This window comes from Excalfactoria chinensis, chromosome 4 (assembly GCF_039878825.1).
Source record: "Excalfactoria chinensis isolate bCotChi1 chromosome 4, bCotChi1.hap2, whole genome shotgun sequence".
Classification (NCBI taxonomy): Eukaryota; Metazoa; Chordata; class Aves; order Galliformes; family Phasianidae; genus Excalfactoria; species Excalfactoria chinensis.
In genome coordinates this window covers 38,796,378-38,918,273 of record NC_092828.1, presented here as the reverse complement: position 1 = coordinate 38,918,273, position 121,896 = coordinate 38,796,378, and the positions used below count along the sequence as shown (strand labels likewise).

Sequence of the window (121,896 nt, the reverse complement as noted above, 5' to 3'; positions counted from 1 at the left end):
TATTAGGAGAAGAACATCAAGAACATTACTGTGACCAATTGCTACATTTGCTGCTTTCTTACAATTGATTATTGGCAATCATTGTAAGTTTTACATCTTACTTGTGGGAAAGGACTCAAAGTGTTTTGATGTCTGGCGCCATTAGTCTCATGCATTGTACCAGCTGCTGTTTTTGGTAAAGAAAGCATTCTTCTTAGGCAGAAATCACAGAAATGTGGATTAACAAAACACAGAACATGCTTGGTGTCCTTGCCACAAGCACAAAGCTAAGCACTTTGGCAAGGCAGCCAATGAACATTGCTTTGAGTAGTTAATATATCGAAGATTTCCCTCACATTCACAGAGAGCTGCTTTTAGAGAAATACAGTTCTTGCAAGCAGACTAGCAATTAGTCACTGCCTCTCTTCCCAGAAGCAAGACCAATGTCCTCATTTCATCAGAAATTCCATGCAAATGTATCCCACACTAAAAGTAAATGCACAGAAAGTAGCATTCTTACCTGTACCTGAATTAAGGGATCACTGATACTTACCCGAGAGGCAAGCCAGGAGAAAAGTGGCTCCTGGATGTAGATACTCTCTTCCCAAAGCTCTTCTGTAGTGTTCAGGGATGGGACTGAACCTGATAGCTCTCTTGCCAAGAATCTCCCATTTGACAACTCTGGAACACAGGACATGAATGTAAAAGTGGGAGCCAGGATATGTCCTTCATTTTCTTAAATTTTATGCAGCATTGATTCCCGGCCCTGTCAGGCCCAGGAGCAACTGAATTTACATTAACAACTTCCTGGTGTTTCCATATAGTCTGGGTATCCTGCTGCTTTCTTACCTACAGCAGATGCTGTTGTCGCCTTAAGGCCCCAGACTACGCTGCTCTTAACCTACTTGTGTGAAAGCACTGACTTTGTTATCACTGCGAACAGGATAAAGGGAGGATATGAATGGAAACCAGGCTTGCATTGGTGTTTTAGAGGAGAAAGGATTCAGCTGGGGTGACAGCCAGAAAAAAAACACAGGGCAGGGAAAGAAAGTGTCAGGAGAGGTTCCATTTGAAAAGGAGATGAAAATTGCAAAGACCTGAAGGGTAGAGATACACAGCAACAGGAAGATAAATACAACACTTGGTTCTTCACATAAGCTATGAAGCACTTCAGGATGCAACGCTGACTACCAAAATGTTGAGTCCCTTCTGTTTGTCTGTGTCCATTCAGCAGTTGTAGGAATCTGGCTTTGCAACCCAGCCACTGACTCAAACCCTTATAAGATGTTGGTATGCTTTTGGTGCACACAGAGTTGAGTTTCCTCAGAAGGACAGTCAGTACACAGAATCTACTGATCTACTGTCGTTATTGAGCTCCCCTTACTTAATTAGAAGCTGAGACTCTTTTCATCTGTGAGAGAAATAAACATAGCTATGAGCTGGGCGAGACAGAATTACTTTGCACAAGTGGGCCTTCATGTTTTGAATCTGCGCTTTACACCATGTACGTATCTTCAACACCCAAAAAGATTACACAAACCAAAATCATTCTGCAACACAAAGGAGCAGTTTCCAAGTGACTGAAAATCCCAAGTGGCTTTATTAATTTCTTGGCCAGGATACTGCCCCTAAGCAAGTGCCAGCATATCTCCTCTTACATAATCACAGAGGGAGCCTCTGACTCCTAGCTAGTAAGCTAAATCCGAAGATAGGCCCCTAAACTATAGGTTGCACCAAATTCTACTTACTTCACAGCAACAACGAGATTGGGGAACTCTTACCCTTTAGCCAGAATCTTCTTTTCCCAGGGATTTCAGACTGGGAGAAAATATTCAATTTCCAATGGAAGATAAAAACACGGAAAAACGCTTTCACTTTCCAGGTCAGAAAACAAATGAAGTGCAAGAAGAAAGCACAAGCAATTAATTTATTAAGTAGAGACCACGAAAGTTTAATCACAGAGACTAGAAATCCTGTTTGACTATGACACTGTAAAGTAGGTCACAGTGGTATGTATCCAAATGGCAATCAAGAAAAATAAGAAACCATTACAAACCCAGAGATGCTGACAGCTATTATAAGGACAACACAGTAACACAAGACCTCCTTTGCTTAGGTCTGCACCATAAATCTGTACTTAAGACCTTAAAAATAAAACCTCGTATCATAGAATTTGGAATGCTTTAAAAGCCCAAAGCATCAAACAAATTTGAGCTCAACTAGACCATCAGAATTAGTTTTCCCTATCTTCATAAAAACTACCATGGGGATTTTTAAAAGACTATATTGTGGTCCAGTCCTCACTTCTGCATTTCAACACCCTCCAGACTTCAGGCTGATTTTCCACAGAGGCCTTCAGTTCAAACTTTGAACTTTCACAAGAGCAAATAGCTTGTGACATCAACAACATGATATACAGTCAGTTCAGAGCCAGACTGTTCTTATTTCAGTTCCATTCCACAAGGGGATTGATTGACTGCATTGGAAAAGTAAATATGCAGAAGCTTCAAGCTCTTTCTAATCTGTCAGCTGCATTCTGTTCTATTTTGACCGGTTCATATCACCATCAATACGCTGCAGCAAAGAGAAGCAGAAATATCTGCAGGACTCCCTATTAAAAAAGCAAGTATATGCTGCATTACTGTGTTCTATAAAGCATCACCACTTCTATCATCTCCTGATTTCCACAACTATGTCATCCTAGCTAATCTGGATCCCAAAGGGGAAAGATCACCATTTACTACATACAAAAAATTGCAGACATGCATATTTGATCTTTGAGGGCTTATTGTTGAAACCATTACTCTAGATATCTCCAAACAAATAAAGCTTATCTCTCAGTCTTCCAGTAATAGCAATCAAAGGAGAAAAATGCAAGCATAGCAAAGCTTTTATTATCCAATTAATCTGAGGTTGCTTATTTTGTAAAATAAAAGTATTAGCTGCACTCAGCAGTGCAAGAATTATACAGGCAGTAACTAAATAAAAAACATGAACTGCAGAACATTTACAGATGAAAAACAGTGCTGCTTTGCAAATATTACAGCTTTGGAATCAATGGACCTGCTTCTCGTCACTCACCAATTTCTTCTAACTTAGCCATCTGCTCCCACAGATCTCCTCCATTTACAAAAGCTGATAAGGACGTGGTGTCTCAACTGTAATTCTAGAAAGTATTAAAAAATTCTTGGAAATACGGCGTACAAATGTTTCTCATCAGATGAGTGAAACAAGTATGCAGTATTTTAATTAGCACAAAAATGTGAACCACAGGAATATGTACAGAACGGATTAAAAAGCACAATTCCTGGGGCTCGAACACTCAACAGCAAAAATGAGAGACAGATTTTATTGTGTTTCAGATTAGAAAGACATGCTAAGGCTTGCTGGCTTTCTGTAAAATAAATAAATAAATAAGAAAAAGAAGGAGAGAAATGGTATAAGGAGGCACTAGTGAGGAGGATAGTGCAGGAACACCTATTTTGACTCTGAATGGTTCTCAAGTATGAATAGCATCATCGTGTTTAGGGATGAATGAAAACATTTTCAGAAGCTGTCTGTAGTTTTGAGCTCCTCTCCATGTCAGGCCTTAAAAAAATCTTGTTTCATTACACAGACTGGTCAGCTAGGCTAAAAAGAAAAAAGAAAGAAAAATGCACAAAACTTGAGCACTCAATACTGTAAATCCCTTCAGCCATACCCACAAGTTTTAGACTACTTCAATACGAGTTCCCTAAATTAAAATTCTTCTTTGCCAACTCTCAAAATAGAAATAATGTGCCTAAAGAGCACTGCCACTATTTGAATTTTATTAGATACATTTATAAGCAACTGACTTGGTCCTAGTAAAAGATTTTCTCCTTTAATTATTTCTAGACAAAAGGGGCTCAAGTTCTAAGCCATAAAGAGAGTTCAAGTTCCACGTTTCTCCTTTCCCTTCCTAGCCTAACTGTTCAGAAATTCATGCAGAAGAGAATTCTATCTGCCTGCAGCAACTCCCATTAAAGTACATTATTAGCCGACCAAGGTTAGACCACATTGCATTTTTTACAGTGCAGTCTCTCTGACTCTCACTTCCTTACAAAAGTATGTTTCCTGACTTACATTAATCTGTAGTTACACTCAATATGATTTCCATCTGCTTATGTCAAGTATGTAAACCAAAAAGGGCCTCGGTTTTAATTTGAACCCTTAAGGGCAATTACGTCTATTATTTAAAAGTGAATTCCTGCATCTCAGCTTCCTTCCAACTGGGTTCCCATTTGAATACAGCTGTTTTGGCTTTTTTTTTTTTTTTTTTTTTTTAATCCAGTTGTGATTTCCACAGGTGTTGAAGATAAGGGGACCCATAAACCAGCAAGTCCTTTCCTTTCTCTGAAGCAGCAGGCTGGAAATCACACCTCAGCATCTCTTTTAGTTACAAGCACAGAAATTCCAAACAGTTCATTAAGCCAGTCAGTCTCACTCTGTTGACACAGAGCCTATTCAGGACCCAAATGTTAAAAGCCACAAAACGCAAGACTTAAATTACCAAATTATTCCCCGTAACATAAAATGTACTTTCAGCCTAAAGCAGGATGCTCTGCTATGAACCAAGTCTGCGTAACTCTGCCATAAATGTGACTGCTGGAAATATCACAGAATCCATCATAGTCCTATCCTCACAATTTCAAACACTTAAATAGCATTTATCGTCATTGACCATTTGTTACCTTCCTGTTAAGTTTGCCCAATTCAAGCCACTTGAGTCTTACCTTGAATGGCACACTCTACCAAAATGTACTTTCACACTCAAGAAAACAAATCTCTCCTGTATTATACCACGGAACAGTGGGTTGCACTATCTGTAAATCTTTCCTAGTCACTCACTTTAAATGGCGCTGGGTGCTCTTGCGTGTCTGCAATACTTTCTGAGCTTTTAAAGTCACAAACCTACTCCTGCTTCTGCGATTCCTGTCTATGCCTGGGCCCCCAACGCAAACTAGTGCCCATAATTTGTACTTGCCTATGAATACAACTCACAACCCACTAGCCACTATGTTTCATTCCAACACATCTAGACACACAAACTGTTAGCTCCGCATGTCACACCCACCACCCATGACCACTGCTACACTCTGCTGCTGTACTAAAAGAGTTCACAACTGCTGGCAATACACAACCTAGCGCAAATACCTGCACTTCACTTGAGATAGTAAGTACAGAATCAGGTGGAAAAAATAACCTGCATCCACTTGCTAGTTAGTAGCTTCACAAGGAATTGGAGATGCACTTAAGGAACAATACTGTTTGCCAGGTCTATTTGCTAGACACACCACACAGTAGTGGAAGTGACCATATGAACAGCAGAACTCAGAATTTCCCAAACTGCATGTAAAACTAGAGCAGCATTGTTCCTCCTACTCACAATTCTAAAAGCATCCTATGATTACTGAAGAATGGCTCAGCTATTTAAAAACTAGGCCCGCATGTCTGTAAATCCTAATTCTGTTTGAAAAACGTCTTTGTTCAGTTTATGCAGCATTTAAGTGAAAGTAAGAAAATTTGTATTTTCCAGGGTATCATCTGAACACACAACTACTTCATAACGAACAAGGGAAATTTAAGGCAGTACAAAAGATGTAGATGTGCATCACATAAGAAGGGTATGGATTTTGTTACAATCCGAGTGTGGAAAAAACTCATTTCCTCTCCTAGTTCTGCCAAATACTTCCTTTGAGCCCTTCTAACCATTTATAATCAATAGACAAACGCTTCTTTTTTGATGTCCAAACTACAGCTGAGAACTCAACGTTTCTTTGTTTCTGCAAATCCATCCTCTGAACACTTCAGGCTCCAATGAATTAAAGGAAGTTATTTTAGCGTTGAAACAACAAACACAAACAGGGAAAAAAATAGGGCTTGACTACCTGTGAATGTTGCTGCAGTTGGCTTCTGACAGCTTCTGCATTTTACATTACAGCGTGACTCACTGCAGCTCAAACTTTGAAAGGGGTACTGACACATACAGTGGTGCTGCACCTGTTAAAAACCTGATTCTAATCTCTCTGTCTCATTTAACAATGTAAATAATACTGCACAGTGTTGTTAAAAACAACCAAACACCCACCTTTCACTGGAAGTTGAACTGGGGTCAAGGATAAAAGGAAAACTAGCACATTTGCACTCAGCAATTGCAAAGATAATAATTTTAACTCAACACTGTGCCAGACTGAAATGTGTCCTACCATCCTCAGTATTCACCAAATTTCATTCCACCTTCCTTCAGTGAAATGATAAAGACTTAAGTTTCTTAATCTGCAGTTCTCTCCTAGCTATTTATGGCTATGCATCCCTACTAAAGATGTGAAAACAATGTTTTCTCACTTTCAAAAAGATCTCTTTTTATGACTCCTTTCTCTGCACACAAATAAGCAGCATGATAGTGGGTTTGAAGCTCAAGTAGCGATCATCAGATTTGTCCAGGAAGGATCAGGTTGGCAGGACCGGCTGTTGTGGTAAAGGCTTGCTACTAAGACAACCTATCTCCTCCAAGAAAAGGTCATGACAACCAATGCCAGGGAATGTGTCCCACTGCTGCTCTAGAAAGTTACCTAGTTTGCCTTTTTTTTTTTTTTTTAACCTAGTCTAAAGTCATTTTATTAAATGTGCAACATCTTTATAGGAAAGAGAAATACACAGAAGCTTTTACTTCCAGACTGATAGCACACATTCTTCCTTATTTTCTCGTCTCCTGTCCTGGAACTAACCTTTTCCAGTGCAATGCTTTAAGCCACAGGAAATGTTCCTTGGCATTAAAGGAATTATTTTCTCTCATACGTTTTATCAACCAGACACTTTTAGTGACATGCTTTGTTTTAAAACCAGCAAGACATATATACCCATCCAGTACCATCAAATCCGTGTTTATGCTGGAATGCATACAACCATTTCATCTTTCCTTGAGTCTAGAAGAGAAATCAACTTAGATGACAAAGAATCCTGGCAAGAAACAGTGAGAGAGGTGGTAGCTGGCAAGCTTCAGAAAAAGAAGCCAAAATGAAAAGCTATTAGCAGAGAAAGCTAGGTGTGCAGATTGCAAACCAGATCTCTTTAGACATGCATGTCCTTGACCACAATTCATAACCCACTATCCTATGCGGGAACGCATCCCTTCTCCCAAAAGGGAGGAACTATTAATCATTAGGGTGAGAACCCAAACCATCTCCATGAGCTCACTTTTCAGAGATTGCATTCTCAGAGGCACATTTAAGAAACTCAACCAATCAAAGCAAATTGTTGTAGTATAAACCAGCAACAGACTTATCTTGCAAAGTGGCAACACACCTAGGGATCTGGAGTTACAATTACACCACTAAGGACAAGACTGTATTTGCATCTCAGTTTTTCCTCACTGCCTTCACAACTAATGAAAATGATCCTAAGTATAATAAACTCATAATGACACTACATCGTATGCTGAAAACCTAGGAAAACATCATTAAAAACTTATCTTCAGCTTGTAACCACAGATGTCCACATTACTATTTTAATTAACACTCAACCATCTCTGGCTAGAACCTTCTCCCTTTGACTACATAAGGTAGTTAATGCACTGAAGGTAACAGCTTTTAACAGATCATACTCAAGAGAGCCTCTACTGCTATCCATCTCCCCATGTACTGACAAATAATACTCCTTCTTACTATTGCCACGTAGCAGGACACTTCAACCAGGATAAGATAACACAGTGTTCACAACTTATAAATCTCCACTTGCATAACCAACATGAATCTACCTCATTTAGAGCGGCACAGATGTGTAATCAACTCAGAGATGTGTCTCCCTATAGCTTTGGGAATATTCCCACCTCCCCAAACGATTACCAGTTTAGAACAGGACTAGAAGAGGCAGGCTCTTTGCACAGAAACTGTTAACCCTCTGTGCTCCTGATCCATTTGTCTTGTGAAGTTCAAGCCAACAGTCCTTACATACATCATACTCATATGTGACATAAAATGTGAGAAAGAGATGGAGAATCTCTTCAGGATGCTTCATGGACAAACTTCTTTTCCATGTTAGTTCCATTAAGAGAAAAAAAGGTTTGTCTGTTATTAGCAAGGCTCACTACTAATCAGACTGACAGACAGTAACTAACAATTCACCACCTTGCAAAACTAAAATGGTGAAAGGAACTTGCATGGAAAGAGAAGGACCTGTGAATCCTTGTAACAGTCTGCCCAAACAAACCTACTCTGCAACTACCATTTTGAACAAGAATGCTTCAGATTCAAAGGCCCCCTTACACACGCTACTCATATCTGAAAAACCTTCAACAGCAGCATCTGTCATAATAGTATTTAGTTATCTGTTCAAACAGAAGTGCTGTAGCGGATTTGGGTGTGGTGGTACCTCAAGTAGGCCCTTTAAATTCAATTCAGCTTTTCCGAAATTAGGAGACAAATTATTATTTAAGATTTTCAGTTAAAAAAAAAAAAAAAAAAAGTTACATTTCAGCATTTCCTGAAATATGTTCCCAAAGAAAAACAAAACAAATCCCAAACCCAAAAACGTAGTTGCGATGGCTATCCGTTCTAGTACACAGCTAGGAATGAAGATTGAAATAAGTCCAGTGAGCTCTACCACACAAGTTCTAGTGGTTCTAATGTTACCATGTCTCTGCCTGAAGACTCCCAGCCCAACTCAGAGTAAAGCAAAACAATTCATCTTTATAGACCAGACTGGAGGAGCAACTTCTTGGCTTGTTCTAAGTGCAAGAACATACTTGGAATACAATTCAAAGACCTCTACTCAGCCTCTTGAGCTTTCAAGGATCAATCATTTACCACAGTTTTGCATTCTGCCTTCTATGAAACAACTACAGACCACTTTCGATCAACATCAAGAAACGGTCCCCAGGCAAATACAAGATAAACAAAATGAGGCCCATCTGACAAGGCCTTTTACTCAAAACTGGCTGATGCTGAAGGCTGGCATTTGTTTCTAATTAACAACAAATTCCTGTTGCAACATGTGTGGCACACATCAACATTCCAAACAGCTTTCCAATCTTCCTGGCCCCTCCATTTAATGCATTTAAGACTTGGACTTACAAAGCAAAAATCAAGCTTATGATTGTATCACAATTTCCCAGCTGTACTCTAAAAACAAGTTTCAAAAACATCTTTTTTTACAGTTCATGTGTGGATGCAAAACTGATATCTTCGAAAACAATTATATTAATTCACCAGTATGGTGAGACATTTTGCCTTTGCTAGAGACTTTGAATTTTCCTATGTCTACCTGGCTTCTACTGACAGAGGACTTGATAAAAATTAACAACAGTAATAGGAATTCTATTAAAAATCTATTACTGGGCTTCAGAGATTCTCTGCTGAGTCTCTGATAGGAATTTGCCAGACCCTGGGGGAAGCAGCTGCAGTAGGCTTGGCAGGACACAAACTGAGGTGAGAAAGCTAATCAGCTGAGTAACAATCCAGTTTCCCTCACTGCTTATCAAGTCGATAGCAGTTCTTGACTTCAGATACACTAGGTAATAGCCAAGTAAGCTGAGGTGCATTCTAGCTCAGCGTTCTTAGTTTCTGAGCAGAGGGAAGTAGAGGTTACTTTTCTCCCATTCCAGCTGAAATACAAAGCCATTCAAGAGAGTACATTCCATTTTTGATTCCCTGGAAGCTGGGATGAGAGGAACATGTCACATGTTTCCAGAAACGCTGCCACAAGGTGTCATTCCAACACAGTGTCTTATGAGTGGAGAACACTGAAGAAGGAGAGATATAATCTTCAGCACAGAAAAGATGCTGGTAAGAACTATACCTTAACATTTCAGATGAGCAAAATTGCTGTCTGCCAGTGGATTCTACCCCTTCATTTCAAGTTATTACTGTACTGCTTTTGAACTTTTCCCAAAAAACTAATCACACAATCCTAGTGAAAGAACAATGATGCATGCCTATCTTCATTATATTTACATAGAGATACAGCTGAACTGAATCAGAGTACCCAGATCCAGACTTAAATTGACTCTCTAGGAACACACACATTTAAACAATTAGAAGTGAATCTGCATGGATAACTGCAGAAACAGTTGTTTCATTTTGCCAACTTAGAGATGTTTAGAACTTTATGGCAGACCAACTTTGTAGCTTCAGGCTCACAGCACCTCCTCTTTCTGTGCCTAAGCTCTCGCTAGATCCAGTACGCTCCATCCTGCTGCAGTTGGCATGGCAAGAAAAACCCCAACATCAGCAAAAACTCTGTAATTGTGTCCTCTAATTTGAAACAATTGCAATTGCACAGTCCAGTTTAATCTAGACCACACTTGCATTGCTGAGAGATCCAGCAATATCTAGCTCTAATATTATGAAATCATGGCCTAAACTAGTCCTAAATACAAAGTAGAAAGAGAGAGAGAGAAAAAAATAGGATTAAGCACATTCCCTCAGCCAGCTTTCATGTGGTGCAATACCCCATTGGCCTGCTCCCTTCTCTTTTGTTTTAAGAAAATACGAAGTTGTGATCCCTCAGACTTTATAAAAAGAAAAAGAGGAACAAGCCTCACAAGAACAGCAGCTGCTGTTATTCTTTGTGCTATGCTGAGCTTCAAAGGAACTAAGAGTGTTTTATTTACCATTAGAAATAAGTCAGGTCAATTAAAGACAGGTAGTCCAACATTATCATACAATAAAAACAAAGATGTTCTCCTCCCAGCTGGCCACATGGCAGCAAAATACAGGTGGCTTTGCAAAGTCAACTAGGCAGTAAGAGGGATTGTCCTAACACCTGCCAATTTCCACTTGGCACCCTTAGTTCAGAAAGAGAGATCAGCTAGCAAACTCGTTCCATTATTTTAAAGATTAGCAATGTTAAACACCGGGTTACTTCAAAGGGACACAGCAACGAGGTGGAAATGCAGTGAATGCTGCAAAGGGATGGGCTGATTAAGTTCTGAAACAGCATCGAGATGAAAGACAGAAGACAAATGTTTTGATCTGAGGCCTGCCTGCTTGCCCCAGATTTTACAGCTCTGGTAGCCCAACAACCGGCATCATTAACTATAGTTAGAGCACCCCCGTGTGTACAGCAACAGATTATTAAATGCTCGGGCATGTTTTGATTTTCTGAAATCGTGGAACCTGCCAGTAATCGACAGCCCGCCTTGCAAAAAATTCTCTGCCCTTCAAAGAATCCACCCTAGAAACTCAATTTTGGATTTAGAATCTAAATTCACTATTAAAGCATCTACCAAGAACAACCAGGTGGGCTGGCAAACAGTCTCAAATTCTCTGGCAGGCAACAGTACTTTCCTCCAGCACTCTGTAAAAGGTGTTATATTTTACTCATATTTGCATCTCAGCTGTGACACTGACAACCTCATCTTCTTTGCAGTATTTCAAGCCAAAATGTATAGAATTGCTACAAAGGAAGCAATGTCCTTTCTCAAAATATCATCCATTTTATTACTAAGACACCCAAAGCAGCATTCTCTCTTGCTATTCCAAGTTATGCGGCTTGGCTATTTACCTTTCACTGTTTTTAGTAAAGTCAAGATAGGAAGCGTGCAGAATAAGAAACAGGCAAATTAGAATGATTTATCCCATTATTAAAATAATACAACATCATCTGGGAAGAATAACACTCAGAACTGTTCAAGCCACTTCAATTCTATTTTGTTTCTCAGAAAGCTTAGGAACGTTTTCTGCTTTCACCCCCAGAAATCAGCCTCGGCTCACTTACTGGCAGAAAGCACTCTAACAATAGGTGACCACTTGCAAGGTTACTTTATGCTACCTGTATTGTAGCATAAAAGATAAAGCAGATGTCTTACTGATTCCAAACTTCTACAACTGGTAAGCTCTTTCTGCCCAAGATAGAATGTTTTGTCTGTGTCCAACTTTACCTCATTCATGCGGACTGAAAACGAATATTCTTACAATAGGTATGTGTCATAGGAAAGAAAACAGCAAAGCCTTAATTCTCTTCAAGAAACAGCATCACACAAAGTATCTTAGAGCAGAAAATGTATTTTAAGAGAGTAATTACAACAGCTGAAAATGGAAATAAGCTTTGAGCACAGTTTTTATCAGGCCAAAACTATTAAAGCTAGCAAGTATCCATCCCAGCCTTGTCTTCAAAATCCAGGCTGTTGTTTTCTAGACAATGGAGAATGTATGACCTGTAAGAAAACTTATGCATTTAAATACCATGAATCTTAAACTGAGATGCATATGTAGGTTCTTCAGGTCACATGCACGTAAAAGAAACCCTAATTACACAGGCTAGGTAGGAGCAGTCAACATGCATTTAAAGAGAAGCCTGGACCTTGGATGTGATTCTATAATAAAAGCAGAATGCAAATGGTGTGAATAATATACAAATAAATGGAGAACTGTGCATCCAGATTATCTAGCTGCTGCACCCCACATTGTTTTAAGCAAAACAGCACTGAAAATTTGCACATGTGGTAGAATGGCAAAACTCACGCTAAGGTTTTATCAAAGTGAAAATATCCATCTTATGCGTATTTTCACTTTTATCTGTGGTGCACAGCTTGCTCTGATCTGAAACTACCTGCGACAGAGAAGAGTCCTAAAGGCCACAAATAAACTGACATGAATTCAGCATAGCAATCCTTATGTTGCAAATTGATTTCTGAGGATTTCACAAAAAAGCGTGGAACAGTTCAACTGTAGCTAATACTAATTGTTACATAGCAATTAATAGAAATGTTTCTCATTATTGACAGGGAAGTGTCACATTTTAATCAGTTCCTGAAAAAGATTAGCTGGCTTTATGTGTGTTTTACCCATGACAAGGATATGTTGGCTCTTCAGGATATGATTATACTCAAATACTTAGAACTGTATATTTATGAAAATGCACAGTGTATACATACCTACATACCTAACTATTAAATATGCTTCTTCACTTGTATACAAGTGCCACATATGGCTTGCTGCAGCACAGATATAATCCCAAGGAAAAAATATAAGTATTTCTTCACCAAACCCTAGGCTGACACAGATCCTAGAAAGTAGCAGACTTTCAAAACCTTTGCACGGTCAGTATTATCACTTAGTAAACTCCTGGTGTTCTCACAGAGGTGTTAATCTGCGTGAGATATTTCTCAGCAGTCTTTTTCAAGGCTCTCTCTACACTCTCCAAGAGATCCTATTGTTTTTTTTCCTTCTGTTTTAAAGTCCTGCCCAGAAGCTTCAGCAGACTCTGTTCCCAAGCTGGAAACAAGGACCCCGTTTCAGATAAAGCACGCTAAGGAAGCTGAAGGGATGGCACGGGGGCAGGAAGCGAATCGCTCTCGAGTTTCACAGCGTACCAGCTCCCCCTACTGCCTGTTCACCAGTCAAAAGTCATGCTTGGCAACGGTAACTTTAGCAGAGACAGAATGACAAGACAACATTCGGGAAGCTCCGAAACTCTTTCTAAATACTTAGAAACAATTCCCCATATCTGATGCAATCCTGAAAAGGGCTTTATTATATCAATTCTGACCCCATACTGTGGCCCCCTTAACCTGTGGCTTTTTAGCTGTTTGCCACATTCCTATACTTGGTTAAGAACTGTCCTGAAGTTTCTGTCCTGAAGAAACTGTTTTTCTTCTATTTTTGAGCCACAATCATCCTTACCTGCTTTTAATGGGGGTCTTTTGGACAAGAAACTACATACACTGGCAGAACCAAGCTGCTTTCAGCTTATGCTGCTGTAAGAATGAGCACATAAACTTGGCTTTAGACTCTGGAATGCGGAAAAATGCACCAGTCTTGTCAGCAAATCCCCAAAATTTCCAAAACAAAACACCTGCATTACAGATGCATTCAAGCTATTTCCTGATCAGACACAATGCTTTCATTGCCTTGTTTGACCTTCAGTTTCCCCACAAGTTACTGGAGAACATCCTGGCCACATATGGATGCAGCTATATCAATGATGTGCTGTGATTCACAACTAGATAGTGAAAGTAATTCCAAGAGTCCAATCTGTACAAGCACAGTACAATCAATACAACGGCATCTAACTTTGCTCTTTCTCCAAAATTGCTTCTGTCAGTCAGAAACCGTACCTGCAAAGCTGCAATCCTGGGAATGTTAATCTATAAAGTACGACGTTATCAGCTAATGCAAAATAGTGTCAAGAGATACCAATTAGAAAACAAATGTCCCCATATGGAAATTGATTTTTGATACACTTTATAAAGCTTAAATATATTTAACAAGGTGCCAAAATGCAACTGTAGTAGACAAAGGGTTCTACAATTCCATTATGCTGCCAGCGGTTACACGAGTGATGAAGGAAAATAGTGGCAAGATTAAACCATGCAATTAACAGTATTTGTAAGTACATAGTGCCATTAGTTTTAAAAGGCTAAAATCACAGCAGCACGTACACATCTTACAAATCATTGCAATCCAGGTAAGTGCTTCAGATCTTGCGCTAACATGTTTGCTCCCATCACTTCACATCAATGAAGCAGCATGGAACTTTCCAACAAGCAGAATCTTCTTAGTGCAGGTCAAGAATTACCTTAATGCGTATACGTGGAACATGTCTGAAAACTAATGTGTCCACAAGAAATGTTAAAACCCCCAAATCCAGACACAATGCACAGCGTGCTCATCTCAACAAAACAGCATCTTAAGTACCAACTATGGACATGTGTGCACATTTACAGCAAGTAACTGTCTCGTGCCTGAGATTTCCAAATCCTTTTATTACCAAGTTATCACTGTATCATATAATATTAAGTGATTAAGTGATAATCTTAATTCCTAAAGGAGAAAATCCTTTGAAATATAAAGGATTTTTAGCTTAAAAAAAAAAAAAAAAAGGAAAAAAAAAAAGTTTATAATAAATAGTTTCTTACCTTTTATTGTCACAAAGAAAAATTCAAACCCAAATATTGATACAAAGGACACATTTTTCATTGTTTTACAATCCTGGCGCTTAGCACGCTAACATGGCAGCCTTCAGGGTGGAAAGGAAGGGTACACAAGGACTAAGTCAAAATCCCTTGTTAAAACAGGCTGTTAACCCACTTAATTTCAATGCAGTTGTACCAAAACAATGCATACAATTGTATAGATTAATACAGGACACAAGTATTAGAGTAAGCTCTTCCACACAGTAAGCAAATCAAGAAAAACAGGTATTTATAAATCACAGGAAAAGGAGGATCAAAGACATGACCACCTATGTATAATTAATACCAAGCTCACACCTTTCAGACTGTTATCTATGTAAAACAACTAGTCTGGTGCCTGCAAAGCAAGGTAACCTACTTGTAACTTAATGATTTACAAGACAATCTCTACTTTCTTGTTTAGGCTGGTCAGTATATAGTCCCTGCAGCTACAGAGAAAGATACAGAGCTCTTGGAAAGAGTCCAGAGGAGGGCCACTAAGATGATCAGAGGGCTGGAGCAGCTCTGCTACGGAGAAAGGCTGAGGGAACTGGGCTTATTTAGCTTGGAGAAGGCTCTGGGAAGACCTCATTGCAGCCTTCCAGAACTTGAAGGGAGGAGGGGGAAGGGCTGTTTACAAGAGCTGATAGTGACAGGACAAGGGAGAATGTTTTTAGACTGAGACAGAGGAGGTTTAGGTTAGAGATTAGGAGGACGTTTTTCACACAGAGGGTGGTGATGCACTGGAACAGGTTGCCCAGGGAGGTTGTGGATGCCCCATTCCTGGGAGGCATTCAAGGCCAGGCTGGATGTGGCTCTGGGCAACCTGGTCTGGTGGCTGGTGACCCTGCACATAGCAGGGGGGTTGAAACTACATGATCATTGTGGTCCTTTTTAACCCAGGCCCTTCTATGATTCTGTAAAATTCAACACTGCTTATACAGAACACAGACTCAATAATATTTAGTCTCTCTAATGATACCGGAAGAAAAATCATGGCTTCCTCTAAAGCTCTAAGCATGATTGCTGAGCACACAGCATAAGTATTCACTAAAACTCAAAAGGAAGCTGACAAAAGAGCACTCTGACAGCGTGAAGTAGTTTCTAATTTGAATTCAGGTTGCTGAACTGGCACTGCTTGAAATCTGAAAAGTCACAGCAAACAAAAGTGCTCTCTTAAAATCATGGAGATCTGAAGAAAGGGTAAAAGAAAATTGAGTGTGTAGACAAATGCGCATACAAAGGTATACATGCGCTAAACAACAAATATTCTTCCCTTTTCCTGCCTTGCCTTTTGCTTACTATGTGCTTGTCAGTATCAGCACTCAAGACTGACACCTGAGGCATGCTGACTTTCTTCAGCTTATAGTGGAGCATCACTTCCTGCCTTGCAGTTGATTTTACAACTAGCCCCATCTTTTTCATTCAGCAGCTTTCAGACAGTTTTGTGGCTGAAGCGCACAAATCTTTCACAGCGAGGATGCCATCTAATAATCTCCTTTTCCATATCTTCATTCGTTGTGTTGAAGTAGAAACAGTGACCGAACTTAATATATTTGTTCCTCTGTTTAAAGGTTAGCTTCATGTTAAGAGATTCCCGGGATTCATGGAACTTGCTTCTGTTTTTCAGAGGGCTGAGGGTAATTTTGGCAATGCTAGGAAAAACAGTTTAGAAATTCTAGTGCTATTGATTATCTTGAAAGAATTTAAAGAATTTGTGGAACAGGATCTACTAACTTAATATCAAGACTATATGTAAATTAGAAGCTGTGTTTGTATTGCACAGGGAGCTTACTGTTAGGGTGTACTTTGACAGACACTGTTACTTGCTGAAGTGTAGAAATTTGAGATCTCAGTCACTTTTTGCTCCAGTAATCAACTGAGAGGCTAAGCCACTTCTTCAAGGAGAACAATGTAAATGAGGTACAGTAGCAACCATAATGCAAGGGTGTGGCCAGACATGAGCAACTAGTCTGTAGTTAGGGCTGAAGCACCAAACCAACCTCCTTTATGCCTGAACTAATGCTACATAATTCAGAAATAAAAATACCAGACAGTTGTCAGTGCTTTCTTTACTGGGATAAATACAATTCCCATTCTGTAGTTAACACCACTTCTGCCTGCTTCACAAACAAAACCATTCTTATTTCCCCTAACCTGCTGCCCTGTTGAGCAATGAAAGGACAACTGCTGCACAGGATGCCCTCATGTAGTTGTTCTTCACAGCATTCACGTATTGAGGTGGATTGCGTATGTACCTGTAGTATCAAGGACCATTTCTCTCATAAGAAATCCATTTTCCAGTATACAAGAATTGCATGTTTGCAAACAACAGTGCAACCTTTGACTGAAACCTCATAAGGGAAAGAAATATCTTCTTGAGAAAGTAAGCTTATGACAAAGGATTACATTACTAATGTAAAGTCAGGAAGTTAGGAAGGCTAAAGCCCAGCTCCAATTTAGATTGACAACGACAGTAAAAGAGAATAAAAAATCTTTTTACAAATCTATTAACGGTAAGAGAAGAACCAAGGAAAATGTCCACCCCTTACTTGATGCAGTGGAATGTGACCACTGAGGATAAGGGGAAGGCTGAGGTCCTCAACGCCTTCTTTACATCTGCCTTTAATGGGCAGAACAGTTATCCTCAGGGCACTTTATGCCCCAATCTTAAAACAAACAACCAATCAATGAAGCAACCAACCAAACAAAAAGCAACACAAAAGAGTAAACAAAACAAACAAACAAAACCCCACAAACACACGCAAATAACCACAGTTATTTTAACATTAGCTTCCACTTACCAAGGATTGTTCAGCACTGACTTTAACAGTTACATCATGAATCATCTTCTTTTTCTGGCATGAGAACCACATGGCATTAAAAACAAAAAGCCTTCTACCCCAAATTCTGCTTCTGACAGATGATAAATTACCTTTGAGGAAACTTATGCCCTTGCACAAACTTTTGTGCAAAGGGGCATAAGTTTCATCAGAATGTACAGCTGCTGACTTAAAACGTATGCAGAGCAAGGCTACACATAAACACAGATTATCCCTATAGGAAGCATCTACATATAATTACACTGACACATAAAAATAGCTGACAATGTTGTCGCTCAACAGACATTCACAAGAAATAATAAAATTGTTCACCTAATTCCGAACCTAATGCAGCAAGATGGATTATAACCCAGCTTACTTTGCTGTCTGAGGAAATCATGTATGAGGACTGTTACAAAGACTGTGACACAAACCACATGAGTATCAACTAATGACATCTAAATTAAGAAATAAGTCAGTCAGTGCAGAGTCCATCCACCCGCTCCCCAGCCTCAATTCATTAGTCCATAGATCAGACCAGCTTTGCTACAAGAAAGTAGCCTAGATGAGTCACGCATTTATCTTTGTAACTCTTTACAGTTTAGGTGACAAACCTGCGTTACTGGACCATTCAAATTGCAAAACTAACATCCTTGGAACCAAACTTCCCAAATCCTATACTTGTGTTGATGAATCATTCTTTATAGCCACATGATCAATGTTTTATTTGGGAAATAAATATAATTCCAGCCGTAGCACTTTACAGTGAGCATCTCAACAAAATACCACTTGCCAATTGCGCATACAAACTATGTGGGACAGCTCTTCTGACAGTTCAAAGCACATTATTTCTTAAAACTGTATTTGGTAGACAAGGCAGCCACAATATCCCTGTAAGGAGTGTCTGAGTCAGATTTGGTCCTCGGTATGCAACACAGTCGGCGAACGGTCGGAGAACGGAGCAACAGGTTGTGTGAGAGTCCCATGAAGCTTGAGGACAACCAGTACAACGCCATGGACTGCAACAAGACAAACACCGAGTTCAGCCTCCCTAGGTGTAATTTAGGCAGCTCTTCACAAACCACAACCGCATTCCCAGTTATAAGAAAAATAATGAACCCACACTAAATACGCTACACTCCATTTCAAATGCACCATTTTCTGCTCTCAAGTATTCTGGGAGAGAAACGTCATCTATACTGCAGCACAACAACAGTTCACAAATTAATTCATGCTAAACCTGCTTTAACACCCGTGTTTCAGACTAAATAAACCTGACGAGACAACTACATGCACTGTTTTATACACCACTGCAAAAGCTTTCCAAGTAAAACACTGGACAAAAATGAGAACTGTTGTAGGAAGGATGTGGAAAATCTCCTCATCTACAAAAATAAGGTGTTCTCTGCTTACAGGAAGCAAATACGTACATACCAAAGCTTCAGCTATATTTCCTAAGATAAATATTCCCCCTCACTTCTGAAATCACAAAAAGGATGCAAGCCCTCTGAATTTCTTTTCTAACTCTTGCTTGAGAAAATAATGTTTAGAAACAGTAACTGCAGATTCTTTATCAGTGAACAAAAATAGCCCAGTGTGTTAACAATCCGAGCACACACTTGGAAAAAAGGCTTAACGGAGACTACTAAATATTCCTTTTTCCTTGGCAGAGGCTATCTTATATACATATACATTATAAGAGACCTATCAAACAGATCAGGCATTTGGGACATTCTTTAAGTGCTATGAACATGAAATTGGGGCACAACGGTCACAGGTGAAAGGACATGGCATTAAGATTCCATACATACCGAGGGGACCGTGGCAGCAACAGGGATCATTACTACTGACAACACCCTAAAGAAATTTGTAGCAAGCTTCTGGAACCTGGAAGTTTCCAGTTTCTGTGAAGCAAAGATCTGAAGGGAAAAAAGGAGAAGCCCACAGTCACAAAAGAAAGCTCCTTTTGAAACAACTGAGTAAAAAGGTTACAGGGGAGTATCCTGTAACTCTGTATTCTTGATCACGGGTTACGTTCATTTTCTCATGATCCATTTCAGTGAGCACACTGCTTAACACCTTTCCCTTGTTTTGATATTATTAATCCTCTGTAGCAAAAAATTGTATCAAGCTAGCAAAGCATTCTACTAAATAATTTCAAAGCAATCTATTAAACATCTACTATGGCACATCCAAAATGACCAACAGCTAGCCCCCAAGCACAGCCCTCCCACAGGGGGCTGCCAACAGGAAGAAGAAATAGTGGCTGAATAACTGAAAGAAAACAGAATCAACCGTGCAGTCATCAGTGACTTTTGCTCTCATAAGGCAGTTTTAGTCCACGTGTCATAGACAACAGTGAAGAAAGAATGAAATCCAGATGATTAAGAGCATGATGAAGGCAAAGATTAATAAAAACTTTTCCATTAATAAAGTATGTGGAAAAGTAAGACTATTATTTAAAATATGTTTGTTTACTCATCTCCCCAACTATCTTCCAAAGTTCTGAATTTTACAACACATTAACAACAAATACTATTATTAAATTTGACCACAATGTACTAACAAAGTATTTCTGGGATGCATCTTCATGTGTTAAAAGCAAGGAGCTTATTAAAGCAGCCTTTTAGGAGCAACTTCAGAGTTGAGACTAAACTTCATGGAGGTTCTCAAGCAAAGCAAATGAAGTTTCTCTGACATGTCATGTTAGGATTAATCATCTCCAAACAACACAGACATACACACACAGCATCATTACGCTACTCTTCAGTTCTGATCAATGCATTTATAACAGTCATAATCTCAGGGACGTTATTGTGTTTTCTGAGTTGGTAACACTACCCTAGAATTCCACAATACGTTATATCCTTTTGAATTGTCCTGTGTATTCCAGCAACATACCTCCACTATCAGCAAATTTAAGAGTCCAAGTGAAACTGGCATAATCCATGTGGAATCTGGCGCTGTGAGGTCTGTAAACCACAGTGTTCCACCTGTTGAAAACTGCTCTTGAACTGAAACAACAATGTGAAGAAGATAAAAAATTAAGGATGATCTACCTCAAGTTAGTCAAAGTTATGCCAAGTATTGCAGTGGCTAGCATTACCTCCTAAATATGCTTATGCCACCTGCAGAAAAATTACAAGAGACTTTTTTTCCAGTTACTGTCTCCAGTAGATTACAATACAATAAATGCCTGTATGATGTAAAAAATGTTTCATGTTATTCCCAGAGCTCAGATGCTAATGATGCTTTTAAACAGGCATCCTACAGCTCACAACTCCATTATAAATACTGACAGTATATAAGTTGAGATCAGAGAAGCATTTACACAGATTTGGATCCCGTGACCACCTGCTGACCAGAGAAATGCAAAGGTGTGGCCCAGAAGTAAGCTCCTTGATTAAACCACCTGTGGCCTACTCTAGCTCAACATATATGTAGTACCTAATCAAAAACCTTTGAAATATATTGTTAGTAAATATTTATCTAAGAATAAACTGCTACATTTAAAAACGTAATAGTAGAGTAGCTTATACATCAGGCTTGGGAGACTATGTTCTTTAACTAAATAAGTACCTGTATAAACAGAAACCAAAGGAGAAAAGACTGTTTTGAGTGTACTTATTTAAATGGATCACCTTCTGAGTCCAAGGCACCAACACTGCAGTTGCGCAAAGCTATGGACACACAGACCCACATAGGAATCTGTACCCACACCAATAAAGTGGCTTTGAACGGATGGCAGTTGTCTCGAACGTACAGTTCTGTAATAATCCTCCGCAGGTTCTTCTTAAAATGGAACCTTTTAGAAAGGACAGAAAACGACACAAAACAAACATACACACACCATACTATGATACAACTTCTCAAATTCTAAAGTAGCAATTCAACAGGCTGTGCAGATCAATTTGACTTAGGTGTAAATCTGGAAAAACTGAAGGTCTTTTAACTTAAAATGTGCCTCCCCTTCCCTCTCCTTTGCCGGCCCCCCTATCTTCTCAACTCATAGCCCCACTCACTCATCTAAGCAACTTTTAACAAGTTTTCACAGCTGTAACTTGTCAGATATTTTGTGTTGATTTTTGCCTGATCAAGGTTATCACTTCCCCAACACAGAAATCACTGGACAGTTAAACAGCCTTCGGTAGCCCAGCAAATATCCATTGCTATTGCATGGGGTACAGTGCCACACACTAAGGGCTTTCAAGCTTTAAGTTCCTAGCCATCTAAAAGCATCAGAACACTGCTAAGAAAACTGCTGACATAAAGACAAAAATACCTAGATTTGGCTCTGTAATCATAAACCTATCAGAAATTCAGAGCTTTGAAACTGTTAAACTGCCCGTTAAGATATATCCAGTGCAAACAATTCGTAAGAGCATTAACACAATCTCAGTCTTCAGCAAAAGCAGAGTCTGTTAGGAGGATCTCCCTCCTGGAATGTATTTGTAAGGCATATACAATCATCGTCTTACCTGGCAACCTTTTCAGACCAACCCAGTTGCTTCCCACGAACAGAAACCTCATAGCGAAGCTGCTCCGCTAGTTTTTTAATCTCAGGCTGCAAATTTTCCAACTAGCTAAAGAAAAGGAAATAATGTTTATGACCCGACAAAAGGCTAAATGAAACAAGCACGGAAAAAGTTAAACTGCAACACTTTTGAGTCAAAGAACTGTCTGTGAAACACACCTGTCTCTACCAGCCAGGCCTTTCCGACCATTATCTCATAGGAAGGGCTTTAAAGAGCAGAGATAAGGTTAGACGTTAGGGAGAAACGCTTTACTCAGGGGACAGCGAGGCCCTGGCACAGGCTGCACAGAGAGGACGCGGGTGCCCCGTCCCGGGAGGTGCTGAAGGGCAGCCTGATCCGCAGCAGGGGGTTGGAAGCGGGTGGGCTTTAAGGTCCTTCTAACCCAAACCACGCTGCGATTACAGCTCTCTATGAATTAACAGCTCAGTAACCCCAAGTGACACGCGAGTTCTGGTAGCAGCGACCCACACCCCATAACCGCTAAGGTCCTAACGAAGAAAGAGCACAGAGAGGACCCACCTTGGCCAGGAGGCGGCCCTGGTGCGCGGCCAGCGGCAAGGTGACGGCACTGCGGAGCAGGGCCCCGCCGCACACAATGGCGGCCCACCACGGGAGCCCCGAGGCCGCCTGCAGCGCCACCAGCCCATCCTCCGCCCAGTGCACGGGAGTCGACTGCGCCAGACACTCGTACCAGCCGCCGGGGCTCCCGCTCGGTGCCGGCGACCCCGCCGAGACCGTCAACCGAGCGACCGCCGCGCCGCCCAGCTGCCGGCCCGAGCCGCTCCGCCTCAAGGACCGCGCGAGCCGCCACATGCCTCACCATCACGGCACGCGCAGCTCCCGCCGCGCAGCGCCCGCCCTCGCGCATGCGCCAAAGGACGCAGGCAGCGCTCCGCCGCTTCCATGTTGGGTGCGGGCAAGGGGAAGGGCGGATGGCTGTCCCGACGGCGCTGCGAGCCACTGGGAATTGCACTGGGCAGCCAGCTGCGCCAGCTTACCTCTTTCCTGAGCCCTGTTTACACAGCTCCACTAGCTAATAGCGATTCTGTTCTTTAAATAATAATAATAATAAAGACCTGCCAGGTCTCAAAAGAGTATGCTCCTTTTTTTATTGGTCAAATAAAATGCAGTACAGTTGAAATATATATATTTAAAAAAAAAAAAAAAAAGTATCTGAAAGAAAATGCTCCTAGTACAGACTTCCACAGAGCCCAGGATTTTGTTTAGCAAGCCCCCTGCCACAGGTGTAGCACTCAGCTACCTCAGCTCTCCCGGCCAACAGTTGGATTTCTCAGGTCAACAAATGAACACGTTAAGAAACCACATCCTAAAAACTCTGTTCTTTTTGACCCATGGAGTACACCGCTGCAATAAACGGCTTGTGGTATTGGTTAAGAAGGATTATTTCAGAATAAGAATGCAAAGAATCCTAGTTAGCACTGAAGCGGTAAACAAGATTCTAAAGGAGGGCTTGAGGTCACACAGAAGGCCTGAATGGCACTACTCTTCTTCACTCGTAGTAAGGTGCTAAAAATGGAATTGCAACCATCTTTTATAGCAGTTCTTCAGTTTGGTACCCATTTTGATACAACCTGTTCTTTAGACACTGTATGTCAGGAAAATGAACTTGCTTACTTAGCACATCACATAAGGGCACATATAGGGACATCAGTACATGCAAAACTTGTGGGTTTGTTTTTTTTTCTTCTCAGAAGTAGCAGAATTTTTTCAAAGGCAGCAGGTTTCTTTGGAAAAGTATTGTTCTTCCCTCTGGCTAATTAACAATTACCATAACAAATACAAAGTAACACTTCAAAAAACCCTGCCTGAGCAGCAGGCCGTATGACTAAATTGGTGTTTCTTCCAGAGAGTTGAATCCAAGTGATGCACAGCAAGAACAAGCTTCCATTCAGCCATCACCCACACAGAATAACTAGTAAACAGATCATGGTGGACCACACCATCTGGCACAAAACCACATTCAACTTGGAAACATACTTTAAGCCACACATACACAAACTGTACGGGAATTTGATCCAAGCTTTGCATATCACTGTCTTGCCGTACAGGACCCAAGAATTTGTTTCCTGGTATTGGTGTTCGTTCTCTGACTGTACATGAAAAAGGCAACAGTTACTGAAGGTGACAGTAAGGAATTATTCATTGGACTTCTCAAGACAAACCTTAGCTGGTCAACAATCCAGTTCAGAACAAGACACTATACTACAACAAAGCCACTTATTCTGAAATAAGCCTTCAGTTGGAGCCAGTTTTCATCAGTGAAGCTCTACTGTAACAGCAAGTTAATATTCTTGCTCTTGAAGTAACACATACAGAGTATGTATCTCTTGTAATGACTTTTGCAGGCAAAAGAAGGAACTGGAGGAATCGAAACTCCGAGAACACTCAAGGAACAGAAGAGACCTAGCTGCATCAACCCAACGATAAGTTTTCAATAGACACTGCAGTGTGACACATTTACCTCCTTTACCAGGCAACTCTTAATGTGCTGAACTTCTGTTTTCTCAAGCACTCTAGTCTGAAAATCTTTCCACATAAGAAAACTGTTAACTCTTAATATCTGGTTACAACTGATGTACACCTTCTCAAAAGAATCCAACACACGTTTGGAAAAGACCCTCTGATAATGCCCAGTTTTTACACTATACTTAAATTACACAAGTAGAAAAGTTATGCTTATTAATAGTTTAATGTATGAAGGAAACATCCAGATTTCTGAATATGAAGGTACATATCTCACATTAATTTAAGTCTACATAAAGTAGAGCCTCTATACTGACATATTGAAATTTACTTTCTGCTTAGCCATTTGTTATGTAAACAATTGTACATTTATTTGCCATTCTAAAACTTCAGGATCAAGTTTACATAATTTTGCTAAATTTCTGTGTTTGCTCAGAAGCAGTTTACAGTACTAAAACCAACCAGCCAAAGAACAGCTTCAACAGAAAGTTATGTCAAAAAAAAAAAAGAAAAGAAAAAAAAAAAAGAAAAAGGAAAGAATAAAGGCTAACTAAGTTGAAACGTATGATGGTGGGGAATGGGCAGTCACAATGTTCACAGAAAAAGGTCAGTTAGTAAGTTCTTCTGCAAAAAGCCTACACACTTCAGTCAAGCACATCAGTAGAATGATCTGGGAGCACATAAACTGTTTCTGCCATTTTTATTTTCCTCTGGAAAAAGGAATCTCAAGTCTAGCACGTTGATCCCACTCAGCCAAGTTGGTTCATATGCACACTGTTCATGTGAGGTGTCCAAGTTCCAGTCCACACCTGGAAGAGATAGCTTAACTTAGTACCACGTACCAGGAGTTTCAACTCAAAATATTTCAGAAATCAAAACTACATTGCAATGCTTATTTTCCACCGCGCTGAAGTGAATTCCAACGTAAGAAAACATAGCAATCAGTCATCAATAAGCTACGTGGATTTATTTTCATCATGTTTTCAGCTGCTACAGTTCAGACGAGACCTCTAGCTTTCAGAGTGAAAAGCTCTCTCCCCTCTTTGTTCTGAAGACTGAGAAATTGATTCTGTCACCTTCAGCTGTATTCTCCTAAAACATACCAATATGCTAAACTCCAGGAAAACTCAAATGTAACAAAGTAGAGCCACTTCTTGAGGACAAACACTTGGCTGTATTTTGCTCGTGTATCTGTCAGAATGACAGAAATCAGTGTATAATTAAGAATAAACATAGAATTTAGTGTAAAAACTACCAATGATAAGCTCTTGCCTACAACACAAAGAAACTCATTTGTGCAGTAATTAAATCAGGTGCCCACTCCAATCTGAATAGACTCAGCTGGAATCAAACATCCTATTTCTCAAGCACATTTAAAACTTTGTACCAGCTAGGATCTTGTGTCTTCACCACAGAGTTTCTTAAGCTAGAACAAAACTGCAAATGTAAGAACAAAAAACATTACCGTTTGAGGCCCATTATTTTCTGTGGAATTTGAAACCATCTTTATTAGCGAGTTCCAAGATGGGTCAGCAGCATGAGGCCCATTAAATATTGGGCCCCCAGTACCATCTGTGATGGGGGCTACTGGAGGAATCATTGCATTCCCATACACAGAGAAAGGCATACCCTTTTGAGGGAGGAAAGAAAAAAAGAACAAGCATCAGTATGTATTCAAACACTACTCCTATGAAACATAAATAGCAACAAAAGTGGACTCAACATTAAAGACATTCTGTCTTGAAGCAGCCTTAATTTAGGAATTATCTTTTTATGCTCTTATTATATCATGGGCATACAATGTTTTGCTAGTTCTAGGCTTCCGCAATACTGCTCACAGATGCTGAACTGTGCAACAAGCACTATCTCATGTTCTCTATCTGCCAGACACAGAGATGTAGGAAAATCAAGCAGTACAGCACATATCAAGAAGGGTCATTACCCCGACTTTTGGGAAGTCCATGTATCCTGCAGGAACGGGCTGATGGAATGTACCAGAAGGCGTTATGATTCCCGTGCTGTCTCTTTCCATGGCTTGGTGTGAAAACACACCTGGATCAGACATGGGCCTGTGAATCATGTGGCTCCCCATTCCACTGTGACACCAGTCCACTTTATCTAACAACAGACCAACACAGAAACAACACAATACTTAACATCCACTGATGATGTTTATCAGCGTTAACATTCGCACACCCTAACATTTATGGAAGTGACGTTTGCTCAGTTTACAGTTCCCGAGCATCCACCTGCACAGAACTTAAATCCAACTTGGAACACAGAACTTTGTTATCATTCTTTTACCTTTTTTCCCCACCTTGAACTCAGACAGAAGTTCTTATGATAAGCAAAAGCATAGAATGAACACCTATACGTGTTTGCTTATGTTCTTACCATGTGAATTCATTAGAGCCAACTTAGTACTGTTAGTACGTATCTCAGACATCCCAACAAGTCAGTATTTTTTACAACCTTAGGAATATTTCTGAAACCAGCCTAATTTCTCCATAGGGGTCTATTCCATTCTAAGCTGAAAACCGAACTCTGAAGTTACCCCACAAAGTCAAAATAAAGCAATATTACAAAAGCAAAGCAAAGAGAAGATGCAAGTAAAAACATGCAGTTCCAGAAGTCTTAATGATGGCTAGTATATCACTATAGAGATGAGGCAAACATTAAAGAAATAAAGTTCTGGATACGCTCTATTATGCACTCAGGGAAAAAATAAGAGGAATGTTCACTGTCACCCTACCAAAACCCTAAGAGATGCTTTAACTGCTCAGTTAAACAGTAGAACTGGTTGTTCACAGTTATTTTTTAATCCTTAGATGTTTCCAAGATGAGACTGAATAAAGGCCTGAGTAACCCAGTATGAGCAAATCCAGTTTAGAGCAGATTTCTGAGATGACTTCCAGAGGTTCCACCCAGCATAATCTTATCCCAAATGAGGGAAAAGGAGTTGTGAGAGGAAAAAATAGTCCAATAACTTAAAAATATAAAACAAAAAAAACCAAAACAGAACAGTCTCATGAATTGCATCTAAGAGTCCTATTTGCTGAGAAACCCGTCCCAGCTGTAAAGTACATTTTGAATAACTTCTGAAATACTGAATTCCATGAGCCTGCAGTACAGTCTAGAGACTTCGTCAGTAAAAGGCAGATGGTGTGACTGAACAAAATAAGGAAATGTGAATTGTTATCTTCCCCTCTTCCAAACTCAAATGAATTCCCAAATTAATTCATCCCTGTAGAACAGGTCTTACCTCCTCTGTTATGCCTGTCTTTGAGTAAAATGCTTTCATAGCCAGAGTGTTTCAAAACAGGAACATCTACTGTGACCTTCATAGATCAAGTGGATTGTACAGCAAATACAAGTCCTCACTTAAATCTCTTAGAAAAGGATTATCTTTGAGACACACTTCTGCATCATCTTTCAGCTCCAAAGGAAACACAGGAAAAGACCGTATTGGGGTAAACTGGAAGCACATGGATTTCTCTTAACACTACATACCTTGATTGCCACCTATACCTTCGAAGGACCAGATACCACTATGTCCCACTGGAGCAGCTAAGTTGCTCCCAATAACAGATGGAGTAGAAGTTCCAGTTTGTCTAATGCGTGCAGACCGTTCAGTCCCAATTGGAACAGGAACTTTTCTGTCCTGAGAAACATTACTGGATTTTTCCGATCCCAAGGACACTGCTGAGGGGGTGGGAGACTGTGTTCTTACTCCAGAAGACACCGACTGAGCAGGAGATTCTACAGAACAGCAACATGTATATTTAATAACAGCCAGAACCCCACCCCCATCACTATGCACCCATCCTTTATCATCAAAGTATTACCAACATATCAGAGACATTCATCATCCACTTCATTTCCTACACAAAATGAGTAACTATCCTGTCCCATTAGCCCTGTCAGCTAGTAGATGCGCACTGCAACAGACTGCTCAAAATTTAAACTAACCATTACTGTAGATCAACAAAAGAAGATTTGAGGATAATATTCAAAAGCATAGCTGCAATTTACTGTGTTCTTGTTTGTTTGCTTTTAATCTTGAGATGCATGTTGTTTTTTTTTTGTTTGTTTGTTGTTTTTTTTTTTGTTTTTATATTTGCTACTAAAACAGATTAATTTCTTCCCTGAATAAGTCAGCATTCAATAGAATTTTTTTCTGCACAAGAACTCTGCTGCATGGACAGAAGTGGAAGAAGGTACCAGAACTTGCCATAAGCAATGAAGCAGTCTCCCTTGAAACACATTATACTCATTTGTTTTAGCAACATCAAAATAGCAGCTCATCAGCAGAAATGACTTCAGTAAAATATCACTACAGGATCTACACTATTTACACTTCAAATAATACCCTCAACAACATCATCACTCCAGGGTCATTGGCAACAAGAATAAGCAACTTCAATAGCATGACAAAAATCACAGCCGCTAAAAAAGTCTTCCAAAAATAGAAGTATTAATAGGTAGTAGTAACAGGTAACACAAGTCTGTCTTTTCTTTCACTTTGTTTAAATACAATAGCTTCTCAATTACTTCCAGCTGAGTAGAACTCACCGTTTGATGCTGATGAACATGGAGGCAATAAACTAAGTGGGGAAAAATGCTGTCTGTTAAAATTAGCAGCTGCAGGTGCTCCACCAAGAGGTGCCCCAGGTGCATAAATCTGACCTCCGGAAAGGTTTGAGGCAAAGTTACCCAGGTGTGTAGACGAAGGTGTTACAGGAGCATAGGGTGAATCCATACTGACAATACCTGAAAGAGAAATTGACAGAAGCAAATCCTGTTATTGCCAGATGAAAAAGATCTCTCATTTAGGGGAAAAAGGAAAACTTAGATCCAACAAATCACGATTTTCTCATATTATTTTCAAAAAAATTGGAAGTCTTAAGCTTCTTGGTTTGCAAGTCTTGACAAAATGCAACAATTATGTGGTACATGCATCACAAATAATTCGTGTTATCATACAGATACTTCAAATGGAAATAAATTAAAGAATAGAATGCATGTCCTGATATAGAGGACAACAGAAAGATAACTGATCCTTTTACTGCAACTTAAACTCTGTAGGTTTAGGAACCAGGATTTTATACAGGGGAAAGATGAAATAATACTGAAATTTTGAAGGTCTATCATAAACGTTTTATCTTGCTAGAAAACAAGAATATGTGCATGCATATATATGTGCACATATACACTTTGTTTATACATCAAGACTGAAGTGTTGTTTTTCAAACTCAGGGATACGTTTTCACTTGCAAAAGAACAACAAAATGACCAAGTGGCAACAATTCTACAAGAGCCCTTTCTTGCTGGGGTGTCCAGATTATAGACATTATTTGCCCCTTCATATTCCCCTCAAAGAAGAAATGGAAAAGGAATGTAAAATTTTAAGATTCTAACAGCACTAAGAAAGCTTCATGCTCAACTGCTGCGGTACCTTGATCTTTTTCTTACTTATAAACTATTTACAAATTACTTTCAGTCATACTTGTGAATGACGACTTCTAGCTAAGCGAAGAATAAAATAGTTCAGTATCTGCCTCCTTTGCACCATCCTTTATGAAGGCCCAATTTCTTTCTTTAGACAGGTTCTTTAGGCTTTCAGGGGCTACTTTCCTATTAACTAACACGATGCTTCCTGGCACTGCAGACACTTCCAACTTCACCTACTGCATTTGCAGGCTTCAGAAATTGCGCAGACCATGCTATAACTGTGGTTAGAAGACACCTCAGGAACTATTCAACACCACAATATTTACAGAGCCTGGAAAACTGGCTGTTAAATTTCTCAGTTCATGAATTAAGCTGTATTACCAACACAGAGATCTGAGTAAAACAAGCACAGATGGTAAGAGCTGTGTGGTATGTACTTTCTCGGAGCTACAGAACAAATTCTGTGACAACCTCTAGTCTTCTATTTGTTCAGAAGACTAAAATCTGTCAACATTATTCAGCAAGTCCACATAATTAGTTTTTTGGGTGATTTTGTGGATTGAATTTAGTATTAACTAAATATACACCTCATTAAGTCCACATTAAAATGTGGACATTCTTATCCTAACACTTTGAAGAGGGTATACATTTTTCTGTAGTTTAAGAAGTAGCAAGTTATCAAAAACCGGAATAGTTATTAGCTTGTGGTATAGAAGTAAAAACAATAGTAAAGTGCTTTTCTGTCTCAGCTATAGCAATACAGTGAAATGACAAAAAGAACACAGCTTCTCTTCTACCAAGCTTATCAGCTGCTAACGGGTATGGATTTGACAATTTGACAGGGGTCACTTAAAGAAGAACTTAAGAGCACTTACAGAAACTGAAAATGGTGAGCCTTCGAAACAAAAACCTGCAGCAATTATTAGAAGAAAATAACCATGTATAAACACAAGTCAGACTTACCTGAGGGACTTGGAGCTGGCCTCTGTAATGGGGGCCTAAAGCCTGGGGCTTTGGAAGTATCAGACTGATGTAAAGGCTCTGAATTTGGCAAAAATGAAGACTTTCCTGATAGCATAGATTCTGGTGTTGTCTGAGATGAAACGACAGAACCACCCCAGAAGGCATGAGCAGACGTAGGATTGTTCTCAAACAATGTACTAAAGGGCCCAAACGGTAAAGTAGCACTGAAATTGTTACCCATGGACTTGTTTGCTGGATGGGCTGAATTCTGAGAAGCACTTTGTGTACTTAAGGTAGAAGGAAGCTGCACTGAAGAAGGAACGCTGGGGGGCCTTTTGATATGATTAACATTGAGGACTGCAACAGAAGAATTTTGCACAGGAGCTGGATTCTTATGGACGCTGCCAGTTCCGTGGACAGGCGGTCTGATGGCAGGGGTTTCCATCTTAGCTGCAGGCTGAGAAGACCCCATCGATGTCTGAGACATGGGATAGGTCATTGGGGCATTTGCTGGACCTGCCACAGGAGCAGATGAGCTTGTCACTGCTAAATTTGGAGGCACAACCATTCGAGGATCTGGTGTAGGAACCTGAGGTTGCTGAAGAGGGGGCCTTGCCTCTTGCAGAGGAGCTCCTGGAGGCTGCTGATGAGCAGGGTGCACAGAGGAACTCCCAGAACCTGTACTGGGCTGCCTAGTGCTGGTTGAGCTGCTTGTTTCTACTGCTGGCGGACTACCCACTTCCTGATCAGACGAAGGTGCACCTTTATTTGGAGAGGCTGCTGCACAGTCTGAAGGACTGCTTCTAGAAACGCCTGCTGGCTGTGCCGGGGGAGAAGGCGATGATGGGGAAGATGCAGGGTAGTGTTCTTTGGCAGTAGGAACTGGATATGTGGCATTAGTAGCCGCTGTGCTGGTGTTACTTGCTGTGGTCGTCACTGTGGTTGTCGTGGCATTTGACGTCTTCACAACAGTAACAAAAAGCTGCCTTCTGACTGAAGGTGAACTTGGACTGCCATTTGCAGAAGAACCAGGCACAGTAGAAGCCACTGAACTTGTTGTAGCTGTTGGACTAGTTGTCAAAGAACTTGCTGAATTCACCTGAGAACCACTGCTGTTCTGACTGTTATGGCGAGGCACCATGTGAGGTTTAGGCGAATTGGTAGCTCTTGCAGGGCTCAACGGCCTAACAGGAAATGGACCCCATGTGGACTGAGCTGGTGGGAAAGTACCTCCAAAGTGCGTCATGGGCAACCGAGGTGGACGGATTTGCTGGAAAGTCTGAGCAGCGAGTAAAGCATGTGCAAACTGCGGAGGAGGATATGCTAATGGAAGAGAGACTTGGAAACCAGGTCGCACATTATTCACTGGATTCTTAATGGTTTTGTGATTTGATGCTGAAGAAATTGCAGGCACGGTGAGTGCAGAGGCAGTCTGAGATGTTGATGAAGCAGCTACGGTGGTCACTTTGATTCCCACAAGAGAACTGTTAGCAGCTGTAGTGGCGGCAGGTGTTGATGTCCCTATTTTGGAGTTTGCAGATGAACTTTTCAAGCGGTTCTTTGGAATAAGTTCATCAATTTCTTTATCTGGATCTTTAATCAGAGCATTAATCAACTGTGTGGCCTGTCTTGTTGATTCTGTGCCACCCCTGAAGAACAAAAGGAAAGGAAAAGGGAAGTGAATTTTGAACATCTACACACAAGGAAGTACCTAAAGAACAGGATCCAGCCAATCTTTCTGTCATACTAACAGATATCAAAAAAAGTGAGGAGACAGGCTGCCTTTCTTTTTTGTTGCTGACGGTTATTTAAAAGACTAAAATTGAGTACTCTAACCCAGAAAACACCATCCAGTTAGAAAGCTGACTTGTCTAAAAAAGTGGGCATATTTAGAGATGTAAAATCAAATGCATTTACATCTTTCCCATCTTGCCTTCAAAGTCTTTTGTACAAATGCAAAGGTACAAGATTTACAGTTCATCTCTGTTTCTGCTACCCTATTTGTCTTCCCTGTCCAGAAGCAGCGTCTCTATCTTTCAAGGAACAATCCAGGTTGAACAGATTTGTCTATACAGATAAGCATGTTTTGCAATGAAAAAAATCCTCACAGGAATGAATAAATGGTCTGCTTACCTTATCGTTATTATTCTATCTCCAGTTTTGTCCTTCTGTTTGTCAATGTCTATGTGTGCTCCCGTGCATTCACGTATAGCATTGATATTACATCCTCCTCTGCCAATGACTCTGGAAATGACAGTTGATGGAACAGAAACCTTCTTGGATCTATTAAAAAAAAAAAAAAAAAAAAAGAAAGAAACATTAACTGGGAAACACTTCAAACAGTATGAAGTAATGGGCAGATTAGCCAAAAGAATGTAAGGAGAAAATTAGGGAAAAGTTTAGTTTACCTTCTTACAACTTCCTTCCATCCTTCTTCCCTTTTTTGACCACGTTTAGGGCTAGCAATGGTAAGCTTTCCATTTGGAGAAGAAAGAGGGGAAGGGCCAGATTTTGTGCAAGTAGACAAGGAATTACTTGTCACTTCATTGATGACTTCAGACAACCTTTAAAATAAATTAATTTTTATTAAAATGCAGACTAGCAAAGAAAACCAGAAGAATCATTTCTACTAGGCCCAGTCTGAAGCCTGTCGAAACTTACTTCCTCTTTTAGCACATCAAACAAACAAAAAGAAAAATGCACAAGCCACGTTAATAACAACGTGGAGTTAAAATTATTTAACATTATCTCTGGTCCCCAAAAGCATTCAGTAAAATGTTATCGTGGTGTTCCCAGATCACCCACTACAAAACAGCAACACTGCTTATGAAGGCTAAAATGGTATTTGTATTCCAAGAGCTGCAATTGACAAGGAAGCAATTCCTACTACTCAAAGACATCTTCCATCAAAACAGCAAGTTCTCTGTTAAGATCTTGCATTCTCACAATTCCCACACAGAGAATGAAATGGTACACCATATCCTGAAATAAGTACTTCTCACTAGCAGTTAAAAATCTTGAGCATATCTAATTTGTACCTCTAAACAGTTTCATGTTCCAGAACTAGCAAAGTTCTCTAATTAGCTCTGTTAATTTTACAGCTCTTAAAAAGGCAGGAAAGTACTTCCAGGTTGTCTCCAGCTCAGACTGTTTTAAGTGAAACCCTGAGCAGCCTTGGGCAAGATGGCACAAAACAAAGTAACTACCATGTAGCTCAGAAGTACTACACTAAGAGGTGGCTTAAATTGAAATGCCTGCATTTCTGAATAACCTAACAATTCTCTATATTGCAGATCCACAACAATGAATCTTCCTTAAGAGCCTACTACTTAGTTCATGTTAAATTTCAACTATTATTATGCACTGTTATTATACTCCTCACACACGACTGTGGCTTCATCCACTTCCTAACAACTGATTTAAATACGTAAGCCCATGCAGATAATGGTGTAGTTTCCAAATGTAGCGCAACAATCTCTTTAAATAGGGATACGGCATCACAGCAACTTACTTTATGGATGATTTGCCAGTGACTGCCTTCCTCTCATCCTTTGGGCAAGTGACAAGAACCGACGGTTGCTTTTTGTTGCTCTGTGTGTTAGTAACGGCTGTGGAAGAATGATTGTCACTTTTGTGGCTGCTGTTGCTATTGCTGCTTTCATCGCTACAGCTGGAAATCCTCATGTTATCACTATCACCACTTTCACTAGTACTGCTGCTCTTAGATTCACCATTTACTTTTTCTGGTTGGTTATAAGAAATTGGGAGCTGGTCATCAAATATGATCTGAACATTATCAGGGGCTACTTTGTTTTTCCTGTTTTTCCTTTTGGAGCTTGTTGTGGTGATGGTATTATTCCTTTTCCCATGAGAACCTGCTAAAGTGGTCCAAGTTGCAGATATGCCTATGGTGGTCGTAGTGGTAGCGCTAGGAGGCTCCATTGGGACCTCTGGATCATCTGGTGGAAGAAATACAAAACAGTGCTAATTTAGCTAATTCATGAAACCCTGTATGGTTGTGTGCTCCAAATATCACTTATCAAGTTAAATCTTGCACAAACATCTTTAGAAGACTCCAAGAATAAAGCAGAGTCTCTAACAAAGCCAGTATCTGCACAACTAATAAACAAGTCATGCCATCAAGCTGCTTGCCTTGTTTATTGTAACTCATCTAGCATTTCATTCTGATCTTCAAATAAATGTAGCAGAAATTCATTAAGAGTGAAACTAAATTCAAGCATGGAAAGACAGAGACAAAAGCAATTACAGGAATAACAAGCATATGAAACAACAGATCAAAGTTTGTCACAAGTATTTCCCTTTCTTTTAGCTTATCAGCACAACCTAGCAGTCAGTGAAGACCATTTCTTAGCACACCACCAAAGATGCAGCTCAACATCACAGGATACAGAGCAGCCAATATTTGGATAGGTAGGATAACATATGTAGAATGTTATGTTTGCCAGTTTGTTTGTTTTTTAACCGGATCAAGATTATTATTCTGTGCGTGAGGGAAAAAAACACAACTTGGCCTGGTTTCAGTTAGTAGGACCTGGAAGTAAAAACACGCCAAAACATTTCCTGTGGTGAAGTTAACCTGCAACTCTCACTGAACCTGCTGCCAGCAATCCTTAAACATAACAAGACATAGAAGTGATAACAAGGCAGAAATGCAGAGTGATCTATTGGTTTCAAGTAAACTACTAAAAGCTCAGCAGATCATAAGATGACTGTACTCAAGTTTTGACAAGAAAAGCCATTGGAAGACTGGAAATGAAAACTCAAGAGGCACATTTCACAAATAAGGCAAGAGGCTGAAATCACCTTCAGCTTTTAGCTTCTCTTTCTCCTGAGCAGCTTGAAGTTCAAAATTCTCTTTACTTTTAGCTTCAATTTCTTCTAATTTTCTTCTTTGTTCTTCTTTTTTCTTCCTCCGTTTCTCCTTTCTTTTCTCTCTTTTAGCAGCCAAAGCCAATCTCCTACTTTCTTCCCGTAGCTAAAATTAAAGCACATTACAGTATGTGTTCCATGCATTTCAAAAAAAGCAAATGCTTTTTTTTCCCCATTTCTTGAGAAGCTGAACTTGCATTTTAGACTAACACATTTACAAAGTCAGCTTAACTCTGGGAGCTGTATTTTTACATTTACTTCTTGCAAACAGATTGTTTTCCCATGTTAACAGAAGGTTGATGTAGAAAGAGAGAACACCATCTTAAATGAGTTTTCCAGAACACGTTTTCAGGATTCTAAGACTACTATGTTTGTCTTAGCAGTACTGCCCCAACACACTCATTTCCCTTTCAAAGGTTAGGATGTGCCATATTTTTAGCTAGGCTGGATATAAAACGTGAACTCATTTGATGATACATTCCTAATAACATCTCTACTACAACACTATGGTTTCAAGGAATATTATCCACATATTTTGTTTTACTTAAGACACAAAATAGGACTTAGACCTCAAATCCATACCAATATCACTGCAAAATGCTCACCTATTGCGTATTGGACAAAAAAAAAAAAAAGTTCTTCAAAATCCTTTTTTGGTACAGTATTACATAGAAGAAATATAGTTATGTCAGAGTATATTAACCCAGTTTCTCTTAGTAAAAGTCAGAAGGGAAGGTACAAAGGTAACCTGAACAACCAGATATTCAGCTCTAGATGCTCCAACTACACTGATTACATATACTCCTATACTTCAATATGGACATTCACAGGTCTTCTGATCTTGAAGGAATACAAAACTAATCTTATCAAATAAATATTCCTAACTGCAATCTTTTAACTTGCCTTCTCCAAGTCCAATTCCTCTAAAAGAATGCTTGCATTTTTGTTGGCTTCGGCAGCCTGTCTATCTTTGGCTTGAACAATTGATTCCATACACAAGTGGCACTTCTTCAGCATCTCCTAAAACAAAGTTCACCAACATTCCATTTTAAAAAGCAAAAGCACACGTTTAGAATATACACTCTCAAACTTACGCTACTAATTTACTGATTTCCTTACTTGGAAAGAAAACTTCTAATGGAGAAAAAATAAAATGAATGTTTTCCATTACTTCCAGTGCAATACTATTACAAAACATCCATAATTATACCAAGTTAAATCTCTCATTGGCACATAAACTGCAATAGTTTCATTTACTGAAAGCTGCAATAGTTTCATTTACTGATTTTGAATCACGAGTAGCAAGTGACATGGCACTACACAGATGAAATTCTCCTTCCATTCTTGAGTAAGACATGACCTCAAGTCCAAATTTTTATCAGTGTAACCCTTCCTTCTCCACAGCTTGAAATTTCCATTTCATGCCCAACTCTGCAAACTGATTTCCAATTAGCAGGTAGAACATGTAGTCAATAATTAATATCTCAGCATGCTTAAAGTGGTACAAAGACTATTCATAAACTACACCTGATGAAGACAAAGTGTTCATGAAACCAAAGAAGAAATGGTCTGAGAGGTGAAAGAATTGCACAAATTAAAAGGCCATCATAAAACAAGGCTTAGCTCCCCACTCTCTCCCTGAAACACCTGGGAAATATTTTAACATTCAAGTACTGTAACATTTATAGACCTGTATTAGTTGCATGGCAGTAATTACTTTTATTGGGCATTCAGCATCATGCAAGTGACCAGGGGCAAGACCATACATACCACTGACAGGGAGAACACTTGAAAACAGACAAGCATTGTTCAGTCATGGTATTGTTCTCTTACAGCCTTACCTTATCAGTAATGGTTGCTATGTATCTCATACATTCCGAATCTGATGGAAACTGGTTTACTTCTTTTACTAGGTAGCGCACCACTTTTACATGACCCTGAAGAAGGAACAGACAAAGCAATTTAAGTACCTGTTGTCAAGCTGGCTTTACAGCCTAATTTTCACATGCTTCTACCTTTCCCCTTTGTCAGTTTTCCAACATCTGGCTCTGGCTACTTACAGTTATATATTCCTACAATCATTAGCAATTTTTAAATTACTATTGAACTGGAACTACACTCAATTACCTCAAGTCAGGCCAGGCCAACTCAAAGTTGATATTTAAAATGCTCACCCTATCTTGCATAAGAATTTACTTTTAAATTCATTTTTTCTACTTCTGTTGCATATTCCGCATCTCCATAGAAATATACTGTCATTTTCTGTTCTCAGATCCATGAAAAATCATACTCAGTAAAATGACCATAAAGAACTTCTACTAGAATTTAACACATATCATGCAAGTGAAATGCACACCTATTTTTGAAGATTCAATGCTAAGTACTATTAGTAGGTCACATCTTTAAAGATGCAGCTTATCAGTTATGCTCCTGTTTATTCCTACTACATATGGATGATTGAGACAACATTAACAAAAATCAAAGGTAAACTTCACATTCTACCTTTCGGAAGGCTGCCATAAGAGGAGTTATTTTCCTGTTATCAGCAGCATCCACATCTGCTCCGGCCTGAACTAGCAATTGGACAACATCTAGATGCCCTCCATTTGCTGCCAGCCACAGTGGAGTATTCCCCTTCTTGTTACGCACATCAATGTGGGCTCCTCTACAAAAGCAAACGTTCAGTCAAAACAATGGAGAAGATTTTATTTACTTGTGTCAGCAGGACTTGCAAAAGTTCATGCAATGCTTAAGAAAAATAGGCTAATTCAGCACTCACTTTTACATCAAGTGTATGCATTCAAAGAGAGCTTCAGTTTCAGAAATATTTTTAGATTCTGATGGTGTCAAAAGCCTACACTCAGACTAAACGTATTTTTAATACTCTGAATCATATTGTTTGTCAGTTGGGTCTGAAGCATTGCTAATTACCTCATTAACTTCTATCCATTAGTACACTCTATTCCTCAATAGCTTACTGAGAACAACTCGTAAAGCTGTGAGTGCAAGCCAACAGCCAGTGCCACTACTTCAAGAAATAATTATGCTGAGCGTACTTAGTGACCAATCTCAGACAGATGAAATCATTAAGCCTTGTGTTTTGTGCACATCTTCTGCTTTTCAATGACTTAACACTGACATTTAAACTGAAGGCACCAGTGATGCAACCACAAGAAATATCACCTTCACATGAAATGCCTTGAATGTTCACAAGTTCATAAGACAGGAAAAATTCTATCAGTCCACACAGGCAAAAGCAAATACTCAAACACCAAACACAACTAAGTCTGATCACTCTCACTGAACAGAAAACATAATTACTAATGGTCTAACAGAATTCTTCTCATTCCCTATCATGTAGTGTATATTGCAACACGGATTAGAGATTGTTTCCTTTAAGCAGTACACTTTCAAAAATACAGTACCTGCTAATAAGAAGTTCACAGAATTTGTAGTGCCCTTTGTCTGCTGCAATGGTTAAAGCTGTGTCTCTTGAAGAAGGTACTGGAGGAGCATTTACATCTGCACCTTTGTCCAGCAGAACTCTGCCTACTTCTGCATATCCACCAGAAGCAGCTTCCATTAATGGCGTGAGACCAGTCTACAATAAACATGCAAGAGAATCAAGCAATTTGTTTGAAAGAACTGGGAGGTGGGTTCACTTAAGAGAACTGATATCTACTTCCAGTAGCATATTTCAAGTTCAGCTTTACAGCCCCTCCTGACCAGTTTTGTAATAGACTACCAATATTTCAAAGGAGAGAAAATGTACACCCGTACAGAAAAAGAGGCACGACAGTGCATAGGTGTCCTGCTGCTGCACAGTGTTCAAGAAGGCTCTTTGCTTGCTGATGTCACTGCATCTCAGAAATAGCAGTTGACCTTACACAGTTGATGATCAGCATAGGTGTTGCTAAAAAAGCCTGCAACACTTTGATTTTACTCTTCATTAAGAGAGGCTACACAGCAACATCCAGAAAGTGCCTGGCTAGGTGAAGGGGGACACATTAACTTCTGACAGATATTCAAAATCCCCCCAGCAGTTAGACAAGGAGAAGAGATCAGACCTTAAGTACAACCTAGGTCAAGAATATGACTAAATTCAATAAATAATTGCATTTTTTCAAGTTAAAGGATTGCTATTCTTCTAAACACCTGAAAATAAAGCTTCAGGAGAACTGCTTTTCTTTCAATGAGTCGTACATCAGTATAAATGCTAGCTCCTGAAGTACACTCACTGTTCTTATATTTTCTTTTTCTAGACAGTATCGAAAACTTGAAATTGATCTGTAGCAGACATCACCTTTGGTCATCCAATTAACTTCCAAAGGGCAGTAAAGCCATCAGATTATGACAAGTCCTAACTTGCAAGTACCTTTTTTTTTTTGAGAGCAATTTGCTTCTTACCTTAGCTCTATGCTCCACATTTGCTTTTCTATCAAGGAGCAGGCTAACCACTTCAGTTCTCCCTTGGAAACAAGCCAGAGTTAGTGCTGTATTTCTATTGGTCTCTATCTGGGCATTTATATCAGAGCCCATGTCCAGTAATAACTTCACAGCAGCAGTGTGGCCATTCATGGCCGCCAACATTAAGGGAGAAATGCCCAATTTGCTACCAGTTCTGAAAGAAGAAAAGATAAAGGAGTTTAAATCGCAATCACATTTCTGAGATGACTTCAACAAAAACAGAGAAAATAGAATATTTAACAAGAATGGAAGAGAGCAACACCGCAACTACAACTGAAACCACAGAAGGTTCTTGTCAGCAACTTTGGACAAGTATTTCTATTTCAAAGCACTGCAGGCATGTTGGATTTTAACTATTGTAAATTTGACAGCATCTCTTATGCGGAACTCCTGCTTGAACTTTTTATTTGACTTGTGCAATGTATGGTTGAACTACTTAATGTATGCAAGAGGCGCTACACAAACGCAAACACACAGCAAAATCTTTCTTTAAATTACATGCAAGGAACAAACATGCACACTTTTTTTTAAAAAATTATTTAACCCAGAATTAATTTCAAACTAGCAGGACAATCAGAGAAAGGAGGACTATTTTTCTTAACCTTTAATCAAAGAGGACTGATGTAATATGACACATGGCAGACAATATCAAAACATACAGAAGCCGCTGGAAGCTAAGTGAGCAATGAAAGAAGCATATTCAAAAACCTTTCCTTCCTACCTGAAGTCTACAAATAAGACAATTACATGGATAATTATTTGTTGTGTAAGCACAAACCTACCTGCTCAATTTAGTTGCCCAGAAAGCTTTTCGGAAAGGGTAAAGACCATGAAGAAGTGAAAAGGGAACTTGCCTGGAATTGATTTCTGCCCCAGCATTTAGCAGAATCTTGATAATGTTCACATAGCCACCAGAAGCAGCAAGGCTTAAAGGTGTATAATCCGAAACATTCCTGTGCTCTTTGTTTGCCCCTCGAGCTAGAAGCAACTCCACCACCTGTCATATTTTAAAAAATAACACATTGTTTTCTCTCAAACTTTCAAGTCTATCTGATACAAAGCTATTGAATGCTTTCAGAATCCTAGATGTACTATTAACATCTTCCAATGTAAGAACAGTGGTTTTCTTAATTTCCTTCACTCTAGTCTTGGCCTCTGTGAAAGCCAAGACTAAAATTATGATCCTAAAAATGTGAAAATCATTTAATATCAATCAGTTACAACCACTCACTGACATGTCTAAAAGATTTATACCAAACTGTGTAACAAACACATTTATCCCAGTTTTCTGGTTACTTCAGCCATCTTCAAGACTACAAAAAATAAATAGATTTAAATCAAAAGAAGCATACAAAATAGTCTGGCTTTTTATCTTCACACTGGCACACTCAATTCATAATCAAGTTAAAAACTCATCTTCAAGCCAAAGCTGAGGAACAACCAAGAAGTTTCATGCTTTTATCTTTCATTCTCTGTTTACAACATGACATCAGATTGTTGTACACTGTACACAAACCTCTCACAGGAGACACAGGAATTAACATTTGCATCACATTAACAACAGAAAGTAATTTTTACATGATTTCTTCTTTGCAGATTTATTTACAATTCAAGCAATTCCCAGCATTCTGTATCATACGTGAAGTTTATTTTCTGCAATGAAGTTAATGCAGAACAATGGTTGGGAAACTCAACTTTGTGCCAAGATGAGCCAAAATGAACACTGAGATGGAAACTCACTGAGTTATCTCCAGTACAGTAATATCTCATTGGCTTTTTATTGTCATCTGACTTTTTCTCAAGAACACAGTGTTTCACATAACATTTAAAAAGACTTCCTTTACATTTACTTCTGATCGATCATTTGAAAAATGTCTTAGACTAAAAGCCCAACAAAACAGAAGACACCAGAGCCATCTACAGTACTCATATTCTACACAGAACCAACTATAACATCCTGTTGGCTCACATACGGAGCTGATTCATAGCAAACTCTAGCTTCTCAACAGGAACATTGATCCCATTCACTTCCACATTCACATCCATTTATGCATGTAAAAACCCCATAACTAGCCAGGAGTTAGGAGATCTGTTTCACAGCTCTGGTCCAACTTACGGAAATAGGAAAAGGATTTTTTCATCAAACACTGCAATAAGTAACTTCAAAAATGTTAACCTCTTTGTGTCTTTAAAAAACATCCTGAAACAGTGCTGTGTATCAAGTTACTGTGTTCCGTAAAATAAAAAACAGACGATATGCAATCTACAGCCTACTCTTGAAGACTTAAAAGTTTACATCACCTCTTGTCTCCCTCCTGAACAAGCCAAGGACAAGGGAGTGTCCTTTGTTCTCTCCGACTGGGCTTCGATATCAGCTCCATTATCAAGTAAGATTTCAACAACACCCACGTGGCCAGCTGTAGCAGCCAAAATAAGTGGAGTAAATCCTAGAATGAAAAAGGATGTTTGAAGAATCCATGTTTATAACTTCAAATTAAGCAACTTATGTTAAATCATCAAGAAAGTAAGCCTAAAAGCTTCACACAAGAACTATATTTACTGCATATTTATTTACTATGTTACAGTGGAAAACAAGAATGGTTCTGTATTGCCACAGTGAGATAGCTACCTTTCTTGTCCCTGTGTTCAATATTGGCTCCTCTCTCTAGCAGTGTTTGTACTAGTTCCTCATGGCCACCAGCACAAGCAAGCGTCAATGCTGTGTCATGATTACTCTCAGTCTGAAAAAGAAATCATTAGAAATATAAGTTCTTCCTTTTTTCAAGTACAACTTTTGTCACATTGCAAATACAACTGCGTCTATAATGAAATAAAAACTACGAAAACTTAAGACCTGTTTACTGGTCACCTCATCTTTCTTTCATGTTCAGCTTAGAATTCTACCTCTAATCTGCTCTGCTGAAATACTATAAAAAGATTCCTCAAGAGCAGATTTCAGTGTAAGCATAGCTTTAGTTTTGCTTTATTCTATTATGACTGAGGGCAGTTGGCAATCAAACTCAGTACTGGTATGTACTGCTGTCTACCAGTTAGAAATCAGACACATCAGGTTACGGGAAGAATCTGACCTGCAGTCACAGCAGAAACCAAACCAACTGCCATAAGCAGCTGAACTAACTAGAACTGGTTTCCCAGAGATTCCTCTCCCCAGTCCACAATAATCTCCTGCTGCAGTCTACAACAATCCACACTTACTCATCTCTGCACTGCTTGTATCTTAGCCCTGTCACCTTGGTCACTTATTGTACAGTCTAGAACTATGCACATAAATATGATGGAAAATAGAAAAAAGCAGTACACTTTTTTTTTTTTTTTTTTTTCCCCCTTTGATGGCCTGACAGCGTCAAGTCAACAAAATGCAGGTGCTTTTAAAATGACTTGCAACACAGATACATTGGTGAGAGGGAGAACTCTTGAAATACATCATTTCTGAAGATGTTTTAGCAATACAGTCATACTTCTGTCAGGCCTGGGGGGTCACTGGCCAACAACTCAAAGCACAACTGTGAAAAATAAGTGTGTAAGAAGTTTTTAGCCTTGTTTTCATTTTCAGAAGTCAACCCCAAAATACTTAATTTTTTCTACCCCGTTTCTCATATTCACTCACTGAAGAAATGAGAAATACAAACATTTAATGATGCAAGGCTCTTCTCTTTTGTTCAGCTAGAGCATGGAAGAAACTGGGCTGCAATTCTCCCAAGAGCTGTACAGGCTCTCTAAAATCAGCTAATCATGTCTCATACAACAGAGCTATTCCCTATAAATGAATTATTCAGAATACAGAAAGAAAACAGCTTCACACGTGTGCTGCAGTGACAGTGGAAGGCTTACCTGGGCATCAATATCTATAGCAGGGTAAATTGGTAGCATGGCTGAAGGAGAAATGATAGGACTTGGAGTTGGCGTCTGAGGCTGAGAGACAGAAGTTGCAATGCTGTGGGTAGGAGTGTTTGATATTGCAGATGCTCTTCCACTCACTGCTGTTGAACAGAATAATTACAGTTAGTAAAGGCAACAGTGGGTAAGAACTACTCAAATATTTCAATGTTCAAAAATGCGCATTTCTCCGCATATTTAATCCACCTTTTGAATCCTTATAACAGTATCAGACTGCCAAATAAACACGTACATATCAGACTGTCATGTTTTCTAAATGCCCACCACAAAAAAAAAAAAGCAAAAAACTAAAACACGCATAATACTTTTTTTTTGTTAATATCAAAGACCTTTCCTACAAGTCAGTCATTATTTGTACCAGGAATCCCATACCTTCAGAAGCTGGACTGCAGAACAAGTTGAAGTAACAATTATCTATATAATTTTTCTTAAAACAGCTTAAGGATTCTCATGTAGAAGTTCTCCTACTTTCCTCTAGTCCCCCACAAACATCACAGAGAAGCAGCAGAGCTAGCATCAGGTTGCTCACATAGAAGAATTTGTTGAAACCAGTGAAGAAGCAGCTTAACAGCCATTTTGCAGAGACTTTGGTCAAAGACGTAAGGATAAGCAGCATAAGGTAATATCATCTTACAGTTGATGAAGGTATACTGACTCGACACAAAGCCACATGTCCCTAAAATTCATCAGTTTAATAGTTACAAGTACCAAATTAACTTGACGCTACAGCAGCATTTGGGGGAAAGAAACTCTTGTTTTTCTATTTGTTTTTCTTTAAAGGAATCTAATGTTTTTCCTCCACAATTTTCTTCCTTTTTTTTTTTTTTTTTTAACAAGTCTTTGTCAAGTATGATCAGCAAAGGAGGAAGTGAATGGTTAAAGGTTTCTCCTGTCAAGTTCACAGAAGGACCTGTAGCTGCAAAATGAAAGAAATACGGTTTCCACATTGTCAGCATTCACTGAATACACTACACCAAGTAATCTTAAGGAATACTAAAATAAAATCCCTTTATCCCCAACTTTCGATGCCACATTTATTGTTCAAAGAGATTTAGTAATCAGCGATATCCCACATTACCAACCGTACTTATAGCTCCTATGTTCAGTTGGAAGGGGTAACCTTTTCAATAGATGCCACGCAAATTTTACCACAACGTGCCAAACTGTACTACTCTGCAAAGCAGCTGTGGTTTTAGCACATTTTTCCTTTTATTTCTGGACTTCCTATGACAAATATCATTAAAGAAGCTAATAAATGCCAGTGAATGGAAACCGAAATATCAACTTAGAGCACAAGAAGTATGCTTCACCTTCTCCTTAGGACTTCATCATGTCACAAGCTCCGTGAATCTTTATATCAGAGCACCTTTTGAAAGTTGCTCCCATCTTACAAGAAAAAAAAAGAAATCAAGCTAAGTATGAACTAAAAAGAATATGCTGATGCTGAGCCAAAATACTCTTGATAGGAGGTCAAAAAAACGTGGCCTAAGGGAGCTCTGTGTTATACAGAACGAGGCACTGTAATCTAGTACCATCCAGTGAAGGTCTACTTTGACCTCATCTCACTCCTTATTCCTTCTGTAAAGAGATATGACCTAATAATGTAACAACCAATTTGTTTCATAGAGAATGATAACAATGTGTGTGAACTCCTGCTCCCATCTTCACATGTACAGTCATGATGAATAATTTAGGGGAAAAAAAATAGCAAGTTTACCATCTTTCTCCAAATTAAAGGAGAAAGCTCTATCATGGTAAAACAGTCACAAAATGATTAAAAATAAATAAATCATTACGATCCTCAGCATTCCCATCTGGTACAAACGGGCCAGAGAAAGACAGTAAAATCAACTGGAAACTAACTACATTAGCTTAACTCAGATGATATAAAAGCACAATCATCAAATAATCTGCAAATGAAAGAAGTTTACCCTGTTACTGCAGCACATGGTATTTGCTCAGATTTCTGCTGAAGCCCCTATACTGGGGCTGGGGAACAAACACCATATTACAGAAGTCACTATTAAACGTTCATATTTAAAAATAATAACATAAAATAAAAATCAAGCTAATTGGGAAAGTCTCAAAGAGGACAAAAAGGAAAGACATTAAAAGCCCACATCTCTTTCCACAAATCATACACAAAGTATAAATGGTTTTATGAATGATAACAGAAGAGTCCATCAATATGCCTGTTGACTTATAGTTCTCACGTTAAATTCATCTTAAATGTGCTTCAGCAGTAACATAAATAACACCATCCATAATCCTAAAGTACTCACTGAGACAAGATACTACTTTTTATGGCTAACAATTTGGATTATGTTTCTTAGAATGTCATCTATGCAGAGTTCAAATTTTTCATCAGTGTGCCAATGGCAATGAACAAAATCTTAACTGAAAACTTCTAGTACTTGTTTGGACACAGTAAGCCAAAAGGTTTTCATGCTGGTCTCGAGCAGCGAAACACAATAACCAATGAGCTTAATCTCAAGTTAATAAACAGCTAAACCAGTTCACCTGAAACACTGCACTTCAACATTACACCCTACTTACTGTATGGCTGGGATCTTTGCAACTAGGTCACAACTACAGTATTTCAAGTGTATCTGTGCTTTAGTTTAGTACAGTACCGGCTGCTGATTTTATTAACACCATGATACAACATACAGTTGATGTGATTCTTGTGTATAAATTTAAGTAGTTATAATTGACTCAACTCAGAAGGAACCTTCCAGGAACTAAAATATCAAAATGTTTCAAGGCCACTGAATTTATCATCTTTTCTTTTTTGTGAGGTTTTGCTACTGGATATCATAGAATATATAGAGCTGTTTGAGTTGGAAGGGATCTCTCTAAAGGCCATCTGGATCAACAGCCCTGCAAAGGCAGAGACACCTACAGCTATATCAGGGTTGCTCAGAACCCTGTTCAGCTGTGTTTTCATTGAAGAGTTTCCTAACAAACCCTTTCCAAGTACTTCTATTCGCCAGACTTGCTGGAAGCAAATGACCTGCACTGACATCTGAAGTTAAAGAGCAAACCCTTTGCTTGTCATCAGCTCCAGCAGGAGTTGTGCCTAAATATTCACTTTTCAACTTGCCCTATTTCTTTCCAAATAAAACAATGTAGAACAAAACAAACAAAAAGACATCCCACCAAACAACAACAACAAAAAAAAAAACCCACACTAAAAAAAATAAGCCCCCCACCTCAGAACTCTTATGTCAGTTTATTTTGTGTTCCCAAGCAAGCCCCATAGTCCTAATAACACTAATTAGCTTCTCTAGCAACAAGGAATTACACTTTAACATTCCAGAGGTCATGTAACAACTAAGCACTTTAATACAGCAACACTATCTTATCCCAACCTCTAATACCAGCATTTGCACACCTGACTTGCTTTAAACAAGCACTTAAAACTGGAGAATTAAGCTAATAATTTGCAAAGAATTAAGCAAAAAGATGAACACTAGATCAATTTTACACAATCAGAAGACTGCCTTCCTTTTGTAACCAGTGTGAATTCACCCAGTGCTGCAAACAACGCTTTGTACCTATGAGAATACTCCATTGGGATCCTGCTGAAGCAGTATAGAAGGCTACAGAAAACATATTTAGTTGCTCCCTGAATATTTTGTGTTACACTGAGCCCATTTCACCTCCACGCTTAAACCTAATGTGTGAAATCAAGCTGCTAGAGTTGTACAGTAAGGGCTGTATCTACTGTCTTTAAAATCAGCCATTTGACAAACTTGAGGTGAAACTGCACACGCACAACTTTTAACAGACTTACCACAAATACCTGTCAGAACACAATTCAGATCTCATTCCCAATTGCACGTGTGCATGCACATACTAGGAACTGGGACTAGGGAGTACAAAAATATTCACTCAAATGTACATTGGAAACATCTGACCTTCACAAAAAGGCATGAACAAGCATTTGGATATACGCCAGCTGACCTAAAATCACAGATCCTCAAGATGTTATATGCAGTTAAACACACAGCAAGTGTGTTCTAAATGAAAGCCTATGATACACTTAGAAAGCATATTGCACACATTCTTCACACATAACTGCAAACTGTATTTGTTCTGTATTTGTTCTGTCTACAGAATCTAGTAGCTGGTACTGGTAGGTATTCCAGTACCATTAGAGCACACTATCAAAATGCAAGTAGTTTTATCTACCTTCTCATGTCTCCTGTCAGACATTTATTCACTGACAGCTTCCAACCCTTGTGCCTAGGCTTAAACTCTAACACTAGATTTTCCAAAGAGAGTCTCTGTAGCTCCCATAAGTTTCCGTAATCTTTTAGGAGGCTTTGCCTGAACACCAGGTTACTCAATGGAAGTCTAATTTTAGCCACAACTTGAAAAAGCATCATTCCAATTATATCAAACTATCACCATTTAGTCTTGCACATAATTACCAAATCCACTATTCACTATTCACCACACTCCCTCCATTCCTTCTGCAGTACATGCAGGAAAATCTCCACTCCTCTGCACCTCTGGACTAATATGTTCTTAGAGACCTGCCCATGCTCCAGTTCACATCCCAGCACAGTGCATTAGTCCTAGTCTCCTTACAAGGAAGAATTGTCAAGACAGACAGCACTTCTAAAAATAAACATTCATCTGTTTCACAAAAACACCTCAACGAGTTTTTAATCAAGGGAAATGCTGATATATTTATTATTTTTAAAATATTCCTTAACAGCCTGTATTTAGGAAAGTACTCAAAATGAGTATTTCAGCTCCTACTTTAACATGAACAGGGGCATACAACTAAAGCATGCATAAAGAAAACCAACACCAGCAGCCCATGTTCCCTATGGCACTGAAAGCCTATTATTTTAAACAGTTACTTTTTAAGGCTGTAAAGCACTGACTCAACACATCCAAGCAACCTCCAAAGTCATTCAGAAAAAACTTGCTAGGGCTGAATTTGTTTTTAATTGGAGAAGCAGCAATTTTCAGGAGAGTACTTAAAAAAAAAAAAAAAAACACAACAAAAAGAAACATCAACAGCAAACATATATTACAATTTACAAGTAAATGTTTCCTAATGGTTCACTATTCAGGGACAACCAAACACCTTTCATTCAGCAGACAGGCCTACTGGTTCATTACAAGATGTAGGGCTTGATGTGATACTGTAGCTCAAAGCCTGCTCTGAGTTCTCCAAGACAGTTCTCAGTTAACTAGCTTAGATCGCAAACAAGCAGTATTGTCATGATGCTGCTCCTTCACTACAGACTGAAATACAGCTGTTAATCTCTAACATACCCCTCCCAAACTACAAAACGTTAAAAATGCAACTTCTGACATACCAACCTGACAAAAGGGCACCAGTACAGCACAACAAAAAGAAAGGCAAGGCTGCAAATTGAGAAGTTAAAGCTAATTCTGAGATCCTGAACACAGGAAACAGGCTAGTGGTTTTGCTGTAGAGCTAGCAGGAATGCATAAACACACACGCACACACAAAAAAAGCTGACATACCCTCAACTGGTTAAGCAAATATTATACCTGCTCATAACAATATAAACCCACCTGCCATGATGTCATCCAGCGTGTCATTGAGCGTCTGAGCAGGGCTGGCTACCATTAACCCTTGCTGTGTTTCTGTCAGTATTCCTTGCCCCAGCCCTGCTAGTTGTGCTTGGCCCAATACTGGCTGTCCAACTATAACACCTTGCAGTTCTGTAAGATTTGCGATGGACCCTGGAGGTAAGGAACCTGCTGCCAGAGGCAAAGCTTGTGGCATCGCCAGAGGCTGAATTGGTGCAAAACCCGTCTGTGCAGCAGCTTGCTGAGGATCATCTTTAAGCAAGACGGGGTCCACTTGCTGTAATCGTGCATAGTCTCCCTCTGAGAGTTGTTCTCCTACCCCAACAGGAGTCAGAAGTCCCAGGTGCTGGCAAGACTGTTGCTGCTGCTGCTGCTGGAGCTGAATTCTTTGCGCTTTTACCTCTAGATATTGCTTTTTCAGCTGCTGCTGAGTTTTCAGCTGTAACTCTCGTTCCACTTTCTGCAGTTCCTCCAAAATCTTTTGTTTCTTCTGAATTTGTTCCTCTCTCGTTTTGTTCAGCTCCTCAATCTTCTCTTTGGTGAGCTGGTCAGCGTGTGCCAATTCCAAGGACTGCAGCTGAGCATTCTTCTCTATGGCTTCTTTTATCCTCTGCTCCAGCTCTGTCAACTTGCCCTGAGCCTCTTCTACAATGCTCTCTGGAGACTGATTGGTGATGTAACCCTGTACATCCTGGTTGTTTGCTGGCAAATGACTGCTGGACTTTTGTTTAGAAGCAGCTGTGTGAAAAAGAAACCCCCTCAGAACCAATGGAAGTGCATATGAATGGCATCCTCATTATAGAGCTACTGTTGGGATGCTAAATGCACTGAGACACAGCACCCACAGAAGGTCAGAAAGTACTTGCATAGCCCTCAACGGAAACTGTATCTTTCACTATCAACTTAAACACAGCAGTCAGATCGCAAATTAACAGTACAGATTACTGCACATACATTCCAAATAACCCCTATGCTACGCTGAAATATTTAATCCAACTATCGTTATACTTTTGCCAAATGAAGTGATTGTCTCAAGAGCCGCTGTTATCAAGTGGTGCTACGAGATAAACGAAAAGGGTAGAACATGCTGTCTCTTCACTTGATCTTTTGGAATTGGTATCGTGTTAAGACAAATGTACCGTTACATCCCTGAAGCACAGCAAAAGTGATGCAAAAACATCTTTTTTCTAGGCCACCGCTTTTTTGAACAGTGTGGTACATTTTAGGAAGTATTATACTTTCTAGGAATACTGAATCCTTTCGCTACAGGTATCCAGCTTTGCCCAGTTGACAAACAGTGCCAGAACCTAGGACGGTCATTTGTATTTTAACATGATCTAACAGGGTATGTTTAGCAACTACATGTTATCCATAGCAAGACACGATATTGCACGTGTCAAAACTCAGCTCTCTGCCCAGGCAAGGCAAATAATTCAGCCTTCCTGTAAGAACGAGCGATGGACTAATCCAATACATCTTTTATGAAGAAGTCCACGGTAATACAGCTGACATGGTCTGCCATACCAGTTGGAGAAAGAACAATCTGTTAATTTTGAAGGGTGAAAGGCAAATGAAAACTGAGGATTTGAGCCAGTGGTGGTGCCCAGTTTCTTCCAGAGATCCTTGCTGTATTTCCAGAACAATACAAGTGTACACACAGTATTAATTTTATAACATGCACGCCTGTATTTGCACTATTGCTGATCCTTGATTAAAAAAAAAAAAAAGTTTTGGAAGAGACTTCTGAAGTACAGAAAGTGTAAATTCTCAAAATGGTGATCCTCAAAATAGATGCAAATTTAGTCCTAGAAGGACCTGAGCCACATCAGACTAAATATTTTATAGCACAAGAAATTCCGCCTTCAGTCACATTAGTCCAACCAACTCCAAGACTACTACCTTCAGAAAACACAAGTTACCCAATCAACTACAATATGGAGCTTAACAATTTCTACAAGTTAGGCTAGAAAATTTACGTAGCTTTCTGGGTGACATTCTGCTTCAGTCCGGTATGTCAGACTAATATATACTTTAATGTTTTTACTTTGGCAGATTTCTTGACGCTTTGTGATTACAGGGTTAGATGACTGAGTTCATATTTAGAGTATAAGCAGTTTTTCCTTGACTGAATCCATTAACACTTTTCATCGGAACTACTTGGCTAGAAGTGCAACCCTATATCTTCTATTCAGAAAATAAGCTCCAGAACTAAAACTGACCTTTATTTCTGATGGGAAGGGTTGTGGCGACATTAGCAGGGGGTTTGTCAGGCTCCTGGGGTGGGACGACCATGGGCAGCGCCTGCACTGGTACACGAGGAGCCTAAAATGTTGGATACTAATAGATTATTTTTCTCATACTCCAATCTAGTGATAGTTCAATAGAAGGTAAACAAAACCTGTTAGAAAAGCAGACGTTTGTGGTAACTAACAACAAATTAAGACATTCTAAATATGCTGACTTCAACAGTTAACAATTTGAGATCACCTAGCTCCTACATGCTTCAAATTTGTAACCTAAGAAACATCTTGGGTAAGAATACTCATCTCTGTATGGTACAGTGCTACACTCTGATAAAGCAAATACAAGCCACAGTAGGCTATAAATGTAATTTTGAAGAACAGCCTCACTAAAGCCAACTTCAGCTGCTGGCTTCTTCTCTCTTTTTTTTAATAACCTTCATAGATGAACAGAAGGAATACACAGCAGTGCTCAGAGAACCGTCACCATCTCTACTACAACTACTCAGATTTTCAATGTGCTCCCTACAGTCCAGTAGTGTAAGAAATGACACACCTGACTCTTATGTTTCAGCTCTAAGCTGCAAGAAGAAATGCAAAGTCCCACAAATCAAACCACTAGTCCTTAAATCTTACCCTATTTAAATCATGGGATGGTGGGGTCAGCTGAGTAGCATCAGGTGGAGGAGCAGAAAGCAAGTTGTTTGGGTAGTCTAGAAGGTAACAAACCACACTGGTATGACCCCCCTTCGCTGCCTCTATTAACATAGTTGATCCATCCTGAAGAGGCAAAGATCACAGTATTAGAAAAGAGTACAATCAAAATACGACAATGTTGAAATGCTTCGACAGACCCAACAAAATACATAAAGTCTTGAATATTCCAGCTGCAGGAAGTCTACAACTAAACTTCAGAACTCTACAAAAAATACCCAGTAATTGAAAAAAAAGAATTCAGTATTTTAGCTTTCCTTCAACTATGACCTTACAACTGTGTTGTGATTTGAAGCAGCAGGCAGTTAAGCACCACACAGCTGTTTGCTCACTCAGAAGAAAATAAGGCAGTGGAGTGACAAACCTTCAGTCTGTGTGTAGGATCAGCACCATGAGCTAGCAGTAACTCCACAACTGCCAGATGACCTCCAGCACAGGCCAGCGATAACACTGTGTGATCATTGTTAGCAGTAGTCCTGTTCACATTTGCTCCTTTAGAAAGAGAGCACAAAGATTATTTAAGAAATGGTAAGGAATGGAGAACAATAAAAAAAGAAAAATGAAAATGCTTTCTCCTTGGCTGCAGTCTTTGCACAAATACATTAAAGCTGAGTCAGACTATGATCAGAAATACATTTAAATTGAGTCACTGAATTAACATATGTCTCATTAGGTCGTGGCATCAGAATTTGACCCTTCTTACAGGTACTTCCAAGAACGGAAAAACTACCTGCACCAGCATTCAAACCTATTGTTCTGATACATCTACCCATATTAAACTTCACACAGTAGGAGATCTACTCGCTTTCAAGTCTGTCAGCAGTTTTTTCCAGTGATGCCCCTTTTCACAAATGACTTGATGCATTACTTAACTAGTCATCAGAAATCAGACTAGTTGCAGCTCTGCTTTTTTCCATACTAGAAGCCTTAGGCCTCCAACACCAGCTATGAGGAAAAACTGTTGCTAAGAGAGAAAACAGCAGTTCTGTGGTCTGTATCAATTCTGTGCCTTCTACAGTAATATAAGGCTGCGTCTGACAGTTGTGACAACATAGAGCAAGCGATAACTGAAATGTTGAAACAAGCATGCATTTGAAATTTAACTTCTGAAAAAATACAGTGCTCAAAAGCTGCACCAGGAGCAGAGACAAGTACCCACTGCTGCACTACTAGGAATTAGAGAATGGAATATAATTATTTTTAAGAATTGATCAAGTTTCCATTTGTCTCACCACAAACCAGAGGAAATCATTACGTGTGAGATTCACTGAGATAAGTAAAATATCTGAATCAAATCCATGGTACTAGCACTGACATAAGCCCTTAAGTTACGGCAGCTCTATTTGCCAGAGCTAAAAATCTTCACACAATACTTACCTTTGCTAATCAAGAACTGAACAGTGCAAACATGACCTGCCCTAGCAGCTTTCATGAGAGGAGTTCTTCCACCTTCTGATTCATGTTCCTAGAGCAAATTAACAAACACTTTGTATTGAAAATTCAGAAGCATTGCATGCAAAAGTACTTAATTAAATTTTGCTTTTTGAATTGGAAAACATGAGGCATGAAAGATTTCTGTTTAGTATTTGACAGCCTACAGATGCTACATTGTTAACAATACTGCAACATGATATAACTTCCAGACAGAGAATATCTACCCATCTTTGTCTAAGATTCCTGAATAAGAAGCTTTTAAGCACAGAATGGTTACTATAAATTAAATGTGTTTTGTCATGCTTAATTGCACCTTTTCAATAAGCTATTGGTGTACAAGCTGGCCAAAGTACAAGACAGTACACCAAGTAGATCTCACTAGAAGAAGAAAACTGTCATCTGTCTACTGCTTAGGGAACAGAATAAATTTCAAATGTAAGTATTAAGCCATAACCAGCTCGGCAACTCTAAGTTCTACTGCACATGACAACAAGAACAGGATCTCCTGATTTCATGCACGTGCAACTGTGAAGGCTTGAAGTGCTTCAGTCACAACTGCCAAAGTCTTTCTTGTGACCTAAGCATTCCCAGATAACAGAACAATCTAATAGCTATCAGAATGCCATCACTAGTTCTTACTTAAAAGAAAACTGTTTAAAAGTTTTCAGCAGTGAACATGAAAACAAACATATTAAGCACTGTATTTCCTTTTTATAATTTTTAAGAATTTTTACTTACCAGATCTGCACCTGCCTGAAGTAAGACATCTGCTACATCAGTATGGCCATTTTCACACGCATATGTCAGTGCTGTATCACCTGTTGCTGTTGTTGCATGTACATTAGCCCCTAAAGCAGTATTAACAAGCATGTAAGCTTTGTGGAGTTCATTACAGAAGATATGCAATTCTCTTTATAATCTTTTACCAGATCAGGTAGCAGACCTAACTTCCTCCTCTGAATTACAACAGCTATGAAATGATTTAATGACTTAGACATACACTAGGGGAATTAAAAGAAAATACCCTAGGTCTTCAGTTCCAAGGAAATGTACCCCAACCGAGCCTTAAAAGCTAAATTAGATTCCAACCAGTACATTATTTAAGATTCCACAAGCCCTTGCAACCAACTTAACAAAGCTGCTAATCAAAAGCGTAATGAAAGTGAGAACAGATATTTTTTTCCTGTATGGACACATTGAGTCTATAAAAAAAAAAAAAAAACACAACACAATTCCATACCTGCAGCTAATAAATATTTAACCAACTCCAAATGACCCTCTTGAGCAGCCTCCATCAAAGGTGTTGAACAACCAAGTTCTATATCTGCCCCTGCTTTAATAAGAAAATCAGCAACCTCCAAAAAACCTCCACAGCAAGCCAGAGTTAGGGCAGTTTCTTGCGTCTCTTCCGTCTGAGCATTGATGTTCGCTCCTTAAAAAAACAAAACAACAACCAACACTAATTACTGCAAACAGTAACAGCAGACTAAGACATTTCTTGAAGACATTTGCTTATTGCATCTTGTTTCTGCAACAGCCAAAGAATTCCCCTAAAATGGTATATTGAATCTGTTTTCTTCAACTACTTGGGGAATCCCTCTGAGAAACTCAAAGCACTTCTCTGCAGCTTTTCAGTAACAAAATAAGCTAAAGATACATCAAGGACATAACTTGCAGAGTGCAAGTTATTCACATCATCAGCTCAGTACAGCACATTTGTTCCAAAAATTCAAAGCTGTTGTGAAGACCAATTCAGAATAACCACTTAACAAGTAAAATAACAACATTTTCCTAAACTGCCAATTTAGTTAAAAGGGGATAATGGCTTGCTCAGAAGTTGTTCAAGGAAAGGAAATAACCAAAGTTTAGTAATAATTTGAAGAAAAAAAGATACACAGATGCTTACTGAATTACAGCCCTCGGAAAACATCCCAATAGTTACCTTGGCCAAGTAGTAGTGCCACCATCTCTTCGTGGCCTTCTCTAGCTGCTTCCATTAGTGGTGTGTATCCTTCATCGTTTACCTCTTCCAAGTTAGCTCCACGTTCAATTAACAAAGCTGCCAGTTCAACATGCCCTCCACAAGCTGCCAAAGTCAACGGAGACTCAAAAGAGTCAGCAGGCATGTTCACTTGAGCCCCACTGTCAAGCAGTAATCTTGCCACTTCCACATGGCCGTCCTAGGAATTCAAACAAAAAAAAGGTCAAGAAATCAAGACCAAAAAAAAAAAAAAAAAAAAAAAAGCTGCTCTTTTCCAAATCTTAAAACAATTCACCAACTCAAATTCCATCACAAGTAACAGAAGAGGAACAAGCAAGGAAGTCCAAAAATATAACAATACTTCTTTTCAAGTTTTCTCAAATATTTGGATAAAAGTTAAAGGTCTATTAAACAGGCACTGGAAAAACTTGGTTTTAATGAATATGCCTTTTAAAGAAAACAAAAAGCAGCAATACTGTGAACCGCATAACAAACTTCTCTGCTTGTGAAACAGCAAACCTGTCAACTTCATAGAGGACTTAAATTCTAATTGCGTTCAATTGCGTATCAGTTTAGTTGAGGAAAAAAAACCACAAGGTGAGACAGAGCTGGATGTTACTTTGAAAGTTTGTCTCCTCCACAGGTTGGAATCCTACAACCGAACTTCTGAAATACTCAGTATTCAAACTTAACTAAGGATGAAAAATCATCTTCAGAAATAAGCTAACAAAGGCATTTATATTCTTCCAATAAATTTATTACTAATAACCCAAGTGCTATATTAGATAAAGGAAGGAAAAATTAGTTTGGATGTCAGGGGGAAGTTCTTTACTAGGAGAGTGGTGAGGTGCTGGAACAGGCTGCCCAGAGAGGCGGTGGATGCCCCATCCCTGAAGGTGTTCAAGGCCAGGTTAAATGGGTCCTTGGGCAGCCTGGTCTAGTATTAAATGGGGAGGTTGGTGGTCCTGCCTGTGGCAGGGGGGTTGGAGATTCATGATCCTTGAGGTCCCTTCCAATCTGGGCCATTCTGTCTGTGATAAAGGAGTACTGAAAGAACTCCAATCAAAAAACTTTTTCCTTGGAAATGAGAACAAGTTGCAATGTTCTTCTGAAAGACTACAAAGCCTTAACATTGCCAAGAGGTCACTTCATGCCAAGGCTCCACAATTAGTAAAGAGGAGAATTTTTAGATTCAACAGGCACTCGCATTATTTGTTATACACAGCTTATTTTCATTACAAGAATCACTGTATGTCAGGAATAGTTTGCCTTCACCTCCATGAGAACTTCTAGTGTCTCAAGAGTATCTACTTTACAGGTTTCCAGCTCCAGGGGAGGGAAACTAAGTTAAACAATTTTGCTTCCTTACTGTCTTAAATAGCTGAGCTCAACTATATTGCTTGTCTCTTGGTTTCCAGAGAACTACTGTACTTGCTGCTCTGTTTTACAGCACAGTCAAGACTTGCTTTCTCCCTCCAAGGAAAAACAAATCAATTTGTCAGAGGCTCCCCATAAATCACAATAGCAACATCAACTGTAACTATCCGTAGGCAGATTTCTAGGTACTGTTATGCTGTCAAACTCCCAAAACATACTCTCAGATTTGCTTTTTTTACTTTGAAAACCATTTGAGCATACACTCTTTGTCACATTTTCTGTACGCCATAGTTTGAGGAACCTGCTGAAATAGCTTTTCAGCTGTATGTTTGCTCTGGAGTCCTGACACTGGCATATGAACAAAAACAGAATCAAATGGCAGTTCAATAACAGAGAAAGATCAGCTTGGTCACTGCAGTCCAACAGCAACACAAACTCTCCAAGCCAGCTTTCTTCATGAGGAAATGGGGGATCATTCAAACTTGGAGCAACTACGGAGGGAAAAGTCTGACAAACAACAGGAGGGTGACATCGGAAAAGCAGCAGCTTACCAGGAACACAAAGCTCTCTCAAGACTGTTGTTCAACAAGTTAAGTACAATCTTCATCATAGATTAACTAATAAGAGACAGCAAACTGAAATCATTGCTGTCTGCACCAAGGGACAGCAAACTGCAGCCAGCATCATCCTCATCAAGCTGCAAATCACAACCTTGAGAACTTTCTCAGACTAAATACATCATTGCATCTGACATTTTCAAACTTCACTGACTGAACCTCAAGATTTCTAGGGAGCACAGTAGGATTTTCTCCCAGAAAAAGATCTAGGACATAAACTAGGACATACTCACTTATCTACATGAAATGACAACACTATTTTAGGGAAAAACTCCAAGACTCCGTAAAGAATCTTTCCTCAGGGAAATGCTGAGATGTGCCTCAACCATCAGGCCCTGGCAAAACAGCTCACTAATCATTCCCAACTGATTTAGCTGAAGTACAGTGAACAGCAGCATAAGGATACGCTTCAAAGTTTCTAATGTAGGCCAGGCAGCCTCAAAAATAACTACTGGTGATTAATCACGCAAGGAAATTTTATCTGTGTTCTACCAAACCTGGCAATGTGAAGGTACTGTTCAGTCCTTCTGAAATATCTGAGGAAAAAAAACCAACAACCTAGTAACTGCTATTTGGTCATGAAAGGTTGCCTGATCAATCTGAACAAGTACACCAGGCATGTTCTAGAGACCAACTGGTACAGGCAATCAGTACTCAACACTCACTGGAGAATTCTGTATTACTAAGTGCCAAGCAGACAAACCTGCTTTTTGCTCCCACGAGACAACTCATATTGCTCAGCAACTTATTTGCATTAAACCATTACTGGTGTCTGCAAAAAAAGAAAAAAAGCTGTTGAAGAAAAGTCTTCCTGAATGCCTTGTATGACAAGGTCCATGCAGTCTTGTGGCTTGTAACGTAAGCGCTATGCCACAGTCACTACACATATACTGAACTCCAGTGTCATCCTGGAAAGGGTAGCTTTCTTCTGTTACTGAAAAGCAGTGACTGCTTCTGCTTCCTGTTTGAGAAACCTTTGCTGTATTTCAGACTGTCACCTTTTTGAGAACCACCACAAAAAGTTGCTCCCTCTCTTAAACATAAATGAATGTACTGATAACATCAACCTCTTCTCAGTCAATTATGACAACTGCTTTCTGCAAAAATAAAGGTGACCACAGTTTTTTTCCCCAGTGCCATAACTAAATGGCAAGCCTATAAATATAAGGGTAAGAAAAAAACAGAACACTTGGTAATCTGTGTGCCTCTCTTTCTAATGACCTCTAGAGAACTATCACTATTAGTTAATGATCACCCTATTTGAAGCCATTACCTCCCTGAAACAGGCATAGCTGTGGGTGAATTTAGAGTCCTAAGTGCTGTAATTTCAGGAAAAGAAAAAAAAAGTAAAGTATAAAGATGCATTTATGGCACTCTTCCATGGTCACAGTCACAACAGTACACAAAGTTCACAACAAGAAAAACATGTTAGAAACCGAGTTGTTCAGTTTATTAGTAGCTCACACAAACACACATCAAGACACCAATACAGAATATTTTTCTTTACCACAAAAGCTTGGAATTGTCTTAAACTGGATATCAATTATGCTATTTCAGCACTGACACGTACACATGCATAACATTTTACATCGTAGTTTCACAAGCATGTGTTGTAGTACAAGAAAATAATAAATAAAAAATAATTAGATTTTGTCTCAAGAGTCGAGACCCTATAAAAGGACAATTGTAAATAGAGCAGAAAATAGACTGGTTCAGATTCAGACAAGCAACACAGAAGTACTCTTATTAATCAAGGTTTTTAATAATTTTCCCTTCTGTTTTACTATCTGCTCCCCAAAAAGCCTCTGATCCTGTTTTCAGAGAGCAAGGGGCTAGGTGAACCACAGCGAAGCAAGTCACATACCTAAACTTAACTATCAGTATGGAAAGAAAAGAACTTTGCTTACCAACTCCTTAAATACGGCACAGTTATGTTAAATGCTTCCAAATAACCAGGTTACAACTATATTAATTTATTACATTTAGTGTGTATTGTAAAAACATTTCAACAGCCACTACAAATTTGCTTTACGTTACTTCATTTGGAGATCGCTGTAGAAAGGATTATCCCATTATATATTGAAAGCAGCTCTCCCAGAAGCCGACAATTAAAAAAAGGTTTTGTTTAAATAAATAACTGGCATTTACATGAGGCCACATTTGAATTCATGAGTTTTTCTAAACTGAGGTTCACACAACTCTCTTAATCAAACCATGCTTCCATAATTACCAGAAGGACAAAAAGCCAAAAGTAAATGATGTAACAATGGAAGATGCAGTTTACATGAAGCTGCTCCAGGACAATGAGCACAGCACAGCCTCACTTGTTGACTTCTGTTACTTCTGAAAAAATTAGATTGCAGTTGGATGTAACGTAAACTTCACTGTTCAAAAGATGAGTTCATAACCATCTCCCTCTGTCTCAGAAATGTAACTACTCTGTTAACTAACAAAACAAGAAAACTCATTTTACTATCTTAGTAAGTATTTCAAACAGTTACTCCCCCCTTTCATCATCCGCTAAAGGATCAATATGCCCAGAGAGCCAGAACACAAAGTAAGGTTCTGTACCTAAGAGATGCAGAAAGGAATGACATTGTTCATTTCCTGGAAGTAAAAAGACAACAGATATGCCTCACCAATAAATCCATGCATCTCTTACCATGCAAGCCTCCATAAGAGCAGTGTGCATTTCATCTGTCTTGTGTTCCTGGTCTGCACCAGCTTCCAGCAAGAATCTCACCATTTCTAGATGACCTGTACAAAGAAAATACTTAATAGATAGAAACTACTTTCAGCAAATACATTTTGCAACTACCATAAAAATATACTAGCATAATATAAGTAAGACAACAAAAGACCACGTAACAACAGATGTCCAGCATGTTCATGTCTATACATTCGAAGTCTACATAATGCTAGCAACAATTTTTATAAATATCATCTGATTCACTTAGTGGCTAAAATGATGAATCTACTATGTGCATTCCTTCAAGTGAAAGAGCTGAGTTGTGCAAACACCAGATTGACAAGGGTAATTCATTATGATTTTCCAGTTTCCTCAGCTAGAGTACATCAGGATGTTTTGTTTGGCTTGTAGGGATTTTTCTTCCTCTTCCCAGTCAACACTAAGAATTCGGGGTTACTGTGCTTATAAACTGTATTGGGAACAGTCCCTGAGGTCACACCAAGCCTTGGGGAACAAAATATACAAGCCAGATAGATTCTACAAACACTGTGTGTGAAGGTCCATCTGGACGTTCCTACCATAAAAAAAAACCTTAACACAATTTGCAAGTCCTTACTATCTATCACTCCATTAATTCACAACTATCACCTTCCAAGTCTTGCAGGTATGTCAAGCCCACTCAACTCTGTCATGACTGACCCAAGAAGCAAGCAGATAAAAATCAAGTTTATGAAAAAAAAAAAAAAAAAAAATGCTGCTTAATGACTGAACATGAACATAGGATATTGCCCAATATGAGGCTACACTGATTTTTACCCTTCCCCCTTTACTTGGGAAAAGCTTTTGACATCCTTGGTTCTAAGCATCGCATGTCATCCTACTACAAGATGCAAGCAACATGAGAAAAAGCAGGATCATATTTCCACTTCCTAAAGACGGCATTTAGAGCAATACAGAAATTCATGGAATACAGACAAGATGTACGGATGAAAAGAACATAAAACCTTGAATGTCTTCACTTCTTTTCTGTTTGGTATAACACAAAACTGACTTCAACAGACTTTTTTCTATTTTATACTCTGCTCTCCAACATCAGCTCGAGATTCAGAGCTCAGGCACACTTTTTTCAGGGAGGAAATGGTTTAGAGTCCCCCTCCCCTCTTTCAAACAAAGCCTCCGTTCTGATAATCGCCACAGAAATCAACTACCGTGGCTTATGAAGGTGTTCAGTAACAATGCACAAGGATTTTACCAAAGCAGAACAAATGTAAATGAACAATTACAATCTTCTTAGGAGATGCCACAGCAAATACCTCTAGGATTTCAAGAGCCATTCTAATAGCTTTCATAAAATGTATCTTAATTGACTATTACAGCAACTACTCTGGCTACTTGAAAACATTTGGCCTTAAAAACATCTTCAGCTATTCAGAAGGCGACGCAGGATAGCTACCTAATACTCCAGGGGAGGCAAGAAAGTCCCACTGCCTAAGCACTGACAGATAAAAGGCAAAGTCCTAGGTACTATATATTTTAAAGTGCAAAGTCCTTCAAACTATTCGGCATTTCTATACCTTTGTATCTTGCAAAATAATATTTACATTACAGAGAGTTTATTGTACTGTGATAAAGCAAATATCCTCTTGCTTTACAGTTCATTTAATTGAGAAGAAAAATTTAAGTATCATAAGGACGCAGAAAAAGTTTTGTATCTTAATGTTTACTCTACATATCAACCATCCTCTTACGGTACATACATGCTATGCAGCACCCCAACCAATATAAAAGCATATGAAAGCATATATTTATAGTCTTAAAATAAATATCACAATGTACAGCAAGGCAGAGTAAACACATGTTTGAAGAGAATTTCCACCCCAAAGTAAAGGCCTTGATACCATACCTTTGTAACAAGCCAGTGTAAGCGCGCTCTCCTTAAACTCATTGGAATGTGTATTTATGCCAGCGCCATTTTCTAACAGCACTCTGGCCACTTCCACATGTCCAGCACTTCCTGCTTCCATTAGCGGAGTGTGACCATTTTCATTATGGTCCTCAATACTAGCGCCCGACTCCAGCAATACTTTAACAACATCAACGTAGCCTCCAGCACAGGCATATGTAAGAGCCGTATTGCCTAGAACCAGAGGAGAAAGATCTGAAAGACAGAACTCTTAAATCTGACAAAATTTCTACATTTCTACCTTACGTTCCAATCATCTGATCACATTTACTGGGCTAACTACCTTTCAGAACAGGGTGGTTTGGGTTTTTGTTTTTATAAAGGTTTCAAACCAAGAAACTGTTTGAAAGGATGAAGGGAAAATAAGCAAGTAACTACACAAAGTAACTCCGTGTTGACAAAGTGAAGATCTAAATGTATCTGGCAACTGAAAATTCTCTTTCCATTTCTCTCTCTTGCTTAATCCCAACTTGCATGACAAAACCTCATCAGCTTCTTGTTGAATCAACAGGGACATACTGGGATGGCTAAAAGAAAAGCTCAAAGCAAGAAGCAACATGAAGTAGTGCTTTTAAACCCAGATCCAGAACACCTGTGAAGGGCTAGTTTACAAGGTCCACAGGCTTCATAACGAGATGAAAAGAATCCCCATAAAAAAAAAATTAAAAATTAAAAATCCATATGAACAAAACACTCAATGAATCCACCATTATGAAAGATTTCTCAAAAAGAGACTACTTAATTAAAAGAAAATCTCCACACATTTGCCTTCTCATGCCCCTAATTTTCCTCATTATTTCAGGTTAGTAATCAGTTATTCTATCTGCTTCAAGGCTGCACAACTAAAACTTCCTAAAGCAGATTGGCTACTAAAGCAAAATCAGCCAAGAATGTGTCACTAAAAAAGGCCCTCTTCTCATGTTTACAGTATTCTCTCAGTTAACTACGCATTCTGTCAGATAATTTTGAGTATATCAACTTTCAAACTGCACTTAAAATACTGTGTCACAAATCACACATACCTGAAAGCCGTTAATTTAATCCACTTATGTCCAAAACCAACTTATATTTTAAAACTACCTAAAGAGGATATGTATAGTAAATTGTAAAACGTTAAGGAAGAATTCTGCTTATAAAAGCTGGCTCTCAACTGAGTGTATCTTACAATTTTTCCACACTAAGTTCTAGAATGCAGCAAATCTCAGCTTTCCAGCTGTTCTCAACAAGCTCCAACACTTATTTACCTGTTGATGACTGTGCATTCACATCAGCACCATGAGCTAGCAGCAACTTGACAATTTTGACATGTCCGCCATTAGCAGCAGCCATTAAAGGTGTTATGTCTCCTTTAATACCTCGGTCCTCTACATTAGCATGCATCGCCAGAAGAACCTGTGAACGGAAGGATGATCAACAGCCTTGGGAAGTGACAAGGCTGAGTGTCGAGATAGTTAAAATGTTACACAACCCCCACACCATCACAGTTTTATGACAGAAACTTTGAAAAATAAGCACAAAATGCATCAGCAACATGCAGCTGTGTGCAAGTCTTTATTTCTCAGTTTACTGACATTTTCCACTATTTTAACACTACCTTCATGTACAGAAGAAAAAGTGTTAAATTAACGCCTACCTACTTTCGTATAAGACACACAGAACAGTTAAAAAAGAACCAACCTGTGCAAGCTCATAATATCCTGCTGAGCAGGCTAAACAAAGGAGGCTTTCCCCTTCTTCTGTGTGCTCGTTCACACTTCGTCCTTCAATTAGCAACTTCCGCACAGCATTTACATCTCCTTCTGAACAAGCCTCTGCCAAGCTGCGGCTAGTAAGATAGAAAGCATTGGGAAGTGAAAACAGACCACACTTGAAACGCTTTCTCTACATGCAGAATAAGAAGTCCAACATGCCAAGAGGATGCAGGTAACTAAAAAGAAAGCACAACCTAAAAAGCATCAACTGTTAATTAAAGGTGGCATCAATCATGCCTGCTATTATTTTCCAGTCCAAAGTTATAACTGAAACATGTGGAATACAGAAAGACCACTTTGCTTACCAAGTTCTGCAACATTTATAGAAGCAGAGAACATGGTCAAAGAGGACATGATTGTGGGCCTGATTTGCTCTCAGCACATGCACTCAACGTGACATCATATCAGAGTATGAAGCTTTTTCTGCAATCTTGTCTCTTAGAAAAAGAGAATCCTACAGCACTAGAAACAAATCACTGATTTGTATTACTAATCACTACATAGCATACAGTCTCCATATATTCCTGTTTTGTAGCACCAGTTTGAAAAGGTTTTGTTCTACTTAAAGTAAGGCTCAAAGGAAAGATATGATTTGAACAAAAGTTCAATAAAATAATACCCAACCGAGTATTATTTTTCAGTATTCCATTCCAAATCTACAAGCACTCAAAGTTGCATGTTCTCTTATCCCAGGTGCTCGAGGACAGAGAAGTCACCAGCCTTATCACACTTTTTTTTTTCCAGCATTGTAACTATTAAACTAAAACAAATCGCCTTTAAAAAATGGCTTCATTTCTGCCACATGACAGAGGACAGAAGCTATGGAATTTTATAACAACTGCATGGTTTGGTTGAGGTCCTAACTCCACCCCGCAGGAACTGGCAATGTTCTCCTGGTTTGGTAAACCCTATGAGAACTTCTGGTTCTCACATCATTTCTTCACTTCTATCACTAATTCTGTTTCAGTCAAAAAAGGGTTTACTGAATGCATATTCTGAAGTACTCTGAAAAAAAAGTATACAATGCATTTATTCTTACAAAGCAGAAAATTTTACAATAGAAATTCAAGACTGAGAAATTTTCTCTCTTCTCCAAAGAACTGTATCAGTAATAACAAACTCAAGTCTTTTTAATTTGGGTGACTTCATTTCACCCATCATCCCTTCACCTCCTGTCCATTTAACAAGTTCTATCAAAACAAAATAAACCATAAAGAGAATGGAAAAATTAGGTATTTTGCTGAAAATTTTTGCAAGCCTCACTATTCAACATTAACAATTCTTATAATATGCGAGATGTTGAAATGGTTACTCATTTAGCATAGACCAAATTATAACTGCTTCTCATAACCAGGACTCCTACACCATCCGTGCCACCAGACCAAATTTTTATATATGGAAAAATATTTCATAAATATGTACTGCTCAACATATTTTTCATGTTTTCTTCTACTTCCCGTATCCCCTGTCTTGGCAACTTTGGTAACAGTGCTGCTGGCACCCAAAAATTAGTTGAAGGCAGGAAGGGGCATGCAAAGAAGAGCATCAGACACAACAGCGAATTATTCTGCTCTTCTTTAAACATCCTGGCCAGCGTACTACAACTATTTATTTTGAGTCACTCGGTATACAAAGAATGAACTGTCAACTAGAAAAATGGGATTCAGTAATTCCTACTAACAGCCTGATTCTTTTCTACTAAAACACAAATAGTGCCTAGAAGAGAGACATCTTTTACTTCTCCCTCCAACGTTCAGTAATCCAGAATCCACGGAATGCCAGAGAGCCTCTCAAAAAGCAGAGAGGCTGGGCCACATCTCTGTTCAAGGTTTTACACAGATGACACAACAACTTGGCACAAGTTCCAATTGGAGTTTCATCATTTCGCATCCAGAAATACACAAGGAAAAGCCCCAAAGCTAAGCAGCACGCAACTACAAATGTGACAGTATAAAGAGTGGCTTACTTGTCCGTCTGCCCTGCATTTGCTGTGCTTTCTGCTCTCATCCGTGTAAGTGCAGCAGCAGCTTCATCCAACGCGCAACTGACCGAAGAAGTCAGTCTGCGAAGCACCTCAGGATCTGCGAATGCTTTACCATCAGCAGTCGATAGTTTCCCTATTCCTTCCATGATGCCAATTTGCAACAAGTTGGTACACATGCCAGGAAAGGAGGAAACAAACAAACAAAAAAAAAAAAAGTTGAAACTGAACCTACAAGATTCCTTGACAGAAGCATTCCAAACATAATGAACTACAGCCTGCAAAACAGAAGGGATTAGCTGTTTACAATGTTAATTTATAAGCTGCACTCAGACACGATGCACATGAATTAAAACCTGTAACCATCTAAAACATTGTTTTTCAACTAGTCATTATATGCAACTAGTTTCAAACATTCATATTTCAGAACAAAGCCTCATTCAACAGCATAGTTTTTGAGACAAGGTTGCAAGTCTAAGGCTGGGTGTTAATTTTTTTCTATAAATCCAAATTCAGAAGAATCCTATTAGAAGCACAACCTTCACATGAAATCAATTTTTAAAAATTCAGAACATTTTAATGAGTTCCTCAGTCATCCCTGGTTCGCACAGCATTGCCACATTCACATTGCTTTGCATTCTGCATTCTGTATCATCCTCATTTGGATTAGACTTATGCAAGCAGTTCCAGTATAGGCTCGTGTGTTAGTGCACTGGGATTAAATCTGTATGGGACACGAGTACTTACCTGCAGCTTCAAGTAAAGCTTCTAATCTTGCCTGGGTTTCTGGATCTACGGTTCTTAGGTCAGCACCATCAGCAGTACTTGACAAAAGCAATTTGGAAGCTGTTTCCAACATAGGGTTTTCAAGATCATCCTGATCCAGGATAAATGATTCCACCTGAAAAATAACAGGTCTAATCTGAGAAGAATGTAACTGACCAACTTGTAATTAGTACATCAAAAAATATAACTGCAATGCAGTGTTGGGTTTTTGTTTGCTTAGTTAGCATTCCAACTTGCAAACTGAAGGCAACCTCTAGTTCCCTCCCCAGCCCCATGGCAGCCTTGCCAGGGCCCCTACCTGGTCACTGCCAACTCCACACATTCACTCGACCACTTTTACACCAGTTCATCTGAGGACTTGCTATTTGTCTTCTTCCTAAAGACCAAGTCTGCTGCAGCAGGAGAAAAGAGCTACTCCACCATTCAGGAGGCAAGAGACAGATTGCACTGCTGGAAATTAAGATTACTGAGCAGCTGAAAAGCTTCCTGGCTCTCTCAACATCAGAAATGGAAACCAAAAACCAATCCTGTGTCAACTAACTGATAAACCTCACCTGAGCAAAGTATTTAGCTGCTCATGGTTCTTCCTAACATGACAGAAGTACTTGCTAAGCAATAAGTCAAAATACAAAAACATTCTTCTGAAACTCACATCTTTATCCCTGAAATTGGGTTTTCTGGGCAGTTTGTTTCAAAGGGAAAAATCTTCCCATATGCCTTCTCGCTAACAACATGAGCACTGTGTGATAAAAACAAATAGCCTCAACTACAACAAAAAGGTGAGAAAGAGCAACCTACCTACAAACACCACAGTACCAATAAAATCACAAGTCATTGGGAGAAAATGCATCTTGTAAAACAGTTTGGATAAGGTTCATATTACGTGCTTTCACTTAAACACTGTTTCAGAGAAATGCCTCAAAAAATGAAATGTATTAACTGCTCATTCTAGACTATTTCATGACATGAAACATAGCTAGATTTCCTTTCCTAAGAGATTCATCTTCAACCTTATAAGGTGCAGAACTTCCCAGCAGGCTGGCAGTTATACCTCTCTCTCTAATTGCCCTTTCTCTTAAGAGGGTTTCATTAGCTCTATAGTTTTGTTCCTCAGCCCGTTCAACATGACACCACATCCAATGCACAATGAGAATGGTAAAAGTCTTCCTAATAGAGGTGCACAACTCTGCACTTTGGTAGGTGAAAATTCTGTTTTTGTTTTTTCAGAAAATACCATCTTCTCTGCAGATGCAAGAGACTAAAGAAAGCATTTGCATTTACTCGCCCAAGTAAACAGACGCTTCCTTTAACAGTCTCCAGATGTATATTATTTCCCTCAACTGAAAGTGTGTAGAAGAGTACACACATGCTCCACCTCACATATCAGAACAATCAGTCTGGGTTCTCAGTCGGCACTTCTCTGATCACACAATACTCTGACATAACCCAATTGTTCAGACAGCACCCAGCACAAAGCCTTTTACAAGATTTCTCCTTCTCTCTCACCCGGCAATAAAACCTCATGTTCTGTACTTGTTTATCTTTGCTTTGCCCAGAATCATTTCTAGGGAAGTTGATGCTAATACTGATCAAAAAAGATGCTGGGGGTGAGGCAGTGGAAATTACCAAGTTTCGACTGCTTCTTAACTAAACAGATTCATTTTGATGTGTTAAATACAAAGAGAAATTTTAAAAGGGCCTGAGAACTGCAATTAATTGCTGTATTAATCCAAACCTCAAAGAAGTTCCATGCTACAAGCACTTCAGCACACGACCCAGCTATTATTTTTCTAAGCAGAAAAATAACTTAGTCCTTCTAGGTATTCCACGTACTGAGATACCAGACTCTGCTGCAACTTTCAACACTGTGCTTTTATCATCTCTTCCTAGAGGTGATAAAGCTTTACAGTATGAAAGCAGAGTGCTGCCCACACAATCCCAAGCCTCCTTCACAAGCCCTCATCTCTGTGTACAGACGGGAGCTTCTGTTTTCCAAAACACAGACTCAAAATCCTATCTACTCCTTCATGCTCTCATCTCGGAATGACCGTTAGCTCCTCTTGTTTTCCTTGCTGAATAGGAAAGAAAGCACGAGATTTGCTACCAGTCTAAAATCAAGAGGCGTAAATTTCTACAGGAAGCATATTTTATGAGCAGGGCAACTGCTTTGCTTTCATGAAAAACAGCACTTTTAGGTAGTGTTCTACTGTCTGACACATGAACTTACAGATATCTTAACTAGACAAAAGCTGATCCATGGAACTCCTGTGCACATATGCTCAAAAAAGCTGTGAAGTATTTCAGCAATTCCATATTTTGACTGCAAACTGTCAGATATTGAACATGGATTTCACTGTGCAACGGCAGATCCCCTGTAGACATCATTCAGTTCTTCACTATTCCTCCTGGGCAAATCATATATATGCAGAACTGCCAACAGCACAGAGACCACTGTAGATAAACGACGTCGATACCCCACCTTGTTTCTCCTATGAGTATCTTCAGAGTCAAAGTCCTATAGTTTCCCTCCAAACAGAGTTTTCGACACAAAAACTGAACAGGAGTCAGAACGACACATCTTTCATGCCAAGCCAGGCAGAAAGGAGGATGAAATATACATTTCACCTGCTTCACTCACTGCCCACATGGCTGAGACAGAAATAGAGTACTCAACAACAAACCAAGTCCTCAAAAACTACATCAACTAAAACATAAAGCTCATGGTCTTACTTCACTACCACAGTCAATACATTATATGCAAACTAACAACATAAGCCTAAAGTGACAGCAACTCCAAACTTACTTTCAGCTGAAGTGCCTGCCACACTTGGCTACCTTGGTATGAAAATTCTTCATGTAAATAAACACACGGAAACCAATATCGCACATCCAAGTACGGCGTTGCTGAAATCTGGTCAGACCACACAACTTCACCTGCCAAGAAATTTTGATCTTGCTTGATGCAGAGCAATGAAAGACCCACCAAATCAGAGCTAAGCCTTTTTTTGTTACATCAGTGGCCTTGGTACAATTTAAAGTGTCTCTCACGTATCTGTCTTCATGCACCTCTAACACTTGCAATATTCTAACTTCCTACCCATAAGCAACTACCTCTAAGCTAGGGCACTCTATGGTGAACTTACAACAGTAGAGATCAAAAGAGATACTTGAAATTTTGTTTATGAGCTATGGTAGAAAACAGCTCAACAAGCACCACCCTATTAAAGTCCTTAGTGCTGAACATCAAAAGGCTATTATTTACCCATCTAATCACTACATGGCTGCCATGAATAGCTCTGCTCATTAGTCTAAGGAGAATCTCTGGCATTTATCACTGTTTTAAAGACTTTCCCCTCGATCACAGCCATCTAAAGGACAATCCAGAGGAATTAAAGTTCTAACCAGTTATTTTCTCAGCCCTCTATCATGTTACAGACCTATGAGATTTTAAGGGCCCAAGAAGTGCATTTTGCAGATTCCATGCCACTGCCCTTCTCTCTAAGGACACGCTGCAAATACTCTACATTTACTGCTTTCCAGTATTTTGAAAGAAATTAACACAGAACAAGCATTTAAGACCCTGTTCTCCACATAAATTACAAAAACCAACATCACACTACTGTAACATATGCTATCCAAAAGCTGATGCAGAGATGAAAGGCAGCAAGCAGTTGCTACAGTCTGTGTGCATTTAGGCACATGCAGTCATCAACCCAGTCAAAACACTAAGAAGCATGAAGCCGTGCTTAGGCCAAACATTCCTAGATGAATTTTTTTTTAGACAGCACTTACAGTATGAGACAACACAATACAATATTCCTCTATCTCACATGCAGACACGCTCAAAATAGTAGTAAACATTTTATACAAAAAAAACGTCTCAAGTAGCAGAGTGAAATCCAGTTTCACTGTCTAGCAGTCAGGGTGCTAGCAACAGACTTGGAAAGCTGTGAACGAGCAAGCTGCAGTCATTAACATAATAGGATGAAATGTTTTTAAGCTTCAGATTCAAGCTTCATAAATAACATCATCTAAAACCTGTTTTGGACGAACCAACTTGCCCAGACAAGTATTTCAAGAGGCCTCAAAACACCCTGCCTGACAAAATATTCTCTTTGTGGGCATTTTACTTCTCCTTGGGGGTGGAAGGTGGCCCCTATTTTCTAGAGCCTTACAATTTAAAAGCCAACTTACTTTGCAGCTGCTGACAGATCACTCCTACGCTTTGTCTTCTATTAGGCATGGATTCCTGATTTGATATTTGCTCAATTTTTGCCTTGGCAGTGGAGCCTTTGGTGTTTGACACGCAGAGGCTGCCAACTGCTCCTCAGAGAACAAGGAGCATGAAGGCTCTCTGAAGAGCACAGAACACAAAGAACAGCTAGCTGCTACTGCCATGTAGCAAACCTCAGCACCTGAAACTGACCTGAATTGAGAGGCTGTTATTATTTCTTAATTACTTTGACCGAAGGGCTAACTGCCAGTTTCCAACAGCTGCAAAAATTGATCTTTCACAGCTGTAAAATTTTTGGAGGACAGTAAGAAGTGCTTCGAGATAACATGAAATTTAACAGATTTACATGTCCGCTAGGTATTGCAAAGACACCTTCAGACTGAAACTGCAATCATTACCAGCTCTGTCAATAAAATTTTGTCCCACTTTGAGAAGTTTCCAGCAAGGAAATCTCAAATTCTTTATGCTTCCAGCTAAAAAGTGACGCTCTTTCAATGAACGGCCCTGGTTCACTTGAGGAATGCCCAGCAAAACAGCAGAACCTGACGCACCAGCTTCCTGCTGCACTCTAGCAACTCAGATCCAAGTTAATCTCAGCTTTCCCTACAGAACGGTTTCAGCTCTCACACCTCCAACAGTGGCAAGCTAATTATTTCTATCCCTGTCCTTCACATTCCTCAGACCACAGATAGTTTTTTTTACAGCTATTGACATTTATTCTTTCAAGAGCTGGACCTAGAACCCTTTCCCTTCCGTTGCAAGCTCAATGAGCAGGGCTGGCCAAGCATTAAGGGGGCCATGCACGGCTAGTGTGAAGACACTTTCCTCAAGATGACAAGCTTCCAAAATTCTGCAGACCAGGATCAGGAGCCCTGCCAGGATCTTCACGTGCCTGTGCTTTTATCAAAAACAGCTCCTTAGTATTTTTAGCTGCTGAACAGTTCCACTGAGCATCTGTTGATCACTTCCACAGCCTTGGGGATTACTGTCAAATCATTCAAAGTTACTGCACAGGAAAAAACAAACAAACACATCCACACACATCTAGATATGCTAGATATGATTCAGAATTCCATCCTCTTTTTCACTTCAATAGGCTATCCAACCCTTTACATCCAACTTTCAATTAAGCACGTGAAGAAATATCTTGGAGTTTTATCAGTAGAATCTCATTATTCCTAATGTACTCCACAATGCCCATACACTGTCCACACTGCACTTTTTGTGTGTCTTAGTTGCAAGTGAAAGCTTAGAAGTTTCTTCAGATCCTCATATGGCCCATGGCGAAACTGCACACCTCCTATCCCTCAGCCTGCTGCCTTTCAGCCCTCAGAACACGACTTACACTTTCAACATACATTAACCAGCTGAAAGGGAACTTACTGAAAAACCTACGCTGGTCTGAAATCCTAAGGCAAAGCAGCCTAACGCACCATCCAGAATGAATTTGTGGCCAAGGATTTTGGCTTGATAAAACTAACATTAAGGCAAAAAAAATTGCATTGTTTTACCTTTTCAGCTAAGGCTATATGTTCGCAGGTATAATTACTGCTTAGATCTGAAGCCATTTGAAAACAACATTTTTATGCCATTAATACTGTATCATATTTAAAATGCTCCAATTAAAACTTGAGAACAAGCATTTGACGGAGGCTGTCATTTTTGTGGGGTCAAAACAAATCACCATCACTTAACATGGATGACACAGCTCTGAAGTAGAAGTGATGATCTAAGGAGTATTTACAAGAGATACCATTTTTCTTAGACAAAAATCCAAATGCTTGTTACTAAATAACAGGCCAAGTGACCCAGACTACCCTGACCACTTGATTTCCATCTGAAGGTTTTTGTGTTTTTCTTACTACCTATTCTGAACCAGAAGCATGTCATCGTATGACCCTTCCTTAGCCTACCCCACTACTACAGCATCGCTGCTGGTATACACAAAGCCTTAGAGCAGAGCTTGTTTCCTGTGACATAAGGATTGCTTCTCTTTATCTGGGATGGATGATTAGATCTCCTGTCTAACATACCACGACCCTTCTGAAATCAAAACACCCTGTTCAGCAGAAATCTGAAATCTAGCAGCTGGAACATCTCTCCATTGTTTTCCTTTATATTTCCATCAACTGTACACTCCAGTCCTCTCACCACTGCTGCTACAGAAGCAAGGGGAGGGAACGACAAGATTAACAGCCCGTGCTGCTGAAATGGCATAATATTGTCCTCATGACTGGCACCAACAGAGTTTCTGCTGCAGGGACACCTGCATTATTACTGCAGTGTTTCTGATGACGAGACAGGTGCTGATGTATTTGCAGAATTCCCTCCCCTCTTTTGTAGCTCATGCTCAGACAAACAACAACTAAAAGAGAGAGATGCAGACTGAAATGCACAGCTACAAGAAGGCTGTTACTGTGGAACTACCAAGAAAGAGACCTTTGGTTTAATATTTTATTTTCCATCTCAGTTCTTTCCAAACATTTGGCATACTTCCACATTAAGCAAATTTACGTGTTAACCGCTGTTCAGCTGCAGTTCTGCGAGCAAGAAAGATTTCACACCAACAGAAAAACACCACCACCTCAACTCATCATCTTATTAAATACACTGCTCCAGTTTCACATTATTTGGGGGTGGGGAGAGGGGAAAAGCCACGAGGACTGCAAATTAAGTCTCTGGTGTGACATCACAGCATAAGAAAACATCAGCAAAAAAACTTCCTCTAAAACTGCCTGCCATTGTGCTTCCGGAAGCCTGGCTTCAAACAAAACTCACCTAGGTGCAGTACGAAGCTGATGAGTTCTTTCTCCAATCATCTGAATATCAGTATACACACCGTCTCTCCCCTCGCCCCAAGCCCCCAAAACATAACATGATATTAAATTAAACTACCTCTTTTGGCCTGCGCTGGCAAAAATCCACCAAGCAAAACTTCCTTGACAGTATATGACCAAAATTCTCTTAACAGACTGCTCACATCTGCAGACCAAACCAGAAACATTGCAGCCTGCAACAGAAGCACTGACATAGATATATCTTCCACAAAGGCTGTTTTCATACTGTAGCAAAACCACCACTAAGTTTTCCACAAAACAGCCCTGTCAATACAGAAATACTATAACAGATAGCTTGACCAGAGTCAGTTTCTATGGCCCATAGAAAGTAGCCTGTCACACCATCCCAAGCAATAGGCTATGAATCAGAAACAAAGAAGGGGTATGCATAACCACAAAGTGAGGAGACAAACAGGCCTCCAGTAGCAGCCCTCTCCCACTGTTGCTCCAATGCCCAATGCCATGGATCGACAGCCACAGCCCCCTAAGATTCTCTCTCTCAAATATCTGATGTAAGCATCACTTAAGCTACTTAACAAGTTACTTACAGGGCCACACAACCCCAAGCCTACCCATTACAGCTGTAAAAAGCTCAGAAGGTGTGTTACACTGCATCTGTCCCCCCAGCCATTTCTGCAGGCAGGCTGTGTTACAGGCAGTGTAAAAGAAGCCTTCTGCAGCAAATAATCAGCCTGCTGGAGCTCTCACTGTGACAGAGGACAGCTCAAGGTCTCCTCCTCCACAGAGATCAGCCTGTGCTTCCAGCACGCCCTCACCACCACGGACTCAGACTGACCCACAATCCTGACACAGAGAGCTCTGATCTATCAGTTAGTCAAACAAACAAAGAACGAAAGTAGCACAGAACAACTCATGTGTATGAAAGCCCTTTCAGTTTTGCCATTCATTATAGAAAAATTGCCATATACATTAAGCACGGCTCTGCTCTGAAGAGATTTTGGACATCTACCTGAAGAGCACCCCCAATTCGCAGTGACACATCTCCAAACAGCTGCCTACTGACAAAGGCCTGGGCAGTTCTGTAGTGTGCTGCTACATCCCATTCCTTGCCACCTGACTTTGAAGGCACTAATTATTTCCTTAAGCCTTGCTTAAGGAAGGCGAGCTCACAAGAAACAGAAAATCCCGTGGGAAAGGCTGGTCATTTCTTCCCCACTGGACTCACAAAAGGCCTTAATTGTACACCACAAGGCTAGATTTAATGGATGCCTTCTCAACACAAGCATTTCCAACCCCCAAAACAAATCTCCTTCTGCAACACAGATCACACAACCACTCATTTATAACCTTCACGCATCTTCTTTTAAAACAACACCCAAGGATGAGGTGAAAACAAAAACCGTGAGCTACCACAAGCACAAATGCATTGTTTCATTTCTGTTACCTCTGTCAGAGCCAAGCTTGAAATCCCAATCACCATTTCTTGTTATCACCAGTTAACTTCAGGCGGCTCACCTGCATGTTTGTTGCCTGCAGAATCTTCAAGAAGCATCTTGAGCTTTCTTTTCACAGCTCAGTAAGCAGCCATTTCCCTGCCACTCTCTCAGGCTTTGTTAGAACAGACCAGAGACCTTTACCTAATCCTCTGAGAAGGGAGTTTAGAGCAGCTTACCACAACTGAAGGTGGCCCAGCTTCTCACAAGTGCTTTTACTGGCCCAACACACTCTGCTGCGGTTTCAGACCAGAACTGTTCACACCCATTCATTTCCAGCTGAAGTTGTTTTCCTAAGGATTTTAGATCAGCACAGCCGAACAATGGAAGCACAACACCATAACTTTTATGTAGACAAAGCCAGCAGAAACGAAGCTGTATGTAGGAACAGTACTGTGGGGCCTCGCCTTCACCCAGACCTCCTAACAGCATTGTTTAAAGCTGTAATACAAGAGCACTTCCCTCAGATTTGAGCGTGCACTTATTCCTTGCAACAAGGCCTCAGATGACCCAAAACAGCTTCTCTGTAAAGTCTATGCCAAGGAAGCTGCTGAACTTAGCAAAATATTCAGATTCAGAGGAGAAAGAGGTCAGGCATCTATTCGTATCAGTCAGATGTGAGACCACTCTTCATACACACAATTTTAACAATATAACCTTACGTCCATTCCAAACAGCTTCCAGAAAGAAAGCCTCCACTAACACATCTATCTGATGACTTTTCGCTGCCAGCACACTACACTCACAGGGTTCACAAGAGGGAGAACACTGACTTCCCCCGCCTCCACGATGAAATGCTGCAGATTTGCCATGCTAAATCTGCCAGAAAGTGTTCCTCAGTCGGCACGACTTTCTCGTCAGCTTGGCTTCTCTCCTCCCTGCATGTGAGAGCAACTATACGGGTGTTGTACAATTCCCTCCTGGAGCTACTTATTCTGTTCCCTAACCGTTCTCTAACTGACCTTCCTGACTATTTCTCGATGCCAATCGTAATGCAAAACAGAGGGCAGCTCACATGATCATTTATGCCACAATATATCCAAACGTAAGACAGACAACTCTATGGTGTGAGCCACAATGCATAATGCAAAAAGACCTCCATGCCCTGAAATGCCTTAATGATTTATCTGCGCATCAGGAAACTGCACTTTGCTTCAACAAAATGAGAAGGCAAGTGACCTTTGCTTGTCCACATATTTTCTTCTCCACACACAGATACTGAGACATACAGATTAATCAGATCACAGAACAAGAGAAATTACAGGAGCAGAAGATTAAACAGCTCTTATTATGTCACAATAAGTCATAGTTACCTTCAGGACTAAACCTCAGAATTCCTGATGCCTAACATACTGCTCTACAAAGAACTACATCCCTATAAAACTCCCTCCCAACATTAAACATCCCATGTGACGACTCCATGTTGTGCTTTAAGACCCTCTGACTGCTGCAGAACAGCATGCGTGGCTGAGGCTGTACACATCCACACACCCGGGCTGCCTCTTACAAATGCTATGCACAGATACTATATGTTCCTCTTACAGGAATAAGAACCGGCAATGCTATGGTTTGGGGAAAGCACAGATTTGATCAGAGTGCATATTCCAACAACTGCACACAGACACAAGAAGCTCACAGAAGTTGATTCTACCCCTCACTGTGGTTACTGAACATAAAACACAGTGAACAAGTGAACTGAACTGCCTAACACCAGTTGTTTCTGTTTCAGAAACAGTTTTAAACTTCTGATGTGTTTTCTTAAACAAATTTGGCAAGAAATCATTGCCATCCAGAAGTATCTTCCATTGGCTGCTCTTTAGAGTAGCACACTGCAAAGATGAAGCAGCAGCAGAGAACAAGGACATGTGGAAGAAAGACAAAACAAGTGCATAAACAGCTCTTCCGACTCAGTCAAACTCAGAATTCCCTTTGGCATGAATGAAACTCATGCGTGCATGTGCTTATCCACAGAATGTCCTGGGTTGAAAAGGACCACAATGATCATGTAGTTCCAACCCCCCTGCTATGTGCAGGGCTGCCAACCACCAGACCAGGCTGCCCAGAGCCACATTCAGCCTGGCCTTGAATGCCTCCAGGAATGGGGCATCCATGACCTGTTCCATTGCATCATCATCCTCTGCGTAAAAAATCTTCTCCTAATATTTAACCTAAACCTCCTCTGTGTAGGTTTAAAACCATTCCCCCTCGTCCAATCACTATCCCCCCATCTCAACAGCTGCTCCCCCTCCTGTTTACATGCTCCCTTCAAATGCTGGAAATCACAGATCTAAAAGAGTACAAGAACAATTTTCTTCAAGCAATGTAATGTGCAGCCTAGCTTAGCCACAGCTTTTCTTTAGCTTGATCAAAGTGATTAAAGCACCAACTTACTGTATGATGCGCTGCACAAGTACAAGATACCTACAAAACTTCTTGCGGTCTCAGGATGTAGCAATATGCTTTCCCTTCAAGTAGAAACAAGAACAAACTGCATACATGCCCCACAATTCATGTTTCTTCATGACAGATGGTAGCCCCTTAAATGAAAGCTGCCTTACACTGAATTAGTAATACAACACATACTTAGAAATAAGGAAAAGTGCACTGAAAGGAAGATACTTATTAGAAGGATAAAGCTCTTGAACATATTTCCACTCATTAAAATATTACACCATAACCAATAGTTACATTTTGTTTCCAGCATCTCAATGTTCAAATACAAATGTTATTCCATTTCCATCTGCAGGCTCAGGTACCATTTCCTTCCACCAACTTCCAAGCTAGAGAATAGTCAAGAGATAAACCAAACAGCTATTGCTTAAACACTGCATCATCACAGCAATGCTGAAAGAGAATGCATCTACAGAATAGCCCTTTAAGAAACAGGCTTTATTTTCAGCTGAGATTAGTGAAAGGGTCTCATCCCAAGCAATTTAAATAACAACCAACCTACACCATTTTTTTTCCTGTAAAATGACAATAACAAACTTGCTGGTGTGCACTGCCTCAAAAAAAAAGTGTGGTCTACATCGTATTTAATACATCATCAGGGATAGCAAACTAGAAAGCAGAGTTCCTTGAAGACATTACTTTTCTGCCTGTAATGCTCTTCCAGTGAGAAGCAAGGGGGTAAAGTTACAGTAGGAAATGGTTGAGTCCAGTGTCTGATCAGAATTCTTATAGTTACCACCTGGGGAACCGAGCACAGAGGAAACCACTTCGAGTAACTTCAACTCACTTGGTTAAAATTCTCTCTCACAGGCTTGACAGTCACTGATTTTTTCCCTCAACACAAGGCATTATTAATCATACCTAACAAATAGAGGACAGCTTCGTTTGCTGTATTTAGCACACTCAACTGAAAGCCTCACCACACTGAACATATTTGAACAGAGTTTATTTGTCTTACATATGGTAAATTAATCAACCTGCAAAGGAGCACAAAGAAAGGAGAACTACTTGACCAAATCCAAATATATCATTTTTTTAATTCTTCTGAAAAAGAGGTCATCTAAAAATTGAGGCTTAAGAGTAAAACAAAGACAGTAACTTTAAGGGGAGCTCTTTCTTCCCACTGCTTCCTCCAGCACCCCAGACAGAAAAGTCACGTGTGAAATTCCCACAAGTCACTAGTGCCATTTTGATTTCCACCCTTCTCTTTTTGTTTCCGACCACATCTGTTCTGACTGCACCTGAAGACATTTTAGCTCATTTTCCTATGTTAATATGAATACAGTTCCAACAACAGCTCTTCGGTAGGACATGCAGCAACATGAATCAAGTTTCTGCTCCTCCTTTTCATCACTTTCAGCTATATTCATATCATAAATAAAACTGCCAGTACAAAGTTGCTTTTCAGATTACAAACTTGTCCACAGCGAGGGACAGGAACTACATCTTCCTATTTAAAACAGCATTTCAGATGCTCGAGTCTCTCACCTAGTAACATGAATGTTGTTATTAAGTGAATTAACAGAAGAAACTCTGCACGAGCTGTGTAGCATGAAAAGTAATAGCCACAAACTGATAGAAATCAATGTTTATACGAGTCATACTTCCCAAATGATTCTGATGCTGAGGCAGTGTAACAGGTTGTTTTGAGTGTGAGTTACAGCTCTGGTGCATGTGACTTCCTGTCAGCCAATGCTAGCAAATTCCAGTACAGCAAAGAACTGAAGAGATTTTATACACGCACAGGAAAAAAAAAAAGGTAGAATTACCTTAGTCAGGAGAAAAATCAGTGCGTTTCTACAAAGGTTTAAAGATGGGACACAAGAAAAAAAAAAACACACCAGAAATAAATTCACCTAAAACACTTCAGTATTCTTTTTGTATTGGATCAAATGTCCAGTTTCAACTAAGTGATTAGCAAAAAGCAGCTGGGTTTAGAGGAGACTTTGGTAGACCAATTCCACCTTCTAGTCAAGTCAAGGCCTTCAGTGAAGCTCTCAATTAGCAACCTGCTCACTGGCAGACACAGACACTTAACAGCGCTGACCTTTTCAACGGCAGCTGTCCAGGTACAAAGTTATTTACTGCCTTCAAGCTTCTCACATAATAACTGTGTTTTCATACTACTGTACAAAGAACAAGCCGTTACTGAAAGATGATAAAACAATAAAACAGAGAAACAATTGCTTTCAATTGCACCATCAGGCTTGTAATCTCTTCCTACAAGCCGAGCAGACACAGCTGGAAATTCAAAAAAAGCCCACATCCACCAGCTTTCCTTTCTGGCTCACCAAGTAAAACAACTCAGCTCAAGCCACTGAAAATGAGCACCCTGCCCTGCTAACCAGTCTTACCAAATTAATGATATGAGGGAAAATAACATGAGGCAAGACTTCCAACACACAGTTGTTCTGAGCCTCAAATAATAGATGAATGCTCAGATGAGGCAGTATTTTGGAGAAAGTAGATCCAATGGATCCTGTTTTGCTTGAAAGCACAAGACATCACTATAGAAAGAGCCCCAAGGGAATCAGCTAGGCAGCTTCACCGCAGTTTGCACTCACCTCCATGAAGCTGCAAACACAAGGGCTAGCAGGGCCTAGGTGGTTACCATCACTTCTGTTCTGTCAGACTGACACCATTCTGTCAGCTCCGTGGAAACATGAGAAGGCAGCAGCACAAGGGGTTTTTCACTACATAACTTACTGATCTACTGTGTAACTATATCTATAAGCAAATCAGCCAGAAAGCCCACAAAGACTCCAGGGCCACTCTTTCCCAGCTGACAGAAGGGCAATAAATGTATTTTTCCACGAGTATTTCCCCAAACTTGCACGATTCTACTAGCTAAACAAGGGCATGGTACAAGTTCTAGCATCCTGCTGCATGAACCTCTTTAAGATCGTTCCTACTCATCTTACCCTACATGTCATCTGGGGGAATTATTGCCACTTGATTATAAGATGGCCGATCAACTCAGTCTGCTGCTACCAGGTTCAGCTTGACTTCAGGCTAATCCTCCTCCATGAAAAATACCACAAATGTGCCATTTTCAGCTTCCTTCTAAACTCACTCACTTGGCATGAGTTCTGAGAACAAGGTAGTCTCATACCCTGAAACAGCAACCAATGTGCTTTTCTTAAACTGTAGGTGAACTACAGCATGATCAACTAATTCCTAATTGACAAAAGGTGACTAGCAAAACAAGGTCATACTGATTCTGCAGCAGAAGATGCATCCCAATACAAGGTTCAACCCTACCTTAGGGCATGACACAACTGCACATCTTCACTGCATTACAGCAGGCAAAAGTCCAGCTCTTCCAATAGTTAATGCTGCATAACTACATTCTTGGTGCCTTGCCACGATATTCCACTCAACTTATAAACCAACATGTATGTACATGTGTGTGAGAGAGACTGGGACAACACAGCATTTAAGCAGGGGCCTTCTTGCTTATATGAGTTCCAAGATTTTCAAAGACCAACCCTTACAAGTCTCCCCACCTTGGGTCCAGGCAGGAACATAATTTTTCAACATTAATTGCCCGTGGCCCAAACTTAGCAGTATTACTTTAAAAGCAAAACAAGACTACAGCAGTGTTACAACTTACTTGAAAACATGACAAAATAGTTGCTCTGGCAGAAAACGCATGAAAAAAATCACAGTGAAAATCTAGGAAGTGCTACAGTTATTAGGAGCCAAGGTTGACTTCACGTAGGAAAACTTCTTAAAAGAAAGGGAAGACATAAATGAAGTTAAACAGGCAGGATGACAGAAACTAGAAGAAATAGAACAAGAAAAATACAAGCCTAAGAGCTGTAAAGATTCCAATTAACACCTCAAACAACAGCAATGGAGTTTAATTCCAACCTTAATTTTCAGATAGAAGACTGCAAGGTTTATAAATGCTAAAAGCCTTAACCTGTTAAAAAACTGCATTGCAGAGTCCCCCTGATCTCTGGATATCCATGAGACATTATTTTTGTTTATAATGGTTAATGACTTGCTATTCCTCCTGTCACTGCTCCATCAAGCACATACGTATTCAAGCAGGCTTGCCTCCACTTACATAAAGCTTCTGGTCACTAGTGAAGCCACGGTTCCACTACTTGCACTATAGCTCCACTAGATGTAAAAGGATCATCCCCCTTACATTATCCCACCACTCACCAACATCACTACCATATCAGCCACATGTAAAGCAACCACTGTAGGATCTTCAGAGCTGGAAAAACAGAAACAAACAAAAAAAACCCTTCACCATTGCTCTAGTAAAAAGAGTCTTCTGCAGGTAGGAAAGACTCCCTGTATTACGGTAAGAAGTTATGTTTTGGTCACTATTGTTTTTGGTTTCAAACCAATGAAGGTGAAAAATGTTTCTTACACAAGTAAGTTAAAGGATTTTCTTGTTGTTCTAAATGCACTTAACTAAGGACATTAATAATGAACTGTCAAGTGGGCTAGAACTGCACACCAGTCCATTTCTGTTAAGCCAAGCACAGAAACTCTTAAACAACCTGAAGGTCAGAATATATGGCACCTTCCCTTGATAAATATTAAAATACCACAGGGAATATAAATTCACCCCTCCACTTTCATAAGCTTCCAACACAGTTTTCTTCTCACTACAATGCAGTCTGTATCCTTGTCTGTCAGGAGGAAACTTATCTTCTTTTTGCCCAACAAAGAAAATGTTTCTGTTGAATAACTCAAAGTGACAAAAGCGCAACTGCTGGTTTATGCTTCTATTTGAATGCCACATTTAGGTCTCCTGTAACATAGTTATTCCTCCACTAGCACAAACAAGCCAAAACCTGAAATGCTATACTGACAAAAAAGAAAAAAAAAAAAAAAAAAGCTTTGTCATCAGCTAAGTCACACGTTAACAGGGAAGTATTGCCAAGATACACATATCAGAAGAACCAAAGGAACAAAACCCATCTGCAGATGAACCCCATGGCATTTAAATTTTATTCAGCTGCATTCCTTCACAGTACTTTCAATACCAAATATAAGTAGTGCAGCTAGGACAATGTTCATCTCCAGCAGAGCAGGAAAGCCTGCCCAAGGCCTGCAGTGAATGCAGCCTCCTCTGAAGGCAGCCAGGACACTAAATTACATCCTCTGAGCTAAAGATCATTTCTGCCCACAGATGCATTAAGCTCGCTGAAGAACTGTTTCAGTTTTACCCTCACACACATAAAGGAGTCCAAGCAAAAATCATTTCTAAGAGTCTTTCAATCGCAGACATGAAACAAGTCAACAGAGACCGAGTTTTCTCCTCATCTTGTCTTTCCCTTTCCCCACAGGGCAGCTTTTACACAAGGACAAGCCTGAACATTTTAACTGACAATTACCTGACTACTATCCACTCTTTTCAATTTTCAAATGATTTCTGCCCAAGAAGCACCCACTTGCTCCATGCAATAAAGATCTCTAATACCATTAGAGCCTCAGTCACCAACAAACTCATCAAGCTTCTGTGCTACAGAAATGCCTTTTTTTTCCTTGTTTTAAGCTATAACCAATCTAGACACGAGAAAACTCTTGAGGACTTAATAAAAAGGTAAGGAAAGGTCCCTTCAAATTTAACTCTGTCCAATAAATGAGATCTGATTTAAGATTCTGCTAAGCAACAGCAGTTCTCTCCACCTTCATACTGCAGTCTTTGAATGAGTATCAGTAACTGCTACACAGGAGGAAAAACGCCCTAAAAAGAAAAATAAAGCAAACAGCATAAACACACTTTTAGAAGTTTCACCAGTAATAAGTTCAGGGATAACCAAGTTTGACTTCCAGACCTCTAAGAACTCTCAATAACTGCATTTCACCCACTGATGCACTAAGAAATGGCCTCTATGACATTAGTGAGACTTATGAACAGCCTTGTAGTCAGAGTTAACACTCATCTGCAGTCACACAAGCTAAATAGTGACTTGATTCTGAAGGATGTTTTCCCTAAATACAGTTTGCTTCATTACAAGGAAATTAATCATAGAATCATATCATAAAATGGCCTGAGTTTACCAACAAATTAATGTGTGAAATGAACGTGCAAAGCAATTACCAGAAGTCACCAAATCCATCTTACTCCAAGAAGCATTCATTCAATTCACACACGTAAACCTGAACTATAACTATACTAACACAATTAATTTGCTAACTGCTTTTCCAGAAAAAGAAAATGAAGAAACCCAGGTGTTTTATTAACTTGACATACGATGGAGCCGCACATGGCAATTAAGAGTTCAAAAGGAAAAGGAAAAAGCTTTCCACATCCATTAAAGCAAATGAAATACTGACATGTTTGTCTCATGGCAGAGAGCCCAGTTCACTTTTGGTCTCACCACAGAAACCCAGCCACACAGTCAGATACTGGTACAAGTGCCTCACCGAAGCACTGGTAACAATTTCTTAAGCACGCGTCAAGTATTTGTGTTAACATTCTGAATATAATTATGCTTAACTTCCGTGTGAGTGCTGAGGCTGTTAACACCACACTAGGCTTTTCTACTGCCATAAAATTTTAGGCCAAAGAGCAACATACATGTGGCCATTCAGGATAAACCAACTAGACAAGCATCACTTAAAGCACTGCTTTGTTGAAATTTTGGCAGCAACTAAAACAAGCTAACAGCTTCTCATGACAGTAAAGACTACAGGCATACATTTTGTAAAGTCAGCTGGCAATGAAATCATGCTTTCATCGGCAAAACCAGAAACACCACGACAATGAAAAAGAAGCTTCCTTGAACTATGTCAGCTCCTTGCTGATACAAGGCGGAACAAGGAGCCATGTCACTCAGAACAGCCACGTTGCTACAGGTCACCCAGGCCAGGCTCTGCTCCTGTGACTGAAATGGCATTTTTAAGTTTCAGTCCCAAGAAGCGGAAATGTCATTCATTTCAGAGCACAACACCTGCAAGGGATGTAAAAGCAGCCCATGCAACCTCAAAAGACTGGAAATATGGGAATCACACAGGCCTAGCATACAGGTGACACAAGAGGAGCCACGCAGGCTGCAAGCGAGGATGTGACACCTGGGGGTCCTGGAGCCGCAGTGCCGCAGGGACCCAGCGAACCCCGCAGATGGCAGCAGGGCTGTGCAGGAGGCCCAGCCGCAGAGCCCGGGCAGCCGCCCCAAGGGACTAAGGTGGTACCACGGAAGGCCGCGAGGTTCCGTGCCCAGGCCCGGTCCTCCGCCGCCGGCCTGCCCCAACCATCCCCGGGTGCTTCCCCGGGGCTCGCCCGCCGCCACCCCTTTGTTCTGCGGCCCTCTCCCGGCCCTACCTCCAGGATGTCCTCCAGCACGTAGGCCTCCATCGCAGCCCCCGCCGCCTCCGTCTGCCCTCACAGCCCGGCCATGCCCCGCCGCCCGCCGCCACCACCCCTCGCGCTGACGGACACGGAGGGGCCGCCGGCCGCCCGGCAGCAGCACGCTCGATTCCCCCCCTCCCCCCCCGCTGTCAGCGCGGAACAGGAAATGGACCGTTCCACCCTGCGCGGGGCGGGCGCCTACCACCCGAACGCGGGGGGGGAGGGGGCGGCCCGGGGTTCCCCCGCTCATCCCCGGCACCTCAGCGGGCAAACGAATGCGCCAGGAGGGCTCGGAGGAAAAATCCGCGCAGAACCAACTGCTTTCCGCGGCTTTTCTAACGAATTTCAACGTCCCTCCCCAGCTGGGCGAATCGTGTTCCTCCCATCGGCTCTGCAACCCTCAGGACAAGTACAATGGGCCTATAAAAGTCATAAAAATAACTTATCTGACCTTCCCAGCGCTCCAAAGGCCTCGACTAACAGGCCCAACCCAAGAAATGGGCAGCAGCAGCTCCGCTCCTGCTGCACCAACCATGGTTAGGTGTTAGGAGGAACTTCCTCACTCAGAGGGCAGTGAGGTCCCCTCCAACCCAACCCACTCTACTGCTCCATGATTCTATCCAATACCTCACTGAACACTTGTTCGCGCTTTTGCCTGTTCAGCTAGTCAAATTTCCATTCAGAAGTACTACACTAGAAGAGGTAAGCCACAAATACAGTTCATTAGCCTTCAGCCTCCTGTTCAGCCAGCTGCCAACACAAAAGATGTAGTCACATTAAATGACAACCACCCTTAGGAAGCTCACTCTGAGGACAACAAATTTACCAACATCTTCTGTAAACTCCAGCACAGTTAACTTCTCTTACCAATAGCACAGTGATTTTGCAGTCCTTCTTGCCATCCTACTAAACATGGCTGGGCACAAGCATGTGTAACAGCAAAAGCTCAGCTCAGATAGCCAAGATTAATCCAAGCGAGCTGCCTCCAGGGATATGAATCATACAGACGTACATCTATCCCAGTCTCCTTTCCAAAGGAAACTCTTGTCCACACCAAGAATCATGGGACAAAATTCCATGGCTCCTCTCAAGTAGTGCCTTTCAGTCGGCATTTCTGAGAGCCTCGGCAGCACCTGCAACCAGCCCTGAGTATGGGCATCCCATCAGTTACACATAACATTAGATGGGTCGCAAAGCTAGCCCTTCCAACTCCAAGTATTCCTTTACAAAAATAAAACAAGAACCCCACAAACCTCCCACATAACAACAGTCATGTCTCAAAAGAACAGTTAGTCATTTTCCAAGCATCAGAAAGAATGAACAGACACCTTATATCACACACACACACAAAATACAGAACAGCTTAGTGCTAAAATTAAGATATTATGCACATCACAACACTAAAAACATTTTCAAATGGAAAGACAGACCAGCAGAGAAGGTGCCCGTTCTACACAAGAGATGGAAAAGCAGTACTTTTTTATAGAATGAGGACAAGATTTTCCAGGAGGAACAAGTTCACCTCAAGAGATGAGCCACTTCCAGCCCACTTGGGAGACAACAGTTATCTGCAACAACAGAATTTCATTTATGAAACCATAAGCAGAAGAATAGCTCAAAGCTTCCCAAGCTGTTACACTGTAAGAAACAAACAGCACCAGCACTACTGGGAACAACAAAGACAGCAAACTCACCAGCAGACATTCCACTAGAAGCAAATTCTGTTCGTTTGTTTGCTTTCACACTCTGAATGCCAATACTGGAAAGTACTCCTGCTCCCACACCCACACCCTCTGCTCTCTCCAGGCCAAGCACTGTACCCACCACCTGCAAGAAGCCTGCTTTTATTAAATAACAACCTTCACATCACATAGTACATCAAACTCATTTACAGTGTGGAATGCCAAATTCCAGAAAGCTATATATTCCCAATACTATGTAGTACTTTGTACTGTATGCATACACACACACAGAACTGCATATTCTCAATATCCGAAACACTGCAGCACTAAGACATCCTCAGTAAAACCAAGGCCTTGATACAACCTTCCATTCTGTTCTTGCAGGAAGGGAAGATACAAGAGGTGGGGGTGGGGAAGTTATTTATGTGTCTGAATTATCTTCTTCCTCTGTTGAAAACCCAGAAGTCAAAGAATTCACAGGTCAGGAAACATATCTTTAAGTCATGCAAAGGTGAACACAGTTCCATTTCTTCTTCACTTCCAAATTCAGCTCTATCAATCCAGCCCAGTGTTTTTAGGAAAGGAGAGTGTAAAACACCTCAGCTTCTGTTAAAAACTAATGTCTGCTATGAAGAAGGGAAAGATCTAGTCAGTATCCTTGCCTATTGCCATCTACTGCTAAAAAAGAAATCTTTCTTCCCCGAAAGTGGTACCTTAAAGCAGCTGTCCAAGTCGCACACATCCATCACGTTGTCTTATTACAGTTCCTCACATTCTGTAAGTCTAAACCAAAAAAAAAGTCCTTATGTTCCCCTACACAGACGGTGGAAGAGTAAACATTGGAAGCACAGCTTGAGCAGACAAGTTTATCATAGCACTGCTTAAAAATATTGGGAAAGAAATCCTATTTCAAGCTGTGCTCAAGTGCAGAAGACCAAAACGCATCTTGAAACAGCAGTACACAGTGAAAGCCAAAGGCTGGGACACGTACAAAACAATGTTGGTTTACTCTTTGCTATGTTTCTCCTACAGCACTGCTAACTAAAACTAAGGGTAAAGCACATGACCTGACCTGCAGGAGAGTACAAGCATTTGAAGAAACGCCATAGTTCACGTGCAGTGAAGTACAGAGCGAAGCTACAAATACTAAAGAACGGATGTACAACTTCCAAGAAGAATAATTTGTCTCCCTCCTATCACGCACACCACCACTAATTCTGAACTGGCACCAGTCACATTATGTCACCCTGAAACACAGGCATTTCAACAATTGATCCGAGACAGATTCTGGCACACAGAAATGTAAGCATTTAAACAATCGATCGGACAATTCCCACTCTTATATCACAAAAGCACATTGTTATCCCTTTACAGCTGATCAAGCAGTACTGGTCACCAACTGCCCCAAAGCATATAAACACCATTTTTGTGCATTTTCAGAGTCAGAGCTCAAAGTTCGTTGTGTAAACTGCATCTCACACAGATGCTTACATCTAATTCAGTAGAAACACAAGTTGCATTCATTATTTGAAAACAAACAAAAAAACAATCACAATTTTGAGCACAGGGAGAGACAAGTAGCCTACCTTAATTGGGAAACTTCCCAATGAATACACAACTTTGAGACACTGCAATTATCCACCACCTAAGGTACAATCTCCTCTTGCAAACAGCTCCTTCCAGCTTTGTGCTTTATCCGTTTCTTTCCTTTGGTTGAGTGAGGCTATTTCTATCCAGGTTCACTCTGCTGGATTGTGCCAAGATTTTCTAGTTTGCTCTAATCAGAGAAATACTTTTTCAAAACCCTCTACAAATTAGTCAGAATGGAACCTTTCCCAAATGGACACTCATAAGCATATACACCACACAAACTCACTACCTGATGAAGGTGCACTAATATTTATCCACCTTCAGCGATTCAATCCCCACTCGTGCACATACCTTTCATTACTCCATCACATCATTAAGTTAGTGTCTTTGTAGTTATCCACGTTCTTCACCCTCTGCTATTTCTGTGTGCCACAGAACACAACTTACACTTAACAGTAGTTTGCATTGGTTATCCCTTGTGCATTTTTAAGGCCTCTCATTCCTGCATCAAAAAAAATTAAACCCACTTTATACATTTGTCTCTCTAGATGGATTCACCAAACTCCTACTCTTGTGTCATCACTAAGCTCTGAGGATCAAAGTTATCTCAATTCTTCAGGAACCTTCTGGACTCAGGACTCGCATCTGCTTTTACTTTTTTTCCATAGTATATTGTTGCCTTTCTCCCCTTCACCTCCTGCAGCAATCAACATCCTTCAGGTGAGAACTTCAGCAATTTCAATGCTGGATCAACCTTCCTTTAAGTTTTATTAGGAGGAAGGAGAACTTCACTTGATATAATCTACATTTTTATTTTCTATATATATATATATATTACTATAATTCAGTGTTTCTCTCTAGGAATTTCAGGCCCGTCTGCCAGAAAGTGGCAAAACATTTATTTAGTTTTACCGTCACAAGATGATCCTTATTGCTCATCCTCATCAGCGAAAACTCAGCCCTGCTAACTCTCACAGTAGAACCACTTAGTTTTGCTTCTGGAAAAATCATACAACTGCCTTTTTTGACTATCCAACTCTTTAGGGCTTAAACACTAAGCTTTCTCCCCAGACAGACCTTCATTTTCTGTGCAGCATATTCTTTACTTTATCTAGGACAACAAGGCACCCAAGGCCTTAATTCCAGACCTCACGTTTTCTCCTCATTTAGCTTTACTCACTTTGGTAAGCATATAGAGCTAGAAAAGATCAAGTCCTATCCGTTACAGGGTGTCAATGTAGTATTTCTGAAACCTAATTTTCCCACATCTCCAAAGAAACCAGTATCTTTGAAAGGTGCCTGTACACTACCTTTCAGAGTACAGATAAACAACCCCTTCTTATGTCAATTTGACTGAATACAAGAAAAAAATGTATAAAAGTTTGCCTGTTGACAACAGATTCAGATGTATATGACATGCCTGATGGAGCAAAGCTGCTCCACTTCCTTCAGATGCTTCTCCTCCATAGATCTCATCTTCTTTAGAAGCAGCAGAAAGCTAGCAAAACATACTTGGCAGCTGGCACGAACTATAAGGTCTGGTGTGATCAGGGACCATGATGACCCCACAAGCCAGAGAACCTTTTTGAAATAGGTATTACTGTCTCCTGTAAGGAATTATTGAGGGATTTCAGTATTCATATTGCATTACAATTACATACAAGACATTTCATTCCAGCATCAGCGGCAATCACTGCCACTATCGAAAACAACTTAGTTGTCCTTGCACTCCTGGTATTGTCTTTGCTATCAGGTTTGACCAACAGCACATACAAGCTCAAAGCAAAAGCTCTGAACACTTTTTTCCAGGAACTTCAAGACAAGGGACTCCAGCAGATAGCTTTGACTGAAGTAAAACTGCAGCGCTCAAGTCAAGGTGTCGAAGTTAATACTTTCAAATTCTATCAGCGACTTCTATCAAGAGATTCTTACACCAGAAATATGTAAGCAGAAAGTAGTCACACAATATAAAAAAATATTTCTGAAAGCGACCTTTGTAACTGCTTAAATCAAATTAATATCGAGATGGAGTTTTACACTCTAGTAAGCAAGCAGCACACTGCACTGCACACGGTGATGCAAATCCTTCTGATCAGCTGAGAACCTTCTTCCCCAGTAAGTGCTTACATCAGCCCTATTACTTTGGATTTCAATTCTGCAATGCAAATCTAAGCATGGAAGAAGGAGGAAAAATAACCTCTATTAATACACAGTATTGCCTTGACAAAGCAAGTCAGAACTTAAAAAGTCATTGTGTCAAAACATATTCCTGCAGCTCTATCTTCCTTCTTATTTGTCCGGTTGAGTTTTTCCTCTCCTAAGAGCTGTGCCTGCAATTTTGCTACAGAGGAAATGCCAAATACAAGTTAAAATTGCACTGACACAATGCTATGAAAACAAGAGAAAACTACATATTTAAAAGTGCATTTTGTGTTTTCCATCAGTAGTGCAACATCATTGATAGAAATGTTTGCCTAATGGGAGTCTTCTATAGGAGAACTTCCTCCCAAGTTCTCCCCTTGAAGCAGTTCAAGTTTTTACTAGGTAATAATACTACAACACAAGTTTCTAGTCCAAAAGCTTTCAGCTCACCTAAGAAGCCTGCTTTTGGGCTAAACACAACTAAGACAGCAAATGTGTTTAAAGAACACACCAATTTGTGACAGGACGAATTCTTCAAATTATATTTCCTTTCCCATTTGTCATGATATACAGGCAACAGGGAAGCTACGCACAATTTGAATAGCAAAGAACATTTCTCACATAACAGAATGAAGTACAATCTAACAACATTCATACTACTGCCTCTTGAACACCAAGATGAGAATTAACTCCAGATACCTTAACATCAGCATGTGAGAAATCAGAGCACAAGGTTGAAATGGTCCTCTTTTAACATATCCCATGTCTGTGCAATATATTCAATGCACAGGTAGGAGAATGTCTGCTTTAGAAGCCGGTCCTTCATCCCACTTGGTTCATACGAGTACAAGCCCCCAAACACAGAGGCTCTCTTATAATTGCTGCGACACGACACATTTTGACCTTGATGAATTATAATGTAGAACTCAGTAACCATAAACAGGACTGAACACAACATGTAGGAGACTAGTTCCTTATTTCCAGTTCTTTCTTTAATCATTAAACTTGATGAAAACACATTAGTACTTGGTTAATGTTTTCAATTAGTCCTGTCTCATTCCCCCCAACACTACCACCAAAAAAATGACATAAAAATATAAAGCAGTTATTACAGATAACAGCGGTCAGCCACTGGAATTTACTTAAGAGTTCAAGTGCAAATACATTCCCCACAGACAGTTAGCAAAACTTCACACAAAAGAACCAATTTTCAATGTCTGTTTCCCCCTCCTTTCTAAGCAGACATGCCCATGATTTTCTCTGGAGTATAATCATCTTGGTAACTCAATGCTGATACGATTGTTTCCCTCAAAAACTCAAATTCAAGATCTGTGGTGTTAGGAAACCAGCGTTAACTTCCTTTATTGTATTTCCACACTCTACCGAACCATTAGGAAAATGAGCAGAACCCATAATTTTGCACTTAGTTTCTTTCTTTTCGAAAGCTCCCAAAGGGTAGTTGCTTGGCTGGCATCTTCAAGTTCAGATACTGAACTGATTATTAGAACTACTCCAGTTATCAAGAGCAATATCAAGCCTGAAATTTAACAGACAGCACACTGTTAAAAAAAAAAAAAAAAAGGCTAAAGGAGTACAAAAACTGGATAAAAACAATGAGAAACTGCTATGTTGACTATAATGCAGCTGCTCACTTGTTTTTATCTGAAGCTGCTTGAAAGGTCAAGAAATACTGAGAACCTCACAGTAGAACTCAGGGCATTTACCATCACCACGTCCAAACTGGCTGCCAGGTTAAAATCCTTCTGGCTGTATGCTGCCTGCTCACTGCACTTCAGGACCTCCTGACAACCATTTCTCGAATCTTCAGAAGAAAAAACAACAACCAACATTCAGTTTATCTCAGATTACTGAAAGAAAAGCACAATGGTGAAGTCACAAACATCTGCCTCCCTCAAACCAAGGTGACATAACAATTAAGGACCTGATTTTAGCTGAAGACTAAAAACTTGAAGATTTTTAAGAATACAAAAAATGAAAAATCTTCAGGTTTTGACTCAGCTCGAAATATTGACTGCACTGACAATGAAGTCCCCTCTCCACCCATCAGAAGCATGCTCTCTTGTATAGAGATCTCACTTTTCCACCAAATCCAGATCAAATCATTCACAGAGCCCAGAAGAAACGTCTTAGTAAGACCTCACTGAAACAAGCACTTTAAAAGTTATTGGAGGTTAAACAGAACATCCACTGCCTGCTATCACAAATGTTAAAGTAAATGCTTTATATTTAAATACTTCCCAAACTATTGCTGTGCCATATACTGCTCAAGTTATTCCTATTAACAACATATTCCTATGGTTCAGAAAGACCATCTGGATTACAATGAAAACCACCACTAAGAACACCTGCAAAACATTTTTGTTTCACATGTAGGAATAGTTTAGAAACAATTCTTTGAAAGCACTACTGCTCGTATTTCATATCTAACTCACTCAAGGAAGTGCCTACTAGGTGGTACTGCTCCAAATGCATCTTCAAAGCCAGTGACATCGATCAAGTTAGTGAAGGCAAATATATCTGCCAGTAAACTCAGGTTTAGGTCATAAGCTCCCTTAACTAAGCAATGCTGGGACAGAGTAGCAAGCAACTTCCCAAAACACAGAAGGAATTAACATCTCTATTAAGATGCAGAACAAATTTGTCATTCAGCAGAGCTGTTGCACCAACACGCTGCTGGAGAGGATACATTCAACCCCACATATACAAGTAAGACAGGTCCTGAGCTGACACAACAGCTTGGATCCAGACTCCAAAGCAAAAACAACCAGAACTCCTCACAGCTATTTCCCCTTTTCCCTTCATACCCACAGTAGCACCATTCAGACAGACTGCAGGCCAGTGATCTGCTGCAATGAAAGCTGGCAGAACTGAAGCCATTTAAAAGGTTAGTAGCAGATGAGAGAAAGACTCCCCACTCATGGCAGAGGCAAGATGTTAAAGCAACTCCTCCCATTATACCATATCATGTCATAAAGATGTTTGGAGAACCCAACTTTACACAGATACACATACTGAAGAAAACCATCTCAAAGACATTAAGTGGATTTAGAGTGATTTTAAACACAAGTTAAGAAGCACAACCACTTCCCACACGTGCAGGGTTCAGAAAAGCCCTTTTGAATGTTTATATGCTAAACTCTGCTACTATATTTAATACTGACATCTTTTATCAAGTTGATGCTTCACAAAAATACCAGCGTGCTGCCATGCTAACTTTGCTTCTGTTAGTGACTGAGATGGACGGAAGGCATATGTTCACTATCTAGCAGACTGCTAAGTTGAAAGTAAGTGCTTCCTCTCTTAAATTTAGGTTGGTTGTTTGTAGTACAGTTACCATACTCTTCCCAGTCTTTTTTGTGTCCATCTTATACTGGTTGGTGTACAAAGTGCCTCCTATCTGCATTCCTCTAAGTGATACAAAAGCAGCAATGGTTACACTTAAAACACGCAGCAATGTTTTAAGGCAACACTACTTCAATCCTCTCTTTTGATCTACCCTCAACATGCTGCTTTAAAGAACTGTAAGGAACACCAGAGAATAAAAATATGTCAGTGCAGATTTTATCTCAAGCTTTTAAGTTTCAAAGCTGGAAGAAAAGAAAAATTCAATGCCAATTATCTTTCCAGGACTCCGCCAGCTGCTTTCAAACACTAAATGAAGAGGATTGCTTTGCCCTTTAGTATCAGAATTCTCACAGATCTGTAGCATTCTCAGCAACTCCACTCCTCAAAGACAATGCAAGTGCTTCTTTGACAGGCATTTAAATGAATAGTTTCACCAGAAGAGGCAGTCCTCAGCCCTCCTCCCCATCCAAGTTCCTGGCTCTTCCTTTCGGGCTTCTCGCTGTGTCAGCACAAGCTTCCGTGCCCCTGCCTGACAAACTGGATCGAGGACCCATCAGCTGCAAGCGTGCTTTTTCTGCGGTTCAGGTTTTTAAATGAGATCATTTCCAAAGCTGCTGGGAGAAGCAATGGCTGCTTTTGTTTCTTCCTCCCCAACAGCAGGCTCACTGCAACCTTCCCACAAACCTGACTCCCCTGACTTCAGTGGGATCAATGCCCACGCTGACACCCAGCGCTTCAGTAAGAAGCTAAGTCATGCCGTGAGTTCACATTTTCAACTTCATTAAAGCATTGTTCACCATTCTGTAGAAGAGAACAATTCACAGCTGCAGAACCAGGTAAGAACAAACACTGGCAAAACACTTCAGGATGAGATGAACAAAAGGGAAAAACTGCCTGAAGTTTATATATGGTAAAGCTCAGGTACAGGAAAACATGTGAGTCACTGAATACCTTACAGACACCAGAGGTACTGGGGATCCTCCAGCTTCTCACTAAATGAGTTGTTCCATTCTATTCTTGTGTGTGGGAAAAACTAGGAGGATAGAAATGACCTTCCTCCTCTTATCTCTGAGTCACTCCCTGCCACAGAGAGGATTCAGATGTTCTCCGCCTGCTGAAGCTGTATTCCACAAAGCAGTCCTTGCAAAGGCTTAGGAGCTTTGGGATTTGGGGAAAGGGAGAAACACGAGCCCAAATCCAAGGCTGCCTCTCTGGCAATGTAAAGTTTTATTACTGTGTAAAACTCCTTTAATTCGAACCAAAGCAAAATAATAATAATCAGGACGTGAACTTAACACGTGGGCACTTAACTTTTTGACTCTTCCAAGTTGAACTCAAGGAGAACAGAGGCCAAAGCTACAAACATTTCATCATACTAAACACTCCAAATGTCTTCCAAGCTCTATGTTTTAGCATATTAACAGCTGCATACTTGGACACACTACCCATGATGATTAACACTACAACCAACTCAAGCTAGGATACGGGAGCAGGAAAAAAAAGCCAAGGTTAATTTCAGCTTATTTTCCAGAATTTGCCAATCTACTTGGAGGACTTGAGGATCTAGTTAAAGCATGGTAGAGTAGAAGAACCTGTGCATAAAACAGTAATCTATATTTGTCAAAAGTACCTTTGGGTAATGCATACATAATCATCGCGCTTACAACACTCAGCTTAGAAGAAAACAGTGCAAGCACCAACTAAGATATATTTAGGACATGCTTGGTCTCACACCTGATTTTCAGTCTGGTATAGAGCGATTACTTAATATGAAAATAAGGTGACAGAACAGTTAAACACCCACACATGGCTTTAGCTCTACAGACAACTATATGATTATATACAGGGTGGAAAGGTGTGGCTGATGAACATTCAGAGTACAAACTCCTCAACTGACCACTCTGTGAAAACTGAACAGAAATACAGAGCTGCAGAAGCTCTATGGATGCAGCCCACCTTCAAGAAGATGCGTCAGCTCAGTCACCTGAAGAGCCATAGCATTCCAGAACCAGAAGCACATCACCACTTTAGAACAAACAAGTTGCCTACCAATGCAGCCATGGGTCCCACCTCAAATGCATTCAAACAAAAAATATGCAACTTGTGGATTTTTTTCTACTTTGCTTAAAGTTGTGAGGGCTTATTTCCTGAACACTGGAGAAAAGAACCTCCTTACCTATCTAGGATCTACAGCACTGATTTTTCAATACCAAAATAAAGCTTCCAAGTAAACTTCATTCTAAATAGGTACTGACAGTTTTGTTTCCAAAACAGAGATGAAGAAAATGAACATATCTAATTCAGTTTGACTTCAGAGTTGACAGTTAAGGAGGAGATCGGATCACGTCTCATCTGCATCTCTTCCAGACAAACCCTTCTCTACGAAGGACTAAACTGTTAACATAAAACATGGGCATTTGGCTCCAGCCTGCAGACAGGAGATGTTTCCCACAGAAGTATCTGAGAGAAGAAACAAACTCACCTGGTGCCACCAACATCTAATTCCACCTCCTGCAGTGGTCATTTAATGCATGGGGCATTAGATAGAGGTTTATTTAAATACACACTAGCCCTAACCAGACATCATTTATCAGCTCAGCACACCTAGAACCTTTCCCAGGCATATGAAAGCACCACTATATCTTGCTTGTGACCTTAGCCCTTAACAGTACTTTCATTCCCTTCACATGCACATCTACCAGCTCTTCTCCTTTGATAAGAGGGCGTATTCCAAACACCCTCTGCACAGTGAGGTGAGTAACGGCTGAAGGTTGCTCAGAAAGAAATGGCAACACCGGCCAAAACACAATTCCCACTTTTCAGACAGATTTTATTGGAACCAATCTGCTAAATAATAATGGATGGTTAACTACTTCTTCCTGGGGTTAGTTACAGCAAATTGCACTACTCTGAGACTCTACTGTGGGATTCAGCCACCAACAGCTCTACCAGCCCTGACGCTTCTGGGATTTTTGAGGAAATTCTTCTACTCCCAGGAATCTCTCATTCTACTCATCTTCAGAGTAACAGCAGTACAGAGAACACAACCAACAGCAGTCAAGCAAGACATACTGGCTCTTCTGCATCCCTGCAGAAGCCAAAAGCCTCTCATTCCAGGAGTCATATTAACACAGACAGGATAAAAAGATTAAGGAAATAAACATTATATTTGAAATAAACAGCTTACTCTGACACTTCGATGTACTATAATTGCGTGCCTGTAAAAATCTTGAAGGCACATCAATGAGCTAAAATTATCAGATTAGCACCTTGTATCTGGAACTAAAATAAGCAGTTTGGAAAAGCTTCCTCTGTGTGAAAGGACTGGAGCAAACTGGGGGTGTTTTGCTGTTTTATTTACTTCTTACTAGTTCAACTATTAATTCAATTGCAGCTGAAAAAACAAAAGTGAACTTATATTTACAGAAACTACAAGGCCAAAGTAAAAACAAGAATGCTCCATAAACAGCTGAGAATTCTCAAAAATATCCTTTGTGTAGGGCAGTGCTTTCAGGTATACCCAACATTATGAAGATGGTGTTTAATAAAATAAGTTTATAGAAGTCATCCAAGAATGCAGCATCAAACTAGACCTACTGCTGGGGAAAGGGGGGGGGGGGAGGGGGTGGAAGAGAGAAGGAGATAACTACACACAACTCCAGAATTAATATACATCTGCTTATCATGAGATTCTCTGACCAAGGGGAAGGCTGAACTGACACCCATTATAAAATGGGTATGATATTAAAGAAAGAAATGACCAAGGCCAGGCTGGATGTGGCTCTGGGTAGCCTGGTCTAGTGGTTGGTGATCCTGCACAGCAGGCAGGCTGAAATTAGATGATCTTTGAGGTCCTTTTCAAGCCAGGCCATTTTATGATTCTATGAACTTGAGTGTCAGCAGCAGCAAAACACCCTGTGTAAGTCCAGAGGCAAAAGTCAACCTGTATACAAACTTTGTACTACACAATTGAGCTTTTGTTTAGTAAATGACATCCTAATGCATTTTAATATTTACTGAGGGCAAATGTTAGGCAAAACTAGTAAATAAGAGAACACTTTGATGTTGCCTGCATATTTACCTGAACCTGTTCAGAGGAACTGTTAAATTGTGTTTTTCTTTAAAAAGATAAAGATAACAAACACAGAAGTCGTCAACCGATCTTAATATTCAAACTCCTTACAACATTCATCAGCCTTCACTCACCTGATCTGTCTCATCTCCCGTTATTTTTGGACTCATATCCTTAAAATCTTACAGCAGCTCAGAAAACAGACTTTGGACTTGATCCAAAGCACGTGAAACACGATGGGCATTTTTCTATATGTGCTTCATGTATTTACATATCAGCAATAGATCACATTTAACGGGGCAGGGGAAACTGTACAGAGCCAAGTCAGGATGTAATGTTTGGCGTAAGAGTATGGTCTTCTGTGACACTCCTCACATAATTCTGACTTTAGAGACGTTCCTTCACCTCACTCTTAAAAACTTAAAAGTGTTCACCAATGACATTTTCCACATGTAACTACATCTGTGCATATTTTGCCTGACTGCACAGACCTTTTGCAAGTTTCCACCCGATCAAGGAGTCACTACAGTCCTATTTAACACTACAGCTCCTTAAACAAGCCTTTGAGGCTACCTCCCTGAAGACAGAATCATTCTGCTTGCTGTACATGTGATCACTCTTCGAGTGAGGGCAGACTTCTGCCAGGAAGCATGCAAGTTGACCTCCTCTGTTGCGTCACTTCTCCTGTTACTTTTCTCTCATCTCAAGACTTCTCTTCCTGCATGCTGAAGAGAGCTGACATTCTTTATAAACCAGTGGACAGAGAAAAGGCAACTTGCCACTTGCGGACAATACTGGACCGTGCTACCTAAAGTGTTGTGGTGTTGGTTTTTTTTTTTGACAAACAGCACTTTGCTGCAATTTCAAAAAGCAAGCTTAGAGGTTGCCACCAACACTGTAATAGGAGTTCATTAAGCTGTTGATAGGAGATCTCAATTTAACTTCTCCCAGAGCTACATCCAGCCCCTATGCTTCCACACTGAGATCTGAGTTTAGAAACAGACTGAGATGAAAACATCTGATTATAACTTCCCATTCCAACCCATTAGCTCAGCAACAACTGAGCCAAAACAATGTCTTTCCACTCATGGGGTTTTTGTGATTTAAAGCCTGCCAGGTTTCCAATTATACCTCCTTTGACTTACTGCTACTGTACTTCCCATTTTTAAAACCCATCTCGTTAACAGTGAAACCTACAAGTACTTCAGCTCAGAGATTAGAGAAGCCTTAATGCATTAGGAATGGGAACAGCAAAAAAAAAAAAAAAAAAAAAAAAAAAAAAAAAAAGAAAAGAAAAGAAAAGAAAAAGAAATAAGGCCCAAGAAACTGCCCCAAGTTCACAGTTAATGAACAGAATGGTTGGGAGGGAACACCAACAAATTCAGTGCTTCCACAATAGTTTCCATTTACAGCAAAACCATAAACTCTGGTTTGGTTTCATTTCATGTGCCTTCCAGACTGCCAGCAGTCAAAAGACAGCAATGCTGAAAGCCACACAAGCTACATGTGTCAAGTTAAACCTGAACTGAAATAAATACATGAAATGAAAAGCCTCCTACCAAAAAATTCTAAAAAAGAAAGAAAAAAAAGAAAAAAAAAAAAAAAAAGAAAAAAAGCTTTTAAAAGTCAAAATAAAACATCAAGGTGCGACTTGCTGGGAAAACATTTCCTCCCTGTGAGCTGCTGGGAAGTACTTTGAAGTCAGATCCTCTGTTCCATTACCCAGGCCATCCTCATGTTCACATACCTAAAAACTATATTTTCTGCTGTGCGTATTCGGTGCTACATCACTCTATCCTGAAGGCAGTGGGGAAAAAACAAAACAACCTGAATGACCAAGAATTAATATTAATTACTCAGATGCCATACAGCTTCTCATGAGACCTGGATTGAATATGCTCTACTTGTTGCTTACTAGCCCTTGCTTAGTATTTAACGCCAGGTCACTCAGCCTTCATCTACTTACACACCATGAGTAGGATGAAACAATCAGGGAAGCTTCCAGATGCCAAATCTACTTCCCCAGCTATCGATACTTGGAAAACCTGGAAGTTATGTCAAAAAGAAAATACTCTTCTTCTGCCTCATTATGTTTTATTGATTTATATTTATATATCTATATTTTATACCACCTTCAACCATATTATACACAGGTACTTCTGGCTACATAAGGCACAGCATGCAAGCAAATACATCAGCTGTGACTACATACTTCTGTTATCTTTACCCTTCTTGCCATGTCATCCACAATGCCTCTGGAAAGCCATCTGTACAAGAAGCCACTTCAATGAATGGCTACAGATACAAATCAAACCTAAAGTTTTGCCAATAAGTTCCCCTTTACACAAACTCTGTTGAATGCTGCTGTCCTGTACAGCTGATCTCAACGCTGAGCTATCAACCAACACATCTCCTGTGGCACCAGATAGCCCCCACCCATTCACCACATCATGCAAAACCCAACAGACCCTGTCAAACAGCAACCAAGCATCCAAACATCTGCAGAATTGCTAGATCTTAGGTATAATACTACTTCCGTAGGTGACTATGGCTGCCTATCTCCAATTTCAAAAGCTTCTATCAACATGGTGCTCACTTTCCTAAAAACAGAAACAAGCAAAAAACAAAGAACACCACACCAAGCCAACACTGAACATAATTAGTTGTTAATTGATGTCTGCATACAGTGGGAGTCTTCTCCTACCAAGGGGATGAAAAGTTTCATCAACTTCTGTGGGAAAAAAGTACTACTTTCCCCCTAGACAAAGCCATCACTAGCACAGCCGTGCCCTTCCTTAGTCCTATCAGATACTTACTTCCCTTTCTTCTTGTTCATTTTAACTCTTAAGTCAAAGGAAGAAAACACCATTAAGAATAAAAAATAATAATAAAAAAAAAGATAGAAAAGCCTTAGAAATAAACGTTCAGAAAAAAACTTAAAGATCGTGGGACTGCTTGGAAGATGCTGTTAACAGAAGCACACAACCACCAAAGCGACTATTCAGTTGAAACGTTACAGAATCGAAGCAGCTCAGCACAGCAGCTCTCTACCCATACAAATGGGAGAGGGGCTCGGGTCTTCATTTGCCTCTTCCTGCGATACCTACCTGAAACGACCACATTGAAAGACACCAAGTTGTCAGCGCTTCCTTGAGCTCCTTTCAGCGTTATATTTACCCGGTGGCCACTGAAGGCTTCGGAGAATTCTCTGGACAAGAGCAAAACGCCCAGGGCTCTCCAGCAGCCTTCGCCCTCGCTGCAAACCCACCTGTACGCCTTCGGGCCGATCCATTCCACGGTCCCCCCGCCGCCCACCCCCCCGTGCCTCAGTTCTCTCTGTCCACTCGGACCACGCGGACACAAAGCGAAGCGCCGCGGGGCTCTCCGACCCCCCCCCCCTTCCCCCCCGCACATCCCGGGGCCACCCCCGTGCCTTTCCCCGGCGCGAGCAGAGCCGTGCCGCCGCTCCCGCCCGCCACGAGGCCGGCGCGGTGCTGCCCCCTTCCTGCCCTCGCGGCGGGGCCCCGCGGGAGCCGTTATGAAAGCGGAGCGCTGGGGCCGGCCGCGCGCCCCTCTCCCCGCCCGCCGTACCTCGGAGACCTCCTCTTCTTCCTCCTCCTCCTCATCCTCCTCTTCCTCCTCCTCCTCGCTGCCGTTGTTGCTGCTCTCGCTGCCGCCGCCGCCGCTCTCGCTGCTGCTGGCCGGTCGGCCGGCCCGCCCGCCGCGCTTCGCCTTGCCCGGCGCCTTCTTCTTCAGCAGCAGGTCGCACACCCGCACCAGCCCCCGCGGCGCCGCCGCCGCCGCCCCGGCCGAGCACGACGGCGGCGAGGAGCCGGCCCCGCCGCTCAGCCCTTCCGGGGGACCGGGCCCCGCCGTGGCGCTACCGGCGTCGCCGCCGCCGCCGCCTCCCTCCGCCGCCTTCTCCATGGCCGCCCACGCCGATCCGCCCCGGTGAGGAAGGAGGAGGCACCCGGGGCCGCCGCCGCCGCCGCCTCGGTCACCTCTAGAGCCGGCGCCGCGCCACCTCTCGCGATACTTGTCGCCGCCGGCCGCCCGCCTGCTCCCGGCGCCGCAACGTCCGCTCCCGCCCGCCCCCCCTTCGGCTGCCGCTTCGGCCTCGGCCGCCGCTCGGCTCGCGCGGCCTCGCACCGCGCCGCCCGCCCCCCCGCGCTCGCCCCGTCGCGGAACCCTCCTGGCCGCGACCCCTTCCGTGCGCGCCGCGCTCACCGCCCCGGCTCCGGAAGCGCTTCAAACGTCATCACCGGCGCCGGGCGGCCGTTTCCGCCCTTTCGCCTCAGCTCGCGGCCGCGTTCGCCCCGCCCTCCCTCCGGTGCGGCCGTCTCGCGCCCCGGTCCTTCCGTTGGCGGCCGCCGTTGGTGCGCGAGGCTGCCCGGCCCGCGTTCCCGTCGCCTTTTGCCTTCGGTGATTTCCCCACCCGTACTTCAAACGACGGGCGAGCCGCAGCGCGCGCAGTACCGCCCGAGCTGCGCGCCGCGTGTTCCGAGGCAGCTCCCCGGTTCTGCTGCGCAGCCGGGTCCGTAGTGTCGCTAACAAAACAGGCGACACCGCGGTGCCGCTCTGACCGTACGCTTGGCGCACGTCTTTCGTGTCGCCGTGCCCTTCTGCCAGGCCCCTGCCCTGCCTGCCGTCCCCAACGTGCACGTGGGACGTGAACTCGAGTCCTCTTGTTTTCTTTTTCCTCTGGAAAACACCACAGCTTCCATTGCGTGGTGCAGGTTAGTCCCAGGATTAGCAAAAGTCTTCCGGCCCCCGAATGCAGGCCAATGGGCCTTGAAAGAATAGGGATTTGCTACTCAGTTTTTTTAAAAGGCTTGCTGAAAGTCAGCAAGGAAAGTGTTTTTTAACCACAGGAGCACGTGAGTGTACGGGCTGACAAGCCGCTTACGTTTTGGAGTTAGTTCTAGTTTCCTAACACCCAGCCTGAACCTCCCTGGGCACAGCTTAAGGCCATTCCCTTTTGTACCCTCCCTGTGACCTGGGAGAAGAGGCTGACACTTTACAGGAGCTTGTATTTCATTTCCTTCATCTCAAGTGCCATCTTTTGTCTTCTTTGGATAATGTCAGAAAGAGCCAGCTGTGTCCGCAGCACCTCTGAAATGAGCGTTTGTTCTACAGAATTCTCAAGTAGCTGATGTTCCTTGTAAAAGCACATCTGCAGAGCTTCCCCCCGGGTCACATCTCACCAAAAGCTATGCTCTTAATAACCAGGCTGCATTCAGGCATTCAGCAGCACTATGAAGTTATGGCAGTATCTGCAAGTCACCCTGCTCCAGTTGTCACTCCTAACCTCTAATGTTCAGGTGTGAGACTGAGAGCTAAAGCAGATTTATAAATAGCTCTGTAGATGACAGTTTGGGGGCGATCCAGGAGGAATAAGCGGGATGTTGTAGCCACCTCTCCTACCTCCTGCTGTGACTATGCAATAAACCACAAAAACAAAACAGCACATGATACACATTGGCAGGTCTGTGGGAATAACAAGTTCTGTCCTCTCGTGTGGAACCCGTGGATTGTTTTCTGTTGTACTGTGGAATACAAGCACAAGTTAAGGATTCTGTTTTGTCATAGTCACAACAAACAGAACTGTAGTCTAATACAAGTAAACTCAGTCCGATCTCCCGAGGTAATTGTTGTGTGTGTGAAAAACACAGTGCCCATTTTTAAGAGACAAGACCTGGTCTTTATAGTTTGATCAATTGATTTCTTTATCAGAAGATTTGATACAAGGAAAGCACATCTTAAATCTCTTTGGCTGCCTAAGCACCTGGCAGAGCACAGGTGGTCCAAGTGCACCAAGTTCCAAGCTGTTAACAGGGAGCTGCCCTCCCTGTCCCTTGGCTCTGCAGTGTGAGGTCAGGATGTGGCACTGAGGGATCAGTCCGGCTCTGCTGAGCTGGTCTCAGCCAAGCAGGGCTGCAGCAGCCCTCAGTTTGGTTCTGTTACAAACCTGCATTTTCATTCATTTATTACTACAAAGTAATCATTTAATGTGGTAAGCTTGATGGCTTAAGCCTAGTTTCTTGCTAATGAAAGCAACCATGTAATTTTATCGGTCAATGTTGTATTATCAAGCTAAGGATAAGGTTGAATAATTACAAAGCACTGCTCTTCCTGGCACAAACAGCATGGCCTATCTGAGGCTATTTGTTCAGTTTCTTTTATGATAGTGACCTCTGCTCTGATCAAAGAGTTGCTCCTTCTAATCTTGCAGCGTAGAACAAATTGTTTTCCTCCATTTTCATAACACAGGGTTTCTACCTCCTCTCCCTGCTAGTTTGAGTCTTGTATGAGTGCAGCAGTGGTAAAAGCACTTGTAGCCTTTGGAGAAGCCTAGTGTTAGATTAATCATGCTGGTAACCTGTTGGGTTTTTTTGTCACAGGGAAAAGCTGCTCACAAAAGTCAGGCATGAATCATAATGGATTAAACAAGAGATCATTTTGGGGAAAGCATGAAATTTCAATCGTTTGCATGATTGCATTTCATATTTTAGAACCCCTAAATAAAACATAGATACCACAATAATCATCAAGACTTGTTAATGAGGAAGGACTAAATAATTAAGGTATTTTTTCTTGTATCCCAGTTTCTATGTGAGTGCAGAACCCAAATGTGTGTTTCCAATTCCTAGCGCTTGGAGGCACTGGCTAATGTCACATTAGATCTAGCAGGATCTAAGCACGAAAGTAATGCCCAACAAACACATTTCCTTTTGTGAGATTGCTAGTTTGAGTTAGTTCAGACATTTAAGTCTTTTTGCTGGCATAAAGCTGCAAGAAATCTTTAGAAAAATAATCATCCTTTGTTATCCCTTTCATCCGTGACCTCTGCTTCAGTATTTATTCAAATCTCTTTCAGTTTTTGGCCTCTATACCAAATGTCAATAGTAGGAAAACCCAAGGGTTGCATTCAGTGAATGCTTTCAACGGCTGTCTTATGTGGGGGAGATCCTTTAAAAAGTTACGTGGGACAGCTCATGTGTTTAGACCTACAGTGTGCTGCAAGCATCAGCATGGATCTGCTTTCTGCTTTTTTTTATAACTACAGGAAGATGTATTACTATTAAATTCAGGATGCAGGGATATTGCTTTGCAATTATAACTGATGCAAGAACTGGACAAAGTTAGTACTGGTTTGAGTCTTGGTAACCCAGACAATAGGTGCAAGTACATAATACGCATAGCTTCAGACTGTACATCTGGGTTTTGCCTCTACCTCCCCTTTTGCCTTGATTTTAATTATGCACCCTTTCCTTCTTGGTTCATACATAAGTCTCCTATGTACGTAAGCCCACCTATGCTCTGTGCACTCCTAAACACGCTCTGTACAAACTCATACTTCATGTTAACCCCCACTCAGAACTACTGCAGCTGCCACAAAGCTACATTTTCCTCGTCTCTCTCCAGCCAGCTTCAGTAGCAGCTTTTCTGGTTTTGGGAATACAGCTGCTTTGGTTGATTTTTTGTAAGTGCTAAAGGACAGCAACCTTTTAAAGAAGCTGAATGCCGTCAGCCTAACAGCAGCCCTCCCCCTCATTTTTATCACTTCATCTCAAAAATGACTACCTCTAGTTTTAATATTTGTTAGAGTAGGAGGAACATGGGAGGAGCACAGAAGTTATGTATCTCTAGATGAGATAACGATCCAAATGTGATATTAAGAATCTCAAGTCATGCCATTCTCACTGGTTATAGCATTGGTGAATTCATGTCACTGGATGTCTTCACAGCTTTAATGGGATGCAGTTGCTGCAACTTCTTTGTGTGTTGCAGCATATTTTTTTCACGTCTTTCTGGGAATTGCAAACCCCAAATTGCTGTATCCCAAAAAGATTGTGTTGCTGCACCTCCTTGGGGCATAGCATTGTCTCACAAAAAAAGGAAAAAAAACACCCAAACAAATTAGACCATACTTTAGTTTAAACTACAAAATCAAGGTTGTTCAGCAATGATGCAATTACTGCTGTTGAAGTCAAAGGGAAAAAGAAGAAAGAAGGAGAAGAAGATGACACGTATTTACACTGAGATACTTCATCTGTGATAGAAATTTTCAGATTGTTTAAAACTCAGTTTTAATAGTAGCATGTTATTCATGGAAAAGAAAGTTTATAAACTATTTTTATGCAACCATGGCAATTACTTTAAGCTTTTTTAATACCTGTGTTTCTCCATTCCAGAACACATCCTGTGAGCATCTCAGCTGGTGTGACTTCATGGGTAGAGAAAGTCTGGACAGATTCTGACTTGCACAGCTTCAGCATTAGCCTGGAAGAACAGCTTAGAGTCACAGCAGCACTGTTCATCAAGGGAGTGCACCTCTCGACATGCAGAAGGTAAAGCACTGACATCAAATGCACCCAATACAAATGCCCATTCAATAGTGACTTCTGCCTACACTTGTCATGGTAAGCCAGATGATTTTGCTGTTTTCCATGCTTGTCCACATCAGTGTTTACCATTTTAAGTGTACTTATATATGTGTGTGTGTATATATATATCCTGCTCTGGTATCTTGAAAGTTATTCAGCTTCAGATCCTGATACTACACATTCTGATTATTGCCATTAACACTTAGTACAACACTGTGCTGGTTTTGTCTCACTTTCCACTTGTTTTTAATTGAGAGATTTAAAACAAGCCCAGAGAGCAAAACCTCCAGTGAATCAATCTTTTACTTAAAGCTTAAACTTCATTGTTTTTCACACTGAGCTTTACAGACTCATCACCAATTTATCCTACTATGTACTCCCCCAGTACTACTAGTATATAATAATATGCTAACCTTTAAATTCTGAAGGGTTGATTAGGTAGTAACTGATCTGAAGCATTAAGCAAGAAGGACATTTGTTCTGTAATATATTTAGTAATTTCTGACTCTTTATTTTATTTAAGAAATGGCTTAACCCATTGGGACCCCAACATTTAGTAGTAGTTTGTGAAACTTAATTTTTTTTTTTAAGATAAATAATTTTTGAAAGTAGATTTTTAGTTTCTAATTTGCTTCACATGCTTTCAAATGTGAATATACACTTTGTGAGTATAAAATGGAAAAATCCCATGGTAGGTAGAGGCAAATTTTATCTGATGAGTTTCTGTATCTCTTTTGGATTCCCTCCAAGTGCTATAAAAGATAAAAACCAACAGGTTAGGTTACTAGTACTTAACCTAGAAGCCTAGCCTCCATATGGTCAGTGCAGAGAAAGGCTTTTTTGAGGGGGAATGTTTAGGTAGATCAACCTCTAATATGCTTTTCTGTATTAAATATATGATATAGAGTAGTATAAATTTCCCCAAGTATTTGAATTAAAAGAGGTTCTGAACTGAAGCAATAGAACATGAGATCTACCCACAGTATAAATATAATGCTGCTGTCCATGTTCCTCTTAGCCACTAGAACACCTTTTCTGTATCATTTATAGCTTCTTTCCTTTGGTTCTGAACCAGTCCGTGTTTGTTTGTTTTTTTTCTAGTGATTGAAATCTATCAGGAATTCACCTTAGGCTAATGTGTGCTTTAGTTGCTGGGGTAAGAGAGAGAGCTGTGTATAGATAAATGTTCAAATGAATTTGGGAGCTTTTTGTACAGTCACCAAAAACTCCCAAATAATAATATGCTGTTTTTTTCACAAGCAGTAACTGAACAAACAGGATATTTACTAGGAGTGCACGAGTAGATCATTGCCATTCAGTGCCACAGCTGTATTTACCCAGCATACTCTGCAGTATTATTGTATGTATTATGGATTTGTAACCTCAAGGTATGAGTGAGAGCTTTCAAGCCAGCAAGCTGCAGTGAACAAATAATGTGTTTTGTTTTTTTATTATTACAACCATTTTAGGTCATGCAGCATATGGACTACACAAGAATCAGCGAGGAGGTTAAATATTTCTTCTTATAATTTGTGTTTTACTTTGAGTCTTGCCAGCCCTTAATGATAATTTCTACAGTAACCGCTTTTTAAGTAAACAACTGATTAGTTCTGAAATTAGTCCTTGAAATGGCTTCTCTTTGTGCAGCTCAGGAAATCTTAATGGAAACAGCCTTCAGCTGGAATGTAGAACAACAGGGTTCAAGCTGTTACTTTTCTATCTTTATATAAAATATTTGTACTACTAGGCTAGCTTATCTCTGGACAAGAAAGGGGGTAACAATCTCTGTGCCCGAGTTTCTGTGAAAACTTTAGTAGATCTTGGTTTCAATGAAGGCAGTGTAAGAAACCTCTTTGCTACCTCAGAAAGCTATTTTAAATGGAATAAAAACTTTTTTTTTTTTTTTTTTTTTTTTTTTTTTTTTTTTACCCCCAAAGTTCTAATGATAACCAGAAAAATAGTCTAAAAGCTCTTGGTTGTCCCAGTTAGTCCAGCTACTTAGGATACCGTGGAGCCTCTTTTCTCTGTTTCCAAAACAAATTTTTCCCTACCTTGTTTATTTTTCACTATTGTCTCCTGCAATCTGCCATTTTGTATTTATATCAGTTCATTTCCTTTCAACAAGCTATTGCTGATTTCTGACCTCCTATCGTAGGGAGAGATTTGAATACAGGTTTTAAAAAGATAGTTTTTTAAAATAGAGGAAAGGTGAAGCATCCTGTCATTTTAGTTTGCCACAATAGGTGGAGCTAGAAGATGGCTATTCGTCTACACCTAAAACCGGTCAGACTTGAGGGCCACTACTGATATATTTTTACTCTTCCCACCAGCTGGGAAAAGAAAAATTTATTAAAATATTTCATTTTTATGCATATATATATATATATATATTTCTCTCTCTCCCCCTCTCTCTCTCTATATATTTCTCTATTTGTCAGGAAATATAAAGCAGTTTGTTTGTTTTTTTCATTTATTCCCAGCAGGTAATAAACACAGACTGTGTGTGTGTGTTTGTATAAAACACATTTACAGTGCCATTGCCTTTAATGCAAACTAGTTACAGGAGTAAGTGCTGCTTTGAAAGCTTTGTGTTCCTGAATTAGCATTCATTTCAATGAGGATTTCATGTACATAGGAGGAAAAATGTTAATAAGGTAAATTTTCATTTTGTCACCTGTAATTCTATTGTTTCTCACTCAGCCACATTAATTCAGTTACATTGCTAACTGAGGAAGTATCACTAGAAATGAAGGACTTGAACATACTTGAAATAAGGGCTGCAGCAAATTATGGTACACATTGATGTCATGGACAGACGTGTGCTGAAAGGTAAACCTGGATTGTTAATTCTCAGTCATTAATCTAGATACACAAACTCAGCCTTAAGTATCTGGTATATTTTCTCAGTTGTGTAATTTTCAACTATGCACACGATACAATTTTCTAGTACATAACATTGCATTCCAGAAGTATCTTTGTACACAAATCCATAAACTTAACTTCACTGCTACAGTCTCCTCATGTTCAACAAAGCTCCTAAATTCCATTTAAGATCAGTAAGATTTAAAACATGTGCTTCAGCCTATTTACATTCAGCGAATCACTTTTGTGCAAGTTCTACATATCCTAATTGCAAGTTCCGCACACCGCTTTGTAGGCAGGTGACTGTTACTAGAAGGAAAAATCTATTCATAATTTTTAAGGAGCTGTACCTTATCAATGCTAGCTATTATCTTAAAGAGCTTTTCACATTCTTTATTTAAAGTGCCTTTCATTAACTTAAAAAGATCCGTGTAAGATCAATGAAAAAAAATTCCAATAAAAGTATTTTCAAAAGTGTTACCCAAATTCTTTCTAACAGGAACACCAAACAAATGGCACATTCTTATTAATCAGCATGTCTTTTACTGTTGTTAAAGCAGCAAGAGCTGGTCTCTTTGTTAAACTACTTGTATAGCAATTCTCTAAAATTGTCAGCTCAGATATCAGATGTGTGGGGTATTTTTTTTATAAGCTGCTTTGATATGTTTACATTCAGAGAACTCTGAGCATAAGAAAGAAGTCTGAGCCCCAATTTGCAACTCTTGAGGTAGAAAATTTCACCTCATGACTGGAAGAAAGACGCTCTGAGAAATCAAATTCAAAGGTAAACCATAACTTCATAGCTGAATCCTTGGCCTTTTCCCTGTCCTGACATAACACCTTATACTGCAGATTTTATACCCCAGATTAGTATCTGAATCTATGACCATTATGATTTAATCTTCAGAAACATTACTCTTACTACGATAGTAAAGATAAGGTCATCTCAAATTTGCATAAGAAGAAAGGTGCTTGCAGCTATGAGGGTAAAAGTCAGCATACAGAATAACTGTCCTAAAATACCAGCTTCTGTGTTTTTCATTTTGTTTGTTTTTTCATAAAGCTTGCCTTAACAGTACAGACTTGAATTGAATTCTCTTATTTCATCATTTGGGAGTGGTAGCTCTTTTCTTTCTGCTTCATCTCAAGAAGGATCTTTCTCTGAGCTGCACATATTTGGGTCTATAAAAGCTTACTTTAAGTGTTTGGGTTTGGAAAAATGAAAAGCCTTGGACTGTTACGAAAATTATAGGTTTTCATTTACAAATGTGAGGAGAGGCAAGGAGGTTTGGATAAGTACTTCATATATGCTGAACTTAAATATCTCAAAATAGTTATCTCCAAAGAGAGGGAAGATAAATAAGAAGTAGGAATGCTTTCAGGAGCTTTACATGCTTTTCATGTCAATTCACAGAAGGAATTAATTTAAGTTTCTTTAAATTGCAGCTACTTCTCAGAAGATTTTGCATTGGCAAAGGCTTCCATCAACCTTCCCAAGTGTCCCTCTCAGATGGTTAATACGGTATTAAATTGCCTCAGTGAAATGCATACAATCTCAGAAATTATAAACAAACACATCACTGAGGAGATCTAAATCACCAATTCAAAGAACTCCTTATTTGCTGAACAAACCAAGGATGCTATTTGCTTAGCTTTATACCGACAAGCACTTGTCAGACTGTTTTTTGAGAGGTATTCGTGCAGCTCAGTTGCTCTGATGACTCTCCAGCTGCACAGTCTCCTCAATGTCCAAGCCCTGCACCACATCTCTATTTCAGAATTAGTTTTGGGGTGGAAAAAGACAACTCTGTAACAAATTCCTTTCTAGGATAGCTTTCAATCACAGCAGTAACAGCACTTACAGTTTGATCTGGTACACCCTGGCTTTGCTGGTGAAGCTCCTGGCATGTTATGTGATGATCTGGTTTCCAGACAGCATTGCCTTACCACCCTGGAAGCCAACAGAAGAGGAACTATGATGTTATAAAAACACTGCAGTTTAAGCAAATTAATTGAATATTTGCTATCTTTCTTTCTCTGAACTGTTTTGTTGTTTTTACAGAACAAACCATCTCCCAGCTTTTTCATGGGAGATGAGTATAAGTGTAATACAACCCCAGCTGCCTGAAACCTCTACTCCCAGCACAAGGAATTAGAGTAAAAGTATCAGCATTCTTAAAAAGAAAAAAAAGTGCAAAACTAGCATTAGAATGATGTGAAGGGCACTTTTGTGAGAAGGCTCAGGTTAGCACACCCTATAGTAATGTAAATGGAAAAGTAGGCCTTGCTTACAGCAGAAAGACTTCAGACTGCCATTGGATACCTCTGCATTTCCTAGGCACTGCTGTCATGGAGCAGGGGGCTGAATTTTCTCAAAATGACCTGTTTGTGATAAAGAGCCAGATGGCCTCAAAGCAGGTGTGATTTAGTAAAACGTTGCCTGTTCCCTCCACAACAGTCATAGCAGGGTTTAGTTTGCAATGAATCCTAACCAGAAAAGCAGGAATTCTGCTGGTGGCCATGGGGAGATCCAAGGATCTCTCTGATGCCCCATTTACCACTAGCACTGGGACCATCATCCTCAGCAACTGAGCCCTACACCATCCAACTCACAGCACTTTCCCCAGTAACATCTTCATAGGAGGCTCGTTCTCACAGGTGTTGCCTAATTAGATAATTAAGAAGAGAATTAGGTGAAAACAGGCAACCTCAGCAGGGTGCCCTGTGCCACATTTATTTGCAATAGAACTCTTGTGGCCCATGAAGTGCAATCTGCCACTACGTATGGAAAAGCATTCACTCCTCTTCAACTTCAAAGGCTGTGATAAGGTCAGAGATGGGCACATGTTTTCTGTAGCCACGGCCTACCAGGAGTGCTTCACCTGTCTCTGCAGACCCTCTGTCCCTGCTAGGTTTCCCCTCCACATCACTGCCGAGGTGCAGAATGCTTTGCTTAAGTGCACGAATATAAAGTTTTTCTCATGTTGAAGTCCACAGCTTCTCTGTGCAAAAGTTTTGTTGCCAGTAGGTGGCATACTTCTCCTGACTCTGGAGACTGAAAAGGCTTGCTGCTTGTCTGAACTAGCTCTTATCATGTGCTGATAGCTGTTCTGCAAAAGTAGTATCTTTCTCTGGTAGAGCACTCTTTTATGATAGGATTAGGCTCAAACCAGTTTTAGAATAAGCTCAATATAATCTGAGACAGACTTGATTATTACTGTCCATATTTGTGCTTTCCCCATTTTTGCCAGAGCTTTTCATACACCACTGCTGATACATCTGCACAAGTCTTCTGCTGCAGTTTCTGGTAGGTTGCTTGACCTTATGTGCAGGAGGTAATTAATTAGTTCTCTGATGTGTGACTTGGACATTTCCTGCTCTTCTGCTAACTTGACAAAGAGTGTAATTCAGCGTGGAATAATGTCCTCAAAGTGCTGTAGAGAATAACTAAAGTCCATATGGAAATATCCAGGTTGTGCATCTCATGGCTCTTTTGTAAACTGAACCTTTCGGCATGAAGAACAGCATCCTGCTTGCAATAAAATAAACAGTTTCTAAGAAACTCATGTTAACCAAGGTCTCTGCTGGAACTTAACCTTGAATATATTGTTGTCTTCAATGGAGCCGTACACAGAGCACGCAGTTAAGCATATCCATAACTCCAGTCTGTGAAAATTCAGTGATACAAAGTCATAACTGCACAGGCCTATTGGCAGGATAAAGATTCCAATTTTGACCTGAAAACTGTTGTTTTAGCTGTTAGTTTCCTCAAAGAAAACAAAACAAACCTCACCAGACTGCATATTGTTTCATTATTCAGCAGTTCCTCATCTTGTCTTTTCAGCAATCTGTTTCTTTGGTCTGGAACAAATAAGCAGAGTGCTTTTTAGAAACATACTATTTTATCTTCATTTCCAGTGATGGCAGGTGAATTCTAGCACTTTCAGTGTAACCAGAATTAAGCTAATGCTGAGTATATTCCAAAATCCTGCTGAGGACCTGGTAACATTACTGAGTTCTCAGGTAGCTACTTAGGCAACAGCAGCGTCCAACAGACAGTATTCTCTGACTTCTCTCATTTAAGTCTGTCCTTGCCCAACTGATTTTCCTTCTAGAAGACAAAGCAGACAGATTGTATCGTTGATAACTAGAAATGAAATAAAATGCGTTTCCTTTCCTTTGGGGGGGGACGGGGGGTGGGGGGGGGGAATAATAACTAAAAGCAATACATGTAATAGAAATTCCATTGGAAGTTTATTCTAAATTTCAGCTACTCCACACATTTTTAGTTCTACTGTTAGATTGCTTTTTTGTTGAATTTTATGACCAGCTTGAATATGAAGTTTTCTCTTTGTGGGTGGTAAGATAAAATGACTTAAGTCCGTGTCATTGGAATTTTGGTTTGTTACCACATAGTACAATAACTTCGTGCTTTTTCCAAAGAACAGAAAATTCAGTTCAAAGTTTCATGAATAAATGCCATGAAAGCTGATAAAAACGCATCTTATCAGTAAAACAGAGAAGGTTACTAGCCAGCAGCTTCCAAAGTTGTTATTCTAAAGCCATGGCAACTACAAATCTTTTTTAGAGTTTGTGTCTGTGGATTCTAAAGACAAAAAGGTCATTCTTCAATTTCCTTGAAAACAATACCTTACTTTTTGAGGCAAACATGTTGACAAGCTGGTATCTTTTTGGTCTCTTGATTTTATACTGAGATCAAGTAGTTACATTTTTAATGGAGGCTCTTTTTCAGAATATCTTCTAGTTCACATCTAACTACTGCACGAAATCAGGTGCCCACCAAAGTAGTTTGGTCTTGCAGGCCTGATTCACCTTACGTTAGTCTAGGCTGAGTCCATTTGTTGGTGTTAGGCAAAATGGGGCCTGCAGAATCAGAAACTTGACTTAATTTTGCGTTAATGAGAATAGCATCGAACATTCTAAATATTCATGCTGACTAGAAGCAAAAGCACCACTGATAACAATGGATCCTGTATTGTCCACATGCAGGATTTTAACTGAAGCTCTGCTTCCTTGTGTGTATCCACCTTCTATTCATATTGTTTTCCTTTTATCACACATTTTCTGACAGCCAGTGCAAGGAACATGAGGGTTGGTCTTTTTAACACATACTGAACTCCGTGCATTTTCCAGTAATGTAAGGACTGATTAGCCATCTTTTTGGGTGATGTTTTCAGTCTTTTCAAGTTTCTAGATTTAAGTTTGTTTCATATATTTGACAGGTTAAATTAAGTGCCTGCCCCTCCACTTTGTTTTGTGAGGTGCTGTAGGCATCCATGAGGTCTCACCCAGTGTCCTCTTCTCTGGGCTGAACAAACCAAGGGGAGCATGCAGGAAGGCAGGCCCTGGGCTTGTAGGACTTCTAGCTATGGAGCACCCAGCCAAGTGAACTATGAACATCCATGTTCTGGAATGAACAGCCATATCAAAGTACACAGGCCTCCTGGAAGGAAGCTGGGAATACCGAAGCTGTTACAGTGCTGACAACAATGAGCATACAGCGCCTGAGCCTGCAGCAGGACATTGGAGGTTTTAAGACTCAAGTTTCTGTTAGGCTCTCAACATTCTCAGACTTCCTGTTCTTACTCCAGGAGCTGAGTCCTAGGCCTTGTCTCATCACTTTGGCTCTCCACTCTGCCAATAGGATCTGCAAGAAATTTGTTTCAACACAGAATTTGCAAAGCTTCCAGGTTCCTTACCCAGGAACCTGGCAGCTAAGGCTGGCATGGAAAATACTTATTAAGACATAGGAGGCAGATATATAACACATAAACTAGGTAATTTGACTGTTTATAAGCAAGGGCTGGGGGGAACACCTCATTACCACCAGGGACACAAGGCAGGATTCTTTTGGTTAAAGAAAGTCACAAGTTTCTTTGTAGTCAGATGAGGTAAGGTGCCTTAAGACACCCAAAGCTTGTCGAGATGAATCTTAGTTTGTTTGCAGCTCTCATACTCATGGAGAGAAGTCAGAAGCATAAGTTCACTTTATCTGGCTTAGAAGCCAGATCATTTAATTATAAATTAATTCTTATAATTTAATCTCATGAAATATTTTTGAGACCTGTAGATAGATTATAAATATGCTTGATCAGCAATATTGAGCCGCTGTTGATAAAAGCCATTTGAACAGAAAGCAAATGTCAAGGACTCAGCAAGGGGTTGGAGGGCAGTGTTAGAGGAATGGCCTAGCGAGTATAGCCGCTGGCTAATTGATCCAAAAGACAACACTAAAAGCTTCATGTGCAAAGAGTTTGTTAATATTTCTTATCAGAACTTGAGAAGAATTCTCAAGGTTAGCATTCAAATTTGACAAACAAAACTAACCAGCTATTCAAACTTTGCAAAGCAGATACACCTGGTACCTCTTTTTAATACCTTCACGTTAGTATCTGGACCGATCCAGTTGTTACCTCTTTAAGAAGACCATGTGAACCATACAGACCTATGTTCAGCTTAATCACGTTTTTTGGTTTCTTTTAATTTCAGATGACATTCTTTGACTATTGGAATATAGTGAAGCTCCTCTCTTTTAAAATCATGCCTTCCTAAAGTCTCTCAAATTAAGTATTCCACATCACCTGTCTGTTTTGAAAACTTTTAGCCAGAGTTTGCAAGCATTACTGTGAAGAAAACAAACAAAAAAGAAGCATTCTCTTCTAAGAGACCAGTATGTGCTGGTAACATCCTTGAGGGTTTAACTCACATTTAACAGAGTACTGGACCTGGAACTGCAAGCTGGACATCACCTAATAAGGGTGGTCTGTTTGAATGCCACTTGAAAAGCTATTGGCTGTAAAAATGATTGATTTTTCAAAATACAGAAATATACATGCTCAGGTTTGGCTAATTGGACTTTGCTTCTAAGGCTAAGACAAAAATGTTGAAATATTTTGCTGTTTTTCAATTAACCTGCAGGGACACAAAGCTTCATGTCAAGCTGGTGATAATGGAGAATTTATTACAACAGAGTAATTAATATGCAGGAACAGATTATCTTCTTATGTCAGTGAGTGAGTGAAAACATCAGCTTTCAAAATGTCTTAGCCACAGTACTTGAAAAAATAGAGCAACCCAAGTCCTAGCTGCAGCAGGCTTGCTTGGCAGGCTGCAGAGCTCTGGACTCCATTTCTTCCTGTTCATCTCTACCTTTTGTACTCAGAACTTCAGATTTCCCTGCTGATATGTCAGGGAGCGAGCCCTGCCTCTGTGCAGATATTGGCTTTGAGGAAATTGAAAACTTGCATGAAAGAAGCGATGTCTTCAGTTACAACTGTCATAGAGCTTCATTTAGTACATGTGGGACAGAAAGGATCCTTCTCTGCACATCCATTTGTCTCCTGTGGGCAGTAATCATTTCTCCAACTGAGAGGACCTACAGAGGGTTCTGTAAACTTCTATTATCCTGTTAAAGTACTTCTTCAGGCCCTGACTCTTAGCTGAAGACATTGCTAAGGCAATAGTGGGCACCTGAGGAGGAAATTGCCATAAAAGGCTCCTTTTAATATATATATATTTCAGTTTTCAATGTTGTTATGTTTAGGAATCGCTTACTAAGAAATAGAGGAGAAAATAAAAATGTTTACAATTCATCTCAAATAGATAAAATTATGACTTTGCAAGGAACAAGTAAACGTTTAAATTCCAGAGACCCTAACAGAAAAAAAAAAAAAAGCCAGCACAAGTTCAGAGAACAATTGTAGCACCAAAACAAAATCTGTTTCTATGGAAACAGACACAAAAGAGAAAATGTTTATCAGCTCTGCAGCTTTTAGGGCCAAAAAGGGGAAAGCTGTGAGTTTACTGTGAAATTAAATTGAAAAAAAGAAGGAAAAAGTCAGTGTCTGCACTGCTGAAGGATAAAGGCACTCGGTGCAGTAACATTTGGGTATATCAGCAGCAGACTTGGGGAGTCCATATAGAAGCACAGTGGCTCCCAGAAGCATTAGTTCATTTGCAAAATGCTTTTCTTTTGATTTTATAAAATATGTCTGTTTAAACTGACAAAAAAAAAAAAAAATCTGTGTAGCCACAAATTTTATAAATTGGATAAACATGTTAAAGGAATTCTAAACAAAAACACACCAAATATTTCCTGCCATTCCTCAGAGGTTTTCAGTATCACTTTCATTGCTAAACCTGAAATACGCCAAGTATAGAGAAGAAATACTAACAATGTCTTGCCAAATAAAAGCTTTCAGCTTTGGCTCTCTACTGAAGTACATTCACTGAATGGTTCTATACCACGAAAGACCATCACTCACTGCAGTTAACTGCATTTGGACTTTTCCAGGCACAGTGCCATCAACAACTTGAGACTGAATGGCATTTTTTTGCTATTGGAAACAAGAATAGCCACAACAGGGACAGACTGGTGAAAAGGATGAACCACAGAAGCTCAAGTAAGAGTTTTCAGAGTAAGTAGAGCACATCTGTTAAGATCATTAGAAATATATGTAGTAGCTCACAACTAAAAGTAAGCCTAAATGAAACAGAATCACAGTTTATAAACAATGAAAGCACACTAAAAGTATATTAAAATCATTAGGAAATTAAGCACATAAATGAAAACATGGCTGGAAAAAAGGAATATCGATGTTCTGTGAGCTATCAGCAGTTCCACATACATCAGCTATGCCAACTGTTTTCAAATGGCACCTTCAAGAATGCAAGCAGACAATGAGAATATGAGATTCTGCTGGTATATTACATCAGTGGGATACAAAAGAGCAGAAATAGATGGATCATAAAATTTGGAATGACAGAGGCTGTCAGGCAGCAGCATGGAAATTGGAAACTGAGTGCCAAATAGTTTCTAGGGCACAAGTGAATGTGCTGGATTCCAAAGGCCTCTGGAGAATTATGTAAGAGGAAAAAAAAAAGATCGCCACTGAGAGTTGTATCTTGGAACAAACAACAATCATGCCACTGCAACAATTACAGGTAGTGCATCTAAGAAATTTATACATAATCCTGAAGCAAAAAGTTTCAGTTTCTCAGTACCATAAACCACTGTACCTAGAAAAAAAAAAAATATATATATATATATATATAAGTTTTGTAAATAGATATGCACTTTTACTCATATAAAAATAGCACTATGGTATTTTTGAGGGACCTCGTATATAGAAGCGGATAAATTGATCAAGCCAGTACTTCATCTATTCTGTAGACTACCTACTAATTGTCACTGAAAAAAGAGTCAGGAGGACAGGGGAGAAAAACTTAATTGTTAAAATTCATGGAACTTGCCAACTGATGGCTCTCACAAAACACTGAAGGCTGCATATTTATAAATAGAACAGTTCATTTGGAAGGAACCTTACCAAGATCAAGTCCAATGTCATGACTGCTTAATTAAAGCAGAATATTAAGGGCATTATCAAAATGCTTCATTGTACACTGACAGGCATAGAACATCAGTCACCTTTCTAGGGAGCCTGTTCCACAGTTTGGCCGCTCTCACAGTTCAGAAATTTTTCCTAAAATGCAGTCTGAACTTCTCCCAGCACAGCTTTGTGCCGTTCTTGTGTATCCTGTTAGTGGATACCAAGGCGAAGAGACCAGGACCTCTGTCTCTTCTTCCTCTCATTAGGGAATTGTAGAGAATAACATCACCTGTGAGCCTTCCCTTGTCCAGACTAGTTAACTAGAGTGTCCTCAGCCTCTTCTTGTAGGATATACCATCCAACCCTTCTATAGAGTCACAAAATTATTAAGGTTGTAAAAGACTTCTAGTATCACCCAGTCCAACCATCCACCCATCACCAACATTGCCCACTAAACCATGTCTCTAAATACTACATCTAACCTCTCTTTAAACACTCACGGGGATGGTGACTACGCAACCAAACTGGGCAACCTGTTCCAATGCCTCAGCACTCTTTCTGAGAAGAAATCCTTTTTAATATCTAATCTGAACCTCCCCTGGCACAACTTGTGGCCATTCCCTCATATCCTGTTCTTCTACTAATGTTGATGCCCTCCTCTGGATGCACTGAAGTAGCTTAACATCCTTTTTATGTTATAGAGCCCAGAACTTCACACAATACTCAAGGCGAGGCAGTATATAATAGGAGAATCACTTTTTTTTTTTACTGTCTATCAAAGCATCTCAAAATCCAGTCTGCCCTCATGTCTGCTAGGGCACACTGCTGACTCATTTGAGCAAATTCATGCAAATTAATGCATTATTAATTAGTAATTAATAATAATAATAATAAAATTAATAAGAAACCAATTAAAAATGCCAACCATCAATAAGGTCCTGCCTCAAAAGGCAAAACACAACCATCCCCATATTTGATGCAAAGGCTGATTGTGGCATCTGTTACTTGATAAGGAAAACAGCTGTGTCACTTCTCTCTGAATTTCATGGGACAAATTGATAGAGATGGTAGAATGCCCTAGGGATCAAATGTAGAGTGGTTTAAAAGTAGGACAGTCAATGAGATTCACTAACAGGACTCAAACACTTTAGAGATTATTAAAACTGAGAATATTTTGGATGTAAAAACAGCATAGCAAGAAATACAGAGGTTTATGGAGTCAGTCTCTTCTTCTGCTCAATAGGACTACGCAAGATAGAAGAAAACAGTGACTTATGACTGACTGCTGCACCACATTTGCTATACTTTCTAACTTGTCTGCAGTTTTCTCTCAACATGTAAAAAGAACATATCCCATCTAAAAGACATTGAAGTAATAAAACCTCAGCTAAAAAAATAAATCACACAGCTTCTTCCTGCAGAAGTTGAGGACAAAACTAGAAGAGACACAGGTCATCTCAAAAATAAGCAAAGAGAAAAGAACTAACTTCTCTATTCTGAAATGCCATGATATTCAGCAGTGTGAATGAATAAACAACTATGAGGCACGTCATAGAGGTGGAGATTAGGCCACTGCTTGTAGGTATAAAGCAGCCAGGAGCTTGCACATTCATCTTACTAACATCCATAGAGCAATGAAACACAGAACCAAAGTATCTTGCAATTATATATGCATAATAAGCTCCACTGGTATAATCAGGAAAGAAGCTTTTCAGAAACTAATATAAATGATCAGAAAATGTTTTTTTGAAGCACCTCACACACATAATTTCATGATTTCCTCAGCACAAGAAGGACATGGAGGTACTGGAGCAGGTCCAGAGAAGGGCAACGAGGCTCGTTAAGGGCTTGGAGAATCAGCCCTACAAGGAGAGACTAAGGAAGCTGGGGCTGTTTAGTCTGAGGAAGAGGAGGCTGAGGGGAGACCTTATTGCCGTCTTCCAGTACCTGAAAGGTTCTTACAGTGAGAGTGGGGTAGGTCTCTTCTCACTAGTGACATGTGACTGGATGAGGGGAAATGGCCTCAAGTTGCACCAGGGCAAGTTTAGGTTGGATATTAGAAAGAACTTCTTTACAGAAAGGGTGGTTAGGTACTGGAATGGGCTCCCCAAGGAGGTGGTTGAATTGCCATCCCTGGATGTGTTTAAGAGCCGTTTGTATGTGGTACTCAGGGATATGATTTAGCAGAGGTTTGTTGTTGTGGTGTTGTTTCGTAGTTGTTTTTTAAGAGATAGGCTACCGGTTAGGCTGCGGTTGGACTTGATGATCTTCAAGGTCTTTTCCAACCTGAGTAATTCTATGATTCTATGTACGTGAAATAACAGTGCTAACAATGAGATATTAAGAATTGCGCATAGCTAAGTTCTCAGGCAGTACTTCTAGATCATAAACAGAAAGCTGAGAAAAATGTTTTTTCTTTCTATGGGAAAGCAACTATATACCAGGAACTTGAAAGGATAAGAATCTTCTCTGATCACTGGGCAATGATTGCTATTAGTGTCATATAGAAAATATATAGATAATATACTATTAAAAATATAGTACTAGGAATATATTTTCAAGAATATATATGTTTGAACAAATAGAGCCTACTAAGACCTGATCAACAAGAC

At 40.2% G+C, this 121,896-nt stretch overlaps 2 protein-coding genes across 5 annotated transcripts; both read right to left on the bottom strand.

The window, feature by feature from the left end:
* Positions 1-18,412: 18,412 nt before the first annotated feature.
* COX18 (cytochrome c oxidase assembly factor COX18) lies at positions 18,413-23,086 on the bottom strand. Its single transcript, XM_072335484.1, has 6 exons — positions 22,770-23,086; positions 22,194-22,294; positions 21,357-21,520; positions 20,617-20,729; positions 19,527-19,634; positions 18,413-18,734 (listed from the first exon to the last, which is right to left on the bottom strand). Exons 1-6 carry the CDS (start codon positions 23,061-23,063, stop codon positions 18,561-18,563), a joined length of 954 nt encoding a protein of 317 aa, XP_072191585.1. The 5' UTR covers positions 23,064-23,086; the 3' UTR covers positions 18,413-18,560.
* A 249-nt stretch (positions 23,087-23,335) lies between these two features.
* ANKRD17 (ankyrin repeat domain 17) lies at positions 23,336-102,911 on the bottom strand. 4 transcript variants are annotated; one of them, XM_072334027.1, is made up of 34 exons: positions 102,277-102,911; positions 67,498-67,651; positions 66,736-66,892; positions 64,696-64,843; positions 64,263-64,410; positions 62,959-63,192; positions 61,029-61,123; positions 56,334-56,571; positions 55,632-55,823; positions 55,130-55,239; positions 54,335-54,422; positions 53,322-53,449; positions 52,880-53,023; positions 52,223-52,325; positions 49,986-50,741; positions 44,358-44,506; positions 43,135-43,246; positions 42,807-42,952; positions 41,360-41,502; positions 40,446-40,659; positions 39,464-39,639; positions 38,541-38,703; positions 37,880-37,975; positions 36,942-37,058; positions 35,973-36,144; positions 34,660-35,107; positions 33,557-33,712; positions 33,282-33,431; positions 31,149-32,797; positions 29,307-29,504; positions 28,245-28,493; positions 26,677-26,852; positions 26,200-26,364; positions 23,336-25,543 (listed from the first exon to the last, which is right to left on the bottom strand). In XM_072334027.1, the coding sequence occupies exons 1-34, from the start codon at positions 102,610-102,612 to the stop codon at positions 25,484-25,486; spliced, it is 7,770 nt and encodes a 2,589-aa protein (XP_072190128.1). In that variant the 5' UTR covers positions 102,613-102,911; the 3' UTR covers positions 23,336-25,483. The 4 variants fall into 4 exon arrangements, with proteins under 4 accessions (XP_072190128.1, XP_072190126.1, XP_072190129.1 ...); XM_072334025.1 differs by having other exon boundaries at positions 44,358-44,503; positions 102,277-102,750; XM_072334028.1 differs by lacking the exon at positions 102,277-102,911 and adding an exon at positions 85,807-85,960.
* Between the last annotated feature and the right edge of the window lie 18,985 nt (positions 102,912-121,896).

Excerpts from the sequence above, each read along its gene's own strand:
- COX18 (XM_072335484.1), bottom strand. The coding sequence starts at position 23,063 with ATGTGGCGGCTCGCGCGGTCCTTGAGGCGGAGCGGCTCGGGCCGGCAG. Across the intron at positions 21,521-22,193 it reads TGGTCTGAAAAGGTTGCCAG|GTTCCATTTTAAGAAGAACC; the intron begins GTAAGACGATGA and ends CCTTTCTAAAAG. Across the intron at positions 18,735-19,526 it reads TTGCTGCCACGGTCCCCTCG|TCCATGGCGTTGTACTGGTT; the intron begins GTATGTATGGAA and ends GTCTTGTTGCAG.
- ANKRD17 (XM_072334027.1), bottom strand. The coding sequence starts at position 102,612 with ATGGAGAAGGCGGCGGAGGGAGGCGGCGGCGGCGGCGACGCCGGTAGC. Across the intron at positions 64,411-64,695 it reads GATATTATGAGCTTGCACAG|GTTCTTCTGGCGATGCATGC; the intron begins GTTGGTTCTTTT and ends TTCCGTTCACAG. Across the intron at positions 37,059-37,879 it reads TAGCAACCATTACTGATAAG|GAGATGCTGAAGAAGTGCCA; the intron begins GTAAGGCTGTAA and ends ACTTTGTTTTAG.